This window comes from Notothenia rossii, assembly GCF_949606895.1.
Source record: "Notothenia rossii genome assembly, chromosome: 2".
Classification (NCBI taxonomy): Eukaryota; Metazoa; Chordata; class Actinopteri; order Perciformes; family Nototheniidae; genus Notothenia; species Notothenia rossii.
Window position 1 is genome coordinate 75,454,607 of NC_136904.1, and position 144,179 is coordinate 75,598,785.

At 40.8% G+C, this 144,179-nt stretch overlaps 5 protein-coding genes and 1 long non-coding RNA gene across 9 annotated transcripts; 2 read left to right on the forward strand and 4 right to left on the reverse strand.

Annotated features, from left to right (window-relative positions):
• Positions 1 to 15,974: 15,974 nt before the first annotated feature.
• On the reverse strand, positions 15,975 to 19,115 carry cUnh3orf38 (chromosome Un C3orf38 homolog). The gene is made up of 4 exons (XM_079667414.1): positions 18,929 to 19,115; positions 18,405 to 18,580; positions 18,026 to 18,258; positions 15,975 to 16,656 (listed from the first exon to the last, which is right to left on the reverse strand). The coding sequence occupies exons 1-4, from the start codon at positions 19,053 to 19,055 to the stop codon at positions 16,293 to 16,295; spliced, it is 900 nt and encodes a 299-aa protein (XP_079523540.1). The 5' UTR covers positions 19,056 to 19,115; the 3' UTR covers positions 15,975 to 16,292.
• A 445-nt stretch (positions 19,116 to 19,560) lies between these two features.
• Positions 19,561 to 30,721, forward strand: LOC307028885 (uncharacterized protein). Of its 3 annotated transcripts, none has more exons than XM_079664263.1 (11): positions 19,561 to 19,771; positions 23,485 to 23,727; positions 24,249 to 24,366; positions 25,529 to 25,681; positions 25,808 to 25,993; positions 26,881 to 26,954; positions 28,059 to 28,256; positions 28,627 to 28,764; positions 28,876 to 28,965; positions 29,043 to 29,186; positions 29,446 to 30,721. In XM_079664263.1, exons 2-11 carry the CDS (start codon positions 23,488 to 23,490, stop codon positions 29,572 to 29,574), a joined length of 1,470 nt encoding a protein of 489 aa, XP_079520389.1. In that variant the 5' UTR covers positions 19,561 to 19,771; positions 23,485 to 23,487; the 3' UTR covers positions 29,575 to 30,721. The 3 variants fall into 3 exon arrangements, with proteins under 3 accessions (XP_079520389.1, XP_079520390.1, XP_079520391.1); XM_079664264.1 differs by having other exon boundaries at positions 23,488 to 23,727; XM_079664265.1 differs by lacking the exons at positions 25,529 to 25,681; positions 25,808 to 25,993.
• Positions 30,722 to 32,403: 1,682 nt separating this feature from the next.
• LOC307030475 (zinc finger protein 654-like) lies at positions 32,404 to 44,570 on the reverse strand (the record flags this gene model as incomplete). 2 transcript variants are annotated; one of them, XM_079666932.1, is made up of 12 exons in its annotated part: positions 32,404 to 33,813; positions 34,382 to 35,382; positions 36,215 to 36,969; positions 37,215 to 38,390; positions 38,483 to 38,767; positions 38,945 to 39,086; positions 41,170 to 41,306; positions 41,629 to 41,831; positions 42,303 to 42,438; positions 42,687 to 42,768; positions 43,125 to 43,270; positions 44,391 to 44,570. In XM_079666932.1, 12 exons carry the CDS (start codon positions 44,568 to 44,570, stop codon positions 33,809 to 33,811), a joined length of 4,248 nt encoding a protein of 1,415 aa, XP_079523058.1. In that variant the 3' UTR covers positions 32,404 to 33,808. The 2 variants fall into 2 exon arrangements, with proteins under 2 accessions (XP_079523058.1, XP_079523059.1); XM_079666933.1 differs by having other exon boundaries at positions 42,303 to 42,435; positions 44,391 to 44,551.
• A 1,536-nt stretch (positions 44,571 to 46,106) lies between these two features.
• On the reverse strand, positions 46,107 to 67,948 carry htr1fa (5-hydroxytryptamine (serotonin) receptor 1Fa). Its single transcript, XM_079666702.1, has 3 exons — positions 67,819 to 67,948; positions 48,953 to 49,069; positions 46,107 to 48,630 (listed from the first exon to the last, which is right to left on the reverse strand). The coding sequence occupies exon 3, from the start codon at positions 48,627 to 48,629 to the stop codon at positions 47,424 to 47,426; it is 1,206 nt and encodes a 401-aa protein (XP_079522828.1). The 5' UTR covers position 48,630; positions 48,953 to 49,069; positions 67,819 to 67,948; the 3' UTR covers positions 46,107 to 47,423.
• Positions 67,949 to 105,231: 37,283 nt separating this feature from the next.
• LOC307028745 lies at positions 105,232 to 117,621 on the reverse strand. The gene is made up of 3 exons (XR_013805094.1): positions 117,525 to 117,621; positions 116,891 to 117,117; positions 105,232 to 105,603 (listed from the first exon to the last, which is right to left on the reverse strand). It is a non-coding gene; the product is annotated as an uncharacterized lncRNA (long non-coding RNA).
• Positions 117,622 to 117,987: 366 nt separating this feature from the next.
• On the forward strand, positions 117,988 to 119,766 carry LOC307029677 (general transcription factor II-I repeat domain-containing protein 2-like; the record flags this gene model as incomplete). Its single annotated transcript, XM_079665756.1, has 1 exon — positions 117,988 to 119,766. One exon carries the CDS (start codon positions 117,988 to 117,990, stop codon positions 119,764 to 119,766), a length of 1,779 nt encoding a protein of 592 aa, XP_079521882.1.
• Between the last annotated feature and the right edge of the window lie 24,413 nt (positions 119,767 to 144,179).

Here is a 144,179-nt window from a genome sequence, read left to right on the forward strand (position 1 = left end):
AATGAAACTAATGATGATATGAGGCAAGAAATAAACGACAACATGTGACAAAAAATATAAAATAAGAACAAATGAGATTGCCTCTTGGTCTTATTTTTTGCATGAAATGTGATTGAATTCAAAACATGATGAATCAGCAAAAATATGACTTGTCTATTAGGATGCAGCCTTGGTCTTTGTTTCCCTCTGACACCTTGTGAATGAAACAAGATTTGAGGATGCAAGGGGTCAAAAAACAAATTCAAGTCAGCAGGAAATGAGACAAGATGAGGGGAGACAACTCAATATGAAAAAAGCAAAAAAGGACGTGTTGGTATAGACTCCTCCAAGTTCACTAATCCCTTAATTAATGAGATGTGACGAGTAATGAAACCAGATGAACTAAAGGTGAGATAAAGAGAGACGGATAACCAAGCAGAGAGTCCTTTTCAGTTTCTTATTAACTGAACAGTGTCTCCAAGACGCAAGCAGATTCTTATCGAAATTGCGTCCTGTCGCCCTAATCACTGCAGATGTGATTACTGAATTATCCGTCTCCTCTGATCTTTCCATCTGATAGAAAAACTACACTTCCATCTCTCCGGGGCACAATTCAACTCCGGTGAACTGCCACCGTTTTCCCAGCCTCGCATCTGTACCCCGGCTCTGATCATATCTGTGCAGTTCAGCGAGAGGAACAGAGGAGATGACAAGGAGTCAATTGCCTGTCCTGATTCATTGGTTTGGAGTCAGCCTTGAAGACCGATGGTTGTAATGCTTGTCATGGCTCATAGGCAGCACACATTGGAATCAGCATCGCAGTGAAAGACAGTCAGATGAGATCTAAGATGTGAGCAAGGAAGGAATAAACATCCTTTCAAGTCATTCAAGATCGTTCATTAATGATTAACACTTGAATAAATAAAAACAAGACGACTGACAGATTTATTTTGTTTGACCAATAGAAGAAAATACATGACCGGCCATGGGGGAAATATCTGAGGTTCCAAGAATATATAATATGCTGCTTTATAGTTTATATAATATCCTGCCTGTATATATATATTTTTTATTGCTATTGAGATGTTGACATTTTGGAATTTACTTATAGTCTTTTAATTTGTATTGTACAATGTATTTTTATGCTGCTGCAACAAAAACATTTCCCAACTTGGGATCAATAAAGTACTCATCTTATTTTAAGAATAAAGGAAAAAATGTAAACGAAAAAAAAGGGATAATATCTCCAAGAGAAGTTAACACCCTATTACGAGCTGACGTGTTATTAACAGTTGAGGGTCAGTTTTCTATGTGTAAAATTAGGTTTCACTACTTAACACCTTATCATTTACAGCATATTAAACTGATTAAATGAAACCAGGTACATGATGTATGAGTCATGCTTGGCTGGAGCACAGAGGGGACAGTCATTGCATTATAAAGTGATTAAAAAGCATTAGGCTCTTTGTAAAATACAGAAGAAATACATTTATTCCTGTGGTATACTAAACTGCAATATGTTTTGTCTTTGGTATATCATTCAAAAGACACATCAGATTTTGGAATGTGTCTGAATGAGACAAAGTTTAAAGTGCTGTGTTCAATATACTTTTCATTGTACGAGCATTTGCCAAAATAAGTCATTATGCTAGAATCATCATCACTTTTAAAACCAACCTAAAACTAAAGTTGAACGCTAATCGGATATGTATGTACGTCTGACAAACACAGATCAAATCAAATCATGTTTTATTTATAGCGATTTTTGGTCAAGCCAAAGTGCTGTACATGTAATAAAAACACATAACTACATTCATAATAAAAGACAATAAATTACACAGATATACATGTATAAAAAACACAGGGAAAAGTCAGGAGTCATGCTCCACTCTAACTAGAAGGCCAGGGAGAAGAAGTGTGTTTTAAGAGTAGATTTAAAAACCCCTAGGGTCTGGGCCGACCTCACATGGAGGGGCAGAGTGTTCCAGAGCCTGGGGCCAGCTGTTGCGAAGGCTCTGTGCCCTCTGGTTTTGAGCCTGGTCTTGGGCACTATCAGCAGCAGCTGGTCAGCAGACCTTAAAGCTCTGGCTGGGGTGTAGCGCTGGAGGAGTTCAGTTATATAGGCCGGAGCCAGCCCATTTAGATGCCAGTAGTCATCCAGTTATAATGGGATGATCCTAACTTTAACATCACATTTGTTGTTAGTTGACAGTTCTGAAACAAGGATTTAGTTTATACTCTTTGAAACAATATAATGTGTGTGAGTAGAAAATGTGTCCCACCCTGAAACAGCACTAAGGCATTTTGTGGACATAGATCTGTCAAAGTGAGAGCTACTGGTGGTTTTAATTGTCTCCTGCAGCACCATAAAGAACTTTGAACAATGTTCTGTCATAATGCTGTGATGAAGAGAGAACATCTGTGCCTGACAGGCCGACCTCTCAAAAACACTGGGACTCGCTGACCTGCTTTGAGGTCCAAAAGTTTGCTTTATGAAATGTTATTCTGCTCTCCATCTTTCTCCTTCTCTTGATGCAAAATGATAACAGATAGCCAGTTAATGAAGCGTGGATGATTAAAGAGGCCCGCAGGGAGAGGTTGTCAAACTCTGCAGACAGTAAACCTTTTTTTATTTGTGTCATCCTCTGTTCACTTTCAGCTGGGGGCAGGAGACACACAGGGAGGGGGGGTGCATGGGGGGGTGCTGTGTCATAGTGAACTTGAAGGAGAAATTTGCAAAACAAGTAAGACACTCAGAGAATAAGAAAGGAAATACAAGCGATGTTTAAAGAGATCAAAAGTAGAGCAGAATTGTTCAATGTACCAGCATGTTCAAAATACCCTGACAAGTGACCTGCTCTAATTTGAAATCAGAATTGTATGAAAAACCAAAACATTATAATTTCTTCAGTTTCATACGGGCCATTAAACCCTTGCACACACACCCCTCACTCGCCTATATTTTTGCAACCCTGCAGGTTCCCTCCTTACTTCACAGCTCTCCCTGCCACCGTCCATCTTCCCCTCCATCCTTTGATCAGGAGCCCTCAGTAAACAGCGGCAGGATTTACATCAGTGAAGTCAAGCTGCTCTCATCACGTTGTGTGCCAAAGCTCCGTGGAGCATTTCAGGCACCCATGGAGAAGAATTACATCAGCTCTTAGGGTGTAGCTTTTTTCTGTCAGCAGGACTATGACTGTGCTTCAGAGCTAGTAAATAATCCCTAAGTGCTCCTTATTTGACCTCGGATTGATTTGTCGGGGATAAATCTCATTGTGCAAAGCTCTCTAATGAAACTGTGAAAACATTTGGTTGTAGTTTAGTCATTTAGTTTGTGTCAACACATCAAACAATAAAAAAACAATACATCACTGGAACCTGATTTGTAAATGGTGTTTATGGAAATGCATTAATATGATATAGAGATTTTGAAATACCAACAGTGTTTCTTTCATGTTGTAGATCAAGCTGTTAAGTGGCTGCAATTTAAAGTCTCTTAATTTCATCAGCATATAAGATCTAATTCACTTTGAACATTCATCAGATATCCAGTTTACAGTCATTCTTCACAAGCCGAACCCGTCAAGTATCTTGGGAAAAATGCTTTTTTCTGTAAGTGTTTAATCTTTTATACGAATTTCAGAGGCTTTGACTATTATAATTGAATGAAATATACTTGGAGCCATCAAAATAATGTATTCATTCACCTCCATTCACACGTTTAAATCAATCACAAATGAATTATAGCCTGTGTTGATATAGTTAAAGGTAAATACATTTGAGCTTCCTGGAAGTAAATAACATGTGGAGATTCAAAACACTTTCATCTTTGTACACTAAAAATAAAGCCATTTTATTTACAACTTAGAAATTACGATTATAAAAAGTGTGGGAAAAGGCCTAAGTTAACGTACCAGAACCTCTTAAACTCCAGTAACACGTGGTTATTGTCTTACAGGGGCTGTGAGGGACTATTTGAGATGGATAATTCAAATAAACAAGAGTGTTCTGCAGAGTGGCAGGAGTAGTAACATATTTCAGCTCCAAAAATATGTATTACGAATAGCATTATGTGTGAGTGACACTTTTTATTGCGTCCATGTAATCAATGTCCACTTCAATCTTATTGACGAAGAAAAAGGGGAAATAAAGTGATGATATCTTCATATAAATCTAGTCCAGTAACCAGTTCCTCTGAACACTTTATCTTGATGATATCCTTAAAGGAGGATGTTGGGCTATTCATCTGCGTTGCTGATCTAAGCACCTCTCACACAGATGTGCCCCATTAATATACGATGTTTAAACATACTTTCACATTATGGCGGTGTCCTAATATAAATACTGTAAGTGAACTCCATAAAGAACGATCAGAATGTGTTCTGAACACAGCAGATGGTTGCAATTCTGCCAGCGCTAACTAGCGCCGGGCGATTATGTGAGATGATAAGTTGCTTCTCAGTTGAAAGCCTATCATTAGGGCTTTAATTAAAGCAGTAGCCAGGGAGTGTGACACTGTCTGCCTCGGATTCCTCGTACACAGGAGGAGGTGGGAGGGTGGGGGGGGGGGCACTCTTGCTTATTCTCTCTCTGTCAGAGCCAAGTGGTGCACATGTGTGCCACATGAATCCGTTTTTCCTTTCGTGTAAGTGGCTCGGTATACACAGAATAAGCAGCACGCACACATGGCAGCGTCTCAGACTGGGGGCAGCCAGTGTCGCCTTGTGTGGTCGAGCGTCTAGACTCAGTGATGCCCGATGGCATTTATTAAGGAGATGGCATGGGGAGAGGGCAATGGAGAGTCTTATTCTGAATTAATGCAGCCTTTCACTGTTGTTTGGACACAAGGGCCTGTCAGACACAATGCAAACTACTCCCCTCATTACTGTCCAAAACTGCAGTGTCATATCGACAGAATTTGAACAGCAGAGACATTCAGGCACATGTTGTGCATCTGCAGCCCATTCTTTGCCGCTCTGTTGCTCACTGATAGGAAGCTCTCATTACAAAAATGGAATAAGCACAGCTCTGTGCATTTGACCCCAGCACAAAAACAGAAAAAAACAACAATAATGCCATCCGTACAAAGGACAAGTGGATAGTCTGGGCTCTGTGTGACTGGCCTAGTTTTCGAGGATGCAGATGGATTAATAAAACATGGCTGGGAATAGATGTTGTACCCCAGAACTGATTGGAGAGACATGGACAAAGTCGCCTTTTAACACTTTTCGTGTTCAGGATTTGAAGTTGCAACACCAACAACTTTTAGAGCAGTTAACATATACTATAATCATTAGTGAAGTTTTGTTTCAATTTAAGAACATCAGACTTCACATAATTAAGAGGGTAAAGAGCTGACTTTCACATTTAAGGCGCTTTGAGGTGTTCAAAAGTGGTAAACAGTGTATGAGCCATTTGTATTGAGATCCTGTATTCATTAAATACTTGCTCACAACCAAACTGAAAGCAACAAGTGCTAGAAAAGGCAAAAAGTAAGGATGTGAGGCCTGTCGGGTGTTTGATGATGTCTGTTACTTTAGCATTGACATGATTCATTGCAAAGGGTGTGCAATAGAAACAAATCATCTTCAGTAATGATAATGATAAGTATATCAATTTCATCTGTGATCTCCCTCAAATTAAAGCTGACAGTAAGCACTTAACCTTACAGCCATTGCTTCATTACAAATGTAATGTCCTGGAGCACAGGCCAAATGATAAAAATGTGTCACTGTCCGATTACAGCATTTACCCGGCCAAGTCGGAAAAAGATCTAGCATCTTGAAATAATTGCTTTAGAGAAAGCACATCGCTTAATTCTGACCTTCTTTGTGTCTCCATCCCTTTCCCCGCAACTCACTGTCTCTTAAAGAGCGCTTTGAAAGCACCAGGCATCTGGCAGCACCCTTATTAAAAGAAAATACAGATAAATTGAATGCCATCAATACAGCTAAACTGCAGGAGCTGTATAAAATGTCTATCAGCGTCCTTGAGAGGCCGGCCGGGAGCGAGAGGATTTATCCAGAAACACTTTGTTAGTGTTTCTGGATTTATGGAGGCAGGAAGGAGAGTAGACTTTATATCAGACAAATTAAAAGTAAAAAACACTGCAAATAACCACTCCTCTCTCTACCAGCAAAGAGTCATTTGTAAAAGTGTTGTTTTTCCGAATTCTTTTTTATTATTTATTAGTCAATTTATTGAACATGTCAGAAACAAAAACATACAACAATAATATATATATATATTTTTTTTTTTCCTTTTGTTTCTCACTCAAATTAATAATTATAACAAAGTACAAAAAAAAAAAAAAAAAATTCAAATAGTCTGTCATGTTCAACAGGGGCAAGAAGAAGCTTAAAAAAACATTTCTGGTCCTACCCCCTCTAGCATATTTTTTTCTTATAAATAAAATATTAGGTCATCATCATCAGCGACATGTTTGTCTTGTTAATTTGTTTACTTTTAGTTTTTTTACAAAACAATCAGAAAGAAATTACTTTTACAATTACAAGAAATAACAACAAATGGGATTTTACAGGTCCTGTTCATAACCATTAATGATTTGGCTCCTAAATAATACTTTCAGTTTAGATAGACTTGTACAATATTTCAGTGCATCATTACAGTTATTCCACAGACTAACACCTTTTGATGAGATGCAATGAAGTTTGGCATTTGTGCAACATCAAGTGCAGGTGGGCAATCCATTCGCTCCATAACTGCCAGCTAAAATTATATTGTCGTGTTTTGGGCCTTGCTAATGCCCACTCCTAAATCACCTATTGAACTAAGGACATTAAACATATTTAAAAAGAAGTTACATAATGTCTTTAACTTTGAGCTATTCTCTGCTTTTCTATACATATTAACATGAAGCTAACCTTTACCCTGGGTGCTTTGCAATTCAATAATGAATATGTCCACTTTGGTGGTTTTTCTAACAATATCAAGGAAGCTCTTATACAAACTGATATTTGATTTGGATTATCTTATTTCCTTCAGGTTAGTGCAGTTTAAAGTTTGCTTTATATTCCAAAGAAAATAAATGAATCCTAAAATAAATAGATGAAGAGAATAAAGAGAACATTTTAGACTTTTGCCAAAGTCTAATTGCCGTGAATGATTTTAAGTTAAAATATGGAGAGACTTGAGTGTTTTCTATGGTTTCTCCGGATATCTGAAGTCATTCCTGAAAATCCTGTTTCCCTATTTTATGTAGCTGAAAGAATGTGATCCCTGAGAGTTTAATTACATGTAAATGATAACAGAAAGTGAACCTGATCCCTTATTGAAACAAGGTTTGACTGATGGATGTCATTTCAGACAGTTTGGGTGCGTTTAGCCCGATGGAGCGAGCTATCTAAACACCTCGAGCTGTTTGAATTAATACTGTACAGCGCAGTAACCACCAGCAGAAAATGAAGATGGATGACCCTGCTATGAAAAACATTCCTCGCTTAAAGGTCACACATCACCTCACAAGCAGCCCCTGACTCTCTCCACCCATAATCCTGTAGGCGAGACTCAATAAAAACACAATCTCATGCACGTCAACGTAAGAAAGCAGCTTTAAAGAGTGTTCAAACATGCACATGTAAAGCTTCTTGTTTGCCCCAAAGCTAGAGAAAAACGGTATTTATAGACATCTCAGGCGGAGTAAACAAAATATCTGAAATGTTTTGAATTCAATTGCATGTAATACAGTCATGATCATCATCCACTACCGCTGCTGCTCCTGAAATGAAATCTCAGTCATCTCGTCCTCTATTAGCTGTGTTATATCACAGCCGAGGGAACGTCAAGGCAGCGTGTGTGGACGTGTTCTGCTCTCCTCCTCAACATGCTGAATTCATTCATGGCAATAGCTGCAAAGTTGCAATATTGTGAGATTTGCTATGAGGGGTACTCCGCTTAGGGAGGAGTCAGACTTCACTTGTTCTCCTATCCCCTCTTCTCTTTCTTTCTTTGCCCGTTGTTTCCCCTGTCACTTTCTCTGTGACCCTCGCTAAATGCAGTAAAGACAATTACTGTCTCGAAGCCTGATATTAAGAAGCCCAGAAATGTTCCACTGAGCATGATACTGTTCTCCGAATGGCCATGATATTGCGGTGATGTCCTGGCTTTTAGCAAAGTGCTTCATATTTACAGTGCACTTTCTGGTCTAAGTGAAACATTTAGTTACATTGTGTATGATGATATGGAGTATTTTTGCAAATCACAGCAGCTTGCTGTAGAAGATGGATGGCGACATTACAAATAACAGCCTTTATATCTAAGCAAAGTCAGAATATTGTTCAGAAGGCACACTTGTAAAGTGTGCTGGATGCTTCTATAACTTTATACACGTTTTTCAAAGCTTTTTTATGAACACTCTCTTTATTGTAGCAAAGAAGAGACTTATAAAGGACTTCTTTATGGCCAAAGCTTCACATTTTCCCTTGATGCCCCGCACACAAAGATTAAACTAAATAATTCACACACTACATTTGTACTGAAGGTGTATCATCCTATGAAACGGTCGGTTTGTTCTCCAAACTGGCTAAAATTGTGTTGTCAGCACTGCCAGATTGGACCATAAGTGCTTACGTCTGCTTACTGTGCACGACTCCACCCGGCTAAGAGTCCCTTTTTTGCACAAAACAAACACTCCCCCATGTGTCCGTTCATCATCACAAATACCTCTCCGTCACACGAATGGGAAGCACATCATGGGCTGCCTGAGTTATGAGCCTTCCTGTGAATACAGAGGAGAGGTGTGTGTCCTGCAATGGATATTCAGTGGAAAGAAATACTAATAAAATGGAGACTGTTTTGCTGACACATCTGCAGCGGGTTACTATTCGCTGCCAACTGGCAGATATGACGATGATGACATATTGACAGAGAATCCACGGGGATCCTCCCAACTCCATCGCTTTCCTGGGCTCGGGGCATGAGATATCTGCTTTGGGGTTTCGTCGGGGGAAATCTAGACGGGGTTGATGACGCCTGCGGGCCTCTTGGATGAGGATGGATGAGGACATTTGGCTGTCAGCAGTAAGGAGGCCTGGCTTTGTCAGGGGCTCACAAGGGAAAGAGAAGACACCCAGGGGCCTGGTCTCAATAGGCAAATGTAGCCTTCCTCAAACACATTCCTCATTATCCTCATCTTTCTCAGGCTGGAATGTGTGGTATTTTAGTGTTAGAGTTGCTTTATAATACCAGGATGTTAGTCATCGATTGCCGTTCCTTCCTGAACTCTTGTGTCTTTAAAAAATCTTGCTATTTTTTTAGTGGTGGCAAGTAGAGGTGTCAAGGGAGTCACTTGAGATGATTGGGACGAACGTGTAAGAGCCCTGTGTGAGACGGCCATTGATTTGGCTGTCTTTCTCTGCCTGTTAGTGTTGTTCAGGGCCTTCAGGGCAGCAGTCCCACAACAAACACTATAGGGGGCGAGCAATCCACAGTCCGATCCACTGGGCGCTTTATCAATCAATATGACCTTCTGCTACAGCACTGATTCCTCCCTTCATCTCTGCCTTCACCCTCCAGCTCCTTTCGCCCCATGGCCTACATTGCCCACTGGGTAATGTTGGCCCTCAGCACCCACAGAGAGGAGGCAATCTCATTATCTGGGTATCCTGTAAAAAGATTGCAATGGGAAAATGATGAGAGGAGCTCTAGCTTGTCTGCAGGATGCTGCACAGCCAGTTTATTTGCAGCCCACTGGCATGACATTGAATTCTTGAGACACTCCTTGGTGGACCATTAAAACCAGTGGCAGAAAAATCTCAGGAAGAAGGTGAAACAAGAAATGGATTTAATAAATGACTACAGCCGCCTTGGGAGTTTGAGTCCGGAATGTTTTCATTTTCTCCGACTGAGGACTGGTTCACTAATTGGGTTACGTGGGCTCAGCGAGGAAGTTGTCAGGCTTCAGGGGTTTTTATTTGTGCCTGGCCGTCAAATCACAGTCCAGGGCAGTGACCCTCGGGGCGACGCCCCCACAAGGACCTTTAAGGTACAGCTGTCTGATGAGTCAGTCCAGAAGCCCCGCTTTCCCAGAAAATCCCAGATTCTGAGGTGATAGGGTGACAGAAGGCGAGAGGCCACACAGCTTGGTATTATGGGGGGGTTTTACTGCCCCTCAGGTCGGCTTAGCGGCTGCTGAGGAGGAGTAGCAGCCGCAGTCAGTACGTCACTCTCAACTTTCAAGGATAAAAAAAAAACTCACAAGCTGATGAGGTAGTGTGGACGATGCACTCTGTGGACATCTACACCTACAACTCTATTGTAATGTGTTATCATCCATGCATGCATGTGGTGCTGTTGTTTTAGTTGCTTGATATGTCTGTATTTTAAATAAACACACACAGTTTCATGTTTGTTCATTAAGGAAGGATGTTGTCTAGTCCGCATCGCCACTAAGCCGCTTCACTTTGGCTGCTTATGCTACATTTGCTCTCAGGAAAGTGTTTGCGTATGAGCTTGAAAATGTAATGAGTCAAAGGTAATAATATGGTATGACATTGAATTTTCCTTTACAGTTAATTTTGTAGCACTACCATAATTACAAGGCCACCCTGCTGGCCCAGATGTTGGGAGTTTACCAGATGTGGTCCACCTGCTGAGATGAGGACAATGACTTATGAGCAGCCGGCCCAAACAACTTTCTTCTTGTCCGCCGGCTTACAGCTGCTAATAACATTCAAAAATGTGACGCAGAGGGTGTTTGCATCTGTGCATATGATCACAAGAAACATGAAACTTATATTAGTCAACATATCATCATGACTCATGTACATACTCAGAAACAGTGCACATTTAACCAGCAAATTAAAATTGTTCGTAAAGATATAAACCATAATTCACTAATAATCAAATTGGTGATTAAGAAATATTGAATTAAAAGAAATACTTAAGATGAAAGATTTGGAGGGTATAATTAAGAGCCAACAGTTTCCCTCAAATGTAACTATTCTATAGCTACCTCCTCCTCCTAATTTTGAACCATAATTGCAGTATGACTGTATGTAGGTGTGCTAAATGAGAACATGCAGAGACAAAACATTTTGAATATCTAACACCGTTCGTATATTTACGCCTGTCCATGCATGCGTGTGTGTGTGTGTGTGTGTGTGTGTGTGTGTGTGTGTGTGTGTGTGTGTGTGTGTGTGTGTGTGTGTGTGTGTGTGTGTGTGTGTGTGTGTGTGTGTGTGTGTGTGTGTGTGTGTGTCTAAAGGCAGCTACGGTGGTGGTGGTGGCTTCCTGGGGAATTGAAATTAATGAGTGTAATCAGAAGCGAACAGCGAGCCAGGCAAGGGCAATTAATACAAGCAAGGCGAGCAGAGCTACTGGTTTGCTCGGCCAGGCATGGCTGCAGCCGAAGAGATGGAGGATTAAGATGCAGCCGCAGACAAACTGCACAGCTTTTCCACACGCAGCAGATGTCCATGGAGCTGGGAGCCTGGCATGGACACGCATCCTCCAACCGGCCACTCGGTCAGCCCGGCCCAATACGAGCTGACAACCTCCTGGCAGCACTCTGATAACACCATCTTCTCTGTTTGGTTCGAGAGCCAAGGGAAGGCCCTCAGCGGGGCCCTTGCACTGCATACTGAAGGGAATCAGTGCAAAGCTGCACAGTGGAGCCACTATGTGTGAGAGAAGGAGGGACATAAAGAGATAAAGAGAGATGGGAGGGAGGGCATTGTGTTGTGAGATCAACTCAAGTACATCTCAATGTGAGGGACATTTTTGTTCTCCATCCATGTTTTCCTGATTGAAACATCCTTGGCTGGTGCATTCACCTCAAACATGCATATTTGCCTCAGTATAAATACAAACTTTGGACTCAGCTGCCTCCAGGAACGTCTCTGCTTGTTGTTTTCTTCAATTGACGCTAAGCGAGAGTGTCACCGCCCAGGATCTTTTCACTCAGCCCCTCGCTTTGTTGCCTTGAATGGCGTTTGTTCCCCCGGCGGTCTCCAGTTTCCAGTATTTACATGAGATAATGATGCATGTGTAAGGATACACCGCCAGGCCAGGAGAGGGGCTGATATGAACTGTGACGGCTGCCTCCTCGGTCCAAACCAATTTGTGTTGAAACGGAACAATGAAGTCAGCTCGGACATCGGGGAGTGAAATGAAGATTGATGCTTTAGGGGAGATCTGTGATGCACACTGACTGTAAAGGCTCAGGCCCATTCCCAACAGGTTACGTAAGGTCAAACCAACATGAGGCCAAACCTCATTCTACAGATGCCACGATGTTGTTGAACTCATTACCTCTCTGTGTAATGTCCTTAATATGCAAATGGTATCACTTTGCTTGCATATTGAGTCTAAGTAGACCTTTTCAGGAAACAACCACTACTTTATGGCTAGAGTTGACCGTACAAGAGGTTTTTCTCTTTGAATAATGAAATAGATGTCGTGACACTCAAAACATCAATAATGTTGTTGGGATCAACTTAAAATGTACGGATAATTAACTTTTCTCAAATGAAAGCTCTAGAGCAATTCAAATTGCAATAAATAAAAAGTGCAATAAGCCAAAGAAGTTTGTCGCCCTATACTCAAAACAAATAATGAAATCCTAACCCCTCCTGAGCAAACAGAACGTGTGAGGTTGGAGTATTGGGGATTGTGGCTTTAACACCAATGCCAAACTCTGTTGACCTCATTCCCCCCTCCTCCTCCAGTTATGTGGTTGTTTCTGTGCAGTGTACTGGTTTATGAAACACTGTTGGGTTGGAGGGCAAGTCCAACAAAAATGACAACTACGTCAAACTGTGATTGAATTCTCCTCCAGCATGTTTTGTCAGCGGGAGAAATATCATGGCCTATTGATTGCGTCCCCTTCCCAATCATAAATCATTTTCTTTATTGTCCAGAGAATGCAGACCGCTGAGAGTATTGTGTAAAAATGGTCTCTGACACCTTCACGGGTACAGATAAATTACTGACACTTCAATAACTTGTGAAATACGTGCTCTGATGCCTATGAAAGACAACAGTTTAACGGGTCTCTCTTCTAGAACCCCATTACTTTAATGGAGGACAATTCAAAAATGGAAAAATGTGCGGTTTTCCTCGTGGCATTGGCTGGATAGATATTGCCTGGTAACATCAGATTGCTCTGAGGAATTGATGAGTTTCCTCAAGTAATAGTGTTAAAAGGATTTTTTTCACCCCACTCTTCTCTTGGCCCGGGATCAAAGTCTGTCTTCTCTCTGGTGCAGCTTGTCTGCCCTCTTCTGGCCTCATGTCGCCATGAGGTCAAATCAAATTGACGGATAATTGAGCAAAATAAATGAAATATTAACATGGTACTTCTTGTATAAATCCAAAATCACATAATGACACAAGTTACTTCAAAAAGACCCAAACAGTACGGGCACATTTATGAAATGATTGAGTAAATGTCTATTTTACAAGCTGGAGGTTTATAGAGAGAATGGGACATGCATGTGTTATTCTAGCCACTCAGATCATTTCTATTAATAAACACTATAAAGATGAGACTCATTTTGCATAATACCAGTTCAAGGACTCCTTCAACTCGCTGAGAAAATCCTGGGTGTCCCCACGCTCCACTTTGAGAATTACTGCTGTAGACATTTAAAAAAAATGCACTTTGGCATTAATGGATGTGTAAAACCATCAGATTGTCAAACAGTGAAAAATGGCTGTGGCGTGAAGCGTTTAATAAAGTAATGTTTGAAACCTAATGAAGCAGTTTCTATGAGCAAACCCAACATCCAATCAGTCACAATCAAAGTAAGAGGTGGGGAAAAATGGATTGACAATTAAAGCAGCCGTCTCCATGGTTCACCAGCTATTTCAAAGAGCCATGCATCGAAGTTTTCGCATGTTTCTTTATGAGAAACACACTTCCCTATTAGAGGAGGGGAAAGAAAATGTAAGAGGAAAAAAAAGCTTTCGGAGTCAAAACCATCACCAGACGCAACTGTAACGGTATTTTTGAACCCATGCGTCAGAGCTGCGCCCGTGGCCAAACCGCTTATTAAAACTCAGAAAAGCCAAGTGCCATAAAGACAGAAGGCGAGCAGCTTGTTATTATTCTTTCTGAGAGGTGAACAGGCTGAGATCAATGGCTGCAGTGGTTTCCCCTCACCACAACTATGGCCCAGTAAAGCACAAAGAGCCATGCGGCTCCGACCCATACAGTCACAGATATTAAGTATTCCAGGAGCCTTTGAGAACAGCTGCCAAGAATAATTTCCCACATGTAACATTTCCCACCAAAGCCACAGAGCCACGGCATATTCTGTACCCACCAGACCCCATGTGCCCTGCCGGGGATGGCAGAGTAATCAATGGAAAACCAGATCCACTTCACCAATAAGGTCTTCATTAGGACCTTATGAAATGTATTATTTTTGTCCAATTAATAGGACATATGAGCATATCAAAGAAAATGGTGTTTTGCACAGGTAAATAAAAGTACCAGTCAATCAGAAAGGATAAGCTGTTAAAGGGATATATATTGTCTTTTTAAAGCTGAGTCTTTTCAGGCTCCCATCGGGTGTTACCATAGACTGTATGGGTGTTGCTCAGCTGTTGCTCGGCAACTCATGACCTGTGTTAATAATGAGAAGGCCAGATCCCCTCCTCCCTCCTGACTCTTACCCTGTCACCCTGATATGTTTGGTATTGGTACTGAGTGCCAATGAGGCTGAACCTGCTGCTGTCAGGGATGCAATGAGGACGGACTTGATTTCTTTCTCACTTTTTCAAGGCAGAAGTTTCGCTGTTTCCAAATTGTAACAAAGAGTGTAACAAATGGTTTGCGTGTCATATGCATTTTGGCCATGTAAAATGTTAATCAAATATAACAGATCCCGCAATCAAACCCAACAGCATGGAGAGGGTCACATTTATGGATATTGAATACTCGCACAAAAACGTGCCCTTTATCATCGGGGGTTGGTGACAGACTTTGGTTTGGACACAATGTATGTTTTGGAAGAAGTCCTTTACTTAAGTAAAAGCAAACATATAATGGGCTCAAAATACTCAATCACAAGTTAAAGACCTGAATAGAAAATGCTCTTAGTAGACATACAGAAGGATAATCAGCAGAAATTAACTCCAAGTACCAAAAGTAAATGATGATGAAAAATATTGATTTATGTTTTCAATGTTGAGCCAATTGAATTTTTTTTAAATACTGGGTACATCGGCAGTAAAGTACTACATCATATCTTATTAGCATATCATGTGTTTTAATAGTAAGTACAAAGTAGCTAGTGCTCAATAAATGTATTGGTATTAAAGTAAAATAATATTTCTCTACAAAATGTAGTTGAGTATATATATATATATATATATATATATATGTACTTTGTCACTGCACAATGTACATATGCTTGTCCTCTGCTGGTCTATGAGGGATGGAAGTCCCAAATATGAAACACAAATGTGACAAAAATGCATCTACTCATACATTCCAAGTATGATAATCAGAAAACATCTTTCTTCGCAGTGAAATACTGTAATGATCACATCTGTGAGAGGAGTTTCGACTTGAGAAAAGCAACACGGATCTGCTCATGTGGATAATACTTGGGGAAATGATATGATTATACCTTCAATGCAGCATCAGTCTGAGCTGCGGGACTGCACAGCATCTGGCCTCCGTGTGAACAAGGGAAGTAACTCAAAGTAATCCTCGTTGTGTTTAGGTTGAGGCTGAATGGGACTTACATTCATCCGTCAAATGTTGTGCCAAATTATACTGTGCCCCGGGATGAATAGAAGGAGAACAAAAACATAACAACTAGGCTGCTATTCTCCCAACAGCTGTGCACTATGCTATCAAAATGTAAAATGGAGTAAGACTGAAATGCTTTTCCATGCTACTACTGATAATCACAGGATACTTCACTGCCACTTATTGCCACAATGCTGTTTGTATACTGTGTGTACAAAAAGTGAGAATCACTTAAAACCTGCAGAAAGAGAAATAACTGCCCGGATACTAGACATTGAGATATACCTACATTTATTTATTTTGATACATATATACAAAAGCCCATCCATGTCTGTATTTACATTGTATTTTAAGTAAGGCAAAAGATGAAAAAGCAAAACGTTAAAAGTACAGTATAAAGTTAAATAAAATGTTTCCACAACAACAAGCAGCAAACTTATATTTTCTGGAAAGCCGAAAACAATATTTGTTTTCTCAAGTTTTTTTCCTGTGTTCATGTTACATCAACAATATGCCGAGTAGATTTAGATGAAACAGTGAGAACCTAACCCTACATCCTGACATGTTAAAAATCAACAAATAAAGTGTCTCATCAACTGTAGAGAAGTTGCAATTCAGTGGAGTTGTAAGTCAAGGCGGGCGCTGCCGTCTCTGCGCCCCCCAGAGAGTCCTGCCCTCTGATCTTCAGGTTGACGAACTTGATCTTCCAGCTGTTGTTCTCCAGCGGGGAGCGGATGAGGCCAAATATTTGCTCAAACACGCCCAGGCAAGCGCCGTCTCTGTGGATGGTCCCGGCTACTGCCACCAGCACCAGGCCGTGGGGGGAGGCCAGGGTCCTGAGGCCCTGGGGCTCCAGGTTGGGGCTGAGGAGGAGCTGCTCGTCCCGGGTCAGAGCCAGGAGACGCAGGCTGACCAGCTCAGCCCCCAGGAAATCCTCCATCTGCTCGCTGCCAGCTCTGAGAACAGAGACACAGCTCTGTCATCACTGTTTAGCTTTTGGGTTATTTTCCCAAAATGTATAGTGACTGCTTTAGTTCAAGCCTTTGTGTATGAAAGGTGCTTATCATATCTCACAAATCATTCTGATGGTCATTTTGTATGCAGAAAAGTTGAAGACAATTGGTTCAGTTGGTCCTACCCAAAATAAATAACTGATTTGAACATTGAGAGTCCAACAAACCACATATCATTATAAGAAAAATATATATTGCAATACACTTTCCAAATTCTGATTAAGTTTTTAAGTCTTTTTTAAGACCTACCATTCCAATTGTCTTTCTAAAAAAAAAACATAATTGACAGCAACCACAAACATTTTGTAACTTTTTCTTGAATGGAAAATGCAATTGTATGTTACATTCTTTGAAATAAACCTCTATGAATCCTATCTATTTACAAGAATGTAAAGGTATGCATAATATAATAACTTGAGGCGTCCTCCTGTCTGCCCCACATTACCTGACAGAGGAAGGATTCTGTGTGTGTGTGTGTGTGTGTGTGTGTGTGTGTGTGTGTGTGTGTGTGTGTGTGTGTGTGTGTGTGTGTGTGTGTGTGTGTGTGTGTGTGTGTGTGTGTGTGTGTGTGTGTGTGTGTGTGTGTGTGTGTGTGTGTGTGTGTGTGTGTGTGTGTGTGTGTGCTATGTTACTGTTAGCTATGTGGGGGAAACTCCTGAAGCAATAGGAGTCAGGACTCAGAGAGACACGAAGAGAGCTGGAGCTTTGATGGCAAACACTGATGGTTTATTTGGAGCTTCGGCCGGAGAATACACAAGACATGTCACGGGCCACGATTTGACCACACGGTCGAGATGCCACAATCAATTCTAAAGAACCCTCCAGTAGCTCGAGGTTTTAACTAGTTCAGAGTGTAATAATCAATATTCTTCAATAGATAAACTTAACAGCTGAGGACACTGAATCACAGTTGTTGTGGCTTATGGCTCGGGGTCATCTACACCCCGAGGTGGATGTGTTCCAGGTGTCCCAAACCAATAACGATCACTGACAGAGAGCTGTCCGGTGATAAACTGGTAACATCAACAATATGCTAGGGCAGCCCCTCCTTAAGGGAGATAGCATGCTGCCCAAGGCTGGGCATCTGCGTCAGAGGGCGAAAGATGACATGCAGGGGAAATGGCAAGTGCCACTGTGTTTACGATATAAAACCATTTTAAGCCAGGTGTGTACATTTGAACAGCACATATACATATGAGATTGAATAGCCGGTCACCATAATGTCAGACTATCTGACAACCCTGACATTTTGCTTGGTGAATCTCTAAGAGTAGCTTAATTTTGATGTACTTACTGTTAATGGCATTCTTACCTGGAGAGAAGGCATAGCTTCGCATCAGGCCAGAAGTGTTTTGGTCCCCAGTCCTGAGGCGGCTGGCCCAGAGAGGGGTTCTGGCTGTTTAAGAGTGGGAAAAACCACTGGCAGAACTGCTGGCCGAGCACCAGCGGGTCAAAGCCCACCTCAGCCTTCACGATATCTGTGTCTGATGTCAGTCTCTGTTTGGTGTCATCTGTTTCTCCTGGAAGGCTTTGGTCAACCCCAGCCTTAAAGAAAAGAGAAGGGAATCATTATGGCATACTTAAAAAAGCATTTTAGTACATCTTTCAATAATCTGTGCTGTCAATCGCCTTATTATTATGTTATCAACCATGTCAACATATCAGTGAGGGTAAACTGACCCTGTCCCTACCTTTCCAGAAGACCAAAGCTCCAGGGTCCTTTTCACCAGCTTGTTTTTCTCGCTGTTTGGGGGCATCACCACACCTTCATTGGCAAGGTATTTAAATATGAGGTCGCGATGAACCTTCTTCCTTTTCAGGAACTCTTCAGCATTTTTAGTAAAGGTGATAATTGCTCCAATGGCCTCTATACAAACATATGAAGAAAAGGCACATGGATGATGTTATTATTTGAACATAATGTGTTCTTTTGGTATACGAAAAAACGCACGAGCAGTCCCTGGCGTCAGTTCATGCACATTTTTATTTTCTGAACTAATCGTCATGACTCATGTTAGTTCATGTCAGAGACATTTATAGCTGACAAAATAGCCCCACCAAGTCTGTGGCACGAAAATATAATTTAAATAATATAAAATATATGTTAAACATTGACTTGTTCAGTCTGTTGGCAAAAGGTTGCCATAAGGCAATTGATTGTAGTTGATACTAGTATGATAGCTACCTTGCTACTTGTTATCTGGTACAACGTTACCTGTCACATTCTCCACAACTATCAGCTTGTTCGTCACTGTGTCACTGAGTGAGAATACATCGTCTTTTGACAGAGACTGCAGTAACTTTGTACATCCAGCTCGTTCTGTTTCTGACAGTCCAGACATTTTCGACGACACTGCATAACGAAACTTAAGATCCTTTTCCGTCTATTTGTGTCCTTCTAGAAAAGTGTTCGTAAAGAAACATGAATGAGTGGGAAAACGTTCCGGAAAAAGCCAAGCTGCTTTCAGGACTATAGGAATTATTGCTTCTATGGTTAACCCTAATCCTAAATACACATGAACAACAACCCGTAATACTTGGTTCTACTATCTGAAGAAAATCATCAGAAGTTATGTGACCAACATGTTTTTAAGGATTAACTAGAATTTCATAGATTATTTTACATTTCAAAGCAGTCCTTTTTTTGTCCGATAATAAATTACATGTATGGTTGTATATGCCATGTTAGAAGGGGACCTTTTAATTAGAACAAAATGCAGAATTCAGTTCACAGATACAACAATCTGGTGCTAGGTTTTAAACATGTGATTGCTTTTTTGTATTGGTAATTTAGGTTTTGGATGTTTTTATTTATAGTCATTCGTATTTACGAGGAGTAAATGAAGGCATCACAGGACAAGATAGCTAGCTAAATAAAAGCAGCTAGCCTGCGCAATGAAGATGTTCTGCCAGTGCAGCTGTGTGGAAATACACCTGCAAGATAAGCGACCTCTCAACTGGCGACACACATAGCATTTTAATTCACAGGAAAGAAGAACGCCACTGCACGATTTAAAACTGTACTGCCGAATAACGAAAGGGAGTAAATCGAGTAAAGGTAACGTACCACTATGTTTTGATAATAGATCCACATTAGCCTATTTAACCTTTCGCCCCTGCATAGTTTAGCTTGTATACACATACCTGTATCGTTACATGTTGTTTATCGTATGCCATTAAACGACTTGTGTAATGATTTAATCACTGTTGATATTATCGCTTCTTAGGTATTGGAGCAAACGCCGTATCCAGTGATCCAGTGCCAAACTCCATAAGAAACTTGCAAATTTAAAGTAACTTTAGCATTGCTCGTCAGTAACCCTTTACAACCTCTAAAATGTACAATTTTTCTATAACAATACGTTTTATTTTACAATTCGGGATATTGATATAACTTTAGTTTGAGTTGATTTTTTGTTTTAAAGGCTTAGTTAATGTGCATTGATCTTTTATCAACATACTGAATAAGGTATTATTACTGTATGAAGCTGATATACAGGCGGGCGGGAACATTCGTTAGTAGTAAATCAATTATAAAATAAGAACATGTTGTGGAGTCACTGCTTGTGGACTGTTTTATGCAAATGTTATGTTCTCACTTGCATATTGTTTTTGGAAGCATTTATTTTGTTAAGAAATCAGGACATGGAATTTGACCATGTTTTCAACACTAGGTATGGTATTGATTGATAAGCCTGACAGGCTGATATTGCCTAACTGCTGCCCTAAAACTCTGTCACAATGAGGAACTGTTTTATTGGCTTACTTCAGTTTCTATAATTTCACATCGTTGAAATACACATCACAGTGGCCTGCTTTCAACACAAGGAAATGTTCTGAAATGAGCTAAGAGGAAATTGCTTAAGTCATTTCCCAAATGATGCAAACACATTTCCTCAAACCAGATTAATAAAGAAACTGGTTTAAATCTCTCAACTGGCCAACATAACTCAACATACAGTACTATTATAAATTGTCGAAAAAAGTAACTTCTTTCCTTTAGTCATTTGCAAAATGACTCAGAAAACAGTGTCCTTCCTGAGAAAGCAAAACTTAAACAAGAAGAAAGAGAGAAATACAAGTCTGTAAACAGATGGAACAGATATGAAATAACTAGATAATGAAATTCCTGAAGAAATTGCTAGTGGGAATGCTTTATGCTGAAAATCTGACACTAAACTGCTATGCTGAAATGTAATGTGTAAGAAGCAAGTGAATAATTTAGATTGAAATGATACATGAACACTGGGGGCTTGAATGTGTGATGAGAGAAGAAAATAAAATAAAAAGGCTTTGAGAATCAGCAGAATATTTGAACTGCAAACTTCTGAACTAACTTGATGGCGAATGATCTGTCGCCATGGCAACGGCATTTGCCGACACCCCATACTACGCTTAGATGCGTTGATGGCTGCATCGTTACCAAACCTGGGAAGTTTTGGGGCGTTTGGAGCAGTTTCACTGAAGTTATGAGAAAACCGTGTTTCATGGCAAGCATTGTGTTGCCATGGCAACGGCATTTGAAGAAAACTGTCCCGTAGATCTCTTCACGGCTAGATAGCTAGTACACATGTGAAGTTTGAGCACTTTTTGAACATTTTCATAGGAGTTATAGCGACATCATGTTTTATGGCGAGGGATGGAAACGGCTTATGGTGGGATCTCAGATTTGGCATAGAGCTCTTGAGGCATGGATCGATGATATACAAGTGAAGATTGGGGGACGATTGGATGGTGTCGATGGGAATTACAGCCACATCGTGTTTCATGGCGAGTGGTCCGTCGCCATGGAAACGGCATTTGATGACACCCCATACTACGCTTAGATGTGTTGATGGCTGCATCGTTACCAAACCTGTGAAGTTCTGGGCTGTGTGGAGTATTTTCACTGAAGTTATGAGAACCGTGTTTCAAGGGAGCATTGTGTTGCCATGGCAACGGCATTTGAAGAAATCTCAAAACTGTCCCATAGATGTCTTCACGGCTGGACTGTTTGCACACTGCTATCTGAAGTCTGCTGCTCTGAGCATGTCAGTTGGAGTGATGACATCATCGTGTTCCATTGCACAGGTGTTTTATAGTTGAGCTAATGAGGTGCCTAGACTTCAAAGGCTTCATTGTTCTGAATAAGAGATGAACCTCTTACATGTGAACGTTTTGTGGAAGAACGACAACAGATATCTGTGAAATTTCAAAACTTGAGAAGGAAGTTGAGGATCTGAAGTGTAATTTTTGTGTACTTTCAGGTTAATAATGTGGCCTTTTTGGCAATTTAACTAAAGGTGTGCGGCTACTGCTGTGAGGAAATATCAGCCTGAAATTACAATGGGCTTTAATGGAGGAATGTTGAACGTTTTTGTCACTTCATGCCCTCAAGAGGCACTTTGTTTAATTCTTTTTGCTTAATTTTGTCATTTTTCAAGCCACGAGATGTTTTCCTACGTTTGTCATGATAAATTATGTCTCAGGAATGTAGGGTTTGGGAATTATGGCAGTTTAAAAAAAATATATGAATGCGAATTTCAAGCTGTCCTCCACTCTAGTTGTGACATCACACACTCTAGTTAATGTTAAAATGTGAAGAAAACCTCTAAAACAAGGTCTGAACTATGTTTAATATCTCTAAAAGTAAGAATCAGATTTAAAAGTTGTTTTACACGAATTATTTCAGAAAGATGTGTAACATTTTAAAGTTGGAATGAGGTTTCTGAGTGAAAGTATGAATGAACAGTTAGCAGTTGAAGTCGCATGAAGATTTGTTGAAGTCTGACGATTTCCTCCATTGATTTCAATGTTAAAAATGTGATGTATTATGGGATGTATCTCTGGAATTATGAAAGTTATGAATGAGAAAAGTAATAGCAATCGATTCCCGACCGAGCTGAACGTTTTCATGTTTGAACGGAGTTTCTGCGATGTTCAATGCGGGAGGAGAAGAGGGCCAAAATAACCCGGCGGAATAATAATAAAAATGTTGTCCGAAGAAGAACAGTTCGTTGGAATGCTGTTAACAGCATTCCCACTAAATTATGTCCTGGTTGTTGTCTAAATAGAAGTCAGAATAAATCATACATTTTAAACCTGCAGTTTTCTTTGTACTACCAAATGTAATGCTTTAAGTGTCAACAAGTAAAGTGGAGGTATACAAACAAACATTTTTCACATTTAGGCAAATCACACTATTAAAATATTTTTGAATCAGTCTTTCAAGAGGAGTCTGAAACGCTAAGTAGAGGGAATTAGGATTGAATATATTTTCTGACGTTGCATTATACATTTCTTCATATTTGTAACATTGATTTTTTGTTAAATATTTCATCAAATTATTTCATCCGGATAGAGGAAATGATTGGGTTCAAAACTGGTTTTTAATATTATTCCGAATATCATTCAAACAAAAGTCTTGCTTTAAGCTACAGAAACCAACTCTTCATGCATGAATAAAACACAGACAATATGGGGCTACCCAATAACACAAAAAGACAAAAAAGCGTAGAATTACACTTTCAACGATATAAAAACTTGAAAAAGTCAAAATTGGAATCCACATGCTAACCCGGAGAAATGCAATTGTTTAAAGCTTTATTCAGGCCAAAAGATATGTCGCTTATACATTGGAATTCAACAACATTTAAATGTGTTGAATAAAGTACACATGTGATTGTGAATCACAACGTCGATCAGGAAAAACAGGGAGTGCAGAATTCTTTTTTTTTTATCTGGCAGTCCAAGTTTAAAACATTTAGCTTTCTTATGTTTCCTTTATTGCAGCAGATGGAGGAGTTTGAGAGCAGTTCTCTGGGCCGGGTCACGGTGTACTCCATCCAGGGCTGTCCACACTGTGTGCAGGCTAAAGCCATCCTGGGGGGTCTGGGGGTCCCAGTGTGTGACGTGGATGTGGGGAAGCATCCGGAGCTCAGAGCCAGGGTGAAGGAGCTGACCGGACGCAGCTCCGTGCCTCAGATCTTCTTCAACAACATTCATGTAGGCGGGAATGATGACCTTCAGAAAATGGTGAGAAGAAACTAAGTTTAATGTATAACATTTTTTTGTGTAAGCGTAAAAAAAAAATCTAATTGCAGAAAAAACTAATTTTTGAAATTGTTGTTTAACTCTTTTGAATTATTTAACCATTTTGCCCATACATGTACTTTGTTTTTCACACAATATAAATACAACAATACAAAGAACATGCCTAAGCCTATGCCATATATCCAATAACATTTTGGCAAAGCAAACAGTCCAAAATGTTATGTATACCAAAAACTCGAACATATACAGGAGAGGATTAGGGCCACATGAAAACAAAAATGTGGGGATGTGAAAAAAGTCAGAATTCTGAAATTAAAGTCAGAATTCTGAGAAAAAAAGTCAGGTCAATGTTTTGGGGATGTGAAAAATAAATATATATTTTTTTTTCACATCCCCAAAAAATTGTTTTCATGTCACTCTAATCCCCTCCCGTACACATACATTTAAATGCATAGAAATACAAATCAAACACTTGTTAAACCTGCATGTGTGTCTGTCCCCAGGCTCCTGAAGAGCTGCAGAGGCTGGTGAATGTTGTGAAGAAAGAGCCTCTTCCAGCAGACGCCCCCCCCCTCCCAGAGGAGAATCCAACAGAGAGCCCGTCGGGGGAGACGGATGGAGGTGAGGGATTCAGGTTCTGACAAAACACTTTTTCCTTTTCCCAATTAAAGTTATTTTCTTTGCCTGCAATATCATTTGTTAGAGACTGTGTGCAGAAATACATTTTACACTGCTGTACTTAATGCCTTAACCCTATTTGAATGCACATTTCATGGTGTGTTTATCTTGCAGTGTATTTTAAAAAAATCAGATGGTCTACTGTGCTCAGAAAGGAGATGGTGAAATGAACCACACTGAGGGGTGTGTTTGGGTAACAGCAGATGTGTGTGTCACTCTTGCTAACACACACAGTTGATACAGGAAACATGACACTCCGTCTGGCAGCACACTACCTGTTTGGCTTTAACCTCCTACAGTGTAAACAAAGTCTGTCCAAAGAGACACAAACACAGCTTTGACCTACAGAAACAGAATACCTTTTAATTATATCATTATGTTAACACATTCCATCTGTTTTTTACTCCCTTGACAGTCTTGATTAAAAAAAAATCTTACAATACCGTTGACGTATTTCAGTAATTCTGTCCAGATTTGGCTGCTATGAGGAGCATGTAGGCCACTTTATAGCAGCCCCATGTTTTTAGGAGAGAATCTGACACGCAAGTTGTTAATCTGAATGAACCACTGTAGTTTCCCAATTCTTTAATCCAAATAAGTAGATATAGTGAAGATATTTCCTGTTTAAATATGTTTTACCACATGTTGTGTGGTAAAAGGGCAAAAACATAAAAAAAAATTAAGTTAAATATTCCTAAACTCTATGGTACGTTTTTTTTCTTTGGTCTTTCTTTCTTTGAATACAAAAAAAATGAACAGCCATGCTGGATTATTCCTTTATTTCCTGGGGTCTGCACAAAAACATAAAAAATGAAAAGCTAGTTAAAATAAAACAAGGAAAGACAAAACAAGCAAAATATAAGGGTCAGAAAATGTGTGAAATTACACATGGAACAATAAACAATGATGTACTACTGTACAATGTAAACAAAAACAAAATTGTCACAAATAAATAGCAACAAAGTAATACAAATAGTAGACGCAACACTGAAAAAAAACAATAACCAAAGAGAAAAGGATAAGCTATAACCTGATAAAACTAATTAGCCACCTTTCCCACCAACAACATTTTCTGTGTTTGTACATATGTCGCTGACCCTCACAGAGTTTGTGTGTGAGAGAGATGAGTTGGCGGACCTGGTAGAGAACTTCAAACATGGCAATGTGATTGGCAGTCATAGGAAGGGGCTGACAGTACACAAAAAGAGCTTCTCCAGTGACCAGCTGGTTGACTGGCTGCACAAAGAGAAGGGCATGGGTGAGTAAGGCTGTGGACCTGCAGTCAAACAGGCGTTCAGCGTCCTGTCACTCTGATTCTAAAGCAGTTAATAGCATAATCTGATGCCCTGATTGATACAAATTGTCTGTGGCGTGTGTGTGCCAGCCAGGGCTGAGGCCTGTAGCACTGGCCAAGCCATGATGCAGAAGAAGTACATGGTGAGTGTGCGTGGCTGTGGGGAGAAGGAAGGCTGTTTTGGAGAGGGGAGAGACGCTCTGTACAGGCTGCTGGAGCACGACCCTCACTCAGCCCTCAACGCAGGACGGATGGCCGCCTGCATCCCGATCCCGGGTAGGTCAGAACTAGACCCGGCTCTGGGGCTTACGCACTCATATTGTAGACTCAGGCTGACTGGGGACCTCCAGTGCTCTCTAACCCCCGTCCTCTCTCTGCTGCTGCTGGCTTTGGTTTATGAACTCTTTGGAGGCTTGGGGGTGTGTATTATGTCTGTGAGCTTTGTGGTGGGGCGAACCAAGGTAGGGCTTAATGATATATCTTGTGTATATTTGGCCTTTTATGATAAATTATGGACAGAAACGTCTATGCTTGACCCTTAGAATTAAGCTGTAGTTATATTTATTTTTAAGTCTGTAATGTTATATTGTAAATTCAGTGCTATAATTATTTAGTCTGTCAGAAACCTCATCCATTGATTTTGATCAAAAGGGAAAATTGGCCTGAAAAAAATGTATATCATTGAAGCCCTATTTCAAACCCATGTTTGCTTTCTGCAGGTTTGGTGACATCTTCTGATAATTATTTTCTTCTCCCAAGTGTTTTGTTCTTTGGTCGTGCTTAGACGTTTGGTGCGTTGTATTTATACCTGAATGTTGCTCACCTCCAGAGGCTAACTAACAAACTACTCCGTGCTGAACACAGAGGTGACCATAATCACTGTTAGCAAGTGTTAGCATTATTATGCTTCATTTGCAGTGCTCTCTTTTTCCACAGGTACTAAGTATCTTATCTGTAGACAACTCTAGCCTGATCTTTATGAAAATGATTTCGTTTTTTTCCCCCCATGGATTATTTCACAGCTACGCTGAGTACACTCACCAGACATGTATGGTGCTTTGCTAACACAGTTGCTTTCACCTTTCAGATATTGGTTTTGTTGGTCTCACCAAAGAACACTGTTTAATCTAAAACCCTTCTCTCTATCTCTTTCTCTCTCTCAGCTGCCGAGCTGTCTTTGCTTTTACGGGAGTTGATCCTGAAATTGTTCTCTGAACATCTTTCTGCTGACGGCAAGGTAAGGAGACGCAGAGTGTTTTCATCTGTCTGTTGATTTGTAACTGGTTATGATTAGATGGCATACACTGCATACTATTGCTTTTGGAAGGTGAATGTTAGGGGAGGTTTGGTATTTTGGAGACAAACAGGTTTATTTACAGGTCTATCCTTTTCTGCTATAACTTAAAAAGGTCAAACAAAAACAAAAAGATTATATATATATATATATATATATATATATATATATATTAACTCATATTATTTAACCAGGTAAATGTGTCATTGAGATTTAAAATCTATTTTTCAAGAGCAACCTGGCCAAGAGGACAGCATGAACAATGTTCCAACAAATGAACCCAAAACAAAACAGGCAGACGAATACAGGGGTCGCAAAACAGAAATGAAACGGCACGTTAACCAGTCAATATGCAAATAAAATAAACTATTATAAAACATTTAAAAACTTGCACAATTTTAAAACGACTTCAATTAGGGGGTGTAAGAGCGATCACATCGACCAATGGTTTCTTGTTCTCTGTTCTTTAAGATGGACTTGAAATCCCCATAGTGACTAAATCTGACGGTTCCAGCTCCTTCTGTACATTATTCCAGGCAGAAGGAGCTGCATTTAAAAGTTTTTTTACCTAGTTGTGTTCTCACTTTAGGAACCAGCATCTGAATAATATCTTGAGAGCGCAGGCCATATAGACTTTGTTTTTTAACACATATAAGTGCAAATATAATTGATGATGTTGAGGCTAAGCCAACGCTTTAAGCCTCTGAGGATCCGCTATGTTTGCGTAATTGACGCACATAAAGTTTGCCAGGTAAATAAAAGTCAGATACAAAGTTTCCAGTTAAATACAGTCTATTTATTTCCTTTTTACTGGTGTCCATTTAACTTGCTTCATTTGATTATTCACCATACACAATATTACGGTTCACACAATACCTTTTAGCAAATGTTTGTAATCCCGTGTTTGTGTGTGTTCCGGAACCTCTAACCACGAACATTGGTTCCTACCTTTATACCCACTGTGTTAATTGGCTCCTAGAGATGGGTTTGTTAACCTGTGCATATTTGTGAAACAGGGTACTGTATGTTTTCTTGTTGCTCCACCAGTCTGTGGACTACAAGGGCATGTCAGGTGACCCTGCCTTCGAGCGGTACTGTGAGCTGGCCATCCAGCTGCAGCGGGTGGAGCTGCTCTCTCTCAGCCGGGAGGAGAAGCTGGCCTTCTTCATCAACATCTACAACGCCTTGGTCATCCACGGGAACCTCCGCCTGGGGGCCCCCACCAACATGCTGCAGAGATACAAAGTAGGGTCACACAGCCACACTTTAAGACGCTAGAGGGTCTCCTGAAGTCCTCATAGCCCATAGTCCTCACTGTAATTGGAAATACAATATGAAAATATTTGTGTCTTAATACTTTGAAATAGTGCTGCAAAACATATGTAGATATCAATATTGCTTAGATAATGTTTCTATGTTGAAGTTGAGATTAGCCATTTCTTTATGCTGATTTTAACCAGTATCGCCTATGATGTACAGAATGTGCATTATTTTACATCCAGAGTGAAATCTAAAGATAAACATGCAAATGAAGAGACATAAATGGTTGTTATCTTAATATTTGATACATGTACTTTGATTACAAATATATATTGTGTTCCTGTCCCTTATGTAGTTCTTCAACTATGTGAGCTACCTGATTGGAGGAGAGTTGTTCACATTACAGGACATTGAGAACGGCGTTCTGAGAGGGAACAGAAGAGGAATGGCTCAGCTATTAAGGCCCTTTTCCAAAACAGACCCACGACTACAGGTATTCAGACATTCTGTTAAATCACAGTAGAACATTTAAATAATTCACAAGATAGACACTTTTTGGACAGAATAACTAGAGTAATGTTGTATTTCTAATTTTGTCCACTAGGTGGCGCTTCCAGACGCTGAGCCCCTCATTCACTTTGCCTTGAACTGTGGAGCAAAGGGCTGCCCACCCATCAAAACATACACTCCAAAGGTGAGCAGAGTTCAGCAATATGCATTAAGTGTATCTCCAACATATCTGGTAATTAAAAATCTTATCTACCCTATCAGGACATCGACAGCCAGCTCCGCACAGCAGCAGAGGCCTTCCTGGAAAACGATGACTCCTGCCTGGTGGATTCTGGGAAAAGAGAAGTGCGACTCAGTCAGATTTTCAAGTGGTACAAAGCTGACTTTGGAGGAACGGATGAAAAGGTACTTCTGACTCCCAACTGACACCTGCGCAGTCTTTTTTTCAAAAACTGGAATCACAGGAGTGGTGGAAGAAATATTGAAATATTAGTTCACAAGTTAAAGTAGAAATACTATACTTTTTTGTATTAAATTGTACCAAAAGTATGATGCAATACAAATATTTTTTTAACAAAATTGATGTTGCCAGTGTCTTAATCATATTTAGATGATAATTGTGAATAAATACCGTCCATTAAGCCTGTGTTTTCTGTCTCTACAGCTGCTGAAGTGGGTGCTGGATCACATGGGCGACTCCCCGAAGAAGAGCAGCCTGCAGGATGTGATATCTGCTGGGAAGACCAAAGTCATCTTCCTCCCTTACGACTGGAGCACCAACGGCACACACTGAGCATCTCTCTGCTGCTCCAGTGTGTCTCTGCTTCTGTCCACTTCCTACTGAGCTGCATCTCCTCTGAAACCAGAACGGTGACCATGTGTTTCACAAATGCAATCCACTGGTCCTCAACCATGCAAATCGACGTTATGCAAAACAAACTGTACAGTCAAGTGGTGAGAGGGGCGCGTTTGCACTGTCCCAGTCATACTTCTCCCCCATGTTTAAATGTCATACGTTGTGTATGAGTTGAACATCAACGCTTTCATTGGTTTGAAGCAACAATAATCGAGCTATTTAGAAATCAAGATGTTATTGACTTCCGTTATTATTGTACTATGTTCAATTTTATCATGAAACTTTCCTAAATTAGTAATCGAACCCCCTACCCAAAGACTGAATTTAGTGTGTTGAGAAACAAAATCTATAATATTTATTGTAATTGGTCTAAATTCTTAAAATCGGATATGGACCTACTTCATAACCAACACCACAACTTAGATCGCATGAAATCTGACTTTTGTAATTCAGGAAAAACAACGACAAAATAGACTAGTGTTTTTTCCGCAAAAAACACCATTTACCCAAATACTGTATGTACTGTAGTAAGACAAGAACATCTAACTGTCCTACAAAACTGTACCATTTCTTCAGATTGTTCTTGGGCACGCACTTCAACCTTTGAACTAGAAAGGAAATTCAAAAATGAACTAAAAGCATACTGTATAATAATTTAACAATTCTCAACATGGCTTCCATGTCCTCAACACTATGTCAGCAACTCAGGAGTCATAGATTGCCACCCTCTTCAGTCCAATACAACACTCAGCAGGCGGTTCATGTGGAGCATTTAATCAGAGCAGAGGTAGGCGATACACACACCCTGCCTTGGAAAGCCATATTGAAGCCCTTTTTAACTCACAAACATACACATTCAAGTTTAGCAGCTGCAGATTCTCCTCATTCTCCAATGTTTTAAAATACAGGTAAAGAAACTACAAGCTGTGGAAATTAAACATTAGTATCCAACTTATGGATATTAAATATTGAAATATAAAGAAAACTTTGCCTCTGGCTGTAGAACAAGATAACATTATTTGAAGCTTTTAACAAAAAAACTATGATAATTAACTTATTATAAAAGAAAATCTTGTATACAGTGCTTTTGCATGGCTTGATATTTTTTTTAATTATTTTGTTACTTCCTTACTTTGTTAGCCTACATGGATGTCCACCCCTCTCTTTTTGATCCAGGTCTTCCATTTGAAATGACTACTGCTGTGTTTTTAAGCGCAGTCATTTAGTAATGTGTTTGTGTGTATATATATATATATATATATATATAACTATATATATATATATATATATATATAGTTATATATATATAGTTATATATATATATATAGATATAGAGATATATATATATATATATATATAACTATATATATATAACTATATATATATATATATATATATAACTATATATATATATAGTTATATATATATAGATATAGAGATATATATATATATATATAACTATATATATATATAACTATAGATATATATATATATAGATATATAGATATAGATATATATAGATATATATATATATAACTATATATATATATAACTAGATATATATATATATATATATATATATATATGTTATATATATATATATGTAATATATATATATATATATGTTATATATATGTAATATATATATATATATATATATATATATATATATATGTTATATATATGTAATATATATGTTATATATATGTAATATATATATATATATGTTATATATATATATATAGTAATATATATATATATATATAGTAATATTTTGAATTCTAGAAATCTGTATCATAGCTACACCCCTTTGGGAAGCACTCTGACACTTTGCATGTGTATCACCAACTTTGAATGCTTTTCAGACATGTTTGTTTGTACTGTTTTTTTCACAAAAAAGTAAACTGTTGGTCAGTGTGAGATGTATGGGCAGTTTGTCCAGATATTTCAAGGGTGTCTGCGGGAAGTGAATGTCTTGAATTATTGTTTGTTTTATTTCCCAGATCAGTAGTCATGAATATAATTAAATGTAGCAGTTTGTGTGTAGATTATATTACTTTAGCGTTTCTACCTTTAAATCTGTACAGGACCTACCTTTGGTTCCATAATTGAAGGATTTTCTTATCTCAGGTCAAATGAAAATGTGTGAGCAAACGATGTTAGGGTGTCTGATGTCATCGATGCATGTTGTGTATAACATGTCCATCTCTCTCCATATTCCTTTGCTAAGACATCGTGTCTGTCTCTTAGTCCTTAAACTATAAGCAGCACGAGAGCATATGGTGAAATAAGCATGTGTTAAAAACTGGAATGCATTCGCTGCACGACTGGAAACTGTTGAAAGCTGTTCTGTAGCCGGACAGCCCGTCAACTCTAGAGCCTGTTATTGGAATGTAATAGATTGAGAATATAACCTAAGTTCCTGTTACTCTATTGTTTAGTGACTGATGGTAAAATACACTTTGTTGGCTAAACTGGACTGAACAAGTACATTTTATTTACGTATTTAGATTTTCCCTGATAGAACCTTGTGTATCAGGAAAATGTGACGCAAAAAGTTTTTAAAAAAAGAAATTGTAATATATTCTATTTCCTCTTTCCTGGAGTGAACAATAAAGCAATATGTTTGTCAACAATAAATATGCAATGCCTGAACTTAACTGTCTCCTTACTTACTGTGGAATCTCACTGCATTTTCTTTTGAAACAGAAAAAAACAGGTTGTTGACTTATGTGAATACATTATTGTATTAAACCAATGACAACGTTTAGTTTCATTTGTTTATTCAACAAATGAAATCCCTTTTTTTTTTTAAATTAAAAATAGATGGGAAATCATCAATATATTAACATTTGTACATATAAATAAGCAGGTTTAAGTGCAGTCCCGTAAAAAAGAATACACATATACAAACTTTTACAGAGTATCTCAAAAGTATATACATAACATGAGGTTAAACTGAATTCAAAAAGAAATTCAAAATGAACAGAGATTTTAAATTGTATCTCTACCGACTGTGCAAAACTGATTTGTTCTTGGCACTAATGAAGTTATAAATATGTGTCGCATTGTACAGAATAATAGTGTGACTTTACAAAGGCATGATCACAGGGTTTCAGACATTTTAATTAGACTCCTGTTGTCAGAAGACTTGTTGGCAAACCCAACCCGGGAAATCCTAGTTTCAAAAGTTACTTTGGAGGATTTATTTAGAAATAAATACTGTAACAGTATAGATGTACAACCACCACATATCTACTGTTAGTCATTATTAGTGACACTTTTTACCAAAGCTCAAACCAGTGTATGATTGGAAGACAGTCATTGAACAAACACGCTACACTGAGAACACATTTCATCTTTCCATCCATTTGTGTGGTTTGATACAATAGTTCATAGAGTTAAAAATACTGCTCATGATATAGTGTATGTAAATACATAAAAAGGTTCAAATCAAGAGCAGAAGCCATTAAAGGAAATTATTTCAAGTGCTGCCAGCAAGTCAGGAAGAGAAAACATATTCAAAGCCAGATCCTTAATGCCTGCTTTTTTCCCTTCAAAATAGATTACAGTGTAAAGTAAATCATAGTTGTTCCTTTGATTCAAATCAAAAGCACATTTTAAATCCACTTGATCGAATAAAGGCTTAGTGAAGTGAGTAAAACAATATATTTAAATTAAAACTACCTGAACAAGTGGTTTGAATAAAAAATGTCAGGCTCACTAACCAGTATATGAGCGACAGGGACATTCACCTGATAGTGTTAACGGGTCAAACTGAAAGACAAGCAAAAGACAACCCTTCACATATTGGACTTCTGTTGGTGGAATAAACAAATGCAGTAACCAACATAGTATTTGTTTGAAGAGGAAAGTGAAAACATGGTAACTATCACAGGTTTAGTTCTTTTTATATATATATATATATATACTTATATGATATTTTGAAAAAAATGTGTTAAAATAGAGTTTTAACTATGCAAAATATTGCTTCGAAAAGGTTTCATCAGTTAGAGAAATACAAATCCCCAAATTAGCTATTTTGGCACAAATCTCCTCTTTCTTTCGAGTACTGTAGTATTATGAGAGTCTTCCTCCATCTTGATGGTAGCCCTGAGCCCGGTGGCAGAGTAGAGTGGTCACCATGGTTACAGCTCCTCTTCAGTCATTACTAACCTAAACAAATAAAACAAAGATCATCCAGTGGTTCATGAGAGTCCTAAAACCCAGAAATGAGTTCAGCGCTTCCGTTCCCTCGTCTAAATGTTTATTTGGTTAGACGTCTGAAATAAGATGTGTGGTGAACGCAAGCTTAAGAAATGTTCATGTTATGTTCTAGGACAACAAATAAGTGAGTTAATACCCTACAGGTGAATTTCTAAAGCTTCTATGAGTCATACAAACTGCGGATGCTAACGCTAAAGTGGCTAAATGAGACTACTAAACGTAATCACGGGCAAAAACAAGTCTGCCTTCAGCTGAGCAGTGGTGACGCAAAGCTATGTTTACAGGAAGTAGTCCGTTTATAACGTTAGCTATTACTACAACTATTATAAAAGTGTTGTTGATACGTGCGGAGTATCCTGCTTGGAAAAATATGTGTATGTATTATAATTATTTGTTTGTCACAATACAAAATCCAATTGCATAGTCCCATTGACTTTTGTTGAGGGAGACATTGGGATGCTAACGTCCAGGTTAGACTCTATACACTTGATATGATCCCTGCATCCAGCCTACTTACTTTCATCGTCTGAGTCGAAGCCAAAGAGTGCGGAGCAGGTGTTGAGGGCTTGGTGTTTCTGGAGTTCCTCCACGCTGCTGAAAGAGGAGAGACATTTGTCGCAGCGCTGCCTGACCTTCTGAACCTCCTCCTCCACCTGCTCCTCCTTATTTTTCCAGTAGGTGTTCTTCTTCGTAGCGACCTCTTTGGGGGCCCTCCTCTTGCGCATGGAGAGCCGGGCTTCATCCAGGTAGGTGGAGGGCGGCGGCCGGATGAAGGGGGCTTTGACGGAAGTGGCGGGGTCTTCTGGTTTGAACGTTTTGTGCTCGGTGATGTGCGGCTCTCCTATTGCCTGCTGGACTCCCTCGGACAAAGTGGTCAAGTCCTCTAGGTCTTTGACGTTCAACGCGTCCACCTCGGAGGGCACTCTTTTCCGACGGCTCTTCTTTGGAGTGGCTCCACCAGAACCAGTGGACTTCTTTCCTTCTGTCCTCCTCGTCCCCTGCTCATGTCCGTTGATGGTGGATTTAGTGTTGCACATAGGCTCATGACTGACTGTTTTCTCTGGGCAGTTATCCGGCTGATAGCCGTCTGGGAAGTTAGTTTTACAGTGCTGACCTTCAGTTTGAATTTCTCTGGAACCCTCGACATTAGAGGCCTCCTCCTCCCTCTGCCCCTTTTTACTCTGCAGCCACAGCTCCTCTACTTTCACCCTCTGCTTCCAGGGGGCTTCAGCACTTTGCTGCATCTGTCTGCCGTGTCCCATCTCCAGCTCATCTTTCTGAGGCGCTGGGATGTAGTGTCTCCATTCGTGCTCATGGAGCCCTGTAATGCTTGAGAACAGCTTCTCGCAGTCTGAGAATGGACATTGAGGTCTGAAGGGCTGATGGGTGATGACGTGGTTCTTTAGTTCCTGCTGTGAAGGGAAGCGCTGCTCACAGCCCTGATGGTAGCAGAAGTGCAGCAGCGTGGTGTTGTGGAGCTTCATGTGGTCCTTATAGTGCTGCACAAACTGGATCTGCCTGAGGGGGGAGCACAGTCAGGATCATACGAAATATTGTTAAAAAAAATAAAGATAAACTAAACAAAAGAAAAAAAATTATGTCGAGAAAATTCTAACATTTAAAAAATAACTTGTACTTTAGCAAATAACAGTTGTGATCCTGTATTATTAATATTATAATAGTCTGGCATCCTAAAAAGTACCAAACCCCAAAATCAAACATACATATTTTCTATTTTACGTTTATTGCTACTTATCAATCAAGACCGTTTTGGTTTGAGTGTTGGAGAAATCCAACACAGAGCTTCCCGTTTCCATCAAATATCAAGGAGCTCAAAGAACCAAAACTAATTATTTGAAGGACACAACAACAATGTCTCTTTGCAGAAGTTAGGAGCCAGTTACTCAAGATAAATCACAGACCTTGCGGTGAGCAATTTCACGTAGAAAACATTTTCTTTCTACCAAAATCAACTCAATGAGTGACAAAGAGATGCTCATCCATGAGGAGCTGCATGCTTCCTTGTGCACATGTTGGTCGGTTGCCTTTTAGTTCTAATATTACCGTCATACTTAGAACTGATATCCCCGACACTGAGCAATTCACACCAAAATAACTTTAGATTGATACGTGGCTTTACAAGTAAGAGCAAAAATAAAACAAACAGATTTGGGAGTGAACTGCTACTTTAAGTCCGGAAGGCAACATACATTTGCTCATGTGAAAAGCCATGTGTGGTTGATGTCTATCTAAATACACTTAACAAGTCACTTTTCACCATCCCTGATTTACATTGCCACTAGATGTAGCATTGGGAAATGTTAGATGTTAACCTACGAGTCTTTCTCACCTGAGGCATATGGAGCACTTCTGTTTGGCCCACACAAAGGTCTTCTCCAGCACCTTCTCTTCGCTGATATGGCATTTGATGGCGTGCTTGGTTAGTGTGCTGCTGACCCTCAGGAAGACTCTGTCACAGGTCTCTGAGGGACACAGTTGGTACGTGATGTCCACACTGAAGCCATTCTCCTCCTCTCCCACCCTCTCCCTCCCCACCACAAGGGGGTCCTTCACGATCACCAGGCCATCTTGAATGACTACCTGCTCGTCCTTGAAGTCTACCTGCCTGTATATATTAGCGTCAGGGTTTTTGCACTTCTTGTGAAGCACAGCTGTCTTTTTGATGAGGGTGCGCAGGTTCCTGATGATTCGATCTTCCCTTTTGAGGCTTGACACTTTATATTTCCCCGCGGGTTTGGGTTCAGGAGTTTCCTCATTGGAAATGGAAGTAGTGTTTGTATCCTGATGCTGATTGTCCACATGATCTGCTACACCATTAGCAGCAGGAGCGTCCTCAGTGCATTGCTTCTTCTGTTTGGACATTTCATCAATGTGGTCCATGACATGCTTTTTGGCAAAGGGGAGCTGCTTAAAGCGTTTTCCACAGAGTATACATTTGAGTTTCCTACTCTTAAGGTGCGAGAGAGCATGCCTCATGACATTCAAGCCTTTATAGTCCTTGTGGCAAATGTTGCAGTGGTACATCAAGTGGGCATATTGTTGAGAACGCATCATTTGGTCCTTCCATGACCTCTTGGATTTCACCTGGAGAAAAGAGACAACAGAATGAGTGCTATGACATTGAAAGAAAAGCCAGTAGAATGTCAGATACAATGTGTTGTTCTCATTTATATGCAGTAAGTGTTCTTCCTGAAGAGCACACACGTTCCACAGAAATATAGCAAGTTGCTGCTAATGCATAATGCAACAAGAAAAATACAACTGAACGTGATTTCCCAAAAAGAAAAGGCCTGCATTATGAAATTCCTCAGAGGGCAAAACAAACTGACCTCAGTGTCCGTTTCCTCCTTGGGTTTTGGCTCCTCTTCTGTATTGCCATTAACCTCGTCCAGTGCCGAGGACTTTGGGGGTTTCTCCTCATCAGGCTTTTTGGATTTTAGAGAGTAGCTGTGTAACGCTTCTATTGGACAATATTTTAAGTATAAGGGAGGACCATCGAGCTCAGGATCGGCTTCAACAGCCGGAGCAGCAGCTAGAGGTCCAACAGGAAGACAAAGCTGGGTTTGAGATTCCTTTTGGGTGTGTTCATGGAGAATGCTTTTACAGTCCGAGTCTGGAAGTTTCTCAAGTCCATTTTCCCTCTGGAGGTCATCCATCTGCTCAAATTGATTCTCTTCCTGTTTGCTCGTTTGATCAAGTTCATTCTCCAGGTGAGGCATGCCCGGCTCTTTGTCTTCCGTGTCAGTTATCTCCTCAAAACCAGACTCTTCCTCTCTACGGGATATTTCATTATCAGGGTATGAGAGTTCCACTTTCTGTAAGGGCTTCCGCCCGCGCCTTTTCCCTTTGTATATGACCTTCTCCTTAACTTTGACCGTGATCTTTTTAACCGTCTGCAACTGATCCAGCCTCGGGAGACCCTGCAACCATCGCTTCTTCCGACCCTTCCTTTTCAGAATTTGGCTCTTCACACACCTAGCAAGATACTCCCTCTTGGGTTTTAGAGGGACTTTTACGGAAGCTGAATTTTCCGTTTTAATGTGATTGCGTCTTAGTGAATACATCGTTTTATTGCCTAAAGAGTTGAGTTTGAGTTTGTATTTGAACTCTGGATCATCTACAATTTCGGGTTCATCGTCAGACATCGATCGGCTTCTCCTTCCAATCTTTTTTTTCCATTTTCTCCTCTTCAGAAGATTATTATTTGACGGGGCCACACACTTTTCTGTCTCTTCAGCCACAGCCTGCACCTCTGGGAGGTCTCGGCTCACAACAGCAGTCTCTGCGGCCTCAGTGCACCGACAGGGATTCAAACCTGGACTGCATGATTGGTTTATACACTTATTTATGAACAACTCTTCCCTTTTTTCCTCCTCTTCTTCCTCCTTCATCTCACTGAGAACAGCAGCCTTCATGACATTGTCACTTATCAACTCCAAGCAATGGGTCCTGATGGTCAGGAGGTTCCAAAACTCCGGGTCGAAACACAGGCGCGCCTTGAGCATCTGGAAAAGAAAGATGCAGCATTCTTAGGCACAGATTATAATGCTATATATAAAAAAAAACTATACATGCAGATCATATATCTTCCTCTGACCTGCAGGATATGGAATCGCACGCTGGTCCGGACCGGGCTGTTTTGGGGATGCGGCTCCTGGTCGGGATGATTGTAAAGCAGGCAGACAGTTCGGTAAGCTTCCAGGCTGCGCTCCTGGCAGAACACCAGCAGGGCGCACGCTCGACAGATCTCCAGGTCGTGAGGCAGCAGGAAGGCGATGGTCTTGCAGGCAAGAGAGCGGGTCACACTGTCAGCCTGCATGTCAGCCAACCGCAGGGCCCTGGCACAAAGCTCCACACACACCTGGACGCTTTCCACTCCCAGCTATCCAAAGGCAAAAGGGTGGTTGAACAAGATGAAATGGTAGATAAGAGCATCAAATGATTAAGACTTTTTCATTTCGACTTAATTACAGAACACGGAAGATGCGAAATGTTTTCTTTTCGTTTGTCCTGAGGAACACAACATGGTAAAAAGGTGATGCTGTGATGTGAGTCTCACCTCTGTTGTGACCAGTTTGATGAAGGGGAAGATGGCTCTGACGTTAGTAGCGGAAGAAGCTAACTGCAAGCACTCAGCCAGAAAGCCATGTCTGGAGGGATGGGCCCGGAGATGCAACCTGCTCCAGATGAACACCAGGTCCCTGCAGAAGGAAGTGCATGGCGAGCACAATATATCAGTTATATTTTAATTAAGAAAACTCTTTTCCTAGCTATTCCTATTTCAGCAATCAAACAGGGGAAACTGAACCAATCAAAAATGTCTAACTGTGCACCCTGACACCAGCTCCCCTTCTTACTACAGGATAGGGCTGCACGATGTTGAAAAAAACTGACATTGCGATATTTTTTTCCCCTGCGATATATATTGCGTTTTTTTAAACTGGATGAAGGATTTTAGTCACGGACCTCTGGATCTTAACTGGTTGACTCATCATACCTTAAGTCATGATCTAACATGTCATGATAATGCATGTTGCTTACCCTCAAATAAAGGGGTTCATCTGTGAATGAAGAAGAGAAGAACCTTTTTGTATCCAAAATAGTTCCAGATGGCAGATGTTGCTTTTCTTTTTGGAAGTAAATCTTCATTCTGGCCGGTATTGTCCTCCTGTGCCTTGCTCATTTTTTACCTGTGTTTTGATGGTCTGCAAACTAGCGGGGCGGGGCCTGCTGTGATCTGATCAAGAATGATTGTGATTGGTGGTTTGCTGTGCATGCAGAGCCTGCATGTCACTCACTCAAGTACCCCTGACATGAGAGCCGTGCAAGTTTTCCTTTTGTAGCAAGCAGCAAAATAATTGTGACATGACGTGTTTGAGTTAATTTACCTACTTAATTACACACGTCCTAAAAAAGAAAAAAAAAAGATTAATATAAAACATTTATAAAATCGCACGTCCCTGCGATGTGAATATCGCGCATGCGCATATCGCCATGACATGATATATCGTTCCGCCCTACTACAGGATGTATCATAAACTCTGGGGAAATGACAGCAGTGTTAATTTCGTCAATGAAAAATGTTCGTCAACGACCTTTTTTACATGACTAAGACGAGACGATGACGAGCTAAAAATAGATTCTTGATAACGAAAACTATGACGAAATGTATATTTAGTTTTCGTTGACGAGACGGGACTAAGGTTTTGGACCAAGTGTCCATCTTGTCTGTCAAAATGCATCTTACGTTTCTAACTTGCAATATCATTATTTCTGCTCTCTTTACTCCAGAAGAGCGATCTCCCTGTGTCTCTCTGTGTGCGGGGGGCGGGGCCTAACAGACATGCTGCAGCGGACTCAGAGATCTGCCCGGGACGGAGCGTTCAGAGAGTATAGAAACACATTTTGACTAAAAGTTGACTAAAATGTAATTTTTCATCGACTAAAAGTTGACTAAAACGTTTTGAGTTTCCGTCGACTAAAATTAGACTAACACGTTTTGAGTTTTCGTTGACTAAAACTAGACTAAAACTACGAAGGATAGGAATGACTAAAATGTGACTAAAACTAATAACCATTTTCGTCTAAAGACTAAATCAAAAACAGCTGCCAAAATTAACACTGAATGACAGAAGTGTATCATAATCATAGTCCGGTGTTACGGCCCGTCCACACAGCAGCTTTGAAAAAATCTTGGAGCTGGGCGTGTCTGAAAGCTTGGGGATTTTTTGCGAGCAACGCGACCAACAACCAATCACATTAATCTCCCGCCCCGACATACAAAGCAATAGCAATGTTAAAACGAAGTAAACTGGATATAAACTCCCCAAACAGGCGAAAACCTACCAGTTTCACCCACTGTCTCTGCCACCTCCCTCCATGCCTGGTTCCTCTGGTTTGTATCCCGGTAACTAGTCTGGTCGTAAAGAACCGGGTGATTTGCTACCGTAATTTCTCGTTTGGAATATGAGGAAATGAACTGCGGTATGTCTCTCCCAGCTTACACGCGGTTTGATTGGCTAGCGCTTGTACTGTCAGATTTGCATAAACGGGATTTGATTGGCTGACGCTTCACCTCAGCTTCAAAAGTTGAACATTGCTCAACTTTTGAATCCTGAAAATCCTGGAAATCTTAGCTTTGCTTCCCCACAATGCAGTTCGGCGAAAAGCAAGGCAAAGTGACGTCACCCCATTCAAAGTGAATGGGCAGAGAAGCGTTGTAAGATTTTTTTAAAGCTGCTGTGTGGACGGGCCGTTAGAGTGATGTATTCAAATCATTCTTACCAGATGTAGTACATGTCTCCATTGTGTAGCTGCTGGGTAAGGAAAGCTTTACACAGCGACAACAGGAGCTCGTCTTTCTCCATGCTCTCTGTGTTGCAGATGATCTCCACTGCATCGCGGCCATCTATCTCCGCCATCTGAAGAGGAATATGTAGAAGCACATGCTTAGAAAAATACACCAAATGCAAACTTATTCAAAATAAATTACAAACAACTATGGATACAAGAATCATCTGCTTATAATAACCTAAATCACACAATGTTAACACATATTATTTGTATACAGCATCATAAATATTTGTTGGGTTTGAATTATTTGTCAGATTATTACTGGTTGATATATATATATATATATATATATATATATAAATCAGATTATTTAATACTATCATTGTCCAACTATTAGAGATCTTGCGATGCGCTTTGTTCTAAATCCCATTATGACTTCCTGTCTCTTACCTCCTTGTGAAGGTGCTCGTGCAGTGAGGCCTTGTAGAGGCAGGTCAGGTAGGCCTGATGGAAGTACAGATGCTTTCCAGCCTCGAGATTTTCCAGGCAGCTTTTAGCCAGAGCCATGGCCTCTTGCATTCGTTCACAGGCCAGCAGGTAGCGAATCCGCAGCTCAAAGAATACTGCCAGCTCTGAGCTTAAGTAGTCCTCAACTGCATTGGAGGAAAATCACAATGATATGTGACAAATGACATTTAGGTGTTTGCTTGGGGTCATGTTGGTGTTGTTAGAATTCTATACTGGCAAAGTTGTTGTAATATACCACAAAGTCTTAGGAATATTATTTGTTAAGTATAAAACAAATAACATTTGAATAAACAGCTTATCATCAATTACTAGCTTTGCTAAAACTAGACTTTTGAAAGTAAGTGAGTTTATCTCAGAGAATGATTGACAGGAAGGAGAGTCTATCACACAACATCTCACGCCACCTGTCAATCAGCACTGCTACTCCACAAAGCTGTTTGCTCACCTCTCCTATTCTACCTCTCCATTAAAACCATGATGCTTGTTGATCAAACAACATCGGTAAGTCTGCTCACAGGATTGGGCTGACCTCCTTGATAATGCAGTGTTATCTGTGTGTATGCTATATTAGCTATTAGAAACGGAAAGGAGCCCACCCTGTTTTGGTGGAAGGTGGGCCTCCTTCAGGATTCCTTGCAGCACTGGGTTTTCCCACGGGCCTCCAGCTTTGATGATGAGCTTTACATGCTGAAGGTAGCTGTTCCTGTGCCTCAGGAGCTGACAGTGGCACTGCTGCAAAGAGAGGTAAAATGACACGTTAAACACAAAAACCTTACTAAAAAAAAAATCAAAGTTACAACTAGACTATCAGTAGCAAACACTGAGGTAGACGTTGTTTTATTTTAAAACAGGGGGGTCAAATTGGCTGTTGGATAGGTGCTGGTAACTTTTAATGAACTAATAAATGGTAGATATGAATCTAGGTATTATAAAAAGGGTTATGGGAATTAAAAAACAAGGTATTGAAAGAGTTTTTTCACCTGAAAGCAGTCAAGGATGTCTTTTAAAGGCTCTTCCACAAATTCTTCTTTGCTGAAAAACAGCATCAGTTCAAAAAAGCTCCTGCAAGACAATGAGAGGAACATGTCAGATAATTACAAAACCCTTAGCAGTTGTGTTGTAAGTGCTACTGTCACAGAGCAAATGACGACGACATTGATAACAGCGGATCCAAGCAAAACGCTATTAGGTTTCTACCGGTTTGCCAACATAGACAGAAAACATAACATTAGTATACTTTAGCCCTGGGACAATATATTTAAAAAGGTATGGTCCAGCATTTTGCTAGCAAACAAGGTTGCCATGTTCACAAGAGTATATGGTCTAGTTTTTATATTACGGAAATGCATATTCAAAGTGTAGGCTAAGAATTCCCCAGTATGCATGTTTGCCACTCTGACATGTAACACAGTACTTACAAGGCCATACTGCTGAGAACATAGTGGACGTGCTGACAGTCCTCAGGGAAGGCAGCAGTGGCTTTGGTGAAGCTGCAGAGTGCGGTCCGCAGCAACTTCAGCTGAGGGAGAGGAACCTGCCATTGCCCTGTGTACTCCTCAACCAACTGTGCATACAGAAGACAGAAATGTAGAAATATGAAACATTATGCACTTTTGTATGATAATCTATTTTAGCTTTAGTTGATTATGACAGCAAGGCTTTGAGTGCATGACATAGTAGTGAACAATCTACATTTAATTTCAATTATTTATTTATTTTAAAGTATGACTTTCTTAAAGTGCCAACAATCCAATAGGTTATATGTTGGTCTTATTTGTTTAACCATGGAGAAAGCTGTAGAAATACATTACAGATAGTCACTTGGGTGTGTGGTATATTAATGTTATCTGTCTAACAACAAAACAAGGAGGTTCAATATATGGAATGAATCATGACAATATATACCGTGTTATACATAGAATAAGTATTCAATATTGTATCCATACCAAAGCAGGAGTAAGAATTATTGTCAATTGAAATATAATTATGCTTGCGTACAACATGTGTGAAATATGTTAACGTCAGCAAGCTATAACTCTGACATCTCGATCTTAGATAAACCCCTAGGAAATGTCGGCAAATCATATGAGGAATTTGGATAAGATCAGTGTATAAGCAAGGCTAAAACCTGACAAACGCATGACTTTAACAAGGCGTACATTTGATTTCACAGTTTAGAGTTCTAAGCAAGGCAGCTTTGTAAATAGTGTTTAAACTAAGTTTACTGTTTATACATGACTGTCAGGCTTATGGTTAGTGAATTCAACGTTTGACTCAGAGAAATGCATATCGTTCAGAACATAACAACATTAGAAAGGTTTTTTTAATGTGTCAAATCATGAAGATATTAAAGTGGGGAACATAGGATTCTGGAAACATAGATACGCTCTGATCTGACTGCGTTAGCTATGAAGCTAAACATTAACAAATGCAGGCAGATAACTCGAGAAACATGGGAACCATATGGAGTTACCTTTCCAGTAGCACATTATATATGTATCTATACTTAGGTAATCAGTTATGTGTGTTTCGGGCGGGCTATATAACAGTCTTAGAAACACAACTTAGCTACACAATAAACAGAGCTACTTTGGGGGCTAATGTTAGCTAGCATAGCTAGTTAGCGTTAGCAATAAACAGACGCACACTATGGAGATCATTTAACACAATTGAGTTTAACTCACCTCACAAAACTCAGAGCAATAGTCTTTGCTCTTCAGAGACAACTGGTTGCTGCAGTGTCTTCCACACAATGTGTCCAGAGCTAATTCAAGCCCTTCTGTTTCCAAATCACTCTCGCATTCCGCCATACTGTCTGCTGTATGCAGCGCATACCCCAAGTTGCCAGGTTTGTAAGGTAGCATCCTCCAACCTGGCAACCCAGTCATAAATACGTACAGATGAAGTTTGTTTTTAAAAGAGTAAACAATACTCTTAAACCACGTTAATTGCATTGGAAAATATTTTTGGGCATATTAACATGGCAAGCGGAGTTTGCTCTAGCGTTTAGAAAGGGAAAATACTTTCAACGAAGAACTTAGCTGCATTATGCATCCATGGTAGGGACCTGACAAGTTAGAGCGCATGTGTGAGCTACGAGCCCCATATATATTTTCCAGAATATATTTGTTACTTTATTGAACTTTGAGCTCATGTGTTTTGGCCATAAGCATCAACTTGCTGAGACGTGAAACTTGCTTGATTTTATTGAACACAGATAGGCCACTTGTTTGAGGTAAGTCAACACAGGGTGATGCTGTGCATTTCTAACACTAGATTTGTTTAATGTATGTTTTTCGTTCACACTTCAGACTGTTATGGCGCTATCACGATTAAATCCAAATGAACGAGACGCGACCAATGAGCAAACTTGGGTAAGTATGTTTTAATCGGATAGGATAGCAGTTTAACTTTCAGAGGTCTTAATTGACATTTCATTTAAATGCTCTGTCTAGTCATTTCACACTGATCAAATACATATTTCACTTTTATTTTCTATAACAAGTAAGGTGGTTAGAATTTACATACCCAAGTATTTTGGTGAACAATTGTGTCTAATTTTGAACAAACGATGTAGAAGAGATGAAAGTTTGACTTTGTTCTAGATCTTTTCTTCTCCATGAAACACGCCTTTCGCCTTAATATTAAAGCCCAATTTTATGAGGCATTTTTACACGAATAGCCAAAATTGTTGTATTTTATAGGCATTTAGTTTCTGGTTTGTTGTTCTCTTATAGAATATTTCTGTGTACGTTTTATAAAACCCAAGAATATGTTTTCCCTGAAAATGTTGACACAAAGTAATAATTGCACATAAATGCAGACTTTCTATTTTATAAATGTAATTTTTTTGATTGATGAGGCTACATTAGACAACATTTCCAGATTAATAAATGTTATGCTAAAGCAGCTACAAAAAGGCTGCACTGCTTCCAGCAGCCACAATGGGGCGCCATAACACAGAGATATCGAAACATCCCTTCACATATACTCTAACAATCAGCTAACTGAAATGTTGGTTTGCAGTATATCATCAGCCCTGATCAGTATGTGATCAGCATTCATTCCCACATTAAAATTATTATTCAGCTACAACATTAATTCCCCTAAAAGCGGTCTAGCACAGGATTTGACTTGACCTATTCATTTTGTGTTAGCAAAAACGTTATAAAGAATAATATGTATTGAATTGTGTGTGATCAGGCTGATGTTGGAATATTTAATGTTTTTTTATTTTATTTATGTTTGGTTCTGCGCTAACCCTTGCTCCAAGACTATGACCCTAAACCTCATGTTTTCATTAATTAATTCAATCTATGCATATACTGTATCGCTCATGTACCAAATCCAGAAATATATCTATAAGAATAACAGGGGAACATCATTCATATGTGGGCTTTTTATTATTGAATAAGACAGTGAGAGACAAAGAAAGAAACAGTATACAAATACTGGTCATACTGTCTGAGATGTACATGTATGACACATTATCTATTATCTTCCTGGCATTCAGCACACCCTCACACATGACTCATCCACAGTATTTCCATCTATTTATCGTCTGCCCTCTTGCAGGCAGTAAAGAAATAGTAGTTATTTTCCAAGTACTCGAGTGGGATTAATGTAATGAGGATTTCTGCACCGGTGGTTCTCACATTAATTGACCTATAACGCTGCCTATGGTGGGAGTGAGATGAGAAGGGTGTTTAATAGCTCCAAAATACTTGTGAAAAATGAATGAATAATTACCCCACAAAATAACATAAAGGAAATTAAAAAGTGTGCAAAACATCAAATAAAGTGGCATTGTCTTAAAAAACATTTACACCAATACCTTAAACCATCTCCGAAAAACATTTTGTTGTGAAAGTTGAAGAAAGCTCATTTTTATTTTGGTCCCCAAATATTCTTTGTTGTATAATTCAGAAAGTGCTTATAATACTATCATTTGGTCCAGGATCATATAACAGTTTATTCACATTAAGGCCATTCTTAGCTGTTCACCCTAAACCTTTAAAACATGGTTTGTTTAGTTCAGCATTCTGAAATCTATGAAAGCCAGCTGATAACCCTTTGCTATCAGATGGCCTAGTGAATCAAGCTGGTATCATTTGCCAATAACAGACATAAACTTCAAAAATCTACAAATGTATAACTTATATTTGTTGGGAGAGTTTTCTGAGTACATATCACAACAATGTTAATAATCATTGCGACAGTCAATCGGATAAAGGTCACCCTCTGAAACGCCATGGCCACATGAAATCACAAATTGGTATGCTGTGGTATTTTACACATGTTAGCCGGCAGCTTGGACGAGATACAAGGGAGGTCATTAGATGGCCAGCTATCTCAAGGCCTGTTAATGGGGCTGATCACTAATGATCAGAACCCAGCCTTCAAAAAGGTTGGAAATTGCCCATTTTCAAAAAACCAACATGTTACTGTCCTTTCCATCACAACAATTAAGATCAATGAAAGCATTTCGATTAATAGCAGGACTTGGACTTCAATATGGAACTTTGCTGCAAGCTCATGGCTGAGCTGGTGCCATTCTGGCTGTTGGAGCGCATGGCAGGTGTTCTGGAAATGGAGGTCATCCTTAGTGTCTGTCAGGTAAATTCAGTCAGTATTTGGTCAGTTCTCTCCGATCTCCATAGTTTGTTTCATGGGCATGTGTTGGGGTGTATGGGTGTGATCATGTGCAATTGTTACCATCAGAGGTAATGACTGCACCTAACAAGTCTTTGGAAAGCTTTTTTGAAGTCTTCATTAAAGATAGTGTAGATGAGGGGATTAATTAGCGAGTTGACGTAGCCCAACCACGTAAGGAAGTCAGCCATCTCCATCGAAGTACTGCACTCACTGCAGGTGTTGACAATCACCTCCTTGACAAAAAATGGCAGCCAACAGATGACGAATGCCCCTATTATCAACCCCAACGTTGATGCTGCTTTGCGCTCCCGTGAGCCTGAGATCCGTGGACCTTGGTAAAACTGGCTCCGACGTGACTCACTGTGTGACTCACTACGTGACTCATGCCGCCGCGACTTGCCCTGGAAAGCCTTAGATTTACGCACCCGTTCACGTGGAGGCTCCTCAGTTGAGGGTTCAGAGAAAGACTTTTCTGGAGGGCTTATGGGCTCCGGACTTTGGGCTCCCCTATCCTCGTTGCCATCTCCAGCAGGGTAGGACGAGGGGATCATGCTCCCATTGGTCACACTTGAATAGCGGCTGGCCCGGCTGGCCTCCCTGCGCATATACAGGGTCTGAGCGGCACGGTATATCTTGTAGTAGAGGATGAGTATGAGCATCAGAGGGATGTAGAACGCTCCAAGGGTAGAGTATAAGGTGAAAGCCATGTGATGGTGCATCATGATGCACTGGTCTACCTGCTCGGCATCCCCGCTGTAGTGCCGCCAGATTAGAGGAGGAACCGAGATGAGGATGGACAGGAACCACACCAATGCCACCATCGCCCCAGCCCTGGCTCCCGTGCGTTTGCGTGAATACTCCACTGCATCTGTAATGGCCCTGTAACGGTCGATGGCGATGGCAGCAAGGTGCAGGATGGAGCATGTGCAACAAGTGATATCCACACTTAACCAGATGGTACACACCACCTGGCCCATGCCCCAGGTCTCTTTCTGGATGTACATAATACCGAAGGGCATGACCAGCACAGCCACCAGCAGGTCGGTCGCTGCTAATGAGCAGATGAGGTAGTTGGCCGGGTGGTGCAACTTGCGTGTGACTGCGATAGCTGTGATCACCAGGCAGTTGAAGAATGTAGTCAGGACGGCCACTACAGACAGGGTAAGCGTTAGCAAGATCTTACTAGAAGGGGGTTTAGTGGCCTCCAGGGAGTCATTACCACTGCTGCTTGTGGCAAACACCCCTTCAGTGTAATTGGGAAAATCCATTCTGCAAGCAGAAGAGAAAAAGTGCATGAGATATAACGGGAGCTTAGGCAGAATGTCAAACATCCTTTTCAGATGATGAGAAAAATAATTTGAAGTGAAAAATAAGTTTCACTGCCGTGTATATTTTTGTTTGAATCTGGCATCGAATTTTCAACACTTAATTGCTATACAATGACTGCAAGAAATGTACTGTTATTGCTTCTTTAAATCTGAGTCAAGGATTTTGCTTTCTGTACTTCATACAGAAGACAGCATGCCAACGCGAAGGGAAAACTATTCAAAATGTGCTTGTAAAGCCAACGGACTTCCAAAGATATGCCTACCTGTCGAAGGACTCCAACGTGTTGCATCCAGTTGGTTTAGTGTGCAGCAGACAGTCTTCTCAGATCTGTCCTGCCTGAAAGCGCTGCCATCACATCACCTCTGTCTCTTATTAAAACCTGGAAGAGATAGAGAGCAAAACAGAAACATTTTCAGAAAGGAGAAAGAGAGAGAAAAAGGTATTAGGAGGAAAAAAGACTTAGAATCAACTTCAACAAAGTAAGGATACAGTCAAGGACGAGAACACCTACACAGCAGATGCACTGAATAGTTTCTATGAAGCTAATGTTTGCATGACTGTGTTAATTAAATTCAATCTTCATTCATGTGAACCACTTTGTGGGTATGTGGCTCTTTTATTAAGTTGATCTATTGAGTGTTCAACAATGTTGCTACCGCTCTTCCAATTACGGTCAGCCAAACATATCCTATTGTTTTGCTAGTATGATTATCTTTTGTTCTTTTTATTTTAACCTCATGGTCTAAACTTTGTTTCACAGGTTTCTCAAAGACAATAAGATTCAAACTTGACTGTTTTGTAATTCTGTCATGGATATACTTAAATGTATGATTAAATCCAAATGCTCAGGTATGATTGTCATTGCAGCTCTTCTTCACTTCCCGCATTGCACAGTATCCTGAAGACATGAGTGGGAACTGTTGCTATAGAAACAACAAGAAGTAAAGTACTTTTATTTAATATGGTGTCGAAGCAGAGGCAGCTAAACTCTGACTGCAGGTCTCTGGTGAAACTGTTCGATTCCCAGAGCAGGTCCAGGGGGTAGTTGGGTGGGCGAGCAGGGTGGCAGAGCTACATGACAACAGAATGAGATAAGAGATTTCAGTTCACTCAAAAACCTAACAGATGGCAAAGTGCCAGCTAATATCATTTCCCATGATACCTTCCAAAGCTGCTTTCAAGACAAAATACGTTTATATATGACCAAAACTGTTTTTAATGTTGGAGCAAAGCTTACCTTCATACATGAGATTGTGTTTTACTTTTATAAAAGTGTTGAAGCATTAATGTAAAATCCTGCTCAAACAGTGGCATATCATTCTCATTCTTACAATATTGAGCAACTTATGCAGAAATGTGTAGTAGCACACAAGTATTGTTTCACCACTTCATTCAAGGTGTGACCATCCCTGAGTCACCTAAATGCTCTTTGATAGTTTGATGGTTATCGTATAAGAAACACTGTTTATACTAAGACAAAGAGCCCTTTACATAATGAAATAACCATTGCACTGTGTTTATAAGTAATATCCATTCAACTACCCATTTAGTTTATTTTGAATGTGCATGCAGCACTATTTCTAGGAGATAAAACATGATTGCTTCCCCTTCTCTCTGTTAACAGTGCCAACACTAGTGTTGAAAACAACAGCTCTGGCCTCTTAGCGAAGGTTTTTAAATTGATCTTCAGTGGAAGAAAATTAGTTGCTAAAGTGAAGATTCAACAACTACTTTATTAAAGTGTTTAAAAAACCATAAAGCTATTGACATTAAATACAAATGGTCTCAAGCTATTCCAGAACAAATTGCTTTGCAGTGGACCAGTGAAGAGTATTAGCTTCTCTACAACTTTGATTTCAGTCTTTAAAGAAAATGCAATTGTCTCCTCTGTGTTGTGATGCAATTATACACTCCTTTCCATTTACCCTTGAATGGATCTGGAAGAACAGTACTTCATATGCAGATTGCTTTGCTCAGATAGATGGATGATAATTACTGCTGCACTTCTGTTGTGCACTGCATTGCATTGTTGCCTCTCACCTGTGTATCTGAAAATCTTGTTGTTTTTTTCAGTGTTTGTGCCCAGAGGTATATTTATAGGGCATAGTGGGGGGGTTTGAGGGTGTGCATGCATGTTTTTTCAGTGATTGACAGTAGGCGTACACTTTGTCAGCCTGTCATTATGTGCAACAAAGAAAATCATTTGCCTTTGTCTCAAAATGTTCTAAAACACAGGCTTTCTTTTCCAAGGCCATCTGAAGATAAGCTCCACTGAGCCAGAGTGAGTCTACTCCCTGCTTTAGTCAGAACAAAACACACTGCCCTTGCTGGAGAATTCAGCAAACACAGAAAACACAGAATGATGGCAACATTGTTATTACATTATGGAGTATATTTCAAGTTTGCTTTTTAATACTGTTTAAGTATAACACGTCCTTATTAACTATCTACTCCTATTGGATGAAGTGATAAGAGATAAGAACCAGTACACCCCAATACGCTCAGTCACAGGTTTGGCGAACTGCACAATTATTAAGCACTCTGGCACTCTGGCTGTTATGTGGCTGTAATATAAAGCTACATAAATATTGTGTAATGATGCCTGTGCAGTCAGTCAACAAACAACAGATTCAGGTTGGCAGATAACGAGGAGGCTGACAAAGCAGACACATGTTACAAATATCCCTCCACATTCAGAGATGAAGAGAAAGAGGTGAGTTTAATTCATCCTCATCCAGTGTCTCTCACTCTCTCACAGCTCAAACATACACAGCACCCTAAGACATAAGGTAAACACACACACATACATGTACAGTATGTATGCCAAACACCAACTTCCCTCTAATTTCAAAAGGTTTGCAGTTACCAAAATAATGTCAATCGTCTGACATTCAATCACTCCCTCCTTCGCTCTATCCTCTTACAAGAACAGGAAAGCTGCATTTGTCCCACGGAGTACAATCTCTGAAAAACAAACAGTTTGGCTCAGGCAGGACATCAAGCTGCCAAGTGTTGTTTGGTGAAGGAGGAGAGTTGTGAACAAAATGACTGACAGCTCAGGAAAGATGCTAAATAGATGAATAACGGCAGCACCATAAACCAGCACAGCAACCCCCATTCTTTTGCCGGTTTATCTGTCTCCTCATCTCTTTCCATCCATCTATTTAATTTGGTGGTGGAGGTAAATGACTTAGTTGGCAGGAAGTAATAAGGCTCCATCTTAGGATATATTGGTTTTTTTCTTCTCTTGAAATTGAAGTGTGTAATCTCATATAAACATGAATACTACCATTCTGGTGCAGAAAACCACACTACATTCAAATACGATAATGATAGATGAACGCATGGTAAATGCATTGATGAAATGCAAATGAGGTGTGACTTTTTATAAATATTACATTTTAATCAGAAACATGCCATGAGATGAGACCACTCGCAAGAACATGCAACTACGCAACAAGGATTCATTTCATAAAAAAGTTTTTTTTAAATGAATAATCTTTGGGTGATGAAGACAATTTATTGTGCTAATTGCTCATTTCAAATGAGTTTGACCCATACTGAATGCCCTGTAATTCACAATATGACCATGCTGTCATGTCCAGCAAGTCACTAGTCACATTCATTGGCCTGTGTCCTTGTTTCAGGCTTGACTGAATCACTTAATGAGTGTCACAGCTGGGGTTTCACTGCACAAGCAAATGCCCAGCATGTCAGCGTCAGCCCGCTACCTGCCTCATGCAGATAGAGGTATTAACCGGTAAGGATCCATCACCCCGAGGGCTGGCTTTAATGGAACTGGTTTAAGTTTTCTTGTGGCATCCTAGAATGTAGGATGCCAGGAGCGGTACTGAAGTGAGTGAGTGAGTGAGTGAGTGAGAGAGTGATTGAATGAGAAAGGAAGGATAGAAGGAAGAAAGGAAGGAAGGGAGTGAGGAAGTGAGTAAGTAATTAAGGTCAGTGTTGTTTGAATTGTGTTAGCTTTAATTGCTCATATAAGTACATTGTACACGTTTGTTACTAATGCTCAAACCAACAGTTTTGATGTTTTTCAATTAAGCAATTTTGTATTCAAAAGTGGCAGAAAATGCTGCTTTTAGCTTCTAAAATATGGAGATATCCGTATTTTCTGTATTACATCAATTGAAACAGAATATATTTGGGTTTGGACTGACTAAAGGGACATTTAAAGACATCCCATGAAAATTGAATAAATAGGATAAACATTTTTACCCCTTTTAATATTGTTCCTATATTTTATAGAACAAACCAATCAAGGGAAATAAGCTGCAATTACAGTAACTAATAAAGAAAAGAATCTTTAGGTACAGCCCTACTGTTGAATGGTATGGTTTTAAGTCAGATCAGTACCTGGAATGGATTGGTCGTTTGTACCTGTGTGCAAATATTCGATATTGAACTATATTTAAAAAATCAGCTCCATCATCAGTGTATGTGCACCGGAGGCTTCTAGATACATATTGGACTTTGCTTGCCCAAACTAGTTGTGTTACCACAAACTCATGTTGTGACACTCATTTTAAGGTGAGAAACTTTCCCCCTCTAGCAGATGAATGTGAAAACTGCTTTCTGGTGTCAAAGTCTGCACAAAAATTCTTCTGCAAAGTGAAACAACAAATAAGCAAATGATATTCTCAGTGACCCTTTCAGAGAGGGCTGTGAGGCTGGAAAACTCTGGATTGCCTATCAGTATCCGTCAGTGCTTAAAAGTATCTATTTCTTCTTGTTAGCATCTGTGGTTCTGCAAGTCTATCCCTGCGAAGTCGGTTTATTGAGCTTGAATGTTAATGCAGTGTAGTAGACAAAGACGTCCTTATTTTATACTCCTGGACAAAGTTCGATATACTATATATATTTACTATTATATATCTTACTGGCTCACTTAACTAAAGCAAAATACAGGACAGCCAAATATGTACACCATGACTGATACATAATACTTCTGGGAAGAAGTTGGTAACGTATTACGATAAAGTTATGTACCTCAATTATAAACCTTGTCTCATTGCTCTGCTGCTGTTAGACTGTGTGCGGATATGAAAGACATACATTTCACCAATAACTGTAAGTTAAGTCTGGGTCAGAATCACTTGTTCAGGGGCAAATCAACTTGAAAAAACACTCGGTCAAAGCATGTTGATGCAACACATTATGGCAAATTAATCCTCATCTTGTAACAGATGATGAGAATGTCTGGATCACAGGCTGAGATTAGTTTTGCCAAGTCATGCACCAGTCACACAGGGAGCTCTGGAAAAGGCTTTCGTCAAGCAACCGTGCTAACCAATGGGATACATTTCCTCATGAGTAATGAGTACTGTATTCTTAATACAACTTTATAGTAATACCTTTACAATGCAACAAAACAGCTCTTACTTTTGATTTCACTCGCAAGCACACAAACTGTAGAATGTCTCTCTGATTAGACATTCTGCATGGTTATAAAGAAAATCATCGAGCTTTTTATCTAGTGAATAGTAAATTAGAGAGATTAAAAAAACAGGAGACATGTTTTTGAATCCGCATTAAGAAGACAGTTCTGAAATGACTATAGGGAAACAGGCCAAAAGCAATTGGTACCGAGTTTAAAATTAATGGGAATTGTTACTATATTAAAATGTTAAAAAAAAGAAGGTATAACTGTGGTGGACATGAATTAATAAATATCTGTATAGCTTAATGGAATTCAAATAATGTATACAATTATTGTTTAATATATAGGAACATTTATAAATCATTACCTCTTACTGCATGAAACAGTATGATGTGTTATTTATTTAATTGTGACCCACGTACATTTTCATAATTTGTGTTTTAACAACAGCCAGTTCTCCCGTTAAATGAAGGTATGAACACATTTATCATCCATTGCTGTCAGCACTCTGAGCTGGAGCAGAAAATGTTTGCAGAACAATACATATTTAGAAATGTCAAGCTTGGGACAAACTCAGAGGCGGATTGTGTCCATCACGTAATGCAGATAAAATAATTTATTTTAAGACTTAAATTATGCGTCACCAATATGGGATGAGAGTCTTAACTAATAAAGTGTGTTTTACTGTTTATTGTTTTCACCAAAGGAAGGAAAGAAATCAGATATGTAACACTGTATTTATGTGGGCAAAAATGCACTAGGAGTAGAGCTAACATGTATCCTAAGAGCTTGTAAATTTGGTTTCTCAAAAGACAAAAATTATCAAAGGGCAATTCAGACTCCAAAACTGAAGTGAAACATCTGTGCTATTTACTTCAATTTCACTTCAAAGAAACCTCAAACCCCACAGTAGCTGCCAGGAAAGAGCAGAGGTTATTATCTTTCACCAAATTACGGTTAAAGAGACACAATCTTTGTAATATTAAAAAAAATATTTAAGAAAATTAGTGTCTAATTTAATATAACTAATGTAATGTAACTAACCAAATGTTACAGCTCTGAGGGTCACACATATTGTCCAAAGTGGTTCTAATGAATTGGAACCTTCCCAGGAGGAGAGGCATGATTAAAACTCCAGAAGGATATATCCCAAAATATGAAATAAATGAATTGTTTGCCCTCTCTAAATTGCATTGCCCCTTAACATTGAGGAACATCAACACAAGCTGCCAGATACTCAGCAGCCACCAGATAATGAAGTTGTTTCTGTGAGTGTGTTGGCAAAATATGCCTCCAGACATCATCACTTTATCATTCTTCGAGTCACATGAATACTTAATAGCTATATCTTTTCTTTTCTTTTGGCTGGATCCACCATTGCTCAAGTAAAACATTCTGCTTGAACTGGGCTGGCAGTGTACAGTTAAAGTCTGTATATTTCAGATTTTGCTGCCTTTGTGTGATCATTCTTTGTATTTTCGCACAAAGGGAAAACGCTTGATATTCAGTCGATATCACAAATACTGATTCCTCCAGTGTTAAGTTAGTGCATAAATAAACCTGTTAGTATCAACCTCATAACGCCTCTCAAACATAGGCAATGACTTTTGCATGAATGTTCTCTGAAAACCGTAGCCAGTGAGCAACCGTTCCCTTCGTATGATAAACACACTGCGGCAGTATCTTAACTCAATCATGTGTGAGAGGATTATAAATAATTGTCACATTATATATGCACATACGTATCATTTTTGCTTTATTAAAAATGCATTATGCATTATGTATAAATAACATGAACATACCAAAGGGGGCTCACACTCACACACGCACGCACGCACGCACGCACGCACGTACGCACGCACGCACGCACGCACGCACACACACACACACACACACACACACACACACACACACACACACTAACAGACAATGAGCCGTAATACTGAAGCGATCATCATTTCATAGGTCCCTAAACCAGCAGGAGCTAATAACCCCTGCCGATGGTCACTTATTTCTACACGAGTTACCTTTTTCTAACGGGGGAACCTAAGTGTCAATGGCCTGGGTGGAGGCAATAAAGCAAATGGATTTAAACTGATGTCCTTTGAACATTTTAAATGTAATTAATGCGGAAAATAAATAATGTAACGTCCTTTAATTGCATGTCCTCTTTTATCCTACAAATGCAATCATGTTCTGTTTTATAGCTTAATAAAAATACATCAACAATTTGAATTAAGATGTTTCTTGGAAATTCAACAGTGAGATCTAAAGACTCAAATGTCATTTGAATTCATCAATGACATTTTTGAAGTCATAACGCCAATTTGTCCAATAAATATGTCCTGTGAACTGTTCACTACTTCTGCTTGAGATTTTGCTTGGAAACAGAGCCATCTATTCAGCAAGTCTCCTTGCAAATAGTTTGGAGCAGATCAAGGTTAAACTGGCGCACTCATGCTTCAACAAAATTGATGCTGTAAAATGTAATGCAGGACAGAAACTGGATGATAAAAGATCAATTACGTACTTTCTTGGCACAGGATTGTTCAAGGTGAATCTGTGTGAGAGAGGAGGACTTGATGTGCGGGATTGTTGCCAATAGCATGTCGTCTATTAGTACCATGGTGTTCATATAAATCCCTCTGAAAAGGTAAATGACATAACTGATTTTCCTTCTGATATGATGCTGACTCAAGCTGCACTGTTGGGAACAGAATAGAGAGGAAAACCTGCAAGGTGAGAGGAAAGGCTTGGAGTGCAGCAGCATGCGGCTCTATAATTGAAATACACTTGAGAAGGACTTCAACATAACTGCAGGGGGTGAATACATAACATATTACCAATTGAATTATGTTATCAAGTGTTGAGATTAAGGGCTTTCAAAATAGTTTTTTTTAAGCAAGTTGTTTGGCCTTCACTCAGCTCCCAACTGGCAGATGATGGAAAGCATTGGAAACATCCTAATATACATACAAAGCTTTACGTTTTATTACACAGAAGTTGATGTTTTTGCCACCTATTACAACATTTGATTTTAGGTTTGGTTTTTCTTTTCTTTTCCAAAATAAGAGCTGTGTTTGAGATGAATCTCAATGGAAAGATGTTCTTTAGTGTCAGATCTCATCAATTTCTCCTCATAGTCCCTCGTCTTTAATTGATGGATTTGAAAGTGACTCTTTTGTAAACAACTTGTTTATGAAGATTCTGATCCTCAAAGCTTTGATGAAATATCTGTTATGATTTAGGTGTTTTCACTCTCTCTCTTCTGTGCAGTGTGGTGATCGTTAGAAGGCACAGCTGGTTCACAATGAGGAGCACCTCTACTCATCTAATCAACTCCTCCATAAGACCCTGGTCATGTCCACACTCCAGTGCCAGATAATTCCGTCTCACTCGTTAGAGCTGAATGTCGTAGTATCCTAGCTTAGTGTGATTTTCTCTTGCTGTTTTTGTTGAAGAGTAACCTTGTTTTTTCTTCTGTTTTTCCCAGTGTCTGCTCGAGCCAGCCTGAGTCCTGCCGCCGCCACCAGCGTGAACTAGATCCACCTTCATTTTGTGGATTGTTTATTAGTTGCTCCTTTTTACCTTTATTAAACTTTGTTAAAAGACTGAATCCATCTGGTCTCTGCCATTGTAGGTCCTGAACTTTTGACCCAGCCCTAACAGAATTATCTGGCCAAAAAACATTGACCTGGTAGAGACTGAATTTTTTAGGCAGGCCCTGTCCTCACAGGGGGCGCTCATGGGTCAGCACGAGTCCGTCCTGAGAAGCTTGAATTAAAAACTTGAGCAACTCACGACGGGTATGATTCAGCTGAGCGGCCGCATGGAAGATGTGGCGACCCGGCTTACCCAAGATCCTGTTCCAGTCCCTCCAGCTCCTTCTCCCGTTTCACCGTCTGCTCATCCAGCAACATCTGTTATGATTTAGGTGTTTTCACTCTCTCTCTTCTGTGCAGTGTGGTGATCGTTAGAAGGCACAGCTGGTTCACAATGAGGAGCACCTCTACTCATCTAATCAACTCCTCCATAAGACCCTGGTCATGTCCACACTCCAGTGCCAGATAATTCCGTCTCACTCGTTAGAGCTGAACGTTGTTGTATCCTAGCTTCCCAGGTCTCCGGGAGCCACATATTCCCATCCCCGCTAGGTATTCAGGTAATCCAGGGAAATGCAGCCAATTCCTTCATCAGTGCTCGTTAGTGTTCAGTCAGCAGCCAGTTACATATGCCTCTGATCAGACTAGAGTAGCTTTTGTTATGAGCCTTCTTTCTGAGAGCCTCCGCTTGGTCGCTGGCAGTTTCTTCTACCAAGCCTGTAGATATAAACAACATTAATCACATATATATTGCTTTTTTCTTCTTCCGATTCAGCTCTTCCACTCTCTATGTCTTAGAGAGTTTAACTTAATAACATTTAAAATATAAATAAGGCTTACAACAAATTGATTGATAACATTAAGAACGAAAAGAAGATTGTATGTATTCCAAGCTGGTAAATTGCAGTGCAAAACAGAGGCTAAAAAGGCAGATACAGATGAGAATCTATGTCGAATGAAATGTGATACTGTTCTTTAGCATAAAGCAATTATTTCCAAAAGTGTAATTATGTTTCAATAACTAATTGTTTTTATTGAATTGGTAGGGACTTGAGTGGTTACTCTACCTTGTAACAGCTTGGGATTTGAATGCAATCATAGCTTACAATGCAAAGTTAAAATCAGCTGATGTTGCCATGACACCAGAACAAAATCAAGAGGATTTTCTATCTTGGTTTGCAGACCAACACTGAGGATGAGCGGGACTCCTTTTCAATATAGATTAGGAGAGCAATAAGAACATCAGTTGCCACATTTACATTGGCAGAAATCAAAACAGACACCTCTTTGGGGAACATAACAGCGTCACTACAGGGGTACCAAATGTTTATGTATATATTTAAGAGCCTCATTCACACATAGTTCCCAGCCACTTATTTTATGGCAATGCAGGAATAGATGAAGAAATGGACAGGCAAGTATTTGGTGGCAATGCAACACTATTGGATTCAACCCGGCATTGAAATCAACAAAATATGTTTGTTTATGCTTTGTTGCTGCTGTACGTTGCTCAGTTGAAAATAACTTGTGATTTTGTAGATGATTTTTGAACTTGTTCATTTGACCTTCCTCTTTAACACTATCCCCGCCATATTTAAACCAGATGAACTGGTAATTCTCCGGGGTGCTAGTCATTTTCAGGCTCCTCTCCACAATTTCCCCCATAAAAATGATTTAAAGCACATCAGCAGTTCCATATCAATGCGATGGAAGACCTCTCCTACAATTATCAGAAACATGGATGGAAGAAACTGTTTTTTTCTGGAGCCAATGTTCTTGTAACATGTGTTTTTTAAAGTGTAATGCTAAACAATAAACAGATCAAATGTCATCAGCTGATTCTTGTTATTGGTTTGTGTGAGAATGTCTGTATTCAGACGGACGTAACCCTTTATGTGCTTGTTCCTGCAATGTCTCTGCTTTAATTCACAACACAGCCAGGCATCTTCCCTGAAAGGTTAATTGGTCCTAAGGTGGAAAACTATTGGCATAAATTTCCCTTCCCTTGCTCATTTTCACACATGCGCCCTATGCAGAGGATGTTCCTGAATGGCAAAGTTTGCACGTTTTGGAAGGAGAAGTGTATCCTACAAACACCTATCCAACCAAAACTCACAACATATATTCATATTGTGCTTGTGATGTGGCACACATTGTAATGAAACACCACAGTTAACACAAACACATAAACACAGTCACACACAAATACTGATGCACACATTATTGTTTTTTGACAAACTCTTAAACATGCAAACGTGAGGCAATACAACTGGTCGCATTGCTTTTGCAACATGAGATCAAGTGCTGCTTGTTTATAAAGCATTCAGAATACTTTTACACTCAATGGTGGATCAAGAACTGGTGAACTGACACAACTTGTGTGCCAGTCCCCAGCTGAAACTGAGCTGAAATGGCACTACAAGCAGAGGAAACAAATAATTGAAAGAGGTTCCAAACTCCAACTGCAGAGAGCCGCTGGGAAATTCAAATTCAAATCGGTTGGCTTTTGTGTGTTTGTCTCATAGGTTTGTCTATGATTCAAAGCTTGACTTGCAGTTGCTACAATGTGCCGTCTGGACCCGAATTCACCAAGCAATAACCTGAAATATTAGCTTTGATCCTAGACTTGTCCCACACATTCAGAGAAGAAGTGCTTATTTTTGTGGTTGTTGAATTGGCACCACTTACTCAAAAAATCAGCACAGTCATAAATGTGATTTAAATCATACAACAAAGGCTTGATCTTCATTTAAACCTTTTTTTAACACCAGGTTAATTTAATAAATGTGGGGGGCAATTAAGTGCCAGCAACATTGTGTTTAATGACCCAAGCAAAGAGGTGTATTCCAACCATACGCTTTAATAGATGTCAAGTAGGGCTGCACGATATATCGTGTCGTGACGATAGTCCCGATATGCGCATGCGCGATATTCACTTCGCAGGACGTGCGTTTTTTCTTTTTTTAAATACATTTATTTGTTTTTCTTTTTTTTCTTTTTTTAGGACGTGTGATATTAAGTAGGCAAATTAACTCAAACACGTCATGTTACAATTATTTTGCCGCTTGCTACAAAAGGAAAACTTGCGCGGCTCTCATTACAGGTGTACTTGAGTGAGTGACATCAACACGTTCTCACTCCCAACCCGTCACATATTGACGGACGGTCAGGGCCCCTCCTCGTCACTCTATTACGTACAGGGTACCCGTTGGAAGTCAGTTTTTAACGGGCAGGGCGTCCCATAGACCTTCATAGACCTCCAATAGCGTTTATAATAGACGCCATGAGAACGCTCCCCGGCAAATACCCCGACGGTCGGTTGTTATTGTCAATATTAATATAATAATTATTTATTTTTTAATAGTCACACTCGATTTCGCCGATTTTCTTGTTGCCCCAGCTGGTCGACACCTCTTTTAGCAGAAACAAAGGCTACATTAATGTATTAAATCGATGAGGTAAAGGCTCATCTTTATATGATCAATATAGTTATACAAAAATAATACAATAAAGTAAATAGGTATAAAATACTATATGACAGTAAAAAAAAAGTTGTTGTTAATAAAGAAGAATACAGTTTGAAAGGAGAGTGATTTGTAAAATATCCATAAAGAAAAATTAATCTGTTAGATATGGGTGTTGAGAGATGTATCCATAGATCTCCTAATGTTGCTCTCAAACTGCAGCAGATTGATGCGTTTAACTTCCCGGGGGAGCATGCCCCCCAGACCCCCCTAGAGGAGGTTAGGTCCCCCCCACCCACTCACTCACTTAAATCATGTTCACATGGATAGGAAACTAAATACATTTGCACACATCTTGTGTCCATATCTTTCTGTTTTGGTGGTCATGCCATGCATGTGCACGTGCATCCATACACGAGTAATGGTGAGATATCTGGATTAAGAGGTTGCTTTCCCTTTGCACAGCATGAAATGAATGGGCTGTGATTTTAGTTTTTTTAAGCAGAGGTCAATAATTTGTACGGCCCTCTGAGGATATTGTAAAAATGTAAATGGCCCTTGAGAGGAAAAAGGTTCCCCACCCCTGCTCTAAAGCAACTACTATGAGCTGCTCCGACCCTCAGTCCTCACGGACTCCAAATTGTGTTTAATAATCAAACAAATAAATAAACACAAAGATAATTATGTGTTATTGTTGAGTAAATAACAGTGTGTGGTTTAGAAAATAATACAAAATTAGAAGGAAAAAACGATGAAACAATACAGATTTCAGTATTCTGAGCATCTACTCTCCCCATAAGTGACGGCAACAAAAGTCCTACATTATTCAAATAAAATAAAGAAGTAAAAACAGTAAGTGTGGCTTGATATTGAGTAAGAAAAAGGTTGATAAACGCTGTGAGAATGGATCTGCGGAGAGCATTTCGCCGCGATCCCAACCTCCTCTATTACCAACGTTCAGGGAGCTCTATGCAAGTCAATGGGACGCCCTGCTCGTTGAAAATTGACTTCCAAGGGGGTACCCTGTACCTAATAGAGTGACGGGGAGGGGCCCTGACCGTCCGTCAATATGTGGCGGGTTGGGAGCGAGAACGTGTTGGTGACATGCAGGCTCTGCATGCACAGCAAACCACCGATCACGGACCCGGTGATTAAAGGTAAAAACACTGAATAAAGTAGTTTCATGTGTTTATCCAGGGCAGTTCGGCGCTGCTAACCGAGCTAGCTCAGCTTGTTGCTCTGATAACTTAAGATCCAGACGTCCGTTACTAAAATCCTTCATCCGGTTAAATATAGTTAAAAAAATACCAATTGTATAGCATATAAGTTCAAGAAAGGATGGCTTGCGAAAAAAAACGATCTTTCCTTCAATTCCTGTATGTTTTCATATCGTAATATATATCGCAGAGGGGGAAAAATCATAATGTCAGTTTTTTCCAATATCGTGCAGCCCTAATGTCAAGTTGTTGATAATGGAAGACGAGACCAGTCCTTTGTGTGTATTTGAATAGCTAGTTTACATAAAAGCATATGCTGTATGTGCGCAGAGAGAATGATGCACATTGCCTCCACTGCTTATTTCATTCCGGCAAATAGCAACGCAGCTTTAAGGATGGTGATTGATGGTAGGTCAGTTGGTTTGACCTTCAAAAGCTGCAGATACAGTAAATGTATCCATAATCCACATGTTTTGTGTTTCTGGTAATAATTTAATTTTAATAAATGTATCAGAACTTGACAGATGGGCGAGAAATTGCAGCATGTAAATATAGAAGACACAAACTCCACTGTTTATCTTTGCTAGCAGCTTGAACATGTTGGTAATTACGGGGTGTTACATTGGAAATCAATGGACTGCTATGGCATGGAGACATGAGCTGTACAGTATAAGGCTGTGGAACCACTGATTACTGGGTTTAATTAAGTGACAGAGTTGGTGATTATAATAAAAGATAAAGCCTTAAGAGACATCTGTTTCTATTGGATTGAGAGCTCCCAAGAAGAACGACAGCACCACTTATTTCAGCAGGTGCCTTAAAAACACAGTATGATGAAAGCCCTCAGGGTCATTTTATTGACAGGCGGTGACAAAACCCTCATGGGTATGTCAGAATGGATAGATTGGTAAAACAAATATTGTACTTCAATAGTAATTTACGGGAAATAATGGGAATAAAATTAAAACAGAGATGTTCTCCTCAGGCTGTAATTGACATGACATATGCAAATAGAAACGAACATATTACCATTTCCTAAGCTAAAAGTACCCATCAATATGCCAAATCAATCTGTGTCGTTGTCATAACCTAATGTAATTAGTGTGTTAGCCATAATGTTGAGTAAAGGATAAAGGTAATTACAAAGTTTGAGCATTCAAGGTGTACAAAGTTATGGGTTGAAATGCAACAACTAATTTATAATAGAAACATCCGAAAAATAATGAAGATTATTATTCAACTCTTTAATTAGAATGCTAAATCAAGCTACATCCCACAATGTTGTAAAAACTAGCAGGTTTTAAAAAGTTACAAGCCATCTGTTTTGCCTCTGCTGCTTCATACAGTATATAATACGATTGCAATTAGCATGTACATGTTTGTATCCTAGTTAATGGGATGATGGCCAACTATCTGCATTCTGCACATGTGATGGAAGAGGGCGCTGCTGAATGTGGTACACGATAACATCACATTGAAATGCATACCCATACTTCCATCAGTTGAAGGGGATCAATTAAAACACAAGTACAAAGTCATCAGAAAATCCTATTATATTTGTAAGGGTTGTACTTTGAACCAAAATATACCATAACATGTAGTGTTGCTTTTTCTCCCTCCATAAGATCTTCAAAATCACTAAAATTTCCCTTGAGATTTACGAAAAAGTAAACACATGAGATCTCTCAAACTATTTCTTAAGTGCCAAAACCTTATACAACATTTATTTTTCTTGCGGACAAACAATATTTGGACTTAGGGACTGGAAATGTTTGAGATCACCAATTGATGCGGGGCGATTCAATTCACCTTCAGTTGTGGTAAAAGAAGTTCAAGTATTATATTTAGCTCCAGGTAAAGCTGTAAGACAGATGGGAATGTAACTACAGTATGTGGCTCATTCCAAAAAATAATCATCCTGTGAAATTGAATGCACATTGCAACCTTTGGGTGTAGCAAGCATGGTTTTAGGCTTTTACTCTTGTTCCATTAGGAGTCAATTTCCTGTTAGAGCCACCGGGAGAGCAGGGGCCACTCTATTAAATGTAGCCCCTACAGGTCTGTCAAAGTGAGGCAGTCGTTCACCTATACAAGGTCTCTCACTCTGTTTCTCTGCGTAATGCCTCAAGAACACATGCAGACACTCAAACAGAAAATCCCTAAGGTAATAGTGCCGGTATGTTCATTGTATGCCTGCTGGATTTGAAGGCCCTTCTGATGTCTTCAAAGATCCATGAAGAAACAATGGGAGCTGTCTTGCATTTGCATACTTCTGGCAGCTAATGTCTGCATGAAAACCTATCATTTGAATCTTCATCTGTCATGGATTGGTAACAATTCATTGATTCCTGAAGGCTATTGGCTTTTAAAGGTAGCAGATAATCATTTTCACAGCTACTTTCAAAATAGGCAGTGCTGGCAGACACAGTAGGGAAAGAGAGCACAAAAAAGGTTATTGGATATATCCAGACATATTTTGATTGAAGCTTTCGCCTCTGTGACATTTCAGTGAAAAGCTGGACCAGGTCAGATGGATCCGTCTGGGCTTTCTGAGTAGCCAGGGGAAAACACCGAGAGCTTTTCTAAAAGCTAACAAGCCAACATGCATTTTTAACAAGAAAAGTTACTTGTTTAATCAATCAAATTTACGTGATAGGCCTACAAGATTTTTGTTTTGTTTCAACCAAACTAATTGCTTTTGTCCTAATGAAATTACATTGCCAGGAAAAGAATGCTCTGTCACAGAAAAGGACAGACTGAAATAAAAGAATAAACACCAGAAAATAAACCCTTAAATCCAGTCAGAGAACATGAAGTCCCCTATATTGAGGTTGGTTGAATTATGATTTTATCGGAAGTACAGATAGCTGTTAGAAAAACGAGCTGTATAAAAACAGAAACAGTGGGCCTAATTAAAATTATGCTGCTGTGTGGTTCTCTACATACCAGCCGCAAACTGCAGCTATTATAACCCTTTTATTTCAGATCAATACACTTTCAGTTCACCACTTAGATCCACCAGGCTGTAAACAAAACAAATGCACCCAGCACATCTCCTGCAAAAAAAGAAAGATAGAGGACACACTTGTTTAATATCATTTTAAAATGAAGCCACCATGTCCTCTACACATTCAAATTGGCTCAGCTACAGCTTTGTGTTTGCCAGCTGGCTTTCAAGGGTTGTAAAACAATACAGAAAGTTTGGAGACCAACCTTCACATTGAAAGTTTCTGAAGTAAAGGTCTTCTTCTTAAATCTTTCCTCACCTGGAAGACCATAATCAACTCTTGGGGATTTGAAGTTGAAAGCTTATGTGAATGTGAATCTGTGTTTACTGTTGTGTCCTTGCTTTTTTATTTTCGTTCACAGCCTATAAACGTCTTTTGTTCTCATCGCGTTTTATGATTGTCGTTATTGTTTCTTTTTGCTTTTGTCTCTATTTTTTAGGTATTTTATATGTTTGTGTCCTTTTAAAGCACTAATATTTAAGAAAATCGGTTAATAAAGGCTATTATCACTATAAAAAGTCCAAAGGTGGTTCAGTTTAGTTGGATTTAAAATGTTAGCTTGCAAATGCCTGTCTTTGAAACTGCCACTAATATTGTTTCATTGCAATTCGCTGTCATCAAATGTGTCAGTCTAGGAGATAATATGGTTTTGTAGTCCTTTAAAGGAAAGAACGTGCTCGCAGACGCAAGAATAAACAAGGAAACAATATAAGACTTTTGAATACAAATAGGAAAAGGCAAAGGCATTCATCATAATAGTTAAGGCACATCTGTGTATAAATCATGGATGGTGTTGGCACCAGCAATGATGACTCAAATTATAGTTAAGAAGTTGTGAGTAGCTAAATGAAACAAATAGGATGATGTGGTAAATCCAGTCAAATGGAGAAATAAAGAACTACTGGTATAGGATCGGTACTCCCTATCAGTCAATAGTCAAGTATCATCAGAGGGAAAGTGGATTGGTGGATCCCCATATAAAAGCCCACTTGGCAGGGTGCTGCAGGAAGAGCTACACTGAATGTTCCTGGCCTCAAATCAGGCCATGTGTCCTTGGTTTGACTCTGCTACCCTCTATCACTGCTTTCCATTCTTTTTATTTCCAACATAACTCCCTGACTGTAATTAAGTACCATAGGGAAATGTGTCTCATCTGCCAGAAAAAGAGCCAAGTGTGAGGACCTTCATGCCAATATTTCAAGCCATTATATGATAGGGTCCTCAATAATAATGTCCTTCAACGCAATGCAATTGCTGGCTCTATTGAAAATACATTTACATTACTTTGCATATTTGGCATGCATGAACTAGCACAGTGTCATGGGAATTATGTCAATGTTTATATCCAATATCATTGGGCAGTGCCAATGTAAGAAGTCATGTATCCTTTATGTTGGAAGGTAGAAAGGGTTGAGGTGGATAGGAGTGCAGTGTGCCCAACTTTGATAAGAGATTGCATACAGCCCGCAATTTCCATGAACTGTCCTGGGAATAATAATAATAATAATAATAATAAATGGGATTTATATAGCGATTTTCTAGACCCAAAGACGCTTTACATTACGAGTAAGGTCGACAAACAAAACAAGAACAAAAACACAAACAAAAACAAACAAAATCACATGCAAGTCACTCACCATTCTCTTCATCATCAACCAGGTCCAACTGGATCCTGCACAAACAATGCAACATGCGCACACACTCCCCTCACATGTAATGCTATAATCTCTACCGCCACACCATCCTTTTTGATCCCACATCATATAATGCTGTGGGTTTGATATTCCATGCGGACCTGCTGCTGGCCAAAGAACCATTCCCACAGATTCCCAGGAGAATTCCAGCATGTACCTTTGCTTACTTTTAATAAAGTCTAATCAGCGTATGAAGTTCATTTCAAGCAGATACTGTATGTGGACATACTGGGAATTTGCAAACACACATGCGACACTAAGATTGATTGAACCTTCAGGGGAAAAAAAGGACTACTGATCATGACTCCCTCCAGAGCCAGGATGAGCCCGGTCTGATCCTGGCAATATCAGCCAATATGTATAACTCTTTATTACTAACAGCTTAATGAGTCTCTTTTTTCTCTATTACGATTCAAATGTCCCCCTGTAATTATGAATAAAAACAGTTAGACAATTACAGATATTGACATGCAGTCAATGGGACCACCCAGCCCCGACTGTATCTGTTTTATAAGCATTAAAATAGTTAGGTTTACAAGTGTGCAAAGACCAAATTGATGAGGGCAATATTTAAAGCCAATTAGGATGACAACTGCATATTTAAATCATGTCAATTAAACCTAATGCGCACACATAGAGCGACTGTCTACAGTAGAAACTACTTCCCAATTTCGGAGCATGAATTCAGAAACTGCATGACAACCTGTGTGTCTCAAAACATGTGCCACCTGCAAAAACATGAACTTACCCGGGTTTCGTTGCAGGGATTGAATGACAGAAGAAAGCAGGCACTGAGAGAAGAACATAACATTCCCTATTAATGTCCATTCACGGCTCAGCGACATTCACGCCGACACCCGTTTACTGTTACGACGGAGAGGCGGGGGCGCGCGCCGGCGAGTGCACGCTTCTTGGCCAGAGACACAGAGAGGTGCGTCAGTGAGGAAGAGGAGGAGGAGGAGGAGGAGGAGGAGGAGGAGGAAGAGGACGAGGTGTAAAAGATAAGAGTAATAACAGCCTTCCAGCAACAAAGGCTAATGAGAAGACAAACGTTTATGGAGAAAGAGAATCTGACATTATACTGTAAATCATTATTTGATACATTGTGACCTTTTTCTCATCTCAATATTGTTCAAGGAGCTTAATTAGGGCTCCCATCATACTTGCCAACCTTTAGACCCCAGGAATCGGGAGCACGGGAGCATTTCAAAATGCAAAATGGGGGGGGGGGGGGGGGGGGGGGGGGCGGTGCTAGTGGATCGCCGGAGCTGTTAGATTAACATTAACATGCTTATTGTAGTTGTAAGTGCACTGCCTTGCGGCCTGTAGCACCATCCTTGATGGAGCATATGTGTGGGCTGGACCTGTAAGGAGTGAGCAGTGAGTAGAGTAGTTGTCGATTCTTGTTCTGTTTTCTGTGAATATCTGCCTCACCCTCTCAGACTTTGAGTTGCGCGCGCTACTAACGTGTGGTTTACCGTTACTGTGACATATCAGTATAGCCACGGAAGATATGTGTGTTTAATTCCCATGCATCAAGGTTATTTTCATGTATGTAATTGTTTTTCCTGCACAGTGTAGAGTCTTGTTGTGATGAGAGGGATACAGGTATTTCATAAAATAAACGTGCTCCCTGGAGGTTAGCTACAGAATTGATATCACAATTTAATCGGAGCTGATCACAAGTTGTCATGACTGATCCAGTCATCTCGATGAGCGTTCGGGCTGTGAATAAACAACTTGTGTTTTACTTTTAGGCTGTCTGAAGGTATGGACAGCTATCAAAGCTACTATACATCACATTAAGAACGATGAACAAATGAAAGTCGGACACAAATATATAATTTAAATGATTTATTGAAGTTTGCAATGTTTTGAACAGGCATCCACACAGTCACCTACTTTGTAATGTTCGATACCTCCCTGTAAGCGTCACGATATCGGACTCTCACCCAAAACCTCACATACGAGTACTGAATGTGCAGCAAAGGGATCTTAGGAAGGCAGATATAGCAAAAGATGAACGTAAACGACAAACGATGTTTCTTTCCTGGTAAGTCAACAATGGGTCCTCAATGTACACGCCCCGGATTCCTATGACGAAAATAATAGAATGTCGCCAGTTGTCATGACTCAACTTATACTGTAACACCGGTGTTACAGCCGGTGTCCGACTTTCATTTGTTCATCGTTCTTAATGTGATGTATAGTAGCTTTGATAGCTGTCCATACCTTCAGACAGCCTAAAAGTAAAACACAAGTTGTTTATTCACAGCCTGAACGCTCATCGAGATGACTGGATCAGTCATGACAACTTGTGATCAGCTCCGATTAAATTGTGATATCAATTCTGTAGCTAACCTCCAGGGATCACGTTTATTTTATGAAATACCTGTATCCCTTTCATCACAACACGACTCTACACTGTGCAGGAAAAACAATTACATACATGAAAATAATCTTGATGCATGGGAATTAAACACACAAACTAACAGATAAATCATCAGAAGAAGGCAGAGAGGAAGTAAATAACAAAAGGAACACGGAAGGCAGACAGAATTGCTTAGACACGGGTGTCACATGAAATGTAAAGGTTCTGGAAAGTTCCTTATACAGATTCCTCATGAGATTTTTCTATCTCATGAAGTCCCTAAGTGACACACACTGAACAGTCTGGGGTCATGGTCCTTGTCATTTGCTTTTGTCTTCCCATAACAACATGTCCAAGATGTCCATGTGTCAGGCTAAAACATGTGACAGAACTAGCTAGATTTGGAAAGGTTTTTTGTTGCTAAAGTTAATATTCAAGCCATTTAAGAATAAAAATGCTTACATGACATGTCATTTGTTAAACATTAAGCTGTCTTCGGCTCTTTTCTGCTGTAACAAATGTAAATTTCCCCTCTGTGGGACGAATAAAGGTATTCTGATTCTGATTACATTTAACCTGTTGTGGAAACATTTCTTGATGAAATTGATATGAAACAAATGCCATACATATTGCTGTGACACATGGTGTCACATCGGGACTTTAACCCTAAACATTCACAGTAAACCCGGAGTGACATATATGCACAATTAGAAATATGAGTATGGTCTGGTCAGTTAATTTAGCTGATTCAATTATATTTAGTTAACATATGCTTTATTCTTCAATTCATAGTATGTTCAAACAAATGCAAACCAAAACATCATCCTTGTTAATTAAATTATAAATAAGAGTTACTTTACCATTAAAGCCCAGATATTTGACACTAGGGGGGGTTACTTGTCAGAAATGTGTCTATTTAGTCTAAATGACGTTCCCCTTAATTTCCCCAAAAGTAGAAATGGGTCCGGGTTCTTATGGGTTAAACGTATAGGCTTAAAGGCATAATAGAACTACCGTATTATATGTATTCAACTTGTGCCCCGCTGGACTTATTTTTCTGTGGTTTACCGTTACTGTGACATATCAATATAGCCACGGAAGATAGTTTGTGTGTTTAATTCCCATGCATCAAGATTATTTTCATGTATGTAATTGTTTTTCCTGCACAGTGTAGAGTCTTGTTGTGATGAGAGGGATACAGGTATTTCATAAAATAAACGTGATCCCTGGAGGTTAGCTACAGAATTGATATCACAATTTAATCGGAGCTGATCACAAGTTGTCATGACTGATCCAGTCATCTCGATGAGCGTTCAGGCTGTGAATAAACAACTTGAGTTTTACTTTTAGGCTGTCTGAAGGTATGGACAGCTATCAAAGCTACTATACATCACATTAAGAACGATGAACAAATGAAAGTCGGACACAAATATATAATTTAAATGATTTATTGAAGTTTGCAATGTTTTGAACAGGCATCCACACAGTCACCTACTTTGAAATGTTCGATACCTCCCTGTAAGCGTCACGATATCGGCCTCTGCCCCACAACCTCACATACGAGTACTGAATGTGCAGCAAAGGGATCTTAGGAAGGCAGATATAGCAAAAGATGAACGTAAACGACAAACGATGTTTCTTTCCTGGTAAGTCAACAATGGGTCCTCAATGTACACGCCCCGGATTCCGATGACGAAAATAATAGAATGTCGCCAGTTGTCATGACTCAACTTATACTGTAACACCGGCACTAAAATGCCGGTACTCAACCGCCGGCAATATACGTATATATTGAGAACGCAACGCAGCGCAAATGTGGGTCTGACTCTGCCTCACAGAGGGTGACTGGCTGTCTACATGACGTGGCCTGCCGACATTTCCACTTTCATACAGATCATACTAATGCCCTCGATTGGTCTCTGTGTGTCATTCAAGCTCGGGAGGGTGTGTGTTGGTGTATGTGTGGCGCGAGCGAGAAAGCGCGCGCACCTGTTACGTGTATTGTTGTTAGCATCTGGTGCTAGCTAGCTGCGCTAACGGATATAAGGAGCTGTTTCAACAACAAGGTGGACGGAGAATCCTTTCTGTCAGACTGAGAGGCTGATAACTACAGCTCTGGTGAGGTAAATTACTCTCTGAGTCTTTAGATAGTTAACTTAGTTTAAGTTATCTCAGTGGGTCTCAAACGGTTCGGTCACCATTTATGTAAACACATATTTCCATTTGAGGGGGTAGTGATTAGTAAAATATGCATGAATAATACAAACAAAATGTTAACTAGGTGAAAAAAGGTAAGATAAACTTGTTGAGAGCTAAAACTAGTCTTTGCTGTTGCCTCAAAGAGGAGCAGGGGGGAGAGGAGGGAGACAGGAGAGGCTGGTTCAGGAGCCCAGACACACTCACAACTATAAATGAACCAAAAACAAATAAATAAACAAGTTTCAATGTTTTTTCATATTGGATATTGTATGTTATTGGTTATGGCCATGTACTTATGATTTTATGATTATTTAAATGTATACATTTTTGTTTCATATGGGTGTAGTCTCTTTATTTCCCCCTCAAAATGCACCAGATTGATGCATTTAAGTCCAACATTTAAAAAAAAATCTTACCGGGGGAGCATGCCCCCGGACTCCCCTATAGGATTTGAGGCCCGGCCCCACTGTTCCCAAATAGATTTGCAATTTTTTTTAAATAGTAACCCATCTCCATATGTTTCTTTTTGGGTAGTAGATTTAAACTAGAGGGCTATCACTTTGTGCAGCAACGCTATTGACAAATAAATCCAGCAAAATGGCACAAAAAACTGGTAGTGGCCTCAGGGACGAGGAGTCATTTAACCAGCCAGTAGGAGTCAAGCTTTACTTTCTTTTATATCCATAAAGAAAAAGTAAATCTGTTTACATTTGTTTCATTATGGATGTTGAGAGGTATCCATATATCTCTTAATTTTGCTCTCAAAGTGCACCAGATTGATGCATCTAACTTCAATATTTAAAAAAAAAATGTTCCCGGGGGAGCATGCCCCCGGACCCCCCTAGACTAGAGGGTGTCAGGTCCACTCCCCACTTATAAAAATAGCACTTTACCACTGCACCCCCTCTAATCTCAGATGCACCCTGAGTCATTTTGTTTAAGTACAGTGAGCCTTTCTAAAATATACAGTAAAGAGACAAACCCACCAGCATTATAGGATATACTATGACTTTGTGCCAAATACTTGTTGCTGATTTAGAGTACTGGCACCTTTTTTATTCCAATTCAAGCACTGTCTGTAGTCATACAGAAACATTTATATATTTTTGATAACACATTAAAAATGAACCATCTTTATTCCTAGTATGATTTCTAAATAATAAGTTGAGTGTTGTTGAATGAAAATGTACATATAATGGATTCCTCTGTGTCTGTGAACATTGAACTTACAATACTATAAATAAAGAAATTACTAAAATTAATTACTAAAGTTTATTATTTTTCGGATCAATAATATTAAATATATGGCGAATAATAAAGAAAATGCTTTACCTTCTATGTTTTGTGTTTTTTTTCCTATATTAAACGTTGTTCCAAGTCCTCACACATATTTTAATTCTGCAAACCTTCAGCAAGTGTTCAACTCAGTCTGACAATAACCCACCGAATGTCCTCGGTTGATGTATAGCAGGTAAGGTATATGGAGGTGGGCTTTGAACCTATATTAGTGCAGAACATAAGAAGGATACTTGAAATGCCACTGAAGAGGCTCTGTGAATTTATAGCAATAGTACATAATGTCTAAAATGCCCCCCTTGCTCACATTAACAAGTTATTTCACACTATCACAGTGACACATTCCTTTTATTTCACAGAGAGAGTGTGAAATCTTTGAAGGTTTCATGCAGAGGCAATGAAGGTTAATCCAAGAGTTAAAACGCATATGAAAGCACTAAATGCTTTAATGTAAGAGGAGAAGGACGATTTGTTGATATATTAGCGGTTTGACGGTCATATTAAGCAAATGGTTATAAAATGAGCTGACTCCTGTTTTTGAATTGGAGGTGTGTAACATTATCAATCAATCTCTCAACACATCTCCCTCCCTGCTGCTTATTTAGCTGGCAGTTATGTAAATGTGTAGTCTTTTTGTTTCCGGTAAGAAATCACTGACTGATGCTCAAAATCCCCTGAAAGATGTTAAGATGTAGATTAGTTTTTAGCCTGCCGTGGAGATAGAAATGTGGACAGTTGGGTGTGATGTGTGTGGGCTGACGTGCATTGAGGATTGACAAGAGAGAGGCCAAAACCAATCCAGCAGACAAACACGGATTCATTGTGTGTCAGATAAAGGGATGGTAAACCTCCGTTCATGCACTCTTGAAATCAGTTTTTTTGCTTGGACTCCTTTGATGTTAAATGTTGAAAATTATCACCAAGGGAGAGTTTGCTCTTTTTAATCTAATAAAAAGGTAATCTATTGAATAAAACGGTTTTTTTCTGCATTTCAGTCACTTTTCTTGGCTTCAGTTATGAACAGTATGATGGCTGCTGCCTAGAATAACACTTCAGTGAAGCTCAAGCTCATATTAGTCACTGGTAACAAAATGTCTGCTGCCAAATGGAAGAAAATCAATTGAATCAAGTGTTGACAAATTGAAAGATATGGAGTGACTCTAGGACACATGTCCAATTACCTTAGAATAAAGTCTTCATTTGAAACTGCGGAGTGTAAAGAATGTGGTTGTACAGGATTTGAAAAAAGTGAGAAAGTCACAAAGGCGACTTTATAGAATGACAAGGTCAACCTCTCAAAAGACACATTTTTGTCAGTAAAAACACAGCAGTTCACCAGCTTTTAACAAACCTCAGTTTGAAAAAAAATAACATGGAGTCTTCCTTCCGAAAATCAATCTGCTGGAGTTGCTCTCGGGCTCCTCGTCTAGTAGCTGTACAATGGGCGGTAAGAGCACTTATGTTGCCTCTGAGGATTCTGCTTGAGAAACTCTGGGAAGTCACAGCACATCATGAGGGAAATATATGTTTCCTTCCTGAAAGAGTCCCACAGAATAAGTTAATTCAACCATTGTTTTAATAAGATTACACACAATGAAACCTATTTGATCCTTTGGGAGATGTGTGCAATGTTTCCCTTTCATGTATATAAGCCCTATCTGTCAGTAAATGTACATTGTTTTTAGAGTAAATGCTTACCCTTGCAAGTTAAAAATGTTCCTAATATTGCAACCATGGAGTAGAACCCTTTCTCATTATAGCTCCTGTGTTTGAAGTGCATCTGAAAGCCTCAGGATTAATGGCCCCTCCCAGCAAATAATCCCTCAAAAATGTGTCGCTCACAAACTTTCTTGTCACATCTGTGTTTGCTTATTAGGTGCATTATTTTAGTTAGGAAGCAATTTGTTCAAGCAAAGTTTGACTTCAATAATGCAGTATTTCAAGCTTTACAAAAAGCAAGTAAATGCTCAAAATTGCATATCTACTATTGACTCTTTATTCCTTTTTTAATTGAATTTTGCATTGCATGTTATATATAATGTATAATAAATACATCAACATTAAATAGCAGTGAGTCCAACCTTCTGCAATTAGTCTGCATATGTAATTATCAGTTGAAAGGTTTGTGTAATGCAGAGTATTGTGAATACTAAAAGGGGAGAGGAAAGGAAATTTAACAATTTTTACTATTATATTTATCTATTCAGTTAACTCCAGTTATAATAGGCTCCGATTTATAATTGTATACATATTAAAACTGTTAAAATGTAATTAAGAAAAGACAGCAATGAGATTGCCATCAGGAGAAGCAAACTCTTAGATATTTTCCAGCACTGCATCATTTTGCATTTCCTATGCTCTGAAATACAGAGCCCCGCCTCATAAACTATTTGTTAACAGATTATGGTTGTAGCATTTTACTGAAATAAGTGTTTATGGTTTCTAATTGATTTCTAAACCATTACAAAATTGTTTATAGAACATCTATGAACATTACATAGATAGATGGATTGAAAAACAGGAAAAACATTTATTAACATTTCTATAGATTATTTAGAATAATTATCTAAATAATGTTTATAGATGGTTTATAAATCTGTTTATAACGACTAACACATTTCTGTCTTTTTAGATGTTTTACTAACAATATCGTCAAGGTTTATAAATGGTTTCTTAATCATTGGAAAAAATCTATAAATTATAAAGTGTTCAACAACTGTTCAAATAACATAAACTATAACATTCATAATTAATATAAGTCATTTTAAATTATAGTTGTATTGTTTGTAAACACTTACAGAACGTTTTAGGTTAACTGAACTTAATCAGTTGTATCACTTATGATCATGGTTAGGTTATTACATCACTTTATATTAGAAATGATAACTAGAATTTCCAGTAGTTTAATGAGAGGAAGAGAAAGTGAAAGTAGTCTTTGTGAAGTTGGACAGAATTCACTTTCCAGTAAATTGTGGTATCTGACAAACAGACACATTCACAGTGTGCAGTAAAAGGTGCAGTAAAACGGCTGAGCAGTAAAAAAGATGTGTGTAATGGATCCCAGGAGGAATAGCTGCTGCTTCAGCTAGAGCTAGTGGGGATCCTAGAAAATAAAACAAATGTCAGAATTTCTGGATACAGATTCCCTGCTATATGCCAAGCTGTTTCATAAATCCCTTAATGACTAATAAAACAAACATAACTAAATCAGCTCCCTGTGCGCTGAGGTCTTGAACATGCTGCTGTCAAAAGTAAACAATAATATCATGCTTCAGGAGCTCATGAAATGGATATAGAGAGGCTTTTTGCATACTCAGTCTGAGCTCGCTGCTAGTCCCTTTGGAGAGGGATCTGATTCATCATTGTAATCATGACAAGTCAGGCCTACTGATTTTCCTGTCACCTCAAAAACGGTACTTCCATCCTTCACTGCAGAGTAGAAAAAGTCTTCACCTCATGTCTCAGAACGGCTCCTAATCGTCTTCCCATCTCTTTCTCGCTATAGTTTTTAAATGCTACTCACACCATGGTTCCATACTGTAACACAGAGACATAATTAAGATCTGCTGACCAAGAAATTGCAGTCACCCTTGTTGTGGCTAATTAGAATTGAATGAGTTTTTCTTATCTTGTTACTTTTGAAGATGAACGAGCCAAATGAATGAACTATGATCGCAGTGTCACTGTCACTGCCATGAACAAACAAAATCAGATGGTATAATGCTGCCTTCCATGTAAAGAAGACCATTGTGGTATTCAGGGGGTGCACCGTTACGGGCTATTGTTGCTCGGGCAACGGCCCGTTTTCCCTTTTTGGCTGACCTCCCCCTTTTTTTTTCTGTTGTGGTCGAATCAACATGATAAGCCACAATTAGTATTGTAGTGTCTCGCTACGGGAAACACACCACCTTTATTCTTCTTCTACTACTTCTTTTACTTCTTCTTCTTCTTCTCCTTCTTCTTACATGTAATTGCCCGCGAAATTTTGAATGAAGAACTAGTTTCAGTGTGAACTCATTCTACAGTATGACCACAAAAGTGTTTTAAACCAGGCCTACGATTTTATTATTTATGTTCTATGTCGCTGAGTGTGTGATTACACATGTTACGTATTATATATATTTATTATAGGCTACTGTATTGGTGCCGGTGTGTTAAGACCACCTCTAGCGTCGGATTTTGGAAAATTGATTTTGAGTTTTCTCATGGCAGGGACTTTATTTCCTCTTGACACCGTTGGTTATTTACAAAAAAACACCTACATATACTTGTTATTGTGCTTCTGTCTTTCTGTGTCTTTTCATCTGCTCCGTAAACTCCTATTAAACATCCATGGTAAACTCCCTCAACGGGCCGCTCGCCCTCTTTTCTTGATCGCCCTCTCACAGGAGAACACTTCACTGTCCCGCTTTATTGTAGGACTTCTGCCATGTCTCTACTTTAATTTGACTATCTCTGTTATTAAGTTATGGAATACTAATTAAATAAGTAATTAGATACCTTACTGTTACTGGGCTCATAAAGAATGATAATAATTCGAATAATGCATATTGAACTGGTTTCATTAATTAGTGAGTTTATAGGTAATTATAGAAGCCCTATTTTATCAGTATGTCTGCACAGCAGTTACAATGGTCAAACTACATTGAATTGTCCCCATTTTTTCTTTAATAGTTACTAACATTAGATATTTTAATGAGATATGGACCGCAAAACCAAAAATGTGCCTGGTTTTCATTTAAAAAATCAAGTCACCGAATGCAAGTAGTTGCCTTAGCTTATTTTGTAATGAGATGATGATGTGAATTACTGTTTAAATTAGTTAATGTAATAATTGTTTTGGTCTTATATTTTTTTTCGGGGGGGAGGCCCTTTTTGCAGTTTAGAGCAATAGCCCCTCCAAATGTCTGTGCACGTCCCTGGTGGTATTCATGTGTTTATATTCACCAAATTAGATTTAGTTATATTGCAGAGAGAAGAGAAAAATACAGGATTTGCTTGTCAACTCCTACTGCACATCCGTTTTTACCCACTCCTCTATGCCGTCATGCGAGTTATGTAACAAGTTCAGCAAAAAGTATGCACATTTACTCATATAGAACCTGTGTGTCTGCTGCTCATTAAGCTAAGATAGAAATCCGAGATGTCTCACAAATAACAGGGGGGTTACATCAGCATGACCCTCTCCCTGACAATCTTATGTTTTATTCATTGTTTTTTTTCTGTGGCTTTGTCTTGTTGCAAAGATTTGAAAAAGGGGGAGACAAAGTAAAGACTCAAGAATTGTCTTAAACTGCGAAGGTATTCAGTGTAGTTATTGAGATTTGAATTAAGATGGATGGAAAAAATCCCCGCTTTTTGAGATTGCACAAATCCCCATGGCAAGCATTCCTCTACATAAAAAAAATAAAAGGTTTTCCATCCCATTTCCAATAGAGACACCAGATCTCTGCATTCACCACACTGAGGTAGACGAAAACCCACCAGAAAATGAATTCAAGCATGTATGGTTTAAACAATGTCTCTTCCAAAATAACCACAATAACCACTATAAACAATAACTATTACATACACCTTCACTTCATTCTCTGTTTTGTGGAAAATGTATTCACTTCTAGATTATAGTAGCTGTTTTATAAATATTAAAAAGTTTGACAATTGCAATAAATCAAAGGAACTCCAACTACTGAAAAAATCACTTGCAATAAGTATGTTACATTTACAGATGGTTCACATTGATAATAAACCTATTGTTCGATGCGTCAAAAACATACATGTTGGAAATATGTTTCTCTTGAATTTGACTATGCAGTTTCAATGTATAGGAAAATTACTTTACGAGACCATGCTGAAACAGTCTCATACATTTTTGATTCCTCATCTCGAGATGCAAATTATATGTCTCTGGATTGGTACAAGATTGACCTACTCCTTCTACCAAAGGCAATATGTAGATTGGTTTCAGCAAGCCTGACCTGCATGCATTTAGAAAACAGGAGAACACACTTACAAAGACAACATAAACTGCATATACAAGGAGACAAGAGTATTTGAAGACGGGAAACGGTTGCTGTGAGTTGTAAAGACTAAGTAACAATGTCAGACTTGAAGATTCTAGGCAACCTCTAAGAAAAGCTGAGAGCACAATGTGAAGACCCTTTGTACTTCGGTATTGATATCTCTTTTATTTATCTTTCTTTGTAGGTATTTGATGCAAGGGTGGAGTCGAGTGCCTATTATCAGATCAGTCAAAGATGCTTGAGTTGTGAAGACACCCCTGCAGAGATGCCAGCCTCTCGTGTGTCACAACACGGTTCTGCCGGTTATTAGGGCTCATTTGAATCATCCAAGTGCGTCTCCGAGTGTGTGCCTCGCGTCAAGTCTGATCCACATGTTGATTAAGAAGAAGAAAAGCCTGTGGGACACCCCTTCTCTGAACTAAGAGTTGCTTTCTTTTGTAGACACACTCTTAGACTCATACTATGTGGCTTCAATGAGGATTCCCCCACAAGAGCAATACATTGGAGGATTGAAGATGAAGGATTACATGGTGAGAGGGCATTTGAATATGATTTTTTTCCTTTTTACTGAACTGCAGTCCAGTATTTCCAACACAAATCATCTATTTCACCACCTACACAATTGTAAATCAAGAGTAACACAAATATTTTGAAGCAAATGTTCTATCCACAGTGTAGGAACAGTATGGCAGACCGTGCAAAGCAACCTCTGGTCACACTTGTATAACATGAGTATGTTCTCCACCATCAGGACTTAATCGAGACGGATGGGTGGCTTGGCTTTTTGAATGCCATCACAACATAATAATTAGCTAATGATTCGCAGCCCTCTGGTTTGTGTTAAACATGCATTTTTAGAGCTGGCCAAGTGCAACGAGCATGTATAAATCATTCTGATTGTGAACCTTTTTACCTGTGCTGGACTATGGTGATCTGATTTATATGAATGCACCTGCCCATTATCTGAACAAGTTAGATGCTGTCTATCACAGTGCACTGAGATTTGTTACTAACTGTAAAGCACTTACTCATCACTGTACCCTATATGCCAGGACAGGTTTGCCTTTTCTTACTGTGCAGAGGCTCAGTCATTGGTACTTGTTCATATATAAAGCCATGTTGGGTAAACTCCCATCGTACATCTGCTCTCTGATCACAAAGAGAGATGCAAGTAGCTATTGCCTGAGATCACATGATGTGATTTTGTTACATGTGCCATGTGCAAGGACTGACTTAGGTACGAAAGCTTTTATGTGCGCAGCTCCTCTTGCTTGGAACAGTTTAAAAAATAATTTAAACTGAGCAATTTGGTTCCACTGCATGTTTTTAAAGCTCTGATAGGTGAAATGCTCTTTGATACTGTTGGTACTTGTACATGTCTATAGGTATGTAAATGTAGCCCTGTAAATATTATGTATGATGTACTTTATTGTTTTATGTTGTTTTATGTTTCATGTGTAACCTACTTGCTGCAGGTCACCCTTGAAAAATAGATCAATGATCTCAATGGGACATTACATAAAGGTTTGAAATAAAATGATGGCTTAGCAACATTGCTCTACACTATATTGGAAACATTTTAAAACACAACAATCAAACATGTTGTACTTATTGATTTGCATTACTTAAAGGAATTAAATTATTAAGATAGCAAGCTAGCAGGAGAGGTAACCATAGAAACAAACTTGTTATTTTCACCGCAAGGCTCAGCGCCAATCCTCACGATGAGCAAAGAACAAATCTTCGATCATGTGAATGCAGCTCAAGGCTGATGTGGTTCAATATTTTATTTTAAATCTTTCATACCATGACTGCCCAAAGACCCATTCAATCTGACAAAGTTACAAAGAAAAACATTTGCAAATACTTTAAACCCCAACTATGCCCAAAGTTAGTTTGATTGTTAAAGCCATGCTGCTCTCATGTGAAACATTGCCAGGTCAAGAATTCAGTGATTTTTGCTCCCTACATAACTGAAGAACTAGTAAATACGAAAGCAGACCTTTGCCTGGGCAGTTTGAAGAAAGGATTCAGCTTGGTTCATTAATAGAGGTCTTGGTTCAGTAGTGTGCCAAGATGGTAAACTCTTTATTTGCTTGTAATCTGACATTACTTAGTTTATTTTCAAAAAAAATGTGTTTGCAAGGGAGAATTTGGGTTTGTCAGGGTCCTTTCGTTATTCTGTTTATCTTAATTACCCCTTGGTTTCTACTTGGTTTGGCCAAGCCACTATATATTTTCCTTGGTTTGTCATTGTAGCAGATCAGTTTGTTTGAGTTAATGCCTGTTAAGTTGATGTCATATTTATTTGAGGTAGTTTTTCTGGTCAGTTTCTGGTGACCTCTCTTATAGGCCTTGTTATTAGAGATTCTTGGTTTACAATGTTTTCTTTTAATTTTTGGGTCCTATTGCCTTACTGCTTGGTAAAAAGAAACCCTTTTTGTGCAAAAAAAATTGCCTTGAACCTTTTAAAGCTAATTACCAGGTGATGTTGTATTGTGATTCTTACTGTTTTCTTCAAGGATTGCAGCCCTGAAATATTTGAAAGTTAATATCTGATTCATTTTCTTTCTTCCTCATTCTCAGGAACACCTCTCACAACAGCATCACCTCTACAGTTTCACGAAATTGCCATAAAAATGAAACAGCACTCGGTCTCAACAAAAAATCAAACGCTTAGAGCTTTAGAGTGCAGGGTAATTGTATTTTGATCACATTATACTGGGCAGGCATACCCCCTTTTCTACTGTATTGTAAAACCATGAAATAATGTTTTTATTATGTTTTGGAGAAGAAAACTCTTATATGCTCTCTTAGCTTGCACTTGTTATATAGTGTTCAGAGTGTAAGCATTGTCAGGTATAGATGTGGAGTGCATGGAATATTGTTTTGGTGAGACGTATAAAATGGACGGTAAAGTACTCCTTGAATGCCCTTGGCTTTCAGATATTTTCACAATACTATCCGTCTATGGGGGGCGCCGAAAATTGGGGGGAAGAAAAAACCCACTAACGATATTTGATAACAAAACAATTTCCCAATTTGGGATCGATAAAGTTCATCTTATTATCTTATTTTAACAGAACTACGCCTACATTGCTTACAGCGCCCATAAACTATGGCGCTCCCCCCCTAGTCAGGTAAATTGAAGTGCCCCGGGGGGCGGGGGGATTTTCTGAACTAACACTTGACCTGCCGTGACAAAAAAAAAAAAACGCTAACTACCTGACTATAATTAGCCATCAACATGTCAAAAGTTCAAAACTAACAAAGCTAACTAGTGCCCAGGGAGGAAACAAAAGAAAAGAGGAGGAGAAACGGGGCAAAGGTACAGTAACGTTATTGTGAACATTAATCAAAAGTCAATTGAATAGTTACCGTTGATGGAACAGAGTGTTAACTTGCTGGCTTACTAATAGACGATAGCAAGATTATTCAGATGTTACATCACCTGTTATATTTTTCATCTACATCTGTTGAGGCGAGACAATGTTTGGCCTGTTTGTAGTAATAGGCTAGTCATTAAAATGCTATTCCTTTTTAGCACAGGAATGAACATCCCCTTCATCCGGCCTTATTTTATTGCCTTACAGTTTATGCGATCTAAAGTATTGTAGCGTTTCGCTATAGAAACACAGGGAGGCTTTGCTTGTCCTTTATCTGGGAGTTTATTATGAAGATCACAGGTTACTGTTGGCCATAATCAACATTTTCAAACTTCGTGGACAAATCCTTAAATGCTCCCGGCAACACACTGAACGTCAACTTTGCGTCCTTATTACAATCACCCCTACTTTAGTGGGAACAATGAGTCTGCGTCTTTGATGCGCACAGGCGGATGATGCGGGGATGCAATGTAGACAGGAATAAACGCAGATCATGCTCTGGCTCCAGCCTTGGTACTTGCTTTTGATCAAAGTCAATGCGGAAAACCCACACTCACACAGGTAGGTGGAGGTGAAGGGAATGAGCATTTGTACAGCCTTTTTGGCGAGGTGGGGGAACTCGGTCTCCACAGGGCGGTCTGGGACTAAAAATCAGCCACTCCTCTGTCCATGAAAAACACCTCTCCTTTCTGTAATAGGCGGAACAGCTATGCAGGAGAATCCTTTCACAAACCTCTTGTAGTAGGAGGACAGGCCCAGGAAGCTCTTCAGGTCCTGCACAGAGCTTGGGGTGGGCCATTCCCTCACAGCCTGCACCTTTTCTCCCATGGTGCCGACGCCGCCTCCGTTAGCCTGTGACCGAGAAAAGTCACCTCACGCTTCATGAAACACCATGCAGCACACGTTTGAGGGACCCGAGAGCTGACTCGAAGGATTCCCCATGGACGAGGATGTCGTCCTGGTAAACAACACACTCATGGCGGGGGATGTCTGCCAGCACCTGGTCCATAAGCCTCTCAAACGCGGCAGGGGCATTACAGAGGCCGAATGGGAGAACCTTAAATTGACATAAACCCCCGTTGGTGATGAAGGCTGTTTTCTGTCTGGCCTCAGGGGCAAAGGGGACCTGCCAATATCCGCTGCGCAGGTACAGGGAGGAGAACCAGGAAGACCCTGCCAGTGTATCGAGTGGTTCATCGATGTAAGGAAGGGGGTACAGGTCCTTCTTGGTCACTTTATTGAGTGGTCTGAAGTCTACGCAGAACCGAAAGTCCTCCTTCTTTCTCTTGGAAACCATGACTACTGGAGCGGCCCAGGGGCTGTTGGAGGGTTCGATGAGTCCAGCCCATTGCATCTCCCCCAGTGCTTTATCTGCTGCAGTTTTTCTGGCCAGAGGGAGGCGTTGTGGTCTTATTATAATGGGCTGTGCATCTCCAGTGTCGATGTTGTGTTCAATGAGATCTGTCCGGCCAACATTGGCCTTAGACAGTGAAAAACAGTCTTTGAATTCCAACAAGAGCTGCAGCAGCAGGTTCTGCTCATCCAGGGTCGGCAGGGTGGGGGGTTGTGCAGGTGCCGCCATCTGGGGGTTGCAACAAGCAACGGCGTCGGCCACTGTCTCAGCTGTCTGTGTTATAATGGTGTGGGTCACACAACAGTCTGTCTGGGGTGGCCGCCAAGTGCCAGAGGACCTCGGCAAAACAGATCCTGCCCAGGTATATTTAAAAAAGTACCCAACTCGCCTGTATAGTGGAGTAAGGCGCTCATTTTGCAGCTCATGGTTTCAAAACAGAGATTGGCTGGAATATTCATGTAAAAAAGATGCCATCTTGTGCTATGCATGTAGACATTTCTGTCTTAAAAGGGGAGTGATTTGTAAAATATCCATAAAGAAAAACTAAATCTGTTTACAGTTCTGTTTCATATTGGTGTTGAGATGTATCCATAGATCTCTTCATTTTGCTCTCAAAGTGCACCAGATTGATGCTTTTAACTTAAAAATGTAAAAAATAATCTTCCCGGGGGAGCATGCCCCCGGACCCCCCTAGAGGGTGTTAGGTCCACTCCCCACTTATAAAAACAGCACTTTACCACTGCACCCTCTCTAATCTCAGCACCCTGAGTCATTTTGTTCTGGAACCGGGCCTGGTATTCATATATCATACTTGATGTCTGCAAACTTTTTTAAACACATTGGTGCACATTGTAGCATAAACCACAAATATCAACAAAAGAGGCAAAGTCAAAACAAGGTGCATTTTATACGGAGCCCCCTAGGGGACATGGAGAAGAAAAAAAAATACTTTGAGAAAAAAAAAAAAAACTTTTGCAAAATACTTTTGCGATATCTCGCAAAACCCCGTTACAGTTTGTAGATGGTCACTAAGCACTCCTTTCCCTCCTCCAGCTGCAGATTGTGACCAATTATTGATGTGTAGCTCGGATGACGGCGCGTATCGAACTGTTCTGATAAAAACGACTCTGTAGCTCATTGTCTACCTTACTATGATTGTAAAGTCATGTTGTCTGTATTTTTACAACGTTATGTTCATGAGTTATTGATCCGCAAAATTCGAATCTGTCAATATCTCAGTTCAGAGGGACATGCATGTCCCGTCGCTTTGAGTGTTCTCTTGAGTGTCTTCACTTATGTGAAACCCTTTATACAGTCTATGTGTGAAACCTGTGCCTATTGCCAAGCACTGATGTTATATCTTTATATTTAAGGCCAAGCTCAAAGTAAAATCGATTAACCACTCCATTGTTGTTCTGTGTTGCCGTAGCAGCCGAACTGACCAGGAACTACATTGAGCTAAATGAAAAGCTTTGCGAGATCTCGCAAAACATTATTATTATTTTTTTTTTCAAATAATCTTTTTATTTTCTTCTCAATGTCCCCTTGGGGGCTCCGTAATTTTAATTATTTGTTTAGGTGCAAAACGCTCCAAGGTCTCATTATAGTCCAACCTAATAGTCCGCTTCTCTGGTGTGCACGTGTGCACCAGTCGACCGTTTGTTACATTGTTTCATTTTTCAGAAGGTTCGGTTTGCGATCAAACGGGCAAAACTCAAACAGACTAAACACTTTAAACACAAGTCACATTTACCAAGCCACTGAACATACTTACATTTAGTGTGTACTGCCTGTATTCAGCCATTTTCCACCAAAGATTTTGGAAATTGATCCATGCGCAAAGAATTGTTGGTAATTTAAGACCGCCGAGGATACACGTGAGCAGCCTCGAAATGTCCTTACAACGAAGGATTCAGTACTCGGTAGAATTCCAAGGATCCTGTACATTGGAACAGTCCTTCGGCGGGATTCGATGACGTAGCATCCTTGAAATAGTGGCTCTGAAGGATCCTTCCTTGACATTGAGAAGCACCCTCTGTCTAAGTGTAGTCTGCTGGCTTGCAAACATTACCTAATTAACACTAAACTGTCAAATAATTGCTGAGGCTGTTGGTGATGGAATTAGTTTAGCATTTAAAGACTCATAAACCACAATTGGGATATTGACCAGATGATATCCATGGATGAAAAGTCATATAAACATGTTTTGGTTCATCCTTAGAGGTACATTAGATATGTGATACATTTCATGGCAGTGCATCCAAAAGTTTTTTCTAGGAAGACTAAACCTATTTTATACATAAAACCAGTCTGGGAAATTCTCCAGGCTGAGACAACACCTCACTGGCAGGGATATTAAGTAAAGCTGTTTTGAGCATTTTGTTCAGTGACAATGCCAAGACTCTACTTTGCATTTAACACACATGTTGGCGGTTTGTCAAGCTGTTGTCTGAACAAATACTGTACATGCGGTTCTGTAAGTGCTGCATGACTACTTCAAAGAAAATATCCTCCAAATAACAGTTTGCATTTTGTTCTTACTACTGTAACTGTGTGGGAAGTTTTAATAAGACCTGTGTCACTCTGCCTTATGTAGCATAAAACCCATTTGAGTGTCTGCCTTCATTAGTCTGGCTTTCACTGGCATGTTTAACTGTCCTTTGATGGTTCAAAAGCTGTTTCTGTTTTTTTCTTTTTACACCGACCATTTATCCTTGTGTATCAAGGGATTTTTTTGGGAAAACATATAGTCAAAACCGAGAATGTGTCAGCTCAAACATCCTGGCAATACCAGTCTAGAAATTGACATGGGTATCAGGTGTCTAAAAGCACTTATCAGGCGGACCCTATAAAGGTCCATGCCAGGCGACACATTACCGTAGATTGCAGAGGCTCTAGCTTCTGCTCAGTGCCCCCTTAGTCCAGCCAGACAATGTGAATGCACTGACGGAAAGTGGCACATTGAATGGTTTGCTCACAAATAGGATGATAGCGGTTGCAGCCACACACTAAAAAGATCACCCACATGCTAACACATGTCTGTAAAAGCATCTGGTTCAGTCGAGAGGAGATGAGTCACTCTTTAAATAGAAGTCACTCTCGCATCTGTGATTAACCAGATAGAGCCAGATATCGATTAATACAAGTCAAATCTGATGAATTGCATTACCAACGCTTCCATTAAACACACTCACATAGTCACTGAATGGAGAAAGAAGGATATCTTCTACCATTGATATTTTTCAATTGGCATGGAAACTCACACCATTGATTGCACACGATAGTCCTTGAGAGAGGTAGTTTCTTTTTTGCAGGTGAAATAATTATCTTTCAATCCTTAAAACCAGAGTAAAAGCTGGATTTCTTTGTTTCTAAATCTAGCTTTTGGCTCGAGCAGCTTTTATTTCCCACAAGCTCCATGTCCTTGATGTCTTAGCCAAACTTCAATTGACTTCAGGGCACAGTTTCTCTCAGTGGCAGATGGATCAAGTTGTTCATTGGCGCCCGTCATTGAATTAGGGATAGTTTAACTTATTTTTCATTCTTACTCTATACACCAACAACTTAATGACTCATTAGCTTTTGCTAACAACATGTTTTGTGTTTATCTGACCTTTCGACTTCTTTCAGTTACTCCACGACTCTTTTCAGCCAAGTGTTATCTTTGTAATGACCTTCTCAAGAAAGTGGAGAAACAATATCATGGCACAATATTTAGTGAATTAAATGACAGTTTGGCTTGCTGCAGTGTTTTTCTTCCCCGTCTTTGTCTTTTCGCCAAAAGCAGTCAATAGATTTCCCTGGTGTCTCTGTGATAGAGCAGCATCTCTGTGTGACAGCTCAAACACACTGATTAACCAATTTACCAGCAACTCCATATTTCACATTCCTCCATAATCCCTTCTTGCTGCCCAAGTCTGTTCATATTGTCAAAGGATGAGTCATGAACTACTTGCTATTTACATATAAAGTCAATATACAATCATAAACTACATATATTTGCAACCCTGTCTCCTAAAAATGACGTTGCATTTGCATTTGCATTAAAGCTACGTCACAGAATCAGCCCTTGCAAAAACAGGGCTGGAAAAGAGCAAATAGAGCGAAATGAGGAATGGCTAAAATGCATGATCTGTTAGGTATTTTGAAAAAATAACTTCACAGACATGTTTTATATAGGTATGGCCCTACAATATATTATTCAAATATAGCATGATAGGTCCACTTTAAATTAAAATCTGTTGGCGAGGCCGTAATTTTGCCAGATGTTACTCTCATGAGCGAGGCAGAAAATAATAATTGTATCATGCCAAAAAGCTGCTGTGTCGTTTATTGCACCTCAAACATTAAAACAAATGCAGAGTTACGTTACGTTACTTCCTCTAAGAAGAAAGGACAGTAAAAACATTCTATTTATTCTAAGGTAAATTACATGCCAGTGTTTTATCTTTTTATTTAGCAATTTGTTTTTGCATGTGTAACTGGGAATGTTTTCATGTTGAACCGGAAGTACGTCACTTCACTTCGTCTTCTTCATCCCTTTTATGTTCCAGACAATGCATGGCTCAGTGTAACAGACAGAACAGCGACCCCAGGTGTGTCTACATTGGAATTACATCTTCATTACTGAAGGAAAATACTTTACCAGTGTTTGTTAACTGGGTTTTTAATGCAGTCGGCTTTTCTTAATGGTTAAAATATTGCTATGAGTTATATCTGAAGCAAATTATGTTTCAGAAGATGTGTAGTCAATTCCAACCTTCAATGTAGCAAATGGTTGCCAACTTTGGGTACCTGGCTTGAGTGAAATTTTGATATCATGGGTTTAATTACACATATTAACCTTTTAAGCCCCGAGCCTGTTTTTCAGGTCTCAGGCTCGACATTCCCAGAACAAATGACCATATCTTCCCTTCTAAAAGGGTTAAATTAATAATCTTTTTTCTCAAAGCAAGGTTACACCTGTGAGTTGGATGTAGAAGTCTCAGAATCAATATAGATGTTTTTATTTTAAATTAAATTCAGATTGAACACAGTAAAAAAATGTAAATGATTGTGTCCGTCCAAAAAAGATTACTTATAGTGAAAACCACCCTTGAATGATGGGATGGTAGACTAAAAGCTTTAGGAATCCAAACTACAACATATAATAAGTACCCTGTATCAAGATTGATGCAAAACAAGTGACATTTCACCTTTTTAGAGAGATTTAGCAAAAAAAATCCACTTCTGGGGTCATTTGGGTGGATTTTCCATATCTCTGGCCCCCCTTGGTCGATTTTGACGATTGACATCTCGTTCTAACCATCAGAGCCAATGGAATCGAGGGGAACTCCCACATACTCCTTATTTGGTAATGTGTGTGTGTGAGACTGCCGCATAGCCAAGACCGGAAGCTGCGATAACTCTGGTGGCTACAATTAGCAGCTAACTTTTACTCTCCAATTTTTACATAAAAATGAAATTATGGATTATAAATTAAAAAGATTATTACCCAGAAACATTATCAACCTATGGATTAACCGATTCAGCCACGTTTTTTCTCATTTTAATGCCATTGAACAAGTCTTTTGATCAGATTGACAGCTACGCTGAGATGATCTCCCGTAAAAGCTCCGTAAAGGTACGTGTTGTGATGTCTGTGTTTGCTTCCCCTGTCAAGAGTTTCGATCACTCAGTGATGATATATACAGATGTAGCAATTCATTTCAGACAGTTTGAAACGCGAGGGCCGTGATTGGTACGTGGTCTGCCCTCACTCAAGGGAAAACCTCCAGCTTGACTTGAGACCGCCCCCGTGATAGATAAATGTAATTATAATGAAGCCAGCTGCAATGGATCATTGATCCACCAGGGGGTGCAGTGGGGTTCCACACTGGAGCTCATGTGAAATAAAGTAAGATACAGTACGCTGGATGTACAGTGGAACTTTGTTAAGATCCATATGTCACGGATATCATACTCTGTGCTAAATAAGAGATATATAATCATTTACAAAACATCATCATGTTGTTATTTAACAAAATAATGTTGTTTAGTCGAAAAAAACGAATGGGAGGAAATGCAGCCCGGCTCTCGATTTTTAATCCTAATTTAATCATCATCTTCACCACGATCATTTATGTTTATGTTCGCCGAATTGACATGAAATCACTGACACATATGAATATACTGTATTCAACTTCATTAAAACGTTATTAACATGCCTAAACTCAGTAATTCACTAAAAATATTTATATTTTAATGGAGCCTCGTCGGCAGATCAGGATCCCAATGCGCAGCGGAGGGATCTTGGTCTGCACGACGGGTGTTTTTCCCCATAAGGAACAAGTCGCTGCAAATTATCCCGCTTATTACATGGCCACATTCTCAACAAAGTAACGACATGACTCCCAATATTAATTTAAATCCTTTTATGGATTTAGAAAATGTTTTTATTGATTTAAAAAATAGTTGTATGTATTGATTTAAATTGACATGCATCCGCTAAGAAAAATAGTCCGTTGTTACCGTTTTTTAAACAGTGTGAATGAAACGGCAGCTCTCTCCCCCCTCCCCCCCTGATCTTTCTTCTCCAGCAGCTAAATTAACTGTAGGTTACTCTGAGTGACCATAGACTGTATGTGACAAGCTTACAGTTAGTGACATAACAACACCATAAAAGCTGGTGGGTTGAAAGCAATATACGGGAGGTAAAAATAAAATAATTGTGATTTATTTATTTTGGCTTTTATATTTTTAGGTATAAAATGTTATGTAATTCAGGCTTATAGTTCATCCTTCTCTAAAAGCCTTCAACAATGACAATATTCATATTAATTTAATAAATCCTTCCAACACACATTGTAAAAAATAGCCTACTGTAAGTTAAGAAATCATTCCAATATGTACATCTTCGGATGTAACAACAATAACATTATAAATAGTAACATAGCTGAACATGGTATTGCACATTTAGCTTTGAGTGTTACCGACCTGAGATGTTTTTATTACATGAATTAAGGTGACTGAGGCTTTGGGATGCAAACTCATCTGTATGAAAAAGGTGACAAGGATCCGAGCCCCCGGCTCCCCCACCCCACGGAATATCGGCTTTAAAATTAGGAATAACAGAGGATTTCAGCAGTCAGAACAACTAAAGCAACAGTGTTAATAATAACAGAAACGCCAAAGAGTCACATCTAATAGAAATATATAAAAGCATTTATTTTAATTGTGTAGCAGTCAGTTTATAATTTTGGCAGCACTGTTGAGCATTTTGATGTATGTATCTAAATGTATTTTCATGCCTCTGTGCAAGGCTTAAGTCTTTCTATCTTTATAGCCACATGGTGTAAAGTAACTAAGTTCATAAACTCAACAAGTACTATACTTGGGCACAATTTTGAGATACTTGTACTTTATTTAAGTATTTCAATGTTTTGCTACTTTGTTCTTCTACTCCACTACAGTTCAGAGGTACATGGTGTATTTCTACTCCCCTACATGTATTTAATACCTTTAGTTACTTTACAGATGTGGATGAATGATGTGAAATATAATCAAGTGTTAAATCAGACTTTAGTTCCACCTGGAGTAAATCCACAAGCTACCCTGCAGTATACAATGTCATTCAAACTAGCTGCACCTTTACCAGCTTTGAGAACACTTTCATGATCAATCATTATAAAACATATCATACTCTGAAATGGACTAATCTGCACAATGACTACTTTTACTGTCGCTACTTTCACTATATTTATATTTATATACTTTTTTACTTTCACTTGAGGAACATTTTGAATGCAGGACTTTTACTGTAACAGAGTATTCCTACACTCTGGTACTTCTACTTTTACTCAAGTGCAAGATCTGAGTACTTCTACTTTTACTCAAGTACAAGACCTGAGTACTTCTACTTTTACTCTACAAGATCTGTGTGCTTCTACTTTTACTCAAGTACAAGACCTGAGTACTTCTACTTTTACTCTACAAGATCTGTGTGCTTCTACTTTTAGGGGTCACCAACCTTTTTGTCACCGAGGGCTACTTCAAGGGTACTGAGTAATACGAAGGGCTACTTGTTTGATACAAACTTCCTGAATAACATAATTGCACGGTTCACCTTTAATGATAATATTATTATTAATAATAATCAGAATACATATTAATTTACTGTATGTGAAGGACTGTCTGATCAGATGTTAATATTAATTATTCCTCACAATAATTATTAACAATGATTTACCATTGCTATAGCAACCCCATTGTTTTGTTATGAAAATGTATCTATATTTAGACACATTCTCGCGAGATCTCTCAGGGGTCGTTGTAATGCTGCGTTCACACCGGACGCGACTTCGCTCGAGTTTCACCGCTGCTGCCAGCTGTGTTTACTCGCATCATTCAAACAAGACGCGCTGGCTCGGGAGCTACAACTACAACAAAATGAACATATTTGACCGTGATTAAATTGTAATACACGTTTCTAAATGATGCCGAAGTAACAACATACTGATACCGGTTAGTAAAAACCATGAATTAATGATTGACAAGTCTGCAGACAAGACGGCAGGCGAAAAACCTTTTAAAATGTTTGTTTTCTGAATGGAGATTGGGTCGACCAGGCTAAGATAACGTTGTATATGCTCATTCCACACTCATAACAACGGCCTACAGACATAAATAAACCAGCGACTGTATTCGCCATGACACAGAAAGTTTGTGGTTTGTACTTGTTTAACTTTTGTCCAGTTTCTGAAAAGATATGAGGAGCTGTGATCTCTGTTTGCTAACTGCTAACAGCTGATGTTTTCTGGTTGAACGTCAGTGGCAGGCTGAGATCCTCACCACTGCTGTGTGTGTGTGTGTGTGTGTGTGTGTGTGTGTGTGTCTGTTTGCGGTGTGGTGATGAGACCCATGATCGTAGCTGCTCATGCTAGCTTGTCTCAGCTAAAGGTGGAATGGAGATTTGGTGCGTGGAGTTCAACTCTGAACCTATCTGGGGTCAGAGTTCAATTTCACGCACCAAATCTCCATTTCACTTACATATGTACATACAAAATGTGTGCTTTAAAATGTTATATTCAATATTGTCATTTTAAAAATAAAAATGTATTCAATAATTTTTTTAGATGGAGCTCCATGGTGACTTGTGCTATTTTTAGAACATGCACGCGGGCGACCAATTTCCCCCTTGCGGGCGACTTAGTGCCCGCGGGCACCGCGTTGGGTACCCCTGCTCTAGTACAAGACCTGAGTACTTCTACTTTTACTCTACAAGATCTGAGTACTTCTACTTTTATTCTAGTACAAGATCTGAGTGCTTCTACTTTTACTCAAGTACAATATATATATATATATATATATATATATATACTTATACCACCTCTGTTTATAGCCTACGAAAAAAACTATTAGAAATAGAAGGCTAAAGCTAACGTTAGCAGATAGTGACAATATATGCTAGCTAGCTAGCTCAGCAATTCCTTAAATAATATTGCCACAGAAAAACTTTTCAGTTCACATCACGCTCTGCCGCTCCGACAGGGAGCTCTGCTCTGAACACCTGAACGGCCCGTTCTAACAGCTGTTCACCAGCGGTCCAGTCTGTGCCACAGTGACTCCGGACGCGCAGTTAATATTAACGAACGCATCCGTAGGTAATGTACCTGCTGAAGCTAGACCATCATCTCGGAGCAGCAGAGCCTTATTATACATCCATGAGAGCAGAGCCGACAAACAGGAAGACTCGAGCACACAGCTCGCACGTCATTATAATATATAAATAAAAGAACACCATGTGTGTCATGATGGCACATAACAGCTCACGGCGGCAGATTACTCCGGGTCCCAGACCCCCCCATACCCCAAAAATATTTTTATTGCAGATCTACATGAAATGACATGAAATCACTGACAAATATGAATATACTGTATTCAACTTCATTAAAACGTTATTAACGTGCCTAAACTCAGTAATCCACTAAAAATATTTATATTTTAATGGAGTCTCGTCGGCAGATCAGGATCCCAAAGCGTAGCGGAGGGATCCTGATCTTGAAAAATAGTCCGTTGTTACCGTTTTTTAAAAAGTCTGAATGAAACAGCAGCTCTCAGCTGTGTATTTACACAACTAATGGCCCATCAACCACAGCTCTCTCGCCCCCTCCCCCCTGATCTTTCTTCTCCAGTAGCTAAATTAACTGTAGGTTACTCTGAGTGACAAGCTTACAGTAGACACAACACTCATTGCAAGTGAACCTCAGTTAGTTGACTTTTATGTTCAACTGCTAAATTCGTTACTGATAAAAAAAGGGCTTCTACCTAATTACCTTAACACTAGAACCGCCAGAGGTTTTTGTATAGGCCTACCTAAAACCGTCAAATCCCGATATTAGAATGCAATTTTTAACAACATAGGGTGCTACATAACACACTATCAGGAAAAGTCACGGACTGGGAGACTTTAATATTTTATTGAAAAAAAGTTACATTGCACACACACAACACACATCACACAAATTGACCCGATTGGTGGTTCTAGTGTTAAATAAACTCACTAATTAATGAAACCAGTTCAATACGCATTATTCTTATTCTTATCATTCTTTATGAGCGCAGAAATAGTCTTAAAATCAGATCTGTTTTTTAAATGAAATCTGACGGCAGGCAGTTAGCTCTGATCACCTATGATAAATGCGCCACACCTAATCGCTGGCCATTCAGCTACAGAGCTCCCTCTATACAAATCAAACTGTAGACGATGTGAAAGCACCTATTGTTTTAAATAATGGTCGGAATGTGACCTGTGAGCCTTCTGAATTACCGTGGGACAGCACATTCTAAACTAACATTTTCAATCAATAAAGTAACATCTTATCTTATCTTAATAATATCTTCATATTAATAATAATAATAAATCATACAGAATGTGTCCGAAAGGGAGCAGGAGGAAGCAAACACAAAAATATACAAAAAATATACTGCATATTAAAGCAAACGATTGTAAAGGTAAAAGTATAAACATAACAAATAAAGAAGTGTAATAGGCATGGGCGGTATCATTTTTTTCATACCGTCATACCTTGCTGAGCTGACATCATACCGTGGTATACGGTATATGACGGTATCAGTCCCAATTTAAGGGCTAATTTCTCCCCCAAAAAATTGTTTTACTCACTATATCAACAGCCCCACCAAAAATATTTTCCACCAGCCGCCACTGACGGTATGACTTGGGTCGACTTGAGTGAGGTGGCGTTCGGCGGCAAATAGATGTTTCGAACGGTATATTATATGTTCGGTGTAAAATGCAGCCCGAGCGGTAGACGCTCGCAAAGTGCCGCGACGTGCGCGCAAGTGCAAAACAAGGGCTGCATACATGACACATTGTGCAAATGGCACATTTTGAGATCGGATACAGGACGCGTTTGTAGTTGTCCGACGTTGTTTCCATAGTGAGCTAAGTTAACAATATATCATCATACATAAACATTTTCCGGGAGTAAATACTTGACTTATTGAAAAAAGTTTGCTATATTCACTAACTAGTTTGGCAATATTATTCCGTGCATGTGTTAAAAACCTTATTTCCATTTGATTCATTGGATTACTCGCGTGAATGTTTAGCACGTAAATGCTTTCGTTTTTAAAACCGTCCGACCTCGACTACAAAACCATCAACCAGTTGCATAGGATTAAAAAATGTCAACACTCACTCACCCCGTCTTAAACATTCCCAAAGAAGTGCCTCTGTCTCTCGTTGTGCTGGATGAAGTCACTGGCGACGAGTAAACCCAAAATAGTCCCAAACAGGCGCAGAGGTATTTTTCTTTTTTACTAGTTGTCCGAGTTCGGGGCCGGCAAATGCTGCCGCCATCTTGCTCAGCTCAGCTCTGTGCTGAGCTCTGAGAGCGGGAAAGACGGACTGCCCTCCCCTGCCCTCTGCTGGCGCGTGCTGTGCATTACAACCAATGTCGTCCCTGTCAAAACTCCATGTCAGTGTAATAGAATGAAACGCATCTGTGATTTGGCGCACAGTCTGTGACGTCACGGTATTGAAAATCATACCGACGGTATTTCGAAATACCCTGGTATACCGTAATACCGTCATACCGCCCAAGCCTAAAGTGTAATGTAAACATTTACATTATTATTATGATTATTTAATATATAAAGACTATATATCATTGAATTACAAGATTAGATATACTTTAGTATAGTATCTAAAATATTGATGTGTTCAAATGCTCTTCAAAACACAACTGAAAGTCCATGAAACTTGTCTTTCTGTATTTGTGAATCTTCTTCTTATCCTGTCCACAAGGCAGTCAGTTACAGGGCTTGGTTAGATGTGGTTCAGCCACAGCTGAACACATTGCTGTCCCTTCTCATTAAACTCTGCCAAGTCCGATGTTTGTGAATGAAGCGCCATCTCCTGGTTAAAACCTGAAATTGAAAATCTGGCAACGCCCCCTTGGAAAATAGTGGGAGGGCTTAACATTCCTCTTTACTGGGAACCTCAGATTTAATCGGATATCTTGTATGTGCAGCTACGATAAGTAATAAGGGTCTTTTATCTTGAGTTCTGTGCCAAAGTGCGTTAGCATTTTTCACTCAGGGGTCATTTAGATGCTTCTTATGAGACTTGTGTTTTGTTCTGGTAAAAATGGTTTGTATCGTCAGTAAACTGAGATTATTCCCGTTAATCTGGTATAACACATTAATAGGTTCTTAAATATTAAGATCCCCGGAGACACAGTGTCGTGAAAAAAATCAAAAAAGTACCCGCCGGCAGGGACCTTGGGTTTAACAGGTTAACTCTCACACTCATACTTTTCCCGCCGGAGAGGATGCTGGCGTTGACTGTTCAAGGCTTCTCCGCCTCTGTTACCCTCTATCTCCCTCAGCTACCATTCGTTCTCGCAAAACTTTCGAATTGGACTACTGCCCTGCATTGCACATCTTTACTGCACTGCACATTGTTTTTAATTTTAACTTATTTTAGACTTTAGCCTCCGTTGCCGGCTGCCCACACTCAGCCATCAAAGTGCCGGGTGGCTATTGCTATCTGCTACATTGTCTGTCTCCGTCCCACGCAACAACCGTGGACTCTCTCTGCCTCCTGCCTTCATCTCTGGGGTACATCTGTCGCACACCTGACGCGCCATCAGAACACAACTCCTACTGCTCCTCTCTCCCCCGCTCACCTACACTCCCAGCTGCATGAAATACCTGGAGCGAATCCCACTCCCCACCGCCTCCCAACAAATATAACAAGCCATTTCTCCCTACCATCAAGCCCCCCTCCTCTGCTCCACTGCCCCCCCTATCGTGCCCACCCCCGCGCTGCTAACCTGGCCAACCTCATACCTCTCCATCCTGCCACCACCCCTCCAATCCCCCACTTGACCAATTTTGCCCTCCTCAATATCCGGTCACTTAACAATAAAGCCCACATCCTCCAGGAAATAATTCTGGACAAATCCATAGATTTCCTTCTGCTCACTGAAACCTGGCAACAACACAATGACTTATTCTCCCTCAATCAAACATCCCCCCCTAGTTTTGATTACATCACCAAACCCCGCCTCTCACGCCGTGGTGGTGGGCTGGCTGTCATCTACAACCAGAACATCCGGACTCCAGAACTCACCATCCCCTCAGTACCATCCTTCAAATTCCTCGCCTTCAAAGCCCCTCCCTCACTGACAGTTATCCTCATTTACCGCCCCCCCAAACCACACCCCTCCTTCCTCTCTGATCTCACTGAACTCCTCACCATTGCTTCATCCCTCTCCCCACGTCTGTTACTCCTCGGCGTCTTCAACATCCACATGGACTCCCCCACCTGCAAACTCGCTTCTGAATTCTCCTCCCTTCTGGACAATTTCTCATTTACCCAATATGTCACCTTCCCCACCCATGATAAAGGACACATCCTTGACATTGTCTGCTCCACCAACCTCCCAGTACTCGACCTCCACCCCTGCCCCCTTTCCCCTCTCAGACCACAAACTTACCCCCCCCCCCCCATCCAGGAACATCACCTTCCGTAATTTATGCTCTTTCGATCCCCAGCACCTCTCCGACCTGCGATCCTCTACTCTCCCCCTGGACTCGAACCTCAGCTCACCCGATGAACAACTCAACCACCTTAATTCCACCCTACTCGCCTCCCTCAACAGCCTGGCCCCCCTCAAAAAGAAAAATGTCACTTTTAAAACCTCCTCACCCTGGTTCACCCCTGCACTCCGTAAGCTGAAGCAAACCGGCCGCCAACTTGAACGCCTAACCATGAAATCATCCCTCACAGTTCACCATGAATCCTACAAACTCCATCTCACTACCTCACTGCCGCAAAAACTGCTTACCTCTCCACCATCTTTACTGACCCCTCCCATAACCCCAGAACCCTCTTCTCCACCGTTAACAAGATCCTCAAACCCCGTGCATCTGACACACATACATCTCTCCCAACATCCACCGCTACAATTTCTCCGCCCATCTCCCTGGACCTCCCGAGCCCTCCTCCCCACGGCCGCCTCTCCCAGTTCACTCTGGTTAGCCCCCCTGAAATACTCAAACTGATCAGCTCCTCCAAACCCACAACCTGCTCGCTTGACCCTCTACCTACCCCTCTACTGAAGTCCTGCCTCCCCGTCCTCTGCCCCTACCTTGTCAACCTTTTCAACTCTTCCCTGTCCCATGGAACCGTTCCCTCTGCCTTCAAAACTGCTGCTGTCACTCCCATCCTCAAGAAACCCGGTCTGGATCCCTCCTCCCTCAGTAATTACCGCCCCATCTCCAACCTCCCCTTTCTCTCAAAAACAATAGAACGCATAATCTCCAAACAACTCCACCGCAATCTCCAAACCAACCAGCTTTTTGAAACTCTTCAGTCTGGTTTTCGTCCCCACCACAGCACAGAAACGGCACTCTTCAAAGTCCTCAATGACCTCCTCACCTCTGCTGACACCGGTTCCCTCAACATCCTCATCCTCCTCGACCTGAGTGCAGCCTTCGATACCTTGAGCCACACCATCCTGCTTACCCGACTCCAGGATATCGGTATCGAAGGTACTGCACTCAGGTGGCTCCAGTCCTACCTCTCCGACAGATCCCACTTCATCTCCCTCAACAACCACTCCTCTGCCACAGCTTCAGTCACCCAAGGTGTTCCCTAAGATTCAGTACTCTGCCGCCTCCTCTTCATCATCTACATCCTCCCCCTTGGTCAGACTCTCCGCCAATGCAACCTGGACTTTCACTGTTACGCTGACGACACACAGATTTACCTCAGCACCAAATCCCCCCACAACCCCCCCCCCCCCCCCCCCTCACCCACATCGAATCCTGTCTGACTGCAATAAAATCCTGGATGCAACCCAACCTGACAGTCACCATTGATGGCACCCCTATTTCCCCCTCCACCCAGGCACGCAACCTTGGCGTTATATTTGACCCCACCCTCTCCCTCGAGACCCACATCCGTCAAGTTGTAAAAACCTAATTTTTCCACCTCCGCAATATTGCCAAACTCCGTCCCTCTCTCACCCGCCCTGCAGCTGAGTGACTCAGTCACGCCTTCATCTCCTCCCGCCTTGACTATTGCAACTCACTCCTCTACGGTATCAGCACTACATCCCTCAATTGACTCCAGCCTGTCCAGAACGCAGCCGCCAGACTCCTCACCCACACCAAATCATGGCATCACCCCGGTCCTCAAAGAACTCCACTGGCTCCCCGTTTCACTCCACATCCATTACAAACTCCTGGTTCTCACTTACAAAGCCCTCCACCATCTGCCCCCCCCCACTATCTCACTGACCTCCTCATCCTCTACCAACCACCCCGGTCCCTCAGATCCACCTCAGCCGGTTTGCTTTCCATCCCCAAGGCCAAACTCCGGAGCTTCTGGGATAGAGCCTTCTCTGTGGCAGCCCCGAAGCTCTGGAACTCCCTCCCCCAAGACCTCCGTGAGTCTGAGTCCCTCACCCTGTTCCAGTCCCGCCTCAAAACCCACCTCTTCAACTCTGTATCCATAAGCCCCCCCCCCCTCTCAACCAACTTCCTCCTGACTGCTTTTCTGTTTTGTTTTGTTTCTTTGTTTCTTTGTGGTTTCGTTTTTTGTTTTGTTTGTCTACCCTCCCTCCCAAATGTAAAGCGTCTTTGGGTTCAAGAAAAGCGCTATAGAAATAAAATGTATGATTATTATTATTATTATTATATGCGCACTAAATGACTGCTATCGTGTCAGCAGCGGGATCTTAGTATATATATAGGATATATATACAATATATACAAATACACAATATTGGAAACAGACTATAAAGGGCACCAAGTTTCATTCACTAATGAAAGTCAAACACATGTTTGTTTCCACTGTTTTATTGTGTGCCTGTCGCGATAAGCAATTAATTGACTTGTCGTACGATAAATAAAAATGAACTCGATAAATTGCCATTTACATGAGGATGTGACTAGCAGTTTGAAAGGATGTACTTGAATTATTATTATATCTTATCATTATGTTAGTGGTCTAAAATGGTCATACAACGGTGCCGACAATATTATCGTTTATCGCAATAATTTCCGGGAAAATGTATCCAACAAAATTAATTATCGTGAGAGGCCTATACATCAAACACACACACACAAACAAATCTACAGACTTACTCCAAACATATTACATTACATGTTAGACGCTTTTATCCAAAGCGACTTACATACTCAATACTGTAGCCAATCCCCACAGGAGCAATTTGGGGTGAAGTGTCTTGCCCAGGGACACAACGACATGCTGACTGCAGTGGGGCTTGAACCTGTGCCTCCCTGATCCGAACACCAACGCTCTACTCCACTATGCCACACGCCTCCCTATATATATTAATTAACACACTCTCACTCTCATATACTCTTTGACTCTATGTTGGCCAAGTAGAACAATAAGCAGCAGACTTTTACATTTTTATAATTTCTACTGGATCTTAGATCTGCGCATGCGCAATACGGGTCGGGGATTGACAACCGGCTCCCACTGCTCTTCTGTCTGTTAACGTTGTTAAGAGTGGTGGGGGCGGATCGACAGCTTGAGCAGCTGTTAACTCAACATTGTAAACAACCAACCAAAAAAGATTGCCGGTTCATCTTGTTTTTGGCGTGAGAATAGTTTGGGCAGCTGAGAGCGTGAGATTGAGAGTGAAAGCGTGTGTCACACGCCAGATGCGTGAGAGTTGGCAACCCTGGTAGCATAAATGTGAACTCTCATTACAGGAACAATACCGGAAACAGACGTAGGAAAGATCCCCAGCTTGGTGATTGGATGTTTTAGCCGCAATGCACGTTGGGATATGGTGTTTATGCGATGTGAAATCCGAAAACATTTTTAAAAATAAATAATAATACTTTATTCCGAGTGTTCTTGCTTTTCTCTTTGGAAGTCGTCACATAACGGCATTGTAATACACGGTTTGGCTGCATTAAATATTACACATCTGCCGTAGTTCTTTATTTATAGAGCCCTGATGAGAAGACTTCTGGACAAACAGGAAGAACTGCCGCCGAAACTGAATATGTGACGTGAATCATAAATATATCAGCAATTACACAACATCTTACATTTATTTTCACAAAATACGTCTCCTTACAGTATCAACACTAATTCGGCTGACTTGTATATTTGATCCAATTGGTAGATTAGTAGGTTGGTAGGTTATATTTACACCATAACGGTGCACAGCTGATAGACAGGGACTTGTTGTTTTAAAATGTTCTTTGAATATAAGAATGTAAATACTGAGTTGAGAGAATAGTCAGGGGTTTTGGGTGATGGGAGACACATTTATGGAATCAGAATTTCAATAGCTTACCGTTAAATTAAGGATATACCCAGGGACGTGCACACATAGACAGGTAGTGCTTGAGCACCTGCCCGTTTTGCCCTCTGGACAGCAATGTGCCCTTTTGAAAGTTCGTTTTTTACAGTTTTTTGTTTTTTTTACAGTGTACTGTATGTGGCTCATGGTAACATCGATCAATTCTGGATTAAAAGCTTCTAATATATACAACAATGCCCCAAATGCGCGTTGTAATTTTGTCAGACATCCCCACACGTGCCCCGCGGCACTCCCGTACTTGCACTGGCTGCAGCCCCTCCCTTCCCTGCTGTCAACGTGAACGCGCAGCGCACAGAGCAAACAGTCAGTCACTCAGTCAGACAGGCCACGGCGGGTGTGTGGTGCAGCAGCACGCAGCAACACGATTAAAAGAGCCTGTAAAGGCAACCGAACAACAAATATTTGCCAGCGAGGGATATGGTGTGAAGCTTTTCCAGACGCGTAGTGTTGACAGCAAATCAGGTCTTCTCTTTGAGTGCATTTAAGATGTTTATTTGGATTGCAGGATGATGACAGCAAAACAAGAGCCGGGTGTTTAACTGATAACTAAACAATTAACTGTGATAAAGAAATAAACCGAAATTAACTCAAAACAAACAGAAAATAAGCGAAAACACGCACGGTTGAAAAACTGTGTGGCTTCCCTCTGGTGATTCCCAATCCCTAATGCTGTGCACCTGTGTCCTCCCCAAATAGTAGGCTGTACCCTGAAATTGGCTGAGTCCCCGCCTATGCCCAGCTCAATTCAGTAGTATCACAGCACCTTCATATACAAATATTAAAATACATCAAATTGGCTGCAACAGTGCCCTAGTGACGTCCAAGTAAGTAACCACCAGGTAACAAATATAACGAGTGTATTGTCTAATCCCCTAAATCAGATGCAAAACTAAACTATAACTTCACTTCTTTTCTTGCATCCATCCATTTAGTCTCGTTGTGAACTTTTGAAGATAGCAGATCTACAAGCTCACAATGCCTCGCAATGCGAGGCGTTGTGAGCTTCTAGATGGTTTTCTTATATTATTTGACAATTTGGCCAATGTTTGACCAGTTTTTATAGTAGTTTGTTGATTACTTTTGATGCAGTAATGCAATTTTTTCATTTCATTTTATTTATTTCTGACGTATTAAAAAGGTCTTAAAAGTCACTTGTTAACAAAGTATTTAGTCAATCAATCAATGCTCACTCAAGTCATTATTTAGTCAGTTCTTTATTTCATAGACACTAAAGCATGCATGCACAATGTGGCACTGCAATCTTTGTTTGTTCTGTTGTTGCTTATTTAAACTGTTACAATAATTTACCAGAAACCAACCTGTTGAATATTATAAACATCTGCATCAGACAGCATATGGTTATTGAAATAAATATATATGCAATTACAACATACAAGATGTTCCTTTAATAAATCTCACACTATACCAGTGGTTCTCAAACTTTTTCTGTCAGGCCCCCCCTTTGGAGAAAAAAAAAAGTCGGGCCCCCCCAAAACGAATAATCAGGCTCAGTGGCGGCGCCAGATATTTATTTTGGGGGTGCTGTGGGGTAGCTTGACGTTTCATAGAGGGTGCTCAAACATTTAGGGTTTCCCATTAATGTACCGGTCGCTACAGTGGAATTTTCTACTGCAACAATCCCCACGCAAATACACAACGTACCCGCGACTGTTACAATGAAGGCTCGATATTCAGCTCACGGCATATAGGTGTAAGCAGGGATAAAGTGCTATTTTTATAGGTGATGTGTGGACGTCACATAGGGGGGTCCGGGGGCAAGCTTCCCCGGGAAGATTTATTTTTAAATATTGAAGTTAAAAGCATCAATCTGGTGCACTTTGAGAGCGAAAGGAAGAGATCTATGGATACATCTCTCAACACCCATATGAAACAGAAATGTAAACAGATTTACTTTTTCTTGATGGATATTTTACAAATCACCCTTTTAAACTTTATTCTTGTTTTACTGTCATATAGTATTTCATACCTGTTTTTCATTTATTCTCTTATTTTTTTATAACTATAATGATCATATAAACGTGTGCCTCGGAAATAATTATTTACATTAATGGTGACCAAAACATTTGAGACCCACTGAGATAACACTGAGAGAGTCCTTTAGCTCTCAGTCTGACAGGAGAGGACTCTCCTCCACTTTGTTGTTGAAAAAACTCCTTATATCCGTTAGCGTAGCTCGCTAGCACCAGAAGCTAACAACAACGATCTCCAGTACCGGTGCGCTCTCTCTCTCTCACGTGCACACAAAATGGCTCGTTCCACACACACACACAGAGCCGAGCTTTAATGAAACAGAGACCCAGACGTAATAGTACTGTACTGCATCATATTATTTTCGAATCAATAATTTTTCAAATTCTGATTTTTATTTTATTTTATTTTTTTATCTTTTATTTTTTTTTTTTATAACCATTTTTCCTCCTGGTCTCTCGCGCCCCCCCTGGCATGCCTCTGCGCCCACCAGGGGGGGCGCGCCCCCCACTTTGAGAACCACTGCACTATACTAAGGCAGCCGGCGGTTCCACCAGGGGCGTCAATCCCAGGGAGGGAGGTTTCGTCCCCCCCTAGCTCATTTAGAATAATAAAAATAAATGTTAAAATAATTAATTTTTAGATAATAAATCTGTAAAATCAGGCAAAAATAAGAATTAAATAACATAACCTAACCCTAAAACCGAAATAAAGTAACCAAAAACCGAAAAAAAACTAACAAAATCCACCATTATCTGGCAAAATTTCGGAGCGCACAATTTCGGAGCGGCGTGTGGGCGACCGCCACGATGACTCAGAAAGTGCCCTTTTTTTTTCTCTTTAGCACCTGCCCCTATAAATGCCTGTGCACGCCACTGGATATACCTTTCTGTCTGCAAATCAGATATTAATGTGTAGCCTACGTTCATAACAAACATAAAGTGGGATAAATATATGTTTCTAGAAGATATGTTGAAAATAAACATATTTAAGATACGTTCATAACAAACGTAACATGGGAGAAAATACGTTTCTAGAATATATATAGAAAATAAACGTATTTAAGATACATTCATAACAAACGTAACGTGGGAGAAAATACGTTTCTAGCTAAACGTGATTGAGAATGCAGTTTAGTTATGTGGGAACGTAATTTTTAAGAGACAGGGTTGATATTAGAAGTTATTGATCAGATCATTGTTTTGGAGGCCTATTTAATGGAAGAGGGGATACAAATAAAGTTATAACCAGATCTAACTTTGGACCTGTCTGCTGCATTCGACACGGTGAACCATCAGATCCTCCTTCGCACTCTCCAAGAACTTGGAGTTGCAGGCTCTGCACTTTCCCTCCTCACCTCATACCTCAAAGACCGCACCTACAGGGTAACTTGGAGAGGGTCCAAGTCCGACCCTTGTCAATTGACTACAGGGGTCCCTCAGGGCTCTGTCCTTGGTCCCCTCGTCTTTTCTAGAAACTCGCTCGAATCGGTCATTAGCCCGCATGGTTTTTCATACCACTGCTACGCTGACGACACCAAGGTTCAAGGGTTCAAGGTTATTTATTGTCAAACATAGCTACAGAGTAATTATGTCGTTGAAAATCTTAGGTCACAGGTGTTACGACTGAATAAACAGGTTTGAACTCAAATGCACGACTCACACAGGTTTTTAACAAAAAAGGTTTTATTCAAACCAAAGCTCAACGACAGTGGTAAACAAAAGCTAAATCACTCTTAACGAGGAAAAACAGTATAAAAAAAAGTCACTCTTAATGAGGAAAAAACACTAACAAAAGAAAATCACTTCAATGAGGAAAAACACTAGGAGCATGAATATATGAATACTTAGACAAGACGTGGCTCAAAGCTCTGCTTGGGATTCTTTCTGGCCCTATACGCTGGTAGACTGTCACAAGAAACGAAACAAACTGGCACAGGACAAAGGGAGACGAGGACAATAAATACACCAGGTAATGGGGAACAGGTGGAAACAATCAGGGGCGCGGTCGACAATCTCAAGGAAGGGAGGTCAGAGTAGCTGAAACGAGAGGAAAGGTTATTATTCAAAATTAAAGGGGAAAATCACTAGACAAAGACAAAAACACTAAACTAAACTAACATAATTTGCGAGAGATGACAACAGGCTTCTCCAACAATGCAACACAATAATACAGATAAGACGACAATATTAAAGCAATATTAAAGTATATTATATTAAAATAATACAAAAAAAAAAAACATTTCTAAAATAAAGTCAGAAAAAAAAAGTGGAATAGTGCAATACGAGTCTATATACAAGTTATTGGAATTATATATTAGATAATAGATAGATATTACTAAGTAGCAGATGAATGTTGGGAAATTGTTTCAGCAGTTCAGGTGTTTAACAGTCTTATTGCCTGTGGGATGAAGCTGTCTCTGTGTCTGTTTGTTCTTGGCAGGATGCTGCGGCAGAGCCGGCCCGACCCATTAAGCGGCATAAGTGGCCGCTTAGGGCCCTGCAGCCACTAAGGGCCCCCAAGCAAAAAAAAAAATTGAAGTCAATAATATAATACATTAACCGTGCTTTACCTGAACCTCATCATGACACTAGAGAGGACGGCAGGATTGTAATTTCCCGTGTTCAGTGAATGCAACAGAGGCAAGACACCAGACCAACCTGAGAGTTTAATGGAAATAAACATCTGTCTTATTGGAGGACAGGTACCTATCCTGTGAGCTGTGACAATGTTTAAACTGTCAGTCGGACTGACAACTCAGAGATTTTTTGAAGATGGACATAAGAAAATAATGTCTTAAAGAAGATGAAAATTCTCAAGTGGTGGCTCAACAACAACCCCAGAGCCACAAACCGTTAGCAAGTTTTTATAGCTAGCCAGATATATTAAATAAACACTTTGTCATATAATCTAAATGTTATGTTTTTTAGCGTTACCTGGTGATTTCAAAGAAGGCTCTCTGGGAAATGTTGACTTACTGTTCGACATGAAGCTAGAAGCTACCTTAGAGTACACAGTTGATCCGGAGTCCTGGCAGTTAAAGAGCCTGTGACACGAGTTTCCCCCATCATCCAAACCCATCAATTTGACTAAATATTGTCCCCTTGAAAACCGTTACTGAACTGATTTTGGATATTTGTACTTTGATAACCATTAATCTGCCCTTCAATGTTGACAATTTTCTGGATCTTCTCGGGGATTCTTCAAGTCCCGCCAAATTATGTGTGAAGTCATTGCAAGCACAGCGCTCCAGCTGCACCGTTCAGGATCCCAGCATCTGCATGTAAACGCACGATGGGGCACACAGCAGCAAGCTCAGACAGCGATGACAGTTTAATTTTGAACGTGTCTGAGAGCTCATATGAGGCTGAAGGATCGGTTTATGATGTATCTGTTAGAAGTTTAGGAATTAGGTGCGTCAATATGGGCGATCATACGGTCATGTAGCCAGTGGTGGACTAGGACTAAACATCATCCCGGGACTCTCGACCGGCCCACTTCGGTACCGCTAGTAAATTGTCAACGGGGGGAGTGGGGGATGTGCTAGTGACTTATCCGACCGGCCCACTTCGGTACCGGCACATCGGGATTCGTCCCGATGGCCAGTCCGCCACTGCACCCAGCCCAGCCCACGTAAACTGTCAACGGTGGGAGCCTCGCTGCGGGGAAACGGTGGACCTAGTGTCCCGATCGGAGTGGGAATAATAATAATAATAATAATCCGTGCATTTTATCCATTAATTTCGCCAACATTGTGGTAAACAAAAACACACGTTTAATCCATGTTGGTGTACTACTACAACCAGTGGTGTAGTGGGGATTTTTTTACTGGGTGGATGGGGTGGTGGTCACCTGGTCACCCTACACACACGGTTCTGCCCCTCACACACACACGCTTCAAATCAAGTTGCATAAATGCTTGAGCTACGTTTTTATTATAATTACTGTGAAATCTGCCTATTATGTTTTCGTCATTATTACAACAAACACACACTTGCAAATGATAACACTGGCAATGATTTTAGATGTATTAGACTATTAAAAAATGAAATCATGCTTCAAATAGGTGGGGGTACGGCGTATCCCCGCGTCCAACGCCCACTGACTACAACTACAAAAAGCATCGGTTTGTTTTCTCATCAGGAAATGCAGACCGGCTCAAACAAACGATTTTTAAATCATCATCCTCACGATCATTTAATGTATCATATGTTCGCCAAATTGACATGAAAGCACTAATAAATGTAGTGTAATCCACTTGAGTTTACAACTACAAAAATAATCGATTTGTTTTTATATCACATCCGACGGGAGGAAATTCAGCAGCTCTCACTACCGATTTTTAATCCTAATTTAATCATCATCTTCACCACGATCATTTATGTTTATGTTCGCCGAATTGACATGAAAGCACTGACAAATATGAATATACTGTAGTCAACTTCATTAAAATGTTATTAACGTGCCTTAACTCAGTAATTCACCATTTCTACGCATGACAACACACTTTGTCCGTGTTTGGCTCTCTCGCCGCACAGTGAAGCGTTCCCGCATTGACGTCACTTCCGGCTTCCCCCAAAACTTCAAAATGAGTCGAAGGAATTTCCCCGCGATGTTCGAAATTATTGATATTTATCGGAACGGTATCGCACCTTCTTTTTTAAACTAACGGTTCGAGATGACTAGTAGTCCAATATTTCATTGCACAACAGTTGTTGGGATGCTTTCACAGGCTCTTTAAGGTGTTTCATAGTTAGCTTAGCTAAGCATCAACCTAGCACTGAAATATATGGATGTTATGTGAAAGTATTTCTGAGAAAAAGTCAGCTGAAATGGTGGCATAGTTGCCACTGCTTTACTTGTCAACAGCATGTTTGAACTTATTTGCAGCATTAAATTTGGCTGTTTGGCCACTGACGTTGCCATAACAACACCTGAATTTAAATGTGCAACCTCTTTTTGTGACAGATTTTTGCATGAAATTATAATTCTTCTGAATGATATTCCTATTGACAGCTAGTTTCTATGAGAACATTATGAGATGGACAGCCAGAGAGAATAAATGAAAAACAGTTATGAAATACTATATGACAAAACAAAAATACAGTTTAAAAGGGGAGTAATTTGTAAAATATCCATAAAGAAAAATCTGTTTACAGTTCTGTTTCGGGTGTTGAGAGATGTATCCATAGATCTCTTAATTTTGCTCTCAAAGTGCAACAGATTTATGCTTTTAACTTCAATATTTAAAAATAAAAAATCTTCCCAGGGGGGCATTCCTCCGGACCCCCTTAGAGGAGGTGAGGACCCCCCTAGAGGAGGTTAGGTCCGCAGTGTTTACACGCGGTGTGCTTATACTAACATCATAAGAAAAAAGTTGGTTCCGCGTTGTGCGTAGTGAGAACGCGCTAGAGTGAGGGGGGCCCCCAAGCCAAAGCTCGCTTAGGGCCCCCAAAAGTCTAGGGCCGGCCCTGTGCTGCGGTAACGCCTGCCAGACGGCAGCAGACTGAACAGTTTGTGGCTGGGGTGATGGGGGTCTTTTATAATTCTGAGGGCTTTCTTCCTGAGCCGCTGGGAGTAAAGGTCCTCCATGGATGGCAGCTCCTTCCTGGTGATGTTCTGTGCAGTTTTAACCACCCTCTGTAAAGCCTTAAGATTAAGGGTGGTGCAGCTGCCGTACCAGGCCGTGATGCAGCCAGTCAGGATACTCTCTATGGTGCACCTGTATAAGTTGCAGAGTATCCTGGAATCCATCCACCCAATTAATTCTGTCTTTTCCACGCTCAGAGACCCAGGTCGTCGCACGCATCTCTGTTTGTCTAGCAGACACCTCTCAGAGGATGTCTGCTCACCACCTCAAGCTCAACCTTGACAAGATTGAACTGCTTTTTCTTCCTGGAAAAGATTGTCCCACTCTTGACCTAACAATCAACATTGGCCCCTCGGTTGTTTCCCCGAGTCAGACTGCAAGGAATCAGGGTGTGACCCTAGATAACAACCTGTCCTTCACTGCAAATATCGCTGCTACAACCCGCTGCTGCAGATACACTCTTTACAACATCAGGAGGATACGTCCCCAGCTGACCCAGAAAGCGACGCAACTTCTGGTCCAGGCTCTCTTCATCTCACGCCTAGACTACTGCAACTCCCTCCTGGCTGGTCTACCTGCATGTGCCATCCGACCTCTGCAGCGCATCCAGAATGCAGCGGCTCGTCTGGTCTTCAACCTTCCAAAATTGTCCAACACCACGCCGCTCCTCTGCTCCCTTCACTGGCTTCCACTAACTGCTAGAAGACACTGGTACTTGCGTACAGTGGCGGCACCAGAGTACTTGTGTTGGGTAATCTATGGTAGGGCTAACCCCTACAGTGGTGGGGCTCAAGTCAGTATTTGCAATGTAATTAAATACACGCTATATCGCCCCCCTTGACAGTGAAACGCCACGCGTGAGGTTTAGAGTATTTCCCTGTCTCAATCCAAATTGAACTGTATGAAATAAAAAGGCACATTTGTCTTGTAAATAAAAAGGGCGACCTGGAGCCAATCCTGCAATTTCCACACAGGTGAAAGAGTTGACATGCTGAAAACCCAACCCCTGCAGGTGGGTCTGGGGGGATTCTCCCCCAGGAGACTTTTTTAAATGCTAACATAAAATACACATTCTGATACTCTCTTGAGAAAAATAAATAAATCTATTACTACACGACATATTTAAAAAAATGAATGTCATTTTAGTTTTTTGTTACTTTGTTCTGAAAGCTGAACCTGCTGCTCTGTGGCTCCTCACAGAGAGAAGACGGAAGAGGCTGTGTGAATTACTTTACATTGTGGATAAGGGTGGATAGCCCCGATTGTTCTGTGTGTCAAAATGAAAGACAGCCCACACACCTATTAATCATCAAACCGTGGGGTCTTATTTCATTACGTGTTGATAGAAATCAACACGTAATGCTGTATCGATGTATAGAGATGTAATACAGCAAAAGTATTCATGGGTACCAAGTACGTCATTTCCGGAATGCCCGCCGCCATCTTTGTGACCGACTGACAGTTTGTTTACACTCGTCATGGCAGCAAACACAGCGCATTTAAACGGGAAAGAGAGGGAGAGATATTTGTTAAAGACAGCGATTATTGGATGCAATCCCTATTTGTTACCCCCAACTGTATTTTGTTTATTGAATTCGGCTAAGTGTCTTCCCCAACTAACTTTTCCCGACATATATTTGTATCTTGTTCACAATCCATCTCCATTCACAGGAGCGAGCCTGAAGGCTTTTAAGAGTACAGATGCATATCAATACGCCGTTGCCGGGTGGGTGAACGACACCAAGATATGGCATGTGGAGAAGACACACCTACATGTGATCACAGCGAAGGTAAGTAATTTAACAACAATCATAAACCGTGTTATTATAGTTGTATTCATGTCTAAAGTGATGATGTTAGCTTGCTAGCCAGTTGCTAGCAAATGGTATTTCTAGCTAAAATCATAACTCCAGCTGGCAGCTAGCTATATTGTTTTAAAGCAACATACTCTTCTTTCAATGACAAATTAATTCTTATTTTTTTCTACATAAGCAAGAGGTCCATGTTTATTTCACGATTCTCTGTCACTTGCACTATTGTTATATTTTGCGTTGCTCTATCTTTACTTGTTTTTTTATGTCTTAAGGATATTGTATGTTGTAGCCTGCTTTTGGAGCAGCCTGGGACTTCAGATATTACAGTAAATGCCAATATGCGCTGTAGCTATTGTATTTGACAATAAACCTTTGAATCTTACATTTGTACAAGCTTAGGAGAGTTTAGCTTGTATATGATAAAATGAATGTTCTGCATTTTTCACTTAACAGGTCAATCATTCCAGGCTTTGAACAGCAAACCAACATCTCCATGGATTGTGGTGCAGGAGGACGGGACAGTGGTGATGGCGCATTGTACATGCATGGCAGGGTTAGGAGAGGTTTGTTCCCAAGCAGCAGCACTTATGTTTACAGTTTTGGCTGCTGATGAGAAGAGAGAAAACCATGCACAGAGAAGCCATGCAAATGGACACAGCCTAGCACTAAAATGGTGAAGTACGATGAGGTGTCTAACATCTTCGCCATTAAAGAACAAGTTCAAACCGAAGACCTGTTTCAGCACATGAGACCATCTGCTGATGATTTCAAGTTATTCTGTGAACAACTCTGTCACGATTCTCATGTTATGTCACGTTTATAGTTTTGTAGGTTTGGGTGTTTTTGCTGTTTTCCATGTCATGTGTTCCTTTGGGTTATTGTCTGGTCCTTTCCCCTGTGTTTGTCCTCTTGTCATTAGTTTCCCTGGTGTGTCTAATTGTCTGATTATGTTCACCTGGGCCCCTGTGTTTTCTCCTCCCTCCTCACCTGTGTCTTGTTGTGTGATTGAGTCTTGTGTGTATTTAAGTTCTGGGTTGTCTGTCTGTCTTGGTCGGTTCGTCTTGTTCCCTGACTAGTTCTGCGGTGAGTGTTCTGTTTTGTCATTGTATATATATACCATAGCCTTGAAATAAAGGAAGTTTCAGTTTATATCTGCATTTGGGTCCTGCTTGTTTCTCAAACCGTGACAGTACGAACCGACCCGAAAAATGGGCCCAGCAGATCCGTTCGAGTCGGAATTATTAAATGTTTCCTTTTTTTTGGCTAACTGCTCGGATCGATGGAAGAGAGCACCCGGAGTTCAGCAGCGGGAGGCTGTGTTGTCGGAGGCGCGCCAGATGGCTAGAGAGAAACCAGGTATGGTGAAGTTCTTACCTGGCTGGATTTCAAAGATCCTCCCTGTGTGTGATTCCCGGCCTGTTAGCCCCAGGCATGCTAGCTCCCGGCCTCCCAATTCCCAACCTGGCACCATACGCCTCGGTGGGTTCCGTCTGCAGTCAACCCATGCTTCTGCCCCAGTTCCTGCTCCTGTCCAGGAGTCATATTCTGGAACTCGTCTGGCTTATGGAGGTCCACGGAGTATTCAGGCGGCTGCTAAGAGGAGGAGTCGCAAGGCCAAGCTAGCAGCTCAAGAGCCATGGTTCCGGCCCCAGAACCGTACCTTACAGCCATGTTTCCGGCTCCAGAACCGGACCTTACAGCCATGTTTCCGGCTCCAGAACCGGACCTTACAGCCATGTTTCCGGCCCCAGAACCGGACCTTACAGCCATGGTCCCGGCTTCAGTGCCGGCTCCAGTAACCATGGACCCGACTCCGGCTCCTCGTCACCTGCTGACTCATCGGCCGACGCCAGCTCCTTGAGTCCTGTCGGCGTACCGGCCGACTCCAGCACCTCGTCTCCGGTTGGCTGTCTGTCCGACGCCAGCTCCCCGAGTCCTGTCGGCGTACCGGCCGACTCCAGCACCTCGTCTCCGGTTGGCTGTCCGTCCGACGCCAGCTCCCCGAGTCCTGTCGGCGTACCGGCCGACTCCAGCACCTCGTCTCCGGTTGGCTGTCCGTCCGACGCCAGCTCCCCGTGTTCTGTTGGCGAACCAACCCACTGAAGTGTCGTTGGAGGTCCCGCAGACTGCTCTTCTGCCGGGGGTCCTGCCAACTCCATGTCTTGTCACGTTGGAGGTCCCGCAGACTACTCTTCTGCCGGGGGTCCTGCCAACTCCATGTCTTGTCACGTTGGAGGTCCCGCAGACTACTCTTCTGCCGGGGGTCCTGCCAACTCCATGTCTGGTCCCGTTGGAGGTCCCGCAGACTACTCTTCTGCTGGGGGTCCTGCCAACCCCATGTCCTGAGCTGTTGGAGGTGCCGCAGACTGCTCTTCTGCCGGGGGTCCTGCCAACCCCATGTCCTGAGCCGTTGGAGGTCCCGCAGACTGCTCTTCTGCCGGGGGTCCTGCCAACCCCATGTCCTGTGCCGTTGGAGGTCCCGCAGACTACTCTTCTGCCGGGGGTCGTGCCAACTCCATGTCTGGTCCCGTTGGAGGTCCCGCAGACTACTCTTCTGCCGGGGGTCCTGCCAACCCCATGTCCTGAGCTGTTGGAGGTCCCGCAGACTGCTCTTCTGCCGGGGGTCCTGCCAACCCCATGTCCTGAGCCGTTGGAGGTCCCGCAGACTGCTCTTCTGCCGGGGGTCCTGCCAACCCCATGTCCTGTGCCGTTGGAGGTCCCGCCGACTGCTCTCCTGCCGGGGGTCCTGCCGGTCCTTTGTACTCTTCCATGGGGGATCTTGCCGACACCGGCTCCTGACCGGCCTCCGGAGCTGTCTGGTCTTCACCCCTCCTCGGACTCTGCCTTGCCCCCGGGCCGTCCGCCCGAATTCCCCTTTTTGAACTCTGCCTTGCCCCCGGGCCGTCCGCCCGAATTCCCCTTTTTTGAACTCTGCCTTGCCCCCGGGCCATCCGCCCGAGACCCGTCCTCCAGACCCCCTCCACCCACCCTGCTGGATTTTTGTTTTTTTGGGACGTCTGGAATCCGTCCCTTGAGGGGGGGGTTATGTCACGATTCTCATGTTATGTCACGTTTATAGTTTTGTAGGTTTGGGTGTTTTTGCTGTTTTCCATGTCATGTGTTCCTTTGGGTTATTGTCTGGTCCTTTCCCCTGTGTTTTTCCTCTTGTCATTAGTTTCCCTGGTGTGTCTAATTGTCTGATTATGTTCACCTGGGCCCCTGTGTTTTCTCCTCCCTCCTCACCTGTGTCTTGTTGTGTGATTGAGTCTTGTGTGTATTTAAGTTCTGGGTTGTCTGTCTGTCTTGGTCGGTTCGTCTTGTTCCCTGACTAGTTCTGCGGTGAGTGTTCTGTTTTGTCGTTGTGTATATATATACCATAGCCTTGAAATAAAGGAAGTTTCAGTTTATATCTGCATTTGGGTCCTGCTTGTTTCTCAAACCGTGACAAACTCCACCAAAGTGAAGAACAAGAGACAGAGCCCAAGAAAAGTGCTATCCGGTCGGTCATAGAACCGCAGTGACGCGTCGTAAAACCCGGAAGTAAGTTAGCATTTTTAGCACTTCCGGTTCCTTCCTCAAAAAGCAATGCATTTTTTCCATAGGGTTTTGGAAAATAGCTCGAAATAAGGTCTGTGGTTGACACAAATTGAAGAGGTAAATCAAGTTTTGTTCTACGACATTAAATACATCAGCAGTGACCCCACTGGGGATCTTTGAAGGGTTTACGTGTCTGAAAAACGATGGTTGTTACCGAATGGCTGAATAGGACTACAGAAATTGTCGAGGCCGTTGTACGTCATTACGCCGAACACGTAAACACTCCCGCTAAGTTTATTTCCCCCTGTGTTCTGCTTGAAAGCAAGTACCTGCCTATCTTTAGTATCTATATATCTATATCTGACCATTAGAATCTGTATTTTTGAAATTGTCGTTTTTAACACTGTAGTTTTACAAATTATAGAATAATTAATTACTAGTGTTTTCCGATTTTACTCGGCAGTTCGTTTCGTTAGCTAACGTTAGCTAAAGCTAGCGCTACTAGTTAGCTACGCAATGGTTTGTTGCTTTGCTCCGGGTTGCAGCCACAGGTCTTCGCATGAAACGTGCTTGTTCTATCGTTTCCCGGCCAATGTTTTCCAAAGGAGAGTCTGGATTCGTGCCATGAGGTAAGCTGACGTTACATCTTGTCCATGTCACGGTGATATGTAAATAATGGGTAGTGACTGTATCGCCGTTTTAGAGATGGCGCTGCTGAAAAGACCGCAACATAAGTAAAGATAATGAATACATCCTATTAAAACCTGTGTGGCTTATATGATAAGTCTAATTAGTACAAGCAGCATAACGTTTCACCATGTAACTAAAGATTGTAGTCAGGGAAATCAGTTTGACATATTGAACTAATAACAAATCACCTCTGGCTGGCAGAGAACTCTCTGCTCCATAGCTTCTCTTGGACGTAAAATCACATGTATATTTTACATTTATATTCAATTTAATATTCCATCCCTCATATACTTTTGTATATATAATAACTTATATTTTGTTTTTCTTGTTATGCTGCTGCAACACAAACATTTCCCAAATTGGGATCAATACAGTAATATCTTATCTTAATTAATTAAGAAATATAACTATTATAATTAGTGTAGCAGCTGACACCTATTTTCAATATGGATTAATCTACCATTTATTTATTTCGTTCAATTTTCATCTATAAAAATGTCAAAATAGTGAAAATGTTCACGAGACTTATCAAAGTGCAAGGATATATATCTTTAGATTTTTTGTTTTAGCCTATGTACTGTATGTCTTAATGTTCTTACATTATGTGACGGTGTTTCAGTTAGCTGATGCTTTTATCAAAAGCGACTTACAAATAGTATCTATCTATTCTATTGGTACCACAGATGGGCAGACATTACAAAGAGCACAGCAAACTGTTACCATTTTGTCAAGGGAAGTAGGTTGTCCTTGAGTGGGTGCTCTGAAGGATGGTGTATTTGTTCCTGACCAGGCCAATGACTCTATCCTGACGGCAGCGAGTCCCCTTGTGGATTCAAGTTCCAGTGGATGCAGTTGCTGCTTGCCTTTGGTGAATGCTGGTATTTTCAACTGTGCATTATACAGTCCCACAGTGTCTTTCACATTGAAGCCTCTATCAGCAAGAACAACATCTCCTGGTGATAATCTCTCAAGATATGAGCAGTTTTCTGTAATGTACTTGTCGCTTGTGCGTCCCCCACAGCCCTTTGACACAAAGGATGTAACACCCTGTAGTGTTATAGAAATTAGATATTTTACAGTGTTGTGGTGCTTGTAATAGGAGTATGTTTGTGCACGTGCCCTTAAATTCTTTGGCTTCTCTACAAAAATTTCAAAACAGTCAATGATGGAAGTGCAGTTGCTAAAATTATCCCTGAAACACATGGGCAGACTAACCTGAATTTGATCTTTTGAGTGCCAAAATATAAGTGGTGACAGTCTGACATACATGACATCTAAAGTATTGTTGAACATTCTGACAACACTGCTCTTAGACATATGAAAAAGATAAACAAAAAAATATAAAGGTAAGTTAAGCCTCATTCTCATCAGTGTTAATAAAAAGCTATGAAAGGGAGTCAGTCTTGGACCGGCTTTCACAAACCCAGACAGGAAGCCAAAAACAACCATCATTTTAGCATAGCTTGGTAGGCCTGTTAGTTCCTGTACCATCTCATCATTTCCTTTGAAGGCTTCTTCATTGAAAGACAGCACATTAACTTTGTCCTTAAGACAATTAACCTCAGCTCTTAATCGTGCACACTCGTTTGTCAATGCCTTGACTGTAGCTTGGCAGGCTGCATTTGAGCATGGTTCCACAATACCTGAGCTAACAATGGCTTGAGAGTAGCTGTGGTCATCTTTCACACATTCTACCTGTTCAACTAAGGTGATGTCAAGCCCAGTGGCATCGCTGGTGCTGGAAGGTGCCACAGTCTCATGGTCACGATCAGAAACCAAAGTCTTAGTCCGTTTCCTTTTCATCTGCTGAGTATGCTCAAATCTGCTGGTGGCATAGATGCTTCTCTGCCGCTGTCCAGCTGACATGTGCGCAAACAGGCTGGGGATGTAGTCAGGACTCATGGGGTTGTCATTTTTTCTTCCTAAGCAGACAGTGGCAAACATGGTAGAATATTAATGTGTGTGTATAAGGCCTCCTAATAAGATAATGACAAGTATTACGATCCAACTTAGGTAAAAGTAGCAATAATACATGTAATATAAATACACAAGTAATTTAAGGCATGCATTCAATAATATTGAGAACGGCAATTTCTTTCTCAGTTTTCTGCCAAAAATGTGTCTTTTATTCAAATGCAGTCGGTTTCAAGCGTAAAGGAACACAGAGCAAAACTAATGCAGTCCTTTCAAAACTGGGAATGTTGAGTGCTATGTTACCATTACACTGCTAACGGTAATTATTATTCGGCAACTGAATTATCTATGTTGAAGTATTTAGAAAACTTATTTCTGACAAAAGAAGCTAAAAGATAATAAGTGAAGAGCTTACCGGAAACAAAGTGTTGACTACACAATCTGGAGTTAGATGTCGGCTGCCAGTGATCCCTTCTGATGGCAGCCAGCCATTTATTACGACGGTCTAAGTCAGGGGTGCTCAATACGTCGATCGCGATCTACCAGTCGATCCCAAAGGTATTATTGGTAGATCGCGTGACATTAAAAAAATTGACGTCAACCTATCATCCATCCCGTCTTTTGATTGATATACAGGGCAGCCAGTCAGATGACATCTGAATTTTGTCTGACACTTAGGTCACTGCGCATGAGCAAACAACTGCGCTAAGTGCTAACTAACTAGCAAGCTTGTCAGCGAGTTACGGCCAGTTTTCAGCCTTTGGTTTTTTCTCTCAAACCTATGAAAGGGTATAAAAATGAGTGAGGTAGCTGGACCAAGTAAGAAGAAAAAAACGTATAACTTTCATACGGAATGGGAGGAGGACTTTTTTTTCACGATGACATTTTCCAAGTGCGTTTGCCTCATCTGCCAGTCTACCATAGCAATACCAAAGAAGGGGAATGTGGAGCGGCATTTTCGGACTGTTCATGGAAAATACGACACCGACTTCCCGCCGAAAAGCGAGCTGAGAAAGAGAAAAGTGAAGGAACTGAAATCCCAGTTGTCCGGACAGCAGTCATTTTTCACGCAACAAACTTCAAAAGCGAAAGCCGCCACCGAAGCATCGTTCCGGGTGAGTCACATCATCGTCAATAACAAGAAGTCCTTCCAAGACGGAGAGATGGTAAAAGAGGCATTCGTTGAAGCAGCTGACTCATTGTTCCGAGACTTTAAAAATAAGGCAGAAATATTATCTTCGATCAAAGCTCTCCAGCTGTCAAGAAGCACAGTTACACGGCGCTGTGAAGCCATGGCTGAGGATTTAACCCAGCAACTTTGGAAGGACATTGGAGATTGCGAGTGTTTCTCACTGCAGTTGGACGAATCAACGGACGTGAGTGACACAGCCCAGATGTGCATTTTCATTCGTATGGTGTTTAGTGATATCACTACAAAAGAAGAGCTATTAACAGTACTGCCCATGAAAGAACAGACGCGAGGAGAGGACATATTTCAGTCGTTTAAAAACTTTATCGCGAAAACTCAGCTCCCAGTGTACAAATTGATGTCTATCACCACGGATGGAGCACCCGCAATGGTTGGCCGCTTGAATGGATTTATTGCAAAGTGCAGGCAGGACGATGCTTTCCCGGACTTCCTAAATTACCATTGCATAATCCACCAACAAGCGTTATGCGCTAAAATGCTCAACATGAAAGAGATCATGGATGTTGCAACGAAGATCGCCTGTTCTATTCGCGCCAGATCTCTTCAAAGAAGGCTATTCCGTGCACATCTGGAGAATGCTGACTGCGACCACTCTGAGTTGTTGCTACACACTGACGTGAGATGGCTTAGTCGAGGGAAATTCCTGCAAAGATTTCGAGAGCTCTGTCCGGAGATTAAGGAGTTTTTCCGTGTAGCTGGACATGCAGAATACACGCAACTAAATGACGGTCAGTGGCTGTTAGACTTGGCATTTTTAACCGATCTGACCAACATGTTGAATGACCTTAATCTACAGCTGCAAGGAAAAGACAAAACAGTGATCAATATGATCAGCTCGGTTAATGCTTTCAAACGAAAGATGCAACATCTCTCCTCAAAGCTGCAGCGCCATGATTTGGCAAACTTCCAGAACCTGGCGTCAGAGCTGGAGATGCAAAGGAAGGCCTGTGTGCAACTTGACACTGCACGCTACACAGAGCAGATTGACAAATGTCTGTCAGAGTTTGACAAACGCTTTCAAGACTTTTCTTTGCTCGAGCCAGTCGCTACATTCATGTGCTATCCTTTTCGGGAAGATGCTGAGGTTGATTCACTCGCATCAAAAATTGCAACACTGTTTCACCTGAACTCTTCTGTAGTGGAAGATGAGATTTTGACACTACAAGCTGACATTGAGCTGAAGTCCAGAGCTCATGGACAGTTCTGGAACTTACTCACAGAGGTAAAGTACCCCAACATGAGGAAATGTGCTACCTCCTTGACAGCATTATTCGGCTCCACTTATTTATGTGAGTCAGCCTTTTCCCACATGAAGATCATCAAGTCCAAGTACCGTTCCACCATGAATGATGAACATTTGGAAGTGTGCTTGAGGCTGGCTGTCAGCAGTTACCGTCCGGACTATGCATCCCTGGCTGATTCAATTCAGTGCAAGTCATCAGAGTAAACTCGGGTAATGACAAAAAATGTACATAGTTAATTGTGTTGTGTTGTGCAATATTGGCTCATGCGATATAAAGAATCCTCAATATATTTATAAATAAATATATGTTTTGCATTTTTTGTAGTAGGTAGATCATTTTGACTTGATCATTTTATAAGTAGCTCTCATGCTGAAAAAGTGTGAGCACCCCTGGTCTAAGTCTTTGGGGATCGATACAAACTGTAGTCCGGGGTTCCTCTGGCGACTATTGTCACAGCCCACAGCACAACAAATCCCAGGCATATCCACAAACTTTATTATTCACGATGTGTCTTTCTCTGTTGCTTCCTCCGTGTTCTCTGTTGTTGTAATGACTTGCTGTGACCGGACACCAAAATGGCGGCGCTAAAAATACAATGACGTCACGTGGTACCCATGAATTCTCTGTCGGGACTTCCTGCAACAACACCACGCCGTTATCTTGATTCTGATTGGCCAGAAGACATTATCAAAGATGTTCTATTGAGAAGACGATCACGAACAAAAGTTTTCAAAACCGTTTCTAGTCCTTGGTATTTCCAGACAAGTGGCTACTGAAATCAATGTTACTAACGGCCCGTCTACACTACAGGCATCAACAAATCTTGAAGCTGGGCGTGTCTGAAGCTTGGCGATTTTTTGCGAGCAACGCGACCAACAACCAATCACATGAATCTCCCGCCCCCGACATACAAAGCAATAGCAATGTTAAAACTAAGTAAACTGGATATAAACTCTCCAAACAGGCGAAAAACCTACCAGTTTCACCCACTGTCTCTGCCACCTCCCTCCATGCCTGGCTCCTCCGGTTTGTATCCCGGTAAATAGTTCTGGTCGTAAAGAACCGGGTGATTTGCTACCGTAATATCTCGTTTGGAATACGAGGAAATGCTCTCCCAGCTTGCACGCGGTTTGATTGGCTAGCGCTTGCACTGGCGGGATTTGCATAAACGGGATTTGATTGGCTGATGCCAAGCATCGAGCCTCAAAAGTTGAACATTGTTCAACGTTGAACATTGTTCAACTTTTGATGCCGATAGATGCTCGTGATGCTTGCAAAGCCATGCCATGCTCCCCACAATGCAGTTCGGCGAAGATTAAAACATTTCTACGTCACCCCATTCAAGTGAATGGGCGAAGCGTTGAAAGCATTTTTCGATGCCTGTAGTGTAGACGGGCCGTAACTGCCGTCGGTGCAATTTACTCCGCGCGAGTTGGCGGACTTTATTTTGCTTACTTTAACATCATTTTTCATGGTGGAGCTAACACAGGCTAAGCCATTTCTTGGTATGGCTGTAGCCTACCCCAGCCATACCCTGGCGCCGCCACTGCTTGCATACCATGCTGTAAATGGATCTGGCCCTTCCTACATCCAAGTCATATGGGCGTAGGAAGCATCCTGAATGTGGGGGGGGACATCTTTAACGGGAGGTGTGGGGGTCCCCCACCACGAAAGAAAAAATTGATTTCCTGTATTCTGGTGCATTTTAACAGGTGGTTTGATACTTTTATGTGGCTATAGCATGAGGAAAATGATGGGTACATTTTGTAATTTCATCCAGTAGTAAAGAAAGGAAACATATTTGATTATTAATTCAGAGCCGTCTTTGAATTAATAAAAAGTAGTTTAAATGCCCATTTTTTTATACACTTATATACAACAATACATATTTGTGAGTGCATTGAGAGATATAGTTGTTGAGAGTCATTTATATATAAATCGCAAAATACATTTGTGAATGCTTCTGTGAGCATTTATTAATATTGAGACTGATCTGACTCCATACAGATGTTAAGTTGACCTAGGAACGGTATCATTGACTTAAATATTCAAATAAATGTTGTTCTTCTATCTATATTGGTCATATGATGCCCCTTGACTGAAATGTTTCTTGTTCAATATCCCCACTGATTTCCTTAAAATTCTGGGATGAGGGTCCACATCACAATTTACTCTAAACTGTCATTTCCCTTTCATCACTCACCTCAGCAATGGACCTCTCTCCACTGTCCCTGTATTCTGTCCTGAACACTTGGTGTGTGTGCCTTACCTCTGCTACCGGCATCGCTTCATACAACAGATCTGAGCTGTCCAACTATGGCAACACTCCTTGAACATGCGCGCGCGAGAATCTGCCTTGGTACAAGGTAGCAGTGAAAACATGGTACAGAGTTTCATTGATTTGGGCATTCTCTCAATAAGAAAGTGGAATGGATTTGATAGTGAAGCACTGACACAGCTCTCTACAAAGTGCGGCGAGTGGATAGTAGGGGTGGGCGATACCAGATAATCTGGATTCGATCCGATACCAAGTATTTCAGGGCCAGTATCGCCGATACCGATATCGATACTTTTTTTAATGAAAAGCGTCTTATGTACTTTCCTATAGGGGGGAGCTGCATGACATTATTTTTGAGCTGAAATCATCATAAATAGACTAAATCTGAATTCATTTTCATGAATACAGACAGGACAGTTTTTATAGACAAATAAACGTTTTACTTTTGCAAATTTAAAGTGCAAACATGAAAAATAAGAATACAAAGTGGCCAGAGTAGCGAACTGTCTTCTTGCACACATCACAGTTCGCTAAGTTTTAATTGCCAGTTGTGAAATTGCTCCACACAATGCTGCTCTTTCTCTCTGCCATCATGCGTGTGTGTGTTGCACTCGCGAGTCGCTGGCTTCTGCTGTCCTGCCCTCCTGGCTGCTGTCACTCAGCTTGATAATCGGCATTCAGGCAGGGAGCGCGCTGCGCGTGCGCGAGCCTCGAGGAGAGGAGGACAGCAGTGGAGAGAGAAGAAAAGAGCATATACTTGTGTTCGTCTGCACATCGTTTTTTGAAGAAATTGACGAGGAGAGGAGACGGGAAAAAAAGTATAAAAGTATCGATCCTATTGGATATAGTATCGATATTTTGAAACGTAACGTGATATTGGAAGTATCGATATTTTGGGATCGATCCGCCCACCCATAGTGGATAGACCGATTCACGGACTTTCCACATGGTAGAAGTGGGGGGGTCTAAACTAATCATTTGAAAAAGTGGGGGGGACTTGTCCCACCCTCATATAATGGCTGCGACGCCCATGGGTTAAACCCAACCCGGTATCACGGCAAGACGTGAACATGTGACGATTTACCATGCTTGGAGATGTGAAGATGTCACGATTTCGTCCCTTCAAACGTGACAGTTACACGGTATTGTTTACCCACGTTAACCAGCGGAGAAATAACCGGAAATGCCAAGCAAATGCTACCCCGATGTAAGAATTTAGTAATAGTCACACTCGATTACGCCAATTTTCTTGCTTCCCCAGCTGGTCGACACCTCTTTTAGCAGAAACAAAGGCTACATTAATGTATTAAATCGATGTTAATCCATGCGTGTGGATCAGGTGTGGATGTGGAATTAACGGACGTGACGTTTCGCGATTGAGTTGCCAGGCAACAGCTTCGGTTCATGTTAATTTACAAACTCTTCCACTACAACCGTAGTTATATTTAAAAACGTTGAAGGCCTCACAAAATACTTTAATGCAAATTAAAATGCAAATGTGAAGGAATGTGTGTATAACAAAATACATCGGTGATAAACGAAACCGGAAACAGACGTAGGCAAGATCCTCAGCTCGATGATTGGATGGTTTAGCCGCAATGCATGCTGGGATTTGGTGTTTATGTGATGTGAAATCTGAAAACGTTTTTTAAAAATGAAATAATACTTTGTTCCGAGTGTGCTTGCTTTTCTGTTTGAAAGTCATCCCATAACGGCATTGTAATACACGGTTCGGCTGCATTAAGTATTACATATCTGCCGTAATTCTCTATTTATAGAGCCCTGCTGAGAAGACTTCAAGACAAACAGGAGAACTGCCGCCAAAACTGGAAACGTGACGTGGATCATCTTACATTTATTTTCACACAATACGTCTCCTTTCAGTATCAACAGTAATTCGGCTGACTTTTATATTTGATCCAATTGGTAGATAGGCTGTATTTACACCATAACGGTGCAGAGCTGATAGAAAGGGACACCTGGTGGTTGAAGAACGTTATTGAATTTTATTATTTTATTATTAGATATTAATAGGATCCCTATAAAGTATATTCATTACTCGTTATTCTCTACTAATAGTTAATTAAAGACTGTATATAATGTCTAGTTTGCACACCCCTTTCAAGATTTCAAGATTTTCTAAGCTAAGGTTTATTGACATATATTATACACAACTACGGTGTAGTTATGCAAAACTTGGGTCGCAGGTTCCTCAACAGTGCATTACAAGACATCGATCAATATGTGTGTATACCTCCACTATTAAACTGTCACTCTGCACATCTTATACTATCTACATACATCTTAATAAGAGTATAATACATATGTATAATATCAGTTTAATAATAAACAAATAATAAACAAATAAGTGCTTAAACATAGTTAACATTGCAGGAAAGCAATATATTAGACGTTAAGTACTTTGTCAGGCTTAATATTTATCTGTAGATACAAATGTCACTGTGTGTGCTGTGTGCTCTGCATGTGTGACCATTAAAGAGGGTTTCATCCCTCCATATTATTCTTCTATACCCCCAAAGCTTTTTTCTTATTCAAAAGAAGACCTTAACCTAAAGTACTCTTTAATGTTTAAATTAAGCCTTATTAGTTTGTCTGTTTTGCACATCCTCCTATTAATATCTAATAATAAAATAATACAATTCAATAACGTGCTTTAACCACCAGGTGTCCCATTCTATCAGCTCTGCACCGTTATGGTGTAAATACAGTCTATCTACCAATTGGATCAAATATAAAAGTCAGCCGAATTAGTGTTGATACTGCAAGGAGGTATTGACGTATTGTGTGAAAATCAAATCAAATCAAATCAAGTTTTATTTATATAGCACATTTATAAACAATGTTTGGTCGAGCCAAAGTCCTGTACATATAATAAAAATAGCCTACAGTAGAGACACATTTACAGCAAATACAACAGCACAGATTGTTCAGAATATCAGTATGAGAAAAACGACACCCTCTATCCTTAGACCCTCACATCGTACAAGGAAAAACTTCCAGAGAAAACCCACAGTTTAAAGGGGAAAAAATGGGAGAAACCTCAGGGAGAGCAACAGAGGAGCGATCCCTCTCCCAGGACGGACAGACGTGCAATAGATGCCGTGTGTAAATCGAAGAGATAATACATTTTACAGCATATAGACCGAATGTTAGGAAATGCATGTGTCTGTAATAAGAAGATGAATCCACGAGGATGTCAGCTACAATCCTGTGGAAGCCATCAGCGAAGCAGCATGACGAGACCCAAGGCAGGACCGCAGAGACAGGTTCAGCCGCGACCCGAAGTCCACGACTTAATCCAGAAACTCAGGATAGAGGATCCAAGACACAGGACTACAGCAAGAGGATCAGCCTCGACTCAGGATCCCGGCGTAGATATGGATACAAAACAAGAAAAAAGATTTGGCTGGGTTAATCGGAACAAGAGAATACACAGACACAGACAGAGAGGGAAAAGGTCATTGGATAAAAGTTATTCTTGATAACCCTCTAGAAAGATCTCATGAACTTTCCCACTCAATCTATCAAGACCCGAGCAGTTCTATTAGATATAGGATAAGCAAGATAAGAAACAGAGATAGGGAGCACAACAACCTATCTCTTCGTCAGATGCACTCCCCCGCTTATCTAAGCGACTCTGTACCCCGTTACCCTCTACAAGGCCATAGACCAGCAGAGGGAAAATGGGGGGTGGGTAAGGGTTAAAAATAAACCACAAGGGTCTAAAGGGAAAAAATATGAAATATTAGGTACTATATTTTAAGTAATCCTATCTACTATTCCTATAATTCGAATAATGTATAAACTATTCTAAAAATACTTTATGAAATCCTATGTTATGTTATACATATTAAAATAAGGAACTAAATGATTAAATAAATAACTAAATAAATGAATAAATAAATAATTAAACAAAAGCCAGAGAGAAAAAATGAGTTTTAAGTGTTGATTTAAAAACCCCCAGGGTCTGGGCCGATCTCACATGGAGGGGCAAAGTATTCCAGAGCCTAGGGCCAGCCGCTGCAAAAGCTTGATGCCCTCGGGTTTTAAGCCTGGTCTTAAGCACTATCAACAACAGCTGATCAACCGACCTTAAGGCTCTGCCTGGGATATAGCGATGGAGGAGTTTGGCTATATAGGCAGGAGCCAGCCCATTTAGGGCTTTGAAAACAAATAAAAGGAGTTTAAAATCTATTCTGAACCGAACTGGAAGCCAGTGCAATGAGGCCAGAATTGGGGTGATATGGTAACGCTTTTTATGGCCAGTGAGAAGACGTGCAGCTGCATTCTGAACTAGCTGGAGGCGTCTAAATGAGGCCTGGTCCATACAGAGCATTGCAGTAATCCAGTCTCGAGGTAACAAAGGCGTTAATAACCCTTTCTAGGTCTTTAAAAGATAAAAACGACTTGGTCTTAGCCAATAGTCGTATTTTGAAAAAGCAGGTCTTGACTACAGTGCTAACCTGCTTATCAAATTCAAAGGCGCTGTTGAAGGTCACTCCAAGGTTCATGACAGAGGGGAGGATATCTTTATTGAGGGAGCCCAGAATATCAACTGGGGAGACTGTTGGTTGGGGTCCAAAAAAGATGACCTCGGTCTTGCTCTCATTGAGGGTGAGGAAATTTTGGCTTAGCCAGGATTTAATCTCTGTTAAGCAGTCCTTCAACTGCTGTAGTGAGTTGGCATTTTGATTGAGAGGCAGATAGATCTGTACATCATCAGCGTAACAATGGAAGGGGATATTATGTTTTGTGAAAATTGAACCTAGGGCAGTATGTATAATAGAAAAAGGATGGGGCCCAGAATCGAGCCTTGGGGAACCCCACAGGTAAGAGGGGCTTTGGCAGAGGAGAAGGCACCTAGCTGCACTGAAAACCTACGGTCCGTCAGATAAGACCTGAACCATGCAAGGGCAGAGCCTGTAATGGCTGCGGACTGTTCAAGCCGTGACAATAGGATACTATGATCCACAGTGTCAAAGGCAGCAGTTAAAGCTAACAGCACCAAAACAGCTGGGCTGCGTGAATCGGCGGCTAAGAGCAGATCATTAAAAACTCTTAAAAGGGCTGTTTCAGTACTATGCATAGGTTTAAAGCCAGACTGACATTTTTCATGGATGCCATGCTTGGTTAAAAATGACTGCAGCTGGGCGTAGACTACTCGCTCCAGGACTTTAGATAAAAAGGGTAGCTGGGAGATGGGCCTGAAATTTGCGAGAATGGAGGGATCGAGATTTTTCTTCTTAAGTAGTGGCTTAACCACGGCATGTTTGAAGGCAGCTGGGACACATCCTGAGCTAAGAGAGGTGTTTACAAGCAATAAAACACTTGCTCCAACTGATTCAAAAACATCTCTAAGGAAGCGAGAGGGAATGCTGTCTAAGGTGCAGTTTGTCGGCCGCAGATGCTTGACTACATCCGAGAGAGAAGAGAGGGATACAGGCTCAAAATGGTCGAGGACAGCAGGGCACAGAAAGGGAGCAGGGTCTGGGGTAGCACTAGTATAGGCTAGCCCTAAGAGCAGATACTTTTTCGATAAAAATTTAAGAAATGTATCGCAGAGAGTGGTTGATGGCACAATTGGAGAAGCATCACAAGGATTATTGATCGAGTTGAGGACATTAAAAATAACTTGAGGTTTATGGCTGTTTTTGGAGATTAATAGAGAAATATACTCTGTTTTGGCTGCTATGACTGCCGTCTGATAATCGGAAAGGCAAGCACGAAGAATTTGTAAGGAGACATGAAGTTTATCCTTTTTCCATTTTCTCTCTGCGCGCCTACAAGCGCGTCTAAAGACGCGAGTACAATAATTGAGCCATGGCTCTGAGAGAACTTTGTTGCAGCTAAGCGTAAAAGGGGCAACGGAATCCAGTATTAGTGTGCATGTCGAATCAAACAAAGAGATAAGCTCATCCGCACTAAAAGCACAGTTCACCTCTAATTTACAAACCGGATAAGTATTAAAAGCATCTGAAAACTGTGAGGCAGTCAAGGGGTTAATTGAACGCAGACAACTCGCAGGGGCACGTGATTCGACTCCTACAGAAGGGATCGAGGTTGTAAACAGAACCGGTAAATGGTCTGAGATACGCGTTCCTGCACAGATTTCATCCACAGAGATAGACAATCCAAACGATAATACTAAATCTAAGATGTGTCCTTTATCGTGTGTTGGGCCAGCCACAGACTGAATAAGACCGAAAGAATCGAGGAGGTTTAAAAAATCCCTAACCAGAGGTTTAGACTCGCAGCACACATGGACATTAAAGTCTCCACAGATGAAAACACGATCATATTTCACCATGATCCCGTACAAAAAGTCAGAAAAGTCAGTTGTGAAATCATTATTGTACTTTGGCGGACGATACACGACTGCGCAGAGTATAGGCGAGGCTGGGTTCAATTCAAAAAGCTGCAACTCGAAGCTTGCATAGCTAGTTACTGGGTGAAGTAAACGGCATTGGAGATTATTTCCAAACACTGAAGCTATAGCCCCACCACGGCCGGTGGTATGGGGGGAGCTGAAGAAAGAACAGTCGGGAGGAAGAAGTTCAGAAAACGGTACATACTCGCCGGTGTGGACCCAGGTCTCCGTCAGGAACATTAAATCCAGATCATGAGAGGTGAAGAAGTCGTTTAACAGGAACGTCTTGTTTGCTATTGACCTAGCATTTAGCAAAGCCATGCAGAGTTTTCTATCCGGGCTGGCCGAAGGTGTAGTGCGTCTCAGCTGACGAAGATGTGCGTGTTGAACGCCGCGCGGACCGGGAGCAGACAGTCGGGCAGGAGGAGCTGCTAGCGGGCCCAGCAAAGGCCGCAGCTCCAGAAAGACAGGGCGAATCCACCGAACCCTCGGATGGCGTGCAGCGGTAGGGCCAAGGCCGGATTAACCATATGGGCAACCTGGGCAAGTGCCCAGGGGCCCTTGAGCAAAGAGGGCCCTCAGTGACAAGATAAAAAAAAAGAAGTTTTTATTTTTTTATCTTGTCTTTTTCGGGCACAACCTCACTCATCATACATTCTTTTAAATGACACTCACTCCTCGCTATAAATAAAACAGCTTTTCTATAGGGTCAAATTCATATATTTTCTAAACCGTCTCTGTACTGTAGGTCTCACTATGTATGCGCTCAACTTTATTACTACGCAGCGGCGTTGTATAGCCGAATCACAGCCCCACCCCCTCACTCGTGTCACATTTTGTCACGTGAGCTGAAAAAATTGATGTTGCCGGTAGCCAAACGCCCAGCAGGGCTGCGAAAAGAAAAAAAGAGAAGAGAGAGTGGCGGCTGCATTAAAACATTTCCCAACAATAAATAGCTTTTTCAAAAAAGCTAAAAGTGACTAAATAGGCCTGCAACCACAAGGAACGGTGGCGGCGGTCACAGAGGATGTTGTTGAGCTAGCGAGCAATGTTAGCCTTGAGCCTTGGATTTTGATGACCTAATCACAGACTTTTCAAAGAGAAAGGCAAGGAAGAAACACTTCTAAAAGGTAAGATCCACTATCTTCCATCACATATACTGATCACTTAGTTGAGCAACCACACAATCTCACTACATATTTTACTTTTGTAACTCTCAATGTTTGTGACCAATAGAACTCCTTGTATACTTGTACAGCCAGTCATATTTTGGCATTAAGTGGGGTGCTGCTCTGAGGTTTTGAGTGATATTACCTAGGTCTTCTTGAGCCATACACTGTCTTGAGATCTTCTCCATTGTATCTTTGTCTTGTGATTTCTGACTGAAAGGGCAAAAGGCTAGACCTACTTTGGTTGAACTATGTGGCTGCGTCCCTGCTTTTGACAAATAGGTGTGCGATTTGACATGCCAGATTGACATATTGGTAGGTATGGGTAGGCGTGGTGTTACTTGTTGGTACGTGGGTTTGGGGCAGGGGCAGACTGGCCATCGGGAATACTGGGAGTTTTCCCGGTGGGCCGGTGCTGTACGTGGGCCGGAGGGCCGCTCGAATTTGAATGAGCGCTCAGTGCCCAGGGGCCCCTGGAGGTACTAATCCGGCCTTGGGGAGTGCCATGACATCTGATGCGTGGATAAGTCACGGAAGAAGCCGTCAGGTGTGCTTTTTGATGGACAAGCGCGCCACCACGCTTTCCCCATCCTCTAAAGCGCTTTCGGTGAGGCAGGATGCAGGGCAACCGGCGCAGGTAGGTGGGAATATCTGACACTAGAGGGGGGGGGGAGTCGATTTACGGTTGCCAGATATAGGTTTGGGCAGCAGTATAAACTCCAGTGAGGGTCTTAGGCAGTGTTGAAAGTGTGCCGGTCCTACCCGGTCCTTAGTACCGGTAAGAGATTTCCAGGCGGTCCGGAGGACCAGGAAGAATTGACAGCTCCACCCGTGGAATTTATACTACGAAGGGCAGATATTTTGGTTTGGATTACTGGTCTGGGGGAAGCTCGCGAGTGTGTGTGTGTGTGTGTGTGTGTGTGTGTGTGTGTGTGTGTGTGTGTGTGTGTGTGTGTGTGTGTGTGTGTGTGTGTGTGTGTGTGTGTGTGTGTGTGTGTGTGTGTGTGTGTGTGTGTGTGTGTGTGTGTGTGTGTGTGTGTGTGTGTGTGTGTGTGTGTGTGTGTGTGTGTGTGTGTGTGTGTGTGTGTGTGTGTGTGTGTGTGTGTGTGTGTGTGTGTGTGTGTGTGTGTGTGTGTGTGTGTGTTTGTGTATTTTTGCGTTTGTGCGTATTGTGTTTGTGTCCCGGGGAAAACAGTAACGAGAAACACCGGCTGTTGTTATGCCTGCTGTGACCTCAAGTTACTCCGTTCTCCGCTTGTAATTATGCCGTTACAAGCTTCTAAGTTGTATTTATCATCTGAATTTGTCGAAACAAGTTTCATATTCTGAAAGCCAAGACTTTGTTTATTTAAAATCAAACAAAACACCCGAACCCCGAAAAACTATTTTTTTACGCAAATCCACGTTTATTTTGAAATGAGCCGTTGCGACTTCCGACTGATTTCGATAGAGCGGGTCACATATTAGCTTTTTCCCACTTGATCAGAACAGCGGAGGAGAAAAGAATGGAGTGATAGCTAGAAAATTAGGCTACGTGGTAATTAAAGCAAAAATGCAAACGACGACTCTTCAGATGTTTAAGAGAAAGGAGAGAGATGAAGAAACTCAGAATGTGCTTAAAATTTGAAAAACAACGCCCACAGATGACACAGGTGATGATGCTTATTTAGCCCAGAGAATGGACATGAACCTGGCCATGATCAGTGCTTGAATTGGAATAAAAAAGGTGCCAGTACTCTAAATCAGCAACAAGTATTTGGCACAAAGTCATAGTATATCCTATAATGCTGGTGGGTTTGTCTCTTTACTGTATATTTTAGAAAGGCTCACTGTACTTAAACAAAATGACTCAGGGTGCATCTGAGATTAGAGGGGGTGCAGTGGTAAAGTGCTATTTTTATAAGTGACACCCTCTAGTCTAGGGGGGGTCCGGGGGCATGCTCCCCCGGGAACATTTATTTTAAAATATTGAAGTTAGATGCATCAATCTGGTGCACTTTGAGAGCAAAATGAAGAGATATATGGATACCTCTCAACATCCATAATGAAACAAATGTAAACAGATTTACTTTTTCTTTATGGATATAAAAGAAAGTAAAGCTTGACTCCTACTGGCTGAGGCCACTACCAGTTTTTTGTGCCATTTTGCTGGATTTATTTGTCAATAGCGTTGCTGCACAAAGTGATAGCTCTCTTTAAATCTACTACCCAAAAAGAAACATATGGAGATGGGTTACTATTTAAAAAAAATTGCAAATCTATTTGGGAACAGTAGGCCGGGTCTCAAATCCTATAGGGGGGTCCGGGGGCATGCTCCCCCGGTAAGATTTTTTTAAAAATGTTGGACTTAAATACATCAATCTGGTGCATTTTGAGGGGGAAATAAAGAGACTACACCCATATGAAACAAAAATGTATACATTTAAATAATCATAAAATCATAAGTACATGGCCATAACCAATAACATACAATATCCAATATGAAAAAACATTGAAACTTGTTTATTTATTTGTTTTTGGTTCATTTATAGTTGTGAGTGTGTCTGGGCTCCTGAATCGGCCTCTCCTGTCTCCCTCCTCTCCCCCCTGCTCCTCTTTGAGGCAACAGCAAAGATTAGTTTTAGCTCTCAACAAGTTTATCTTACCTTTTTTCACCTAGTTAACATTTTGTTTGTATTATTGATGCATATTTTACTAATCACTACCTCCTCAAATGGAAATATGTGTTTACATAAATGGTGACCGAACCGTTTGAGACCCACTGAGATAACTTAAACTAAGTTAACTATCTAAAGACTCAGAGAGTAATTTACCTCACCAGAGCTGTAGTTATCAGCCTCTCAGTCTGACAGCAAAGGACTGTCCCTCCACCTTGTTGTTGAAACAGCTCCTTATATCCGTTAGCGCAGCTAGCTAGCACCAGATGCTAACAACAATACACGTAACCGGTGCGCGCGCTTTCTCGCTCGCTCGCGCCACGCATACACCAACACACACCCTCCCGAGCTTGAATGACAGACCAATCGAGGGCATTAGTATGATCTGTATGAAAGTGGCAATGTCGGCAGGCCACGTCATGTAGACAGCCAGTCACCCTCTGTGAGGCAGAGTCAGACCCAAATTTGCGCTGCGTTGCGTTCACAATATATACGTATATTGCCGGCGGCTGAGTACCGGCATTTTACTGAGTACCGGCAACTTGCCGGTACTCAGTAAGAAGTGCCGGTACCACATGGGTAAAAATCAGAAGTGCCGGTACTGCGTACCGGTGAGTACCGGCCCAATTCAAGCACTGGCCATGATGAATATAATAAGTTAGCTAACTAGCAAACTGTATATCTCTATATGGGGTGCCCAACCAGTCGATCCCCAGTCGATCTCGAGATGTCTAAAAGTAGAACAACAATATTCTGTTTTATCGTTAATGTCCTACAACAGGGGTGGCCAAACTTTTTGGCTCAGGGGCCACAATGATGTATCAATGTGACAGCCGGGCCGGAGGGCATTGTTTGGTTCCGTCTTGATTCATGTCGGGCTGAGGGTTGTTTTAATCTCATTCTCCCGCGCGCGGGGCGACGTCCACGCGCAGCTGCGACGACCAGGGAGGAAGGGACTTTTCGCGGCGCGCGCGGCGTGTGGACAGTGGGGGATAACATAAATAAAAATTGGATCGTTGTATTTTAGACTTTAAGGCTTTTTAAGATCAGCGCGGGAACCCTGGCTCATTTATACCAATATTGGACGGGCCACATTAAACACATCAACGGGCCGCATGTGGCCCGCGGGCCGTAGTTTGGCCACCTCCAGGCCCGGTTCTACGGGGGTGCATAAGGGTCCCAGTTGAATGTTATGCACCCTCACTTGAAAAAGAGAAGGGAGTGAAAAATATTACATATACAATAACAGGCAGACAATGGCAGACAATATGAAAAAAAGACTCTTCACAACCACAGCAAACAGAGCACAGGCCAGTGTTGCAGCCAACCGAAAAGAGGCTTATCAATCAAATGGCAGTCCTTAACCCTGACAACTGGGACCATGACAATCCTCGATTTGGAGATAATGAGGTGAGGGCTTTGTGTGATGTCCTACATGTGAACCAACAATAGGCCCATCTTGGATTCACAGAATACAAGGCCAGTGGAGGAAGAAACATTCCCAACAAAATGAAGAAGTTGCTCATGGCAGTGGCACTGTCTCCAAGCAATGCTGACTGTGAACGGGGGTTCAGCACAATGAATAACATCATAACTGAGTATAGGAGCAAACTTACAACAAAAAATGCAGCAAATCTCCTTTTCATCAGCTCTGTGGGACCACCATGCAGACAGTGGGATCCACTGCCTTATGTGAAGACCTGGCTGGGCAAAGGAAGAAGAGCAGCCCACTCAACAAGCTGCATGGCTCGCCGGTACACAGAAGAGGAGAGCTACTTCAGCCCTCTGTGGAAAATGTGGAAAAGTGTGTAGTTTACGTCCCTCAACATGCCTTGCTAATGGTCTGTTAAGTTTTGACACAAGTTTTATGCACAATTGAAAATAAATAATTGACTATACATATTGTCAAGTGTTTCTAATTTCTACCCCATAAAGACATTAAAAATGTGAAGTTTGTGTTCAGGGATGCATGAAGCTGGGGGCGGGAGGAGAACAATATGAACCAATGAAGGTCGGGGTAGCATTATAGTACCTGCAAGAAATTCAAACCACTTTCACCCCTGGTCTTAGGTGGAGGAGAGCTTGGCGATCATAGACAAGCAGAGCAGGGACATTCTGACAAACATAAAACAAAAACAGGATAGCTAAAGGCAGAGAGCTGAGGGAGCGGCATGCTGACACAGGCGCCATCTTGAAATTCTTCACGTCAATTTGATCATAACCACGTTCCACGAAACCACGAAAAGAAATGTAAGATGTTGTTTAATTGCTTATATATTTATGATCCACTTCACGTTTTCAGTTTTCGCGGCAGTTCTTCCTGTTTGTCTAGAAGTCTTCTGAGCAGGGCTCTATATATAGAGACCTACGGCAGATATGTAATATTTAATGCAGCCGAACCGTGTATTAAAATGCCGTTATATGATGACATTCAAAGAGAAAAGCAAGCACACTCGGAATAAAGTATTATTTTATTTTTAAAAAACGTTTTCAGATTTCACATCACATAAACACCAAATCCCAGCATGCATTGCGGCTAAACCATCCAATCATCGAGCAGAGGACCTTGCTTACGTCAGTTTCCGGTTTCGTTTATCACCAATGTATTTTGTTATACACACATTCCTTCATATTTACATTTTAATTTGCTTTAAAGTATTTCGTGAGGCCTTCTAACATGTTTTTAAATATAACTACGGTTGTAGTTGAAGAGTTTGTAAATTAACATGAACCGAAGCTGTTGCCTGACAACTCAATCGCACAACGTCACGTCCGTTAATTCCACATCCACATTGTTAGAAATTAAAATCAATGTTGATATGGCGTAATTTGAATTAAATACACTATTTGATTTAAATCAGTTTTATTCTGAAAAACCGGAAGTTCACTAACTATTAACTTGACACTTTTATTCTGAAAATTCGTCACTTCTGGTTAGCATTTAGCATCTGGCGGAATCATACGATTTCAAACCTTGAACCAAGGTGAAATGACATGTGATGTTGTACACTGAACACACTGGGATTAGCACTCATTTATTGATGCTGAATAATGTGGAGCAAGGAATGTTTAAATAACCACAGACACCAGAATGATGCAATTTAGCTACAGAAAAAGGCAGGAATTGCATTGGACCCGCCCCCCGACGACGCCGGCCAATAGGAGAAGACCTCAGATGACAACAGGAAGAGCAAGCCAAAAATGTACCTCTTCTACCCCCTGACCTGTACTGACCGGTCGTTGGATGTGGAGAGCGCCTCCACTCGCACATTTCATTTTGTACACCACCGCATCTTTTGTGTAATTAAATGCTGTTAACTTTTATAAGCTCCCCTTGACTCTTTTCAGTCTCTCCTGCCTTCAGGGTTCTAGAATTGCTTTCAATACGCATGGATTAACATTGATTTAATACATTAATGTAGCCTTTGTTTCTGCTAAAAGAGGTGTCGACCAGCTGTGGCAACAAAAAAATTGGCGTAATCGAGTGTGACTATTAAAAAATAAATCATTATTATATTAATATTGACAATAACAACCGACCGTCGGGGTAGCATTTGCTTGGCATTTCCGGTTATTTGTCCACTGGTTAACATGGGTTAACAATACCGTGTAACTGTCACGTTTGAAGGGACGAAATCGTGACATCTTCACGTCTCCCAGCATGGTAAATCGTCACATGTTCACGTCTTGCCGTGATATTGGGTTGGTTAAACCATACACCCGAGCACGTGCACTCCGCTCTGCATCAGCCAAACGGCTCGCTGCACCCGCACTGCGAGGGGGACCCAAGTTCCCATCAGCAAAAACACATTGGTTTGCTATCCTGGCTCCAAAATTGTGGAATGAGCTCCCCATTGACATCAGGACAGCAGAAAGCATGTTCCGGCGCAGACTGAAAACTCATCTCTTTCAACTCCACTTCGAGCAATAAGATTGCTAACAAAGCACTTATATACTAATAAAGCACTGGCTTATCTAAAGCCAGTTGAGTAGCACTTGAAATGTGTTGGCTCTTTGATACCTGATGTACTTATATGATTATGTTTTCTTCAAGTTTGTATCTTCTTGGTTGAATGCACTTATTGTAAGTCGCTTTGGATAAAAGCGTCAGTTAAATGCAATGTAATGTAATGTAACGTAATCTAACCGAGTTTTGAAATGAACTAGTTACAGACACACATAAGCTTCTACATACAGTGGGGCAAAAAAGTATTTAGTCAGCCACCAATTGTGCAAGTTCTCCCACTTAAAAAGATGAGAGAGGCCTGTAATTTTCCTCCTCTGTACACTTCAACTATGAGAGACAGAATGGGGGGAAAGAATCCAGGAAATCACATTGTAGGATTTTTAATGAATTAATTGGTAAATTCCTCTGTAAAATAAGTATTTGGTCACAAGATTTCTGGCTCTCACAGACCTGTAACTTCTTCTTTAAGAGCCTCCTCTGTCCTCCACTTGTTAACTGCATTAATGGCACCTGTTTTAACTCGTTATCAGTATAAAAGACACGTGTCCACAACCTCAAACAGTCACACTCCAAACTCCACTATGGCCAAGACCAAAGAGCTGTCCAAGGACAGCAGAAACTAAATTCTAGACCTGCACCAGGCTGGGAAGACTGAATCTGCAATAGGTAAGCAGCTTGGTGTGAAGAAATCAACTGTGGGAGCAATTATTAGAAAATGGAAGACATACAAGACCACTGATAATCTCCCTCGATCTGGGGCTCCACGCAAGATCTCACACTGTGGGGTCAAAATGATCACAAGAACGGTGAGCAAAAATCCCAGAACCACACGGGGGGACCTAGTCAATGACCTGCAGAGAGCTGGGACCAAAGTAACAAAGGCTTCCATCAGTAACACACTACGCCGCCAGGGACTCAAATCCTGCAGTGCCAGACGTGTCCCCCTGCTTAAGCCAGTACATGTCCAGGCCCGTCTGAAGTTTGCTAGAGAGCATTTAGATGATCCAGAAGAGGATTGGGAGAATGTCATATGGTCAGATGAAACCAAAATAGAACTTTTTGGTAAAATCTCAACTAGACGTGTTTGGAGGAGAAAGAATGCTGAGTTGCATCCAAAGAACACCATACCTACTGTGAAACATGGGGGTGGAAACATCTTGCTTTGGGGCTGTTTTTCTGCAAAGGGACCAGGACGACTGATCCGTGTAAAGGAAAGAATGAATGGGGCCATTTATCGTGAGATTTTGAGTGACAACCTCCTTCCATCAGCAAGGGCATTGAAGATGAAACGTGGCTGGGTCTTTCAGCATGACGATGATCCCAAACACACCGCCCGGGCAACGAAGGAGTGGCTTCGTAAGAAGCATTTCAAGGTCCTGGAGTGGCCTAGCCAGTCTCCAGATCTCAACCCCAAATCTTTAGAGGGAGTTGAAAGTCCGTGTTGCCCAGCGACAGCCCCAAAACATCATTGCTCTAGAGGAGATCTGCATGGAGGAATGGGCCAAAATACCAGCAACAGTGTGTGAAAATCTTGTGAAGACTTACAGAAAACGTTTGACCTCTGTCATTGCCAACAAAGGGTATATAAAAAAGTATTTAGATTAACTTTTGTTATTGACCAAATACTTATTTTCCACCATAACTTGCAAATACATTCTTTAAAAATCAGACAATGTGATTTTCTGGATTTTTTTTTCTCATTATGTCTCTCATAGTTGAAGTATACCTAGGATGACAATTACAGGCCTCTATCATTTTTTTAAGTGGGAGAACTTGCACAATTGGTGGCTGACTAAATACTTTTTTGCCCCACTGTATCTAATATGTCTTGCAAGAAAACTAGCAACGGGAATGTTTTTTTTTATGTTTCTTCTCTGTAATCATAATATTAGTGGATGAAAAAATCTGCTTCACAAATGTGTGTGATCTGGACGGGCAACAAAGTCAGAGCATACTGACGGTCAGATATGTAGCCATAATGCACAACAGAAATTATGATAAAAGTGGATAATGATCTGAAAGCGATGTCAGGAGGTGAGCTCCAGAACTACACGGACAGGCCGTTGAGAATAGCTGATCCACAGAGTAGCTATGCAGAGGTGTACAAAATACCACATAAAAGTTGCCCATTAGCTATTATACATAATAAATACACACATTGGCCCACGCTCAAAGGCAATGTTCTCTCAAACAATAAAAATAAAGGATGATTTTAATTAATGTTATGTTTTTCTTATGTAATTCATTGCAGTATTATACATCTTATTCAAAAAAAATTCAAGAACCCTTAAAACTGAATGTTGTGTTGCTTCTGGGAGTACTCATAATTCTGGTGATTCAAACACTGCCTATGCTTATTAGAGTTAGATTTTAAAATATACACTGCTCTCAATAGCAAAAAGGCTGTTAGCTTATAGCACACTGACTGTTTAGAACTCAAAAATGTTGTTGTAATTAAATCAATTAAATAATAATAGGTTTGTTCTTTAACATATTACATTTTTATAGTAATCATTATAGTGCTTTCTTTGCAGATGGGTTCAAATGGCATGATTTAAATTATCTAAAGATGTTCTGCTATTATTGTATTTGCCTGCGCTGGTCTGTAAACACATTTTGGGTCATGGTTGTTTGCACCTTTCACAGTTTCTGATCCACTAACAAGTCCTTAAACACTGCAGAGCCCATACCGTGTTCCTGTTAGTGTTTACTTCCTCTCTGCCTTCTTCTGGTGATTTATCTGACGTCCAGTGCTCCGTCTTTTATCATCTTTTACTTTCTCTTTCTTGATCCTCCTTAGCAATGGCAGGAACTGCTTCGATAGCGTTTTTGAGGAGCTTTTTGATTACAGATTTGAAAACATCGTGGCTTGATTTAAAAGTAGCACAATTCATTATGTCAGTTGTTACAAACCGGCTCCTGGGCTGCAACAAAAAGCAGGGAGGCGAGACGAAGGGTAAGAAAATAAATTTTTTTTATTCTCAATAACCAATGTAGTGAAAAGAACCAGCCACAGGTCCCCGAGGCTGGCCCGGAGTGAGTGCCCAAAGGAGTGAGAGCGACGTAACGGCTGGGCTCCTCCTATATCCTTTTCCTTTCCAGGTGTAGCTCATCAGGCAGGTATCCTCCCACAGGTGCGGCTCATCAGCACATGACCTGTGAACACCCACAAAGCACACCCACAACCAGACGGCACCCCACGTGGTGTGGAGGGGTCGTCACACTCCCCCCCATAAGAAAGGAGTTCCCCTAAGAACACCGTTAGTACCCAAATAGCTAGGAGCTCTTCTCCAATATTCCGGCGTGGACAGAAGACCACTCTGGCCAGTCCCTTGACCCAGCACCTGGAAGAACCCGGAATGTCCCTCCGGAAACTGCAACCTAGCCCCCGGCAAGAAACCCAAGACCTGACCCCCAGGTTGCTGCCGAACTGCCCCACCCGTCCGACATGCGTGACATGATCCAACATGCCTAGACACATCTCTCCTCAAACCAGGCCAAAAGAAATACCGCAACAGGTAACCACATGTTTTACGGACACCCAGATGTCCCGACTGCCCATACGCTTTTCTGAGGACCTCCTCCCGAAAACTAACAGGAACCACAATCTGATACACTGGCCCACCAATGAAGCCTTTCCCAAGTGACCACCACTTTCCTACCAGCAATCCCCCTTGCAGCTGACAACCCCTGGTGACATAATTTCCATCCCCGGTGGAGAGAACCGCCTCAAAAAATTGACTGAGGGTGACATCCGCTTTCTGCTCTATCACCAACTCACTGCGGGATACCGGCAACAACAAGTCAGGAATAACCACTGAATCTATCGCACTGAACTCTTCTCCCTGCTCAGATTCCTCCTGTGCACGGCTCACAGCCCGTGTCACAGTGGGTGGACCCTCATTCTCCTCTGCCCTAACAATCACAGTAGATGAAGATGACTGCATGGTAGGGGGTGGATCCTCAGCCCACAAACGGCTGCCAGCCAGGCCGTTACCCAGGATAACATCCACACCACCAATCGGCATTACAGGACGGACCCCCATGGCGACCTCACCCTGCACCAGACCTGAGTTAAGCACAACAGAATGCAGAGGAACAGGCACAACATTCATTCCCATACCTCGCATCCGGACAAAATCCCCAGTTCCAGATTTTTCCGAAAACGGTAACAGAATGTATGAGTCATACGATGTAGTGTCTCTCAAAATCTTTACCGGCACGTTGATATCACTTCCCACCAATGAAACGTATCCGGTTGAAAAAAATGCAGAAAACCAGGGGTCCTTCCACCCGCACGGCTCATTAATCTGCTGACAGGGACAGATGACAGGTAAGAGTACCAGAGACACAGCACAAGCAGCAGAGTTAAACTGGCCTACACAGTTCCCCCTGCTAGCCTTAGCTTTGGGACAGTCAGCCTTCCAGTGCCCTCTCTCCCTGCAGAAATGACAGAATTCCGAATCACCCTGTGGCTGACCTCGCATCTCACGCTCAGGTTTATCCCAGTGCGGATTAGCTTTCTCTTCCCATCTCCCTGCTGCACGACACATACCAGCTTCATCCTGGCCCCTGAAAACTTGACCGCCCCTGTGCGTTAGCACATAGTCATCAGCCGGTGCAGCAGCCTCTGCAGCAGTCTTCACTTTGCGCTCGCTGATGTAAACCGCAATGTGGCTGGGTACAGAATGTTTTAATTGCTCCAACACCATCAACTCACATACTGCAGTATACGTTTCAACATTCAGGGATTTATACCACCTAATGAAAAAAGTAACCAGATCCCCTTTGAAAACTCCTAACTCAAACCAATTTGCTCTAACAATCCCTCTTATTCTTTCCTTCATCCTCTTATCCCCAATATCCAAGCGGAAATGTTCAGCAACACAGATCAGCTGCTCACGTGAGAAGCCTTCCAGTAGCTCCTCTGTAGGCGCTCTCACAAACTCCTCCACACGCTCAATCATGACAACACTGTGTGGTACGCTCACGCTACTACACAGCCTACCAGGCCAGTTTTTGGTGGCCTTTCCATATAGCGCAGCACCGGCTAGCGGCTACTTTTCCCCTCTTTTTCCGGCCCCATAAAATCGTAGTTCTATCGGGCCAGGGCCAGGGCTGAACTAGTGACGTCAACACTCTCGACTGCTGATTGGTCAGAGAGAATCGTCACAAGATCGCGCGCGAGATCATCCCTAGCGTCGCATATATATTTAGAAGCAAGCTTGCAGCATTTTTATACACAGCATTTTTGTAAACGGAGGAGCTACAAAAATGACAACGTCGAAGAAAAGCACACCGTGGTCGACCGAGGAGGTGACGACGTTCCTACATCTCATTGGGGATGATAAAATCCAGCGGGAGCTCGACGGAACAACTCGAAATGTGAAAGTGTTCCAGGATGTCTCTGCACAGATGTCGGAACGCGGATTTTCGAGGACTTTCCTGCAGTGTAGGGAAAAACTGAAAAGATGAAGAGTGAATACCGCCAAGTAAAGGACAACAACAACATGAGTGGTGCGGGTAGGTAACACTGGAAGTGGTTCGACTCGGCCAACGTTGGGAGGGAGGGAGGCCTAGACTCTGCAACGGCTTTACTGGAGTCCCTTGCAGGGAGTGCACACGTAGCATTTTTATTATTTGTCCCGCGTCCCACAAATTGGAACTATTTCCCGCATTTGAGTGACAGTCGCGCAGAAAGGCCGGATCGGTTCGCTGACAGCCGGCACCGCCCTTTATTATTATATTGTTTAAACGGCATCATGCAAGTTGCGCTGACAGGCGATACAGAGGTCCCCCCCCCCCCCCCCCGTTGGCAGTTCACGAGCGCGTCCGTAGTGTCTCCCGTCCACCCACCACCCCCCCACCGTCCACCCAGTAAAAAACAGCAAAGATGAAAGATTGCAGCCAAGGCAGCAGAGCTCTGAATATTGCTCTTGTCATTCTCACACACACACACACACACACACACACACACACACACACACACTGCTCGATTATGGCAAAAATCATAATCATGATTATTTTTGGTCAATAATTGATATCACGATTATTAAATACGATTATTCATTGACTTTGAAAACATCCATTTATAGAACATTAAAACAAATAATCATTTGAACAGTATCTTTTTAACTGTTGATTACCCTGAACGTATAATTCAACTGAAAAACCAATACAAAAATTCCTTAAATAAATGATACATTTAAATAAATAATATCAAAATAATAAATACCAATAAACAAGATCAACAAATATTTTGGAGCGCACTTCCACAAGCTACTTAACATATATAAATATGATAAATAAAAATAAATTAGACTAAAATAAATTAGATCAAATATGTTGCAGTGCACTGTCACAACCTAGCAAAGCTAAATAATCTTTTTTTTCCCGATTATGTTGTTTTCGTAATTGTGGCAGGCCAAAATCGTAATAGCGATTAAAATACGATTAATTGCACAGCCCGAACACACACACGCGCACACACACAAACACACTTTTTTTATCTAACACGCTAACACAGTTTTGTACTGTTATGCTGTTATGTTCAGTCATTGTTCTCATGTTGAACATGAATACATTTGCTTTGTAAGTAATTATGGGACGTATTTCTTCTTTCATAGCAATTTTCCTTCATACTTTCTTGCCGTGAAATAGGTCTTAAGTTCTATTCAAAGTGGTCTTAAAAAGGTCTTAAATTTGAGTTGGTGAAACCTGCAGGAACCCTGGTCAGTAATTAAAATAAGCTATACCACTGTGTGGACATGCTCTGTTACAAGTAAAGTCTTAGCTAGTAAGCAGCTAGTACAGTTGTGTGTGACATCCTATCATATACATATATTTATATTCATTATCAACAGGCTGGACATAATGTAATTCACTTTCACCATCATTGTAAACATCTAGGGCCAGAACTTTCTTTAGTTCATTCATACTGTTGTTCTGTTTATACATGTTATTCTTATATCCTTGTGTGACCTGTCCCTGATCTTTTTCGTTATTGCTAATTATTATCTTATTGTCACCCAGGCAAGAGAAAACGAGGAGGAGAGGATCGGGCCCAGCAGGAACGGCACCATGAACCGCACATGGCCCAGCAGGAACGGCACTTGGACTGGGCCAAAGCGTCTGCTGAGCGGAGATGGGAGTTGGATGCGGCCTTGAGAAGGGAGGAGACCGCTCAAGCAGAGACCTTCAACCTAGCCTTCCTGCGCACTCTTGGCGAGGTGGGACTGGGCAGCCGACGTGGCCCGTCTCCTCCGTGATACTTCAAATAACCTTAATAGTTATTGTACATATATCTTTTTTATCTAGTTAATTTTTAAATGCAACATTTGTACTTTCTTGTTTATTTATTTATTTAAAATGCCATGTATATTTATGTTGGCTGCAATACAGTTTTACATTTTTTATTTGTATTGTTTAATGGCATGCCTTTTTGATACAAACATTTTTTTGTATTGTATACTGCCATCAATAAAGTACTTCTTATCTCTTGTTGATAATGAATTGCACCCAACAGGAAAAAAATCAGATTCACATAATCTTGATTTAGAGAAGATATAAACATACATGAATTTATAAAGCAATAACAAACACCAGTTAGGAAAAAGCCCATAAGATAAAAGTTAGTTTTAGGAGATTTAAAGCAAGAAATGTAGTTTGCTAGCTTGAGGTCCTCTAAAACATTACATGTTTATTTTGTAATGTATTAAGAATACATGATAAATACATGTAGTAGAAATTGCTCAATTGTAATACGCTCGTTCTACTAGACTCAAAACACATTCCATATATATTTCAAAGACGAGAGAACAAAAGAAAAAAACCTATAACCCATTCAAGCAAGCTTTTAACATGTCTAGAAGAAAGATGGTTATATTTGAATATATTATTTTATGTTGTGGATACTTTAGCCTCCATCCATGTTTACAATTGTCCACACTTGCATTTATGAATATAAGTTTGCTGTGTTTTACACTTTAGTATTTATGTTTATAGTTAGCCTTCATATTCACTTTATTAGAAAGATTTTATTTTCATGATCTGATATTTCCGCAAATATTCTTATTATGGGGCAGTACTTACTGGTGCTTGAAATTCAAATATTTACTAAATATTAAAGTCAGATAACATTTTTGTTTAAAACATTTG

Bases quoted from the DNA above. Each gene is read 5' to 3' on its own strand.
- cUnh3orf38 (XM_079667414.1), bottom strand. From the start codon at position 19,055: ATGTCTGGACTGTCAGAAACAGAACGAGCTGGATGTACAAAGTTACTG. The intron at 18,581-18,928 runs GTAACGTTGTAC...ATGTTTGTATAG, and splicing joins AGTTGTGGAGAATGTGACAG to AGGCCATTGGAGCAATTATC. The intron at 18,259-18,404 runs GTAGGGACAGGG...CTTTTCTTTAAG, and splicing joins AGCTTTGGTCTTCTGGAAAG to GCTGGGGTTGACCAAAGCCT.
- htr1fa (XM_079666702.1), bottom strand. From the start codon at position 48,629: ATGGATTTTCCCAATTACACTGAAGGGGTGTTTGCCACAAGCAGCAGT.
- LOC307028885 (XM_079664263.1), top strand. From the start codon at position 23,488: ATGGAGGAGTTTGAGAGCAGTTCTCTGGGCCGGGTCACGGTGTACTCC. The intron at 25,682-25,807 runs GTGAGTAAGGCT...TGTGTGTGCCAG, and splicing joins GCACAAAGAGAAGGGCATGG to CCAGGGCTGAGGCCTGTAGC. The intron at 25,994-26,880 runs GTAGGTCAGAAC...TCTCTCTCTCAG, and splicing joins CGCCTGCATCCCGATCCCGG to CTGCCGAGCTGTCTTTGCTT.